Here is a 128,839-nt window from a genome sequence, read left to right on the forward strand (position 1 = left end):
CCCAGTGTCCATTTGGTTTACCTCCCACCTTTACCTGCGAGCAGTTACATCAGAGCCTAAATAAAAGGCAGACCCTTCCTGACCTTCACCCCTTCTTCATCTCTCTCTTTCCCCCTTTTGTCTCCATCACCCCCTTTGTTCCCCTACTCCCTCATAAACCTCTCTCACGTGGAACTGTACTGGCTTGGTGTGGTCTTGAGACAAGCTGTGATTCTATCACAATGACGGTGTAGAAGACACTGGGCCTCCATGTCCTTTCCACTCCACTGGAGCCCTGGCTGTTTTTCCACCTTAGCCAGTTAGGGGTAGTCTGCAATGATGACTTCAGTTTAGGTCTCTGCAGAAAGAAGGTTAGGAGAGTGGGTCTTAAGGACAGTTCAACTCCTTCAGGAACATACCCTTCTAGAACCCTGAGCCGCCGTGTGAACACGGCCAGGACACTGTGCTCCAAGGAAACTCCCAGCCATGTGTAATGTTTCGACCAACAGCAGAGCTGTGGGCCTTGCTTACAGCCATGATCAAAACCCAACATACCGGAAGGAGTTGAACCGGTGGAGAAAACACAAGCAGCTACTAAGGATGCTGGGAGTTCCCTGGCTCGAGCTCAGATCATATTTAGAAAAGCTGATTAATCTGTACCAAAAGCTTGTGACTTCTCACCCACCTTGGGACCCTCCATCCCCCATGATGTCCCTGGACATCTTCGACTCGAGGTCTCTTTATCTTTTTCTACCAGGGGACTGGTCTTTTGTCTCAACCAGGTGCAGAATCTGCCTAAAGCAGCCTCATCTTGGATCAGTTCCATCAAGAGGCTCCTTCTGGATTCCTTTGCAGTCTTTCTGGAGACCTTGTGTTTCTCAGGATGCCTTCCCATTGACTGGCTATGTGGAGGCTTCCCAGAATCCTTCCCCAAAGCAAACACCTTGGGGTTGGGGTGTTGGGGTGGGACTTCTGCTCCTCTGCAGCCTTCAAGCCGGTCCTTCTGTCCCCTGGCCTATATTTATTTTGCAGTGCTGAGACAGAAGCCAGAACTTTGCTTGTGCTGGGTAAGAGCTCTTCCCCAAGCTATACCTCAGTTAAAGATAATTTGGGGATGGAGTTTTACTGTGCAATTCAGGTCAGACTCAAACTCACAATCCTCCTGTCCCAGGCTCCCAAAGGCTGGCATTAGAGGTGTTCCTCACCATGCCTGCCAATGTCCAGCTTTTCAAGACAGACCCTAGCCATCTATGTTCTGTTCAGACACCAATGCCCTAGCCACCCATGTCTTGTGGAGGCCTCCACTACATTCCAGCCACTCCCATTCAGGACGGGAGTTGAGGTTTGGGCTCTTAGTTCACTGCCTGGCATTCACCCCAGCCTCATATCTGATGGTTCTGGCCTTCGCACATCTGACCTTCTTACCTTTGCAGAGCGCTTCTCCCACACCCCCACTCTGCTCCTTGATGGCACTGCCCCGGATTTCCACCCTGGCGTTGCTTCTTGCCTTTGAGAGAAAATGATTTCTCTCTAGCAAGCTCCTTCGAGCCTCCACTTTCCCATGGGACGCCACCCCCACCCTTCAGCGTTCGTTTCCCATCATGCTCTCCGAGTGCCAGCATTTCTGATCACTGTCTTGCTGAGATCCTGGCCATTGCTACTCACATCATGGCCTCCAGAAGAGCGCCGCCCACCTGAGCCAGTTGTCTATGGTCTCCCTACCTGTTCTGGGGAAGTGGAAAAGGGCCGAGGCCGTGCCAGGTGGCCTAGGAAGCTGGCCTTGAGTGCACGCTCAACACTGCTGGGGAGCTGTCTGGGTCCTTGGTGTCGACCCCCACAGAGCAGGTCAGAGTTGGGAGAGAAGGGAGGAAAGGGTGCAGGTAGGACTCTGAAGGGGCTAGGGTGTGCAGGAACTGCTTCCAGGGCCAGTAGAGAGCAACGAAGGCTCCAGCAGGCAGCCTGTCCTGAAAGTTGTCTCCACACAGACTGGACTAGAGATGTCCGCTGTTTCTTGCTCAGCCCATAGTCTTGCTGACTATCGGACAGAGGTGGCTGGAGGTGTAGGCAGAGCACTTGCCATGCATACAAGGGGTTCCGGGTCCCATCAACAGTATCATCGGCCCACATAGACAGAAAGTCAGTCCGAATGCACCAGCTCGCTTCCACGTAGCCCTTCGATGGATTTACATTCTTCTGTAAAACGAATCAAAAATTCCACAAGCTTTTCCCATCCTAGCTGCAGGCTTCCTCCTTCTCTGTCTGCTCCTCCCTTGGTCCTCGTAGAATATTCCAGTTCTCCAGTCATCGGACACCTTCCTTCTGTTCTTTGGGAGCCTAGGCACTGCCCAATTCTAGTTTGCCCCGGCTGAGCTCCAGGCCGTTGTATCCCTTCCTGAGAGCCCGCTCTGCTAGTTGCCCTAGTTACTCCCCATCTTATCCCTGTTTGTTTTGCCTCCGTGGTTTATGTGTTTATCTTCCTCTCCCCCACCGGGGCGTTGTTGTCCTGGATCCCTGTCATCATATATTCAGCTCCCGGCATAGGCTGAGAAGTCAGTATATGTAGTCTTAAGTAGATAACACGTGACTTAATGTGTGGACATAGGGAGAGGGTGTGGCCCTATCCGCTACTGTAAGGATGAGGTACCATACTGGGTGGATGGGAAATCCTGGGTTCTGCCTGCGCCCGTCTTGCGAGAGGTGTTTTTGCATTAGTACCTAGTAGCGTTCAGTGGGTACTGATATGTGGACTTTGGCGGGAAGCAGGATTTCAGGGGTGAAGTACCAGGTGAGGTAGGTGGGGTCTCCTAAGAGAAATGGGGAGGACAAGGCCTCCAAATGCACTGCCTGCCTTTTGGCCATCAGCTTTGTGTCTCCCGGCTTTGCCTGTCCCCAGGGCTTGCAGAGCACACAAAAGTTTGATCCCCAGCACCAACCACACAAAAGCACGAGCCTCCGGGGATCCTTCCCTTGCGCTTCTCCAAGTCACCTCCATTTCTGACAGATCGTTAGCTCCTGTATGTCCACCTCTCCTTAAGGATGACTTTCTGTCTGTCTGTCTGTCTCTGTGTGGGAGGCTGAGATTCCTGCCTCCATCTTGCTCTGGTCAGCACCACAGCCATGTGCGATGGTCGCCAAGCCTGTGAGGTGCACTCCATAGTAAGAAAGAAAGTTGCGGCTAGGGACATTGAAGGCATTGATACATGGTGACAATGGCTGCATATTTGGGGAGAGCATGGAGTGTGGGGAGAAGGATGAAGGGACCCAAGAACGTCATGCTGCTTCTTGAAGGGCAGTGAGGGTTTGTTCTATGGCAGCACTTCTTCCTTCCTCTCTCTCTCTCTCTCTGTCTCTCTCTCTCTGTCTCTCTGTCTCTGTCTCTCTGTCTCTGTCTCTGTCTCTGTCTCTGTCTCTGTCTCTCTCTCTCTCTCTCTCTCTCTCTCTCTCTCTCTCTCTCTCTCTGTGTGCATGTGTGTTTGAGACAGGGCTTCTCAGTGGCCCTGGCTGTCCTAGAACTTGTTTTGTAAACCAGTCTGACTTTGAACACACAGAGGTCCACCTGCCTCTGTCTCCTGGGTGCTGGAATTAAAGGTGCACACATCGCCACACCCAGTTTTTATATGTAGTCATTCATTCATTCATTCATTCATTCATTCATTCATTCATTCATTCTGTACACACTTTGTGTATGGAGGACAACTAGGTCCTCTCCTTCTACCATGTATGTCCTGGGGATCGAACTCGGGCCCTCTGGCTGTGGCATGCACCTTATCTACTGAGTCCATGGGCCTTTCTTATTAGGAGGGCTGACTTGATTTACCAAAGTTCAGTGGGAATCATGGGCTCGACCACATATGAAATTACTTGTGACCCAGTTACTCCCAAGACAGAGCAGGCGCTTCTCAGCAGGGAGCAGCTGGCTCTGGGGAAGCTGCTGGGCTACTAAGAGGTTAAGAAGAAGTTGCAGGCACTCTTCTGGGTGACCTATCCATATAGGACTGGAAGGGGAACTGGGATGGCTTGGGGCATCCCTAACCTTTGAAGCTGATGTCATCATGATAACCGTGCACCCACAATACATCTCGTGGTTCACCAGTTCTCCGTAGAGAGAGAGGTGGGGGCCCTAACACAGGACTGCATGTCTAGTGGACTCTTGAGCACGCAAGAGGAATCATTCTCCCGCCCTCCTCAAATAAAAACCTGCATGAATTTGCATCACTTGAGGGTCTGCTCGTTCTTTCGTTCCATAAACACACAAGTCTCAAGCTCTTAGCTGGGTGTGGGGACACAAGTCCATAATCCCAAAACTGAGAGGCTGAAGAAGAGGGGAATCTCAAGTTCGAGGCTAACCTAGTCTATATAGCTAGTGACGGTCCAGCCAGGGCTACCTGGTTAGACCCTGTCTCAAACAAAACAAAGCATACCCCTGTCCAACACAGAACCAATCTGAACTCAAACCACCAACCTAGCTGAGCTTTCTTCATAGCACGAGGCAGGGTCCAGATAACTTGGATTCAATCCCAGGGAGCCAAGTTCCCCAAATGTCTGCCTTGGACATTCTGCCAGCAAGGCACTTAAGTGTCTCAGACTTTCATTTTCTTAAGTTTCTTTTAGTGATTTACTTTAAAAAAAACCCTAAGTTTAAATTTTTTTCTTTTAAGTATGTGTGGGAAGTGTGTGTGTGTGTGTGTGTGTGTGTGTGTATACAGACTTGCATATGTGTGTGTGCATGCTTGTGTGCATGTGTGTGTACATGTTCGTTTGTGTGTATATGTGTGTGTTATGTGCATGCCTTTCTTACTCTGTGTGTGTATGTATGTGTACAGACTTGCATCTGTGTGTGTGCATGTTTGTGTGTGTGTGTGTGTGTGTGTGTGTGTGTGTGTGTGTTATGTGCATGCCTCTCTTACTTGTTTGTGTGTATGAAGGTCTGAGAACAGCCTAGGATGTCCCTCTTAGGGATGTCTTACTGATTAGGCTACTGTGACTGGTCTGGGAGTCCCACAAATCTTTCTGTCTCTGCCTCCTTGGTGCCAGGATTGCCAGGCTGTGCCACCACACACAACATGATTGTTGCAGCAAGCAATTTACTGACCTCTGCTCCCCAATCTGCTTTTGAAGTTCACATAAATGGAAGCGTGGAGACCGCTCTCTTTGCTCATCTTTGTCCTGGCCTCTTTTGCTGGTTCACATTTTCGCACAGTCCTCCATCCCGTGGGCATGCTACAATGCCTGCTGCCATTCTGTCACTGATGGGCATGCGTTCTGCTTTCTGCTTGCAGCTCTTATGAACCAAGCCGTTAGAACACTCTTGTTTGTGACTTTTGGTGAACGCTATACACTCATTTCAGAAACTCCTGGCTCCCTTTGTGTGTTCAGTTTCAGTAGATGGAGCCAGTTTCTCAAAATGTACGCAGACACACAGACACAGACAGACAGACACACACACTCACACACACACTCTCACACACACAGACATATACACACATAAAGACATACCCACAGACACAGATACACAGATATTCACATCTACAGACACAAAGACACACACAAACATATGGACACACAGACAGACACACAGATATAGACACACAGACACAGATAGACAGATACACCCACTGATAAATACACACAAACACACACACACATATATATATATACACACATAGAGACACACAGACATGCACATACACAGACAGACAGATAGACAAACAGGAACAGACATACACGCATACATACAGACATATAGATACAAAGACATGCACATACACATAGACAGACAGACAGACAGACAGACACACACACACACACACACACACACACACACACACACACACTCACTCCTTTCCACAGACAGTGGAGTTCCAATCACTCCACACACACTCACTCCTTTCCACAGACAGTGGAGTTCCAATCACTCCACACCCTCGCCAACATTTCACACCAAGTCTTTCATCCCAGCTCTGGCGAGCATAACTGAGACCCTTGGTGCTTCTGGTTTGCATCTCACCTCTGCCTAATGAAGTCCACACAGGCTTATTAGCCTCTTACCCTTCTCCTTTTGTGAAGCATTGAGTTGTTGACCAGATTTTCTACGTGATTTTCAACATTTCCCATTGATTTTTCCTACAGGTTTCTTTTTCCTGTGTGCACACACGCGCGCACGCGCGCACGCGCACACACACATCAAAAAATAAAGGAGCAGGTGCTCAGGACCTCTGGGAACTTTCTCTGGTTGTGTGGGAAAATCTCAGCGTTGAAAGAGAAACAGTATCCAGATGGCAACACTCCAGGCTCATTGATTTTTCCTGCAGAATTCATTATATATTCGTTATTAATCCTTTGATGGATATGATTTACATGTGATAGGCTCTCTCCAGGGAACTGTACTTTATGGGACATTATTACTGTAACTAGAAACCCTGCAGCACATGTCTCAGGTGCTGTAAAATAGATAGATTGTGACCAGAATATGCTCTTTCCATTCGTTAGCTCTCTTGCTGGTGACCAGCTACGGCCAGTGTCCCGGTCCACACTAACAAGAGAGTGTAAAACGGGCTGCGGAGGTGACTCAGTGTCCTTGTCCTGGAAGTGTGAAGACGGAATTTGAGTCCCCGGGACCCAGGTGCTCATGACGCATGAGGCAGAAACATGATGTTCCCACGGACGAGCTGGCTAGCCAAGCTAATCACATCAGCGAATGCTGGCTTCAATGGCAAGACCCTGACTGAATGATTGGAGTGTAGAGCTATTGAGGGAGACAGCCAACATGAAGTCCAACCACTTCAGGTCTTTACATATGAGTGTATGCACATGTGCATGCACAGATACTCATACACACACACACACACACACAGGGAGACACACAGACACACACACACAGACACACACACACACACACAGACACACACACACACACACACACACACACACACAAACACACCACAAGTAAGTTTTAGGAAAGAATAAAGAGCCAGGTGCTCAGAAACTCTGGGAACTTTGTCCTGGATGTAAAGAGAAAGTCTCACAGAGTTAAAAAAGAAACAGCATTCTGACGGCCACACACCATGCTCACTGTCACCCTTCTGGGCTTGTGTCACCCTCGATAGGACCTGGGCACCTCCTGTAATTATGCCAAGTGGATCCATCCTCCTGGTGAGCCTCACCCATGGCCCAGCCAGCATCTGAGCAGTGGATGGGGAGAGAATCTTTAGGAGGGGTTGACAGAATGAGATGGACAATCAAGAATTGTTCGGCTGACGGTGTGGAGACAGATTATGAGACTGGCTGGTTGGTTGATGTGAAGGAGGCAGAGAACCTTCTGAGAGCTCAAAGCTAGAAGACTGAGGAGCGAGAAGGCAGGGAGGAGTAGTGTGAGGAGGGAAGGGAGATGCTGGACAGTCATCGTTCAGGGTTCATGTGTAGGTGGCAGGGCGCAGCAGCCAGTCAGACAGACAAAAATTCCTGTCCTAATGGACTCTCAGGTTTATGGAAAAGACAGACTAGGGAGGGCAAAGGCTTCTCAAGGGAACAGGAGGCAGCGGGTGAGTCTGGCAGTTTTTCCTGGGAAGATGTGAACACATGTCTACTTACCCTGGACCAACAACGGACCAGAGGTAATTGTCCCCAGGTCTGAGTCTTGTTTGTGGAGACAGGGATTATTGGGGCTACTCTTCAGGAGCATGGGTGCCTCAGGCAGCTGCATCATGAAAAAGCCCGCTTCAGTCTGGGTCAGATGACTCATACAAGGGACATTTCAAGTTCCCTGTGTTCGCTCCGTGCAGCTTTCTTGTGAGTTCTTAGACATTTCTTGAGAATTTCCTGAGCGTTCTTTCTCGCTGCCTCCACAAGGAGGGGATGTTGGAGCACTGCAGGGGCTTAGCTGTGCAGGGATGCAGAGGTCTGGGCTGCAGGGTTAGTTGAGTCCTGGCAACTGAAGGGCTGCAGTTACAACTCTGTAGGTGGCTGAACCTGCCCAGGAATGAATGGGCTGAGGGAGAGCACTATAAAGACAGCCACCCTTGGAGCAGTGGTCTGCAGGGAAGCAGATGACAAGAAGGGGGTTTCCAGGGCTGGAGAGAACACGTTAAGAACACGCACTGCGGGGCTGGGGATTTAGTTCAGTGGTAGAGCGCTTACCTAGGAAGTGCAAGGCCCTGGGTTAGGTCCCCAGCTCCGGAAAAAAAAGAACAACAACAACAAAAAAAAAAAGAATCCAGGAATCTCACTGAGTAAATTTTGGGGTTGGGGATTTAGCTCAATGGGAGAGCACTTGCCTAGGAAGCGCAAGGCCCTGGGTTCGGTCCCCAGCTCCGAAAAAAAGAACCAAAAAAAAAATAATAATAAGAAGAAGAAGAACACACACTGCTCTTCCCAAGGTCCCGAGTTCAATTCCCAGCAACCACATGGTGGCTCACAACCATCTGTAATGGGATCTGATGCCCTCTTCTGGTGTGTTTGAAGACAGCTGCAGTGTACTCAAAAATAAATAAATAAATAAACAAATAAATACAATATTAAAAAAAAGAAGAATGAAGTTTCTAAGTTTGGATAACTGATACTTTCAATCCAACTTTAACCCCCTTTGTATGCCAGGCTCTGGGCAACCAGAGATGAAAGGGAAGTCTCTTAGGGAGACAGATGTGTGAATTACACTTAAGCAAAGTGTGTGAGCAAGATTCTATTACTATGGTCTATGACAGACATACACACAACACCCAATGTGAGGTTACAGAGGATAGGGACTCACTTTTGTGTAGGATATGTGTGCACACGTGTGTGCCTAGGTGGGTGCCCTTGGATGTGCATGCCTGTGGAAGATGAAGGTTAATATTAGGTGCCTATCACTTCCAATATGCTGCCACCTGGACGGGGACCAGAGACATCCCGGGGCCCTGGGGACATTGAGGGCAGGGCTTCCTTCCAGGTTTTCAGTGTCATCTGGTACCGGCACACAGCGAAGTCTCATTAAGGTCCTTTCCCCGGGCCAGATGCACACTTTGAGAGCGTGTTAGAGAAAGTTCAGAGAGTGAGGGGACCTATGGAGAAGAAGGTGCTTTGAGTTGGGTGAGAAATAGAGACCCAGTGCCAAACAAGAGGAGTCCCACTTCAGACTTGGGAGACCTGGAAATTCGAGGTTGAGTGGGTGGGGGAGGTGCTCAGACATCCTGAACACCCTCTGTCTGAGGGAGTCCCCCCACCTTCTCCCTTTCCAAGATTTGTCTCTTCTTGGGGTATGTGTCATTTGCTTCACCCCAGGCTGAGAGCTTAAAGTTGGACGGAAACCTGTGGGTTAGGACATACTGGAGAAGACACTTGGGTTCTCTTGGTTCACATCAAGTTCCAAAGCTCGCTCTGGGTGTGGCTGTGGAATTACCCCTTAGGTAAAAGGGCTCTTGTGCCCCCTGCTGGCAGCTCTGCTCCAAGCATCCAGGCACTCGCTGAGGATGCTACTGGAAAGCAAGCACCTTGTGAGAATCAAGGTCAGTTTCCGGGCTGCGGGGGCCGGGCTGGGGGATGGGCGCGAGTCGGGGTAGAGAGTGTGGGAGTGTGGTTGAAGAGGGTGGAATACTGGGTGCTAGAGTGGAGGATTGGTTTGTAGTAGTCATCTGAACCCTGGAGGTTTCCTAATTGGTTCACCTCCCTTTATCCTTTGCCCGAAACTGGGAGCAGGGACTCTTCAAAAACCTATCAGAGGCAGTCCTCATCACTGGCTCTGAAGCGCCTTGTGCCCAGTGCGGAGAGACAGTCGCCAGAGGTTACACGCTGTATGAGTTCGTCTACAGAGCAGTTTCAAAGGAAGAAATGAGAAATGGAGAAAGACCCAGGTTGCTGATTGGGGAAGAGGTAAGAAGATGTGAAGATAGAGAAACCCCAGGAAGGAGGCTGAAGAGGGTAAGGACACGGTTGCTCTTGCACAGGACCCTGATTCAAGTCCCATCATCCTCACGGCAGCTCATGATCGTCTGTAACTCCAGTCCCAGGGGATCTGAATGTCTCCTTCTGACATAGGTGGTCACCAGTCATGCACTGGCATACACGCAGGCAAAACGACTCATGCACATAAAATAATAAATGAGGGGCTGGAGAGATGGCTCAGCGGTTAAGAGCACTGACTGCTCTTCCAGAGGTCCTGAGTTCTATTCCCAGCAACCACATGGTGGCTCACACCCATCTGTAATGGGATCTGATGCCCTCTTCTGGCACACAGTTTTACATGCAGATAGAGCACTCATACATCAAATAAATAAATAAAACCTTTAAAAAATAAATACGTAAAAATAAAATAAAAAGGAATTCCACTCCATTACCGCTTCCCCAATTTTGGCGCTGGAGATCGCCTAGAGCTTCTCATATTCTGAGCAAATAAATGTTCTTTGAGTAAGCTGTCTCCCAAGACTTTTTTTTTTTTTTTTTTGACAGTGTATCACTCACTCTGTAGCTCTGACTTGCCTAGAACTCATACGTACACCAGGCTGGCCTCAAACTCACAGAGACTCACCTGCTTCTGCCTCCCAAGAGCTGGGGTTAAAGGCGTGCACTACCATGTCTGGCAGAAATGATTTTTTGTTTTGTTTTGGTGTTTGGTTTTTGGTTTTTTGCAACAATAGAGTCGTTCTGTTTTGATTGTGTTGCTGGCTGTGACACTTTGTGCCTTGACAAAATACAGAATTCTACATAAAGCCACACAGTAAAGAGTGTGCAGAGGGTGCTGGGGATTTAGCTCAGTGGTAGAGCGCTTACCTAGGAAGCGCAAGGCCCTGGGTTCGGTCCCCAGCTCCGAAAAAAAGAACCAAAAAAAAAAAAAAAAAAAAAAAAGAGTGTGCAGAGGCCAGCGGAGTAGGCAGCCCCTCCCCCCATAGCACAGTGGGACTTATGGAGACCGTTGGCTCTCAGGGTTGGTGTGCACAGCAGTTATGTAGGATGTCATGGTGGGCATTGAATGCTAACAATGGCCTGAGACTCCAGCACAGGGGATCAAATACTCTCATCTGACCTTATCAGACACCGGCACACACTGGACACACACACACACACACACACACCCCACACCGAGAATTCTAGGCAGAGGGAAAAGGAGGTTCAGAAAGAGAAGGAAGAGAAAGGATCTTGGTGTGTTGCTATCCCAGCGCTTGCGGTATGGAAGCAGGAGGATTGGAAACGCAAGGTTATCTTTGGCTGTACAGCAAGATGGAGGCCAGTTTGTCTGTATTGTGATTCTGTCTCAACACTATACAACACAATTCTGGGAGGCCTGGCCACACAGTCCTTCTGATCATCGCCACCTAGTGGTGAATGTGAGTAGTGCAGGATGGAGTGTGCTCTGTTGTGGGGGCGGAGGGACTGGGGCTTCACTCCTTTTTAGTAAAAGAACTCTTTTATTAAAGGTCTTTTTCTAAGGCCTGTATCGGGAGAACACCCAGGCTTGGAAGGCCCAAGAAGACAGGCTCCCAAGCGCAAGGCCCTGGGTTCGGTCCCCAGCTCCGAAAAAATGAACCAAAAAAAAAAAAAAAGAAGACAGGCTCCCTCCCGGCCCTCTGGCCAGTCTGACGAGTCCCCTCCTGCTTGGGTCTGGCAAGGCACTCAAATACCGTTTCCTCAAAGCATATCAAAGAGTACCTTTCCTGAGGCACTGCTGCTCTGAGGTCTTCAGAAAAGACTGCTGCAGGACCCTGGGGTCAAAGGACTCGTGGGCCCAGCATGGTTGTCTTGTGACTGTCACTTCCAGGACCTGGGCTAACCTAGAAATTGAGGAATTAATGTATTTTACAAACATCCGTTCAGGGCTGAGAACGCCACACAAATCTCACTGTGCAGTCGTGGCCAGCCCAGGAGGCAGATGTGGATGTCCCAGTTTTATAGACGAGCGGCCTGATGCAAGCTACCTTCTTAGATCTCTCGGTGAGAAAATGTCAGTCAGGGGGGAGCTGGAGAGATGGCTCAGCGGTTACGAGCCCTCTCCTCTCTTCCAGAGGTCCTGAGTTTGGTTCCCAGCATTGGCATCAGTGCCTTGCAAGCACGTGTAACTCCAGTTCCAATCTTGGGCCGATTTGTCACCGGGTACATTGTGATGCTGTGGCTGGTGTCATACTGAGAGCTAGGAGAGGGAGAAGGATCTGGCCTGAGAATTCCTCCTTTCCATGCTTGGCCAGAAGTGGAAGGAACTGAAGGAGACTGGGGACTGAGGGAGAGATATTTCCGGGAGGGCCTGCATCACGGAAAGCCAGTAAACCTGGAGACTCAAAGTGTCTATCAACACGGGTGTGTTGTTGAGTCCACGAGAGGTTCTGTGCTCCGTGGCATGCAGGAGTTGAGGACAGTGGATGGGACGGCGAATGTGGGCATCCTTCAAAGTCTAGCTGTACATACAGGTGCTTGTCATGAGCAACCCCAGTACCACATGGTGAAGGAAAGGACCAGTGTTTGCAAGTTGAACTTTGACCTCCACACACATGCCCTAACACGCATGCTCCTTCCACACACATACACAATATATAAATTAAATGTAATTTTAAAAGTCTGGCTTTGAGAGTGGGGGGGTCTGATTTTAGGGAAGTGTGTGGTAGAGGGTTTCCTAGTGTGACGGTGACTGGAACATCTTCCCATGGGGTCAGGTAGGTGTAGTAGTGGACACCATGGGTACCATAACCTCCTCCATGGCTGGTTTCCTAGTGGGTGGAGGCCTTGCTTGGTAGGGGTGGTGACCAACAGCTCTCATCCAAGCCTGCTGGGACATGCCCAGGGCTAAAAAAGATATGCTTTGCCCTGATCTGTGCCATCTGTCAGGCAACTCGGGTGGTCAGCAGAGCGGTTTGCACAGGACGGACAATGCATTTGCTCACCCAGAGCTCCTGGGAGCTTGATTGAGTCTGGATGTGGGCCCCAAATTGCCACCCTCATTCCTGTTCAGGTGTCTGTCTTGAGTGCCCTAGGCTGACCTCAGAGCCTGATCCATCGATCTTCACACCCACAGCTCTCCACGATTTTCCCGTATTGGGCTGTTGTGTTGGGTGGAGATCATGGAGAGTTGTGGATGTATCTAAGAAAGAAAGGCAACTCCCCAGGGAGATGAGGAGAACTAGGGAGAGGAGGAGCTGTTCTGAGACTCACTGTGGCTTTCCCACCATTGCTGGGGACAGAGGCCAGCCACCTGTGGAGGGGGAGGGAGGCAGATAGGGCTCTGAGGAGATCTAGTGAAAGCCAACGATGGGAGACAATACAACACCCCCTTCCCATGGTTGCCGATGAAGACGGGAGGGGGTTCATCCCTCCCGATGAAGATGCAAGGGTCACTGTGGGACCTGGCAACAGCTGTGCTCCCAAGAGGATGGAAACACAAAGGTCAACAAACGGAAGCTCGAAGCTTCCCCCAAGTCACACTGAAGCCCCGAGCTCCAGGGTGATGGTGTTTGGAAATGGGGCCTTTGGGAGTGACTAGGTTTAAGTAAGGCCAGGATTGATGTTGGGATCTGAGTCCTCGTGTGGCAAGACCAGACCTTTAGCCCCACTGCCGTTTAAGATCGTGGAAAGAGAGTGCTGCCTGCAAGCCAAAGGTGTCCTCATCCCACTGGATCCTGCTGCAGCCTCGGCTTGGACATCCAGCCTCCAGTTTTGTGAGGAATACACTTCCGTTGATCAAGCCACCTACCTGCTCTACAGTGTCATAGTAGCAGCTGCAGTCGTAAAAGCCAGTGTGGCCACAGAAACACTTGCACAGTGGTGTCTGTCTTGACGGCCTCTGAGGGGGTAGAACCCATGACCTTTCAGTTAGCAAATGAATTAAAAGGTGGCAGTGGCTGAAGAGATGGCTCAGAGGTTAAGAGCACTGTCTGTTCTTCCAGAGGTCCTGAGTTCAATTCCCAGCAACCACATGGTGGCTCACAACCATCTGTAATGGGATCTGGTGCTCTCTTCTGGCCTGTGGGCGTACATGCAGACAGAACACTATACATAATAAACAAACAAATAAATCTTTAAGAAAGAAGGAAGGAAGGAAGGCAGGAAAGAAGGAAGGGTAGCAGGTGATGCACTGTCAACGCTTGGGAGGTGGAAGCAGGATGTTCAGGAGTTCAAGGCCAGCCTCAGCTGTGCACTGAGGCAGGATGATACAGTGATATAGGCAGACTGAGAACCAGAGTAGCTCTTCACATACCACAATGCTCAACTAAGAGTCCAAGGTGTTTAAGCTGGAAGCCAGTCTTCCCGGCCATTATCAGAGTACATTCACCGAAGTAGGAGAATAAACATTTTATTTAACAGTTAGTTATTCGCTTGCCTTGGGACTTTAAATATATAGGTGTACAGCAAGAGGCCTCCACTCATTCTCTTCTGCGCCCTGCCACGGTCAGGGCTGGGCTCGCATCAGCCGTACTAACTGGGTGTCAAGCTCCAGAACGCATGCGCAGAACCTCTACCCCAGAGCGCAGTGCCCGGCACGTGAGGACCCACAATAAATATGGACTGCATGGAACCAAGGGAGAAACCCAAGGGAAAGACTGGCATAGTACGAATGTTTAATAAATATTAGCTATTATTGTTTGTTGAGTCAGTGGGGGTGGGGCGGGGGGTGGAGCTAGGGGTTCAGACCCATAAACTGAGGTGGTGTGTGCATGAGGGAGGAAGCGGGCAGCAGACACAGGTTCAACTGTTTGCCTAAGGCTGAGACCTTCCGGACAGGCCTCTCCTAGCTCTGCGTGGCAAGTGGGTACCAGGTAGGCATCCAGCCAGGGTACAGACAGCAGCTGGGGGCTTCTATTTATGCTGTCCCTCCCCAAAAAACCAGCTGTGGTAGGTTCCCTGCTGCCTTCAGGGTCCCCCAACCTCTAACCTACACAAAGTGCTCCTGCAGATTTACTCTGGTCCACCTATAGGCTGTGCTGCTGGGGGTTGAGGGATCACTTCCTCCTCTAGAAGCTGGGCTTGCTGTGGGGAGAGCCTTTGCCGGGAACCGGATCACCTATGGACCCCTGAAGTAATTCGACTTCTGCAAGTCCCAGATCCCAGGAGCCATGTGGAGTAGGTGCAGGTTTGGCATGGGGTTAGTATGAAGAACTCCTGTGGAGAACGGGTGTGGCCCAGGGAGAGAGGGAAGCATAGGAAAAGTTCTCAGGTGGCATGTGTCAGGGTGACACTGGAGTGGAAGGCTGAGGAAAGCAGTCAGTGGCCTGGGCTGGCAGCCAGGGTCAGTCCCCTTCCTGGCAGCAGAGATGACGTCAGTAGCTGCTTCATGACCTCTTGCATAGCACGGGGCCTACAGGGTCTCCAAGGCCTGGCCAGGTGCAGGCCTGAGGACACCAGAAGGCTCTCACCAAATCCCTTCTTTCAGCCGGGGTGGGCGGGTGGATGGGACTCTAAAACAAACATTCACCTCCCAGCCCCAGGGACATTATCACATCCACGCAATAGGCGGAGTTGTAATCGGGAAAGGGCCCTAATGAACACCTACAGGGGATGTGACAGGGAGAAATCACATTTCATGAACTGCCCACCAGGGGTCACCGTACCCTCTGAATCGAGGGGGTGTTGAAGTCACAGTGCAGCGGGGTGGGAAGTGGAGAGCCTCAGAGGAAGTCCAGCCTCGCGGCCTCCAGCTAACCCAGGGTCCAGAGTCAGTGCGGTGGGAAGATGTCTGCGCACTGATGTAGGATGAGCTCTACCACCTGGTTCTGGAACACCATGGTCATGGGCATGCTGGCTTCCTCCATCTCAGGCCTCAGCAGCGTGGGCCCGAACACTATGGCCACATTCTGCACAGACATACGGTTCTGCTCGCCATGCTCGATCACCCTGCAGTGGGATTGGTGGGATCAAGAGGTTAGAGCTTGGGGAGTCTCTCAACCATGGGCTCCAGCCACGACTAAGCCGTCCTCTTTTTCCCTCGGAAGTATGGCTTCTTACCGACACAGATGCTGGATGAGCAGGCGGAGAGTGTCGTGGTTGGGGGCTGGTAGCGTACGCACCAGGTCACGCACACAGCGGCTGCGCTGGGCCGGGTCTTGCAGCTCTGAATGAGAGAAGGGATCAGAAATGATCTGCTGGCTGTGGCAAAAGCAAGCTAACCTCCCCACCCCTCCTCTTCCTAAACCACTCACTGATGGCTGCTATGAACTGGTGGAAGTGCGAGAAGGGGAAGAGGGGTTCCGGCAGCTCTCGGAAGAAGAGCTTCAGGGCACCTGTGATCACGTGGACGTCTTCCCAGCGCCCATCGTCCAGGTCCAAGCGTTCATCTGCAACAGGGAAGCGCCCGGGGTATTGAGAGGCGATCAGCACTCTCTTGCGCCTTCAGGCCTCAGGGAAAGGACTGGGAAAGAGCCTACCGTGATCCACCTTATAGCGCAGCTTCTGGATGGTGGCCAGGTTCCCACTGATGCGGTACAGCCCATCAATATCCAGCCCTGTGGGAAAGGAAATGGCTGACCCTGGAAAGACTGGGGTCCCTGACGAATTCTACTCAGGGTTTTCCTATTCAGAGTCTTTCCGGCTCCTTCTTCTTGACCCTGTGCTCAATCAGGAGGTCTCCACCCTTGGCTCCCTAAAAGCTGGTCATGGCGCGCTGCCTTGTCTGCGCATGCATACATACCCCGGGCCTCGACGGTGCGGATGCATTGCTGCACGAAGCGTGGCACAGGGCTCCTCTCGCGCTCGCACAGTTGAGCCAGTGCACATCCAAACACCTGGTCTGGGGGAGAGGTTGGTCAGCGCCGCCCAGCCCCGCGCCACCTGAGCCCGGATCCCGGCGAACTGCAGGTACCTTTGATGTAGCCCTTCTCCCGCAAAGACTGCAGAGTGGGTCGTCTCTGTAGGAATTTGCGGAGCTTGTGCCGGACCCTGCTCAAGTCGCTTTCCTGGCTTCCGGGGTTGAGCGAGGGTGAGGCTGCCATAGACCGAACTCAGTCAGCAGGTGGCAGTGATGGCATTGGCCCTAGACCCCAACCAGGGCATCACTTCCCGCTCCTCAGCGGGGAGTCTTTCGGTCACCTCCCACCTGACCCGCCCCCCCCCCCTCTCTCTCTCTCTCACACACACACACACACACACACACACACACACCTGCATTCGGCCGCACATCCTCCTCCTTCCAGCTTCCGAGGCGCTCACTGGACCCAAAATCAGCACTGCTGGGTTCACCTTCCTCCCTTTGGGGCAGGTCTGCAGACTGGAAATCAGACAGCCTCAGAGAAGCAAGGCTTGGGGCGGGTTGGGGCCTCTCCCAAGCAGCTCTGGCCTGGAGATGCCCCAGGAAGAGCCTGTTTTCTCTTGTCAGTTTATTGTCCTGTGAATCAGACCTTCTGTCTTCCCTGACTGCAGAGTCCTCCAGGAGCTGCTAAGTTATTCTCTCCTCTCCCTTTCTTTCTTATCCTGGCCATCGCTAGCCTCCTCTCAATTCCTCAGCTCTCTCCATCCCACTAGACTGACTGAGCTTGCAATTCACATTTAGGCCAGACCACTGTCGATCACACCAACAGTACCTCCTGCCCCTGGATTCCTACAACCAAAATCTGTACCCATTGCTAACCCACATGGAATTCAGAGACAAATCTTATAAAGAGCTGTTGGTTTTTGTCAGAGCCCGGGATCAAACTCAGGACCATTTGCATGCAAAGCAAACCCTCTGTCGCTAAGCTATATCCCCAGTCCATAATTGGCACCACTGGGGCTGTGGCTTAATGCAAAACACTTGTTGGAAGATGCAAGGCCCTTGAGTTCAATCTGTGAATGCTTTCATCTGTAGCTGCCATGGCTGTCTGGCTCCTGAGAACCAGTTCCTGAGTCTGTTTCCCTCCCTCCCTCAAAATGACAAGTTTCTTCAGGTTATGCCTGCCCCCTCCGGTAGAGTCCTTCAAAACCAGCCCCAGGGCTGATGCCACGGGGTTCTTCCTCTGTGCATAGCTGAGGGTCCTGCATAAAAAGCCCAAGCCCCTCCCCGACAGCCCCTCGGGTTCCAGGCTCGGCCTACCAGCTCCTCGATGCCTTCGGCAATGGCCTTGTGCCAGGTGCTGATGATGGCCTCTGAGTCATGCTGGATCAGGTACTCTGAGCCATCTCGGCTCCGGAGCTGGAGGGACACAGTCAGTCAGTTCCCTGTTCTCTTGCCTACCTTGGGAGTAGGCTTAGAGTGTGTGTGTGTGTGTGTGTGTGTGTGTGTGTGTACTGAGAGGGAGGGGACCTGTCCCTGCCCTAAGCAACTCAGAGTCTAATAGAGCAGAGGCCACAAGCCAGGCCCAACTCTTCCTCTTTGTTTGATGCTGTGGGTAACAGTGTTTACTAATGCGAGGTCCAGGACATTTGAGTCATTTTATGGGCATATTAGTAGTTATAGAGCAGAGGTCTCATTGCCGCCCGCCACAGAACACAGCAGGCCTCCCCCCTCCCCCCCAGGGAATGGGCAAACGATAGAAAATTCCTATGGAAGATCCTAGTGGGGAGAAAAATGCAGGGAGGGGCAGAAATAGACCGTGGCTGGCCCATGGCTGATCCCAAACACCCGGAGGCTATGGCGTCTCGGCAGCTGCAGTGCCTGGCTTTAGAAGTATATACATCGTCAGCCTTGCCCTTTTGTCCAGAGAGAGGCAGAGAGCAGAATCTGTCTCACACAGTGGGGAACAACTTCTAGAGTCAGAGAAAACTGTCTTTTGTTTGTACACTTTTTAAAATTATAAATGCGAGGGGTTGGGGATTTAGCTCAGTGGTAGAGCGCTTGCTGCCTAGGAAGCGCAAGGCCCTGGGTTCAATCCCCAGCTCCGAAAAAAAGAACCAAAAAAAAAAAAAATTATAAATGCGAGGCTGGAGAGATGGCTCCGCCAGCGGTTAAGAGCACTTGCTGCTCTTGCAGAAGACCTGAGTGTGGTTCCTAGCACCCACAAACAAGGCGGCTCACAACCATTCAGTTCCAGGGAACCCAGTTCCCTTTTCCCTTTTCTGACTTCTGTGGGGTAACACACACACACACATACACACACACACACACACACACACACACACACACACAAATTCAAAACATTCACATATATAAAATAAATAAATCTAGAATCAAATAAAACTTGGAGAATCATTTCAAAACAAAACAAAACAAAACATCCGGGCTCCCTGCACAAAGTCTGGCCATGCTTCTGAACTTCTTCATACTATCCTGTCTGATGCCGTCCTAAGGTGTCAGAAGCCCAGCTTCTATAGACACTTATCACATATCCCTCTAGACCCCAGGTTCACAGAGCTACACTTTAGAAAGCTCTTTAAGAGGGGTTGGGGATTTAGCTCAGTGGTAGAGCACTTGCCTAGCAAGCGCAAGGCCCTGGGTTCGGTCCCCAGCTCCAAAAAAAAAAAAAAAAAAAAAAAAAAAGAAAGCTCTTTAAGAGCCAAGGATTTGGAAACAGCTTAGACTCCCTGGAACAGAGAAATTTAACTCTCCCTAACAGTAAAGATCCGTGTAACTGATTGCCCTCCCTTTTCTCCTCTGCTGCTGAGAGAGCCTAACTTTCTCTCGGTGAACACCTGAGCATCTGCTATTTACTGTCTGCCCCTAGTTGCTCCCCATCCTGGACCGTCCTTAACTTGCTTGGCCAGCTACTGGCTACTGGTTTTTTGGTGGCTTTTTATCAGTTCGTTGCCTATGGTGTGTGTGTGTGTGTGCATGTGTGTGTATGTGTGTGTACGTGTGTATATGTGTGTATGTATATATGTGTGTGTGTGTGTGTGTGTGTATGTGTGTGTGTGTGCACGAGACGCACTTGTGAGTGGAGGCCAGTGTCCAACCTCAGATGTTGTCTACTTTTTGTCTTGGAATGCATGTATCTGCTTTTCCACCCCCGGGATCACAACCGTGTCCACTGCGCTGCCCTTTTACATGGGTTCTGGGGATCTTCAGATCCTCCTGCTTGTGGATAAACACCTTACTGACTACGCCATTTCCTCAGCTCTCACTGCCCATGTGTTTTTCTTGTCTTCTGCCTCACAGCTCTTAGGGACCGACAAACCCCCGAACACTGAAGGGTGTGGTGCCCAGACTTTGCCAGAGTCTTCTTGCTCTACCTGCCGGGGAAACCGGACCAGCTCGTCACTGCTTTATTTGATGGGGACCCAATAAAAACCAAAATCTGGGCTTTGGCCTGTGAAAGCAGGTTCCTGGCTCAACCCATCCCAGTAAGGAGCTTGAATCAGAGTCCCTGGTCTCAAACTGAGAGGAAGAAAGCCACTCTGGGGATGGCCTCCTCTCCCAGAGACCTGCTTCTTACCCTCAGTGGCAAGGACTATTAACTCTGTTCCCAAGTCAGGGATTTCAGACAGCATGACAACAGAAGCACTGGTCCCAACCCCAGGCAGCCTTCTCTTTGAGTCTTGAGAACTCTGGCCCTCCTTTTCACAGGCCCCGATTCCTGCGCCCTGTCTGCAGTGGGATTCACAGGCCTCCATTCCTGGGCCCTGTCTGCAGTGGGATTCACAGGCCCCCATTCCTGGCCCCTGTCTGCAGTGGGATTCACAGGCCCCCATTCCTGGGCCCTGTCTGCAGTGGGATTCACAGGCCCCCATTCCTGGGTCCCGTCTGCAGTGGGATTCACAGGCCCCCATTCCTGGGCCCTGTCTGCAGTGGGATTCACGGGCTCCCTTCCCTATCCATCCACTCACCTCTAGCACATTCTTCTTGCTGGATTTGTCTTTGGGGGCCCACGAGAGCGAGGCCCCCCTCAGTTCGACTGTATATTCAGGGGTGGAGAGTTTGGAAGGCTGCCTCTGTGGGGAAGGAAGGAATGAAGGAAGGAAGCAAAATTATATGGGGCATCCATCTAGGTGGGCTTGCTATAGCCCCTGGTTCCCCTGTGCATCTTTAGCCTAGAACCTGTTGGAAAGCAGGAGGGAAGAGAAGGAAGGAGCCCAACCCGGTTCTGTGAGCAGGTATGCTAGGCCTCAGCCGCCCTGCGGTCCAGACTAGAGCTGACCATCCCCAAGGACAGTTCTTCAGGCCTGAAGTGGTGGGAGGTGTTTGTACAGAGTGAATCTGCCATTATTGCCTCTCAGTACTTGGGTGGGTACCCATCTTTAAGACTAGAAAAAGAGCAGAAGGCATCCCCTACTCGGGGATAGGTCTCACCAGGCCGCTTGCAGCTGAGGTCTTTGAATCCTTGAAGAAGGTCAGGACACCGCCCTCCAGCACGGTCCAGGAAGCATTCCAGTGTTTCTTCCTGTGTTAGGAGGAAGTAGGGGTGGGTGGGGCTTAAATTTGCTCCTGGGCCGGAGGACTCACTTAACCCAAACACACACTGAGATTCAGAGTATGAAGATCGTAGCTTGGGATACTGGCATGAGCGGGCTGGATTCCCAACCCCAGATAGCCAGTAGTCAAGGAAGCTTAGGCTCCGGTTTCTCACAGGACGTTATAGGAAGTTGCTACTGTGACTAGTAACAGTGTTGCCTATGGGAGGCTAGGGGAACTTCAGCATCAAAGCCCCCCCTGCCAGGGTTGGTCTGGGCAGGCTCTCACCGAAGTCTCTTCCCCTTGTCTACTGTCTTGGTTCGATGGAGCACTCCTGCCTTGTCCAGGGTCTTGATCTAAGAGAGCGGAGGGGGTAGGGAACAGTTATGAAGGGGCAAGCCGTGAGGTACAGAAGCTAGCATCTCCTTGGTTGGAGGTTCCCCTGAAGCTCACTGAACACCGTCCAGCTGCTGGGAGGGAGGATGATATCACTACACAAGGGATCACCCCAGGGCCTCCCTGCTCTCTCCACTCTGGGGCTTACAGAGGAGGAATATATTGTACCTATCCCCAATCCCAGACCCCTTTGGCTCTTGGCCCTTGGCCCTTTCCCACCTTCTCCTCTGGAGGGCTAGCCTGGGCTGGAGTATCACTATCCTGGCTGGATTTACGACCACTCCGAGGGGCAGGGACCGGGACCTGAGGAGAGATACATTGTCACCAATCATTCTCTCCAACCCCTTCCTCTCCCTCCTACCCCCAGCTATCTCCCTTTCCAAGCTGGTTACCTGGGGCAGTTCCCACTGAACAGAGGAGTCCTCTGGATTGTAGAAATATGGCTTCCCTTCCTGGTCCTCCAACCTTACCCACTGTGGACACAAGGATGGTCAGGGCCCTCAGCCTAGAGTCCAGGATGGTACTAAAGGCCGCAGTACCTCCAGACTTAGTGTTGAAAGGCATGGGGTGTTCACTTTAGACTCGAGGGGAGGTCGAGGAAGTCCAGGGAAGGAAGTGACAGCGAAGTAGTCTAGGTCTGTCTACTAGTGAGGTCCTACCTGCTCTTGAGTGAACTGGTTGGTGTAGAGCATCTGCTTCTCTGGGGTAATTTGACAGGACCAGCCAGGGGGTGCAACCAAGGGAGAAGTTGGGCCGAGATCACTGAAGGAGCCCACAGGAGAATAGTCCTCTTCAGGATAACTGGTCAGTAATTCAGGGTAGTCTGTTTCAGGAGTCGGGGGCTGCAGAGACGCAAAGATGGAGTCAGAGGTTCTCTGTCTCCTGCTTCCCCTCCCTTTACTCTCTAGTTCTTGGTGCCAAGAAGCAAGAAAAAGTCAGGGGCCCTTGAAGAGGGATCTGCCCCTACTCTCTGGTCCCTGAGAAGCAAGAGGTGGGGTTAGCAACACTCAGAGGCGGCCCTGCCCTGATTCTCTGGTTTCTGATTAGCATGAGAAGAGGGAGGTCAAAGATATTCAGAAATGGTCTCCCCGACCCCCTCCCCCTGCATGCGCGCCTACACATACATTGTCCCACCCCTATCCTCTGATCACCGAGAAGCAGGAGGTGTGATCAGCGGCCCTTGGGGGGTGGGGTGGGAGGGGCGCCTCTCACCCTCTGCTGCCCCGGGCTTCGCGGGCTCAGGCTGGGTTGCATCTCCAGTTGTTCCTCGGGATCGTCCTCCAGCTCCTCAGTCTCGTCCTCCCAGACCGTCTCACCCGTCAAGGGGTTGTAGAAGAACACCCTGCCGCTCTCCTCATCCCAGTACTGGCCCCACTCTGTCTCCAGGCTCTCCCCGCTGCCCACAGAGGCCCGGGAGGTAGTCGGGCTGGTGGCGCCTTCAGGTGCTTCAAAGGGTGACTCCCAGGTGGTCACGCCCGTGTCGGGGTTGTAGTAGTAGGGGCGCCCAGTGCCCGCATCTGTGTGCGTCTCCCACACCGGGCTGAGCCGAGGAGGAGCTGCAGCAGAGCGCGGCGACGTGACCTGAGGTTGCCTCTCTACGTTGGCATACACTGGTTCCGGTGGCTCGTCTACCTGCAGGAGCAGAAGGAGACGACTTTTGAGACAACTCCAGAGTTACACATTGTGGACCTGGACATTTGTAACCTGGGCAACCTTCAGCAAGCCCCGGTACCTCTCTGGCTCAGTTTCCCCGTGTGGAAAATGTGTGCCTTGCCCATCCCAGAAATTGCGGCAAAAAACCAAACCAAACCAAACAAAACAAAACAAAAACCCACAAAAAAAAAAAAAAACCAAACAAACAAAACCCAAAAATCACCATGATTTCTGAAAGTGCTGTGTATCAGTTTGTTTATCTAATAACAAGAACTCAGCTCTTTTATTGACAGAGGAGCCTGCACTTAGAGAAAGGCGAAACACCAACCGGAACAGACCAATGGCCTGGGACCAATTCTTTAGTGGTCCTAATTTGGGGTCTAACAGTATTCCATGGGCACAGTGAAGGCATGCGCATGCGCACACGTGAGAGCGGAACAGCTAGATGGTCGGGGCTGGAGAATTAAGGCTCAAATCAAGGAGCTGTCCCTTTCCCCACAAAGGACTAGGGCATCTAGGGTTACATCTGGTTAGTCACAGAAGAGAGCTCACGGTGTGATTCACACTTTTTGCTTCCCTGCTGCTGGAAGGGCAAAGTCTCAACCCTGAGAGGCCGTCCTGTGCTTGGGGCTCTACTTCCTGCCACTCCTTGCCCCAGGCCTTGAACTTTAAGCTCTAGTTGCAGCGAAGTCTCAGGTCCCAGTGCCCGTCCGTCCTTGCGGGAACTTAAGCAGGTCCAGTGCATTCAGCTCCCTTGTAGCCTGTCTGTGTCCAGCTCCACCCAGCTCACTCAGCTGACTCCCAGACCTCTCCCTAGATCCCTCCTGTGTCCCCACCACACACAGCCCAGCAATGCCAGCCCCCTAGACAGACAGACAAGGCCATTATCAAACCTTAGCTGGCAGAAATGCACTGGGGACTGGTAGTTTCCTAAGAACAGTCGATGCTTCCACCAAACAGGACTCAAAAAGCTAATACAGGTGGACTATGGGGACTCACCCAGCATTCAGGGAACCCTGGGTTCCATTCTAAGTACTGCTTACAACCAGCCACACCAGTCAGTATATTTCTGTCACTCAGAAGACAGATGCAGAACTTCACGAGTTCAATGTTATCCTTGTCTATGTGTGGAGTTTGAAGACAGGGTCGGGTACATGAGACCCTGTCTCAGAAAGACCAAAGCCAAACAAAATGCAGACAAAGGATCTATCTGGGCAGTGTGATTGTAGGGGTTATGCTTGGGGGAGGGGGTTGGGTGTTGGGTAATTGAGTCCTAGGCCTCAAGTACAAAAGACAAATAGTTACTCGTCCTCCGAGCCCCAGATCCAGTTCTTTTTCCTTTAAAAATTTTGGAGCTTCCATTTTTTTTTTAATGACCAAGATTCATTTTCTTTAAGATCTATCTATCTATCTATCTATCTATCTATCTATCTATCTATCTATCTATCTATCTATTATAAGTACACTGTAGCTGTCTTCAGACACACTGAAAGAGGGCCTCAGATCCCATTATGGATGGTTGTGAGCCACCCTGTGGTTGCTGGGAACTGAACTCAGGACCTCTGGAAGAGCAGCCAGTGATCTTAACTGTTAAGCCAGCTTTCCAGCCCCTCCAATTTTTTTTAACAGTAATACACACACACACACACACACACACACACACACACACACACACACACACACACAGACTCTATGCATATATGTATATTGTAATAAAGTAAATAAAATCATCACAAACATTCTCCTCCATGGCTGTGTAAGGGAAGCATGTTCTACTCAACCTGGCTTCTCCCTGGGACTTAGGAAGAAACATAAAAATCACTTATTTGGGGTTGGAGAGATGGCTCCGTGGTTAAGAGCATTTGCTGCTCTTGCAGAGGACCTGGGTTCAATTCCCTGCAACCACATGATGATGGCTCACAGCTCCAGCTCAAGCAGAACCAATCCCCTCTTCTGACCTCCTTGGGCACCGGGCACACACATTATGCATGTACATACATGAGTGTTTGGAGTCACGCACATACAAATAAATAAACCCCCCAATCCCTAACCCCAGGCACTCGTCCTACAAAGATTTCTCTGCTCTGCTCTGCGTCAGGAACTGAGCCAGGCGCCAGGAATGCTGCAGAGAACAAATGGACATTAGTCCCTGCTCGGTGAGATTGGCCTCCAGGGGACACACGAAGCATGTCAGTGACAGGCACTGCTGAGAGAGATGGCAAAGCCAGAGGCTGGCGAGAGAGCTCTGCCGTTAAAGGCACTGACAGCCTGAGTTTGAACCTCAGGACCCATTTGGTGGAGGGAGGGGACTGACTCTGCCCAAGTTGCCTTCCTACTTCACATATGGGCCATGATGTGGGTATATATGGGTATGTATGGTCATGTGTGCACTTATATGGGCACCCAATAAGTAAATAAAATAGAATAAAAAAATTGAGGCATGGCGAGACACGGGAGGTCACAGTTTCGACAAGTTGGCCAGTTCCCAGGATGCACGTGGGTTGAACCCACCAACTCCCCTCCTTTATCCCTTTAGGCTCCCGTGGTGGAGACAGACCTTCCACCCACTTCTCCTTTCTCCCTGATCTCAAACCTCACGTGGCATCCTATGTTTTGGCTACACCAGGATGGTCCCTACCTCTCCAGAAGAAGGTACCTAGCCACTTCCTTGCCTTTCCTTAGGCTATTTCCTAGGCCTGACTTCCTCTCTCTCTCTTCCTGCTCACTTTGACTTTGTTTCTTGGGGAGCCTCCCTGGAGAGAGGTCTAAGCCATTCATCACCTTGTTCAGGCCCAGTGGCACTCAGCCTAGGAGGTTGGGTAACGGACCATCTACCTAACCACCTTTCTTTCTTTGCATGTGTATGTGGTGTGTGTGTGTGTGTGTGTGTGTGTGTGTGTGTGTGTGTGTGTGTGCGCGCGCGCGCGCATGCGCACACACATATATGTATATGGTCTGAGGCCGACATCGGTTCCTTCCTCCACTTAACCCCACGTAAACTGTTGAGCCGGGGTCTCTCACTTGCAGCCAGAGACCCCCGACTTGGTTAGTACAGCTCTAGAGATCCTGTCTCTGCCTCCCCAGCACTGGGATTACAGGCGGCTTCCATGCCCACCTGGCTTTTACATGGGTTCCAGGGATCCAAACTCCGGGCCTCACACTTACACAGAAAGCGCTTTACCCACTGAGCCATCCCCCTAGTCCCAGGCATGCATCTCCTGTGAGTGTAACATAGGATGGTATGCCCAGTGCCACTGGCCCCATTCAGGTGAAACCAGATCTACCCAGATACCCAGATACTGCTTTAATAGGCAAGTCGATTCTGTGACAAACGCCAGAAACAAACAAACACACAAACAAACAAACAAACAAACACACACACACACACACATACAGAGAGAGAGAGAGAGAGAGAGAGAGAGAGAGAGAGAGAGAGAGAGAGAGAACAGAATGTGAGAAAGGATTTGTGGGGATGAAGCTTTGAGCCACAGCGCCCAGGAGATTTACCGGGACAGGACAGAAACTACAATGACAGGGAACAGAGAGGGCAGATAATGCCTCCTGCCCCACAATTGGATGCACTGGGGCTGTGGCCTTGCCTGTTCCAGGCCTGGGGTTGGAAGGGTCCATGGGTGATGGGAAGATGCTACTATGGTGTTGGGCTCTTTGGAGCAGGGATTTATGCTTGACAGGTTACTGGAGCTAACAGGGATCTCCAACATAGGACACACCAGCAGGTATGGGGGATACTGAAGAGAGAGAGGTTTAAGTCCCTAGAGTGTCAGGGTTAACACAAGAAGAGACGATGCAGAATCACGTGGTGGGAGCGGGAAGCATTAGGAAGACAGGCTTGCCCCAGAGACACCAACTGCTCCGGGTGGATGAGAGAGACCCTCATAGAGACGAGCGGGCAGAACCCGCTCCTCTGAAGTTGTTTGCTGCAGCCATGCAGCTGTCATACTCGTTGGTCCCTCAAACTCTGGAGCTCTCCGTGGGCTCCCCACAGCCCCCAACCCCAGTGATAGGCTGAGGGAGCTTTGTTTTGCTAGCAGGGTTCCGCTGGGTTCTCATCACTTCCGGGGGCTGCATAGACTCTTTCACTGCGCTTTCAGGGGGACATGGCAGACCCCCACTCTGGAGACCCACATGCAGCTATTGCCTAAAAATAGTATCAAGGGCTCCTAAGTTGTAACGTTTAGGTGCAGAAGTGGGGAAGAGGAAGAGGCCTCCTCACCTCAGGTCAGAGAACTGAGCCAGGAGATTCCCCTTCACTTCCTTATGGTTCTGCGCCCCTTGCCTTTGATTCCTTTCCCTTACCCACAGTGGTGGAAACCCTGTCTGTCTTGCCCCGAGCCGTGAATCTCAGAACTCTCTGTCTACCCTTCCAAGGATAGACAGAAAAGAAACAGAAAAGGCCTCTGAGAAGAATGTCTCGACCCACCACCACGCTCACATGCCCTTTTCTGAGCTTCTAAGATCAGCTCCTAGGAGAGTGCAGCGCAGGTCTGCTGTAGCTCTAAACCCAGAAGGCCACCCCGGCAGAGGCTGAGCCTGCCCTGAGCCCTTCTAGCCTTACCTGTGCCCGCAGGGCCCGGCTCTGCCTCCGGACCAGTTTTGAAATCATGTCCACCATCCCGGCCCCCTCTGAGTTGCTGGGATGGAGCCTGGGAAAGCTTAGGGGGTGGAGCCCAGGACCACAACTCCGGGCTGGCAGAGGGCAACTGGGAAACAAGAAGTTGCCTCGAGATGGCGGGGAGGCTAAGACTGTAGCTGGTTTCCTGTCACAGCTGCGGAAGTGCCTGAGACAAAGTTGCCTGATGGGTGTGGGGTGGTGCAGGTTGGGGTGCTTTCACGTTTCCTGGACACCACTGGCTGTCCCCTCCGCCCCTGTGCTCAGTGCTCTGGTGACACAGGGGATCTAAATCCCAGCCCCAGATGCAGCTCAGAACAGCTGGTACCAAGCCCCTCACGTGTAAGTTACGGTGGTCTGGAAGATAATGCTCAGATGGGGACAGGTGGAAATCCTGAGGAGAGGGCTTCAACCTAGGGCAAGCCTAGAGTACTGAGCCTCCTGTGGCAGATGTGAGACAGTGAGTGTCTGTGAACTCCCAGCAGGCCCAGGAGGATGTGAAGGGAAAGAGGAAGGCTGTGGAAAGAGACGTTTCAGATGAGGAAGGGGTTTGGACACATGTGGTATGAGGAAGCTGGTGTCTAGACTCTGCCAGCAAAGAGAACAGAAGGGACAGTGATCACACCACTGTCTTCCCACTCGACCACCTGGCTCTGTCTCCTCCAGACTTGGTTACCAAGGTGCACTTGCCCTCTTCCTCCTGGGTGGCCACACGCATCCATCCCCATAGCTGTCTCTCCGTCCATGTGCTAATCTGCTCACCTCCACTGAGGACTGAGGGAAAGGAGAGAGGACGGCAACCAGCTCCTTTCTTCTGATTTCTCCTTCCTCCCTCCCCTCACGAGACGGACACTCCATCCCCAGGCACACACAGTGGACCCAGCATGCCCTGGGTGAGCAGCTATGGCTGCTCCTCCAAGTCCCTGGGGACCATCTTGTCTATCCTGTCCCTCCCCAAGGTGCTTCCTTCCTGGGCCCTGCTTCTGAGTCTCCAGCCTGTTTCTAGTTTAGATTCTGACCCGTCCTCTCTCACTTCAGAAACCCCAGAGGGAGACAGGTCATAGAATTGAAACACTTGGGCTGGAGAGATGGCTCAGTGGTTAAGAGCACCGACTGCTTTTCCAGAGGTCCTGAGTTCAAATCCCAGCAACCACATGGTGGCTTACAACCATCTGTAATGGGATCTGATGCCCTCTTCTGGTGTGTCTGAGTATAGCTACAGTGTATACATAAAATAAATAAATAAATAAATAAATAAATAAATAAATCTTTAAAAAAAAAAAAAAGGAATGGAAACACGTAATGAGAGCACAGGAAGGTGGAGGCTCTGTGGTCCTCTGCCCTGCCAGCGCTTCATCAGAAAACCAGTCCCCAGGGTGCATGGCCCACAGTCGGCCTCCCCCAAGCCAGTACTACTCTGGGTCCACAGGCTAGCTCTCAGGCTAAAGCGTGACTTTGCTTCTCCCAGCAAGCTGAGGCGATGACCACAGCTGGTGCCCGCCAGCACACCAGGCTGAGCCTGAGCGCTGAGCTGAGCGTTACACAGCAGGAGGGGCAGAGTCACCTGCAAAGACCAGATGCCAACCACCCTACCTCACCTCCCTCTCCAGGCCTCACTTTCAAAACCCCCCTGGGAAGGGGACGGGGAGGGGACGGTGCAAGGGGGAAAATCCTGGCCCCTGGGTTGAGAGACAAAAAAAAAAATGCCCCCAAAACATACTGCATGGAACGGCATGTGCCTGTAACTCCATCACTCAGGCAGGATTGTAAATTTGAAGGTAGCTTGGAATTTGTTCATTGTAGCTTCTTGGTCATTTAGTGAGAATTTATCTCTAAAGAAAAGCAAAAGAGAAAGAGGGGTGGGCAGGAGGGAGGGGGAGAGGGAAAGGGAGGGGAGGGGGAGGGGAGGGGAAGAGGAAGGGGAGGAGGAAGGGGGAGAGGGAGAGGGAACGAGGGAGCGCACAAATCAAATGCTCAGCCAGGAACGGGCCTCCATCCACTCTCTGAGCCTGCCTGCCCTTTGCCACCCAGACTGGGTAGAGACACAGCAGGAAGGAATGTGTTTTTTATCTCAGCATTGTCACACAGTGGGTCCCTCCCCTACTACACCTTCTACAGGCCAGTGACTAAGTATCCTTCTGTCCACACTGAGAGCTACATGCTCACTACTGTACAGGGACGATCTGGGAGCAGAGTCCTAGATAGAGCACTTCACCGCTCTCTGGAGTGGTTGTGCAGTCCCAGGCCCAGGCAGGTGTCCACTTTAGCAGAATCCTGAACAGGATGGGTTTGGGGCTGAATTATCTTGATAAACACAGAATGAATATATCCAGAGGCATGGGGGTCTGGGTAGGCTCTGTCTCAGAGAGCACTAGCTGGAATTTCTGGGCCCTAGTTTCTTTAGCTATATAGCATGGGGCTGTCCTCTTCCCCGCCCCCAGGGCTGGTTTCTGTGAAAGCACAGCTGGCCACTGGGTTCCCACAACCACAGGGCCCTGGGGAGAAAGCTGGGTGTGTTTCTGCTTTTATGATTCTGGGTTTCGGATTGGGCACCCTAAGCACTGAACTCTGCCTCAGCCTCTGGATGACCTCATGGAGCTGCCTGCTGGGCCTGCTCCTCCCGGGTGGGCAAGATCTGGGTGTGGCTCCTTCCTGGCACATACTAGAGGTAGTGCTGGCAGAGGGCCCACAGAGCCCGTCAAGAACTTCTGGGCTGCTCAGTGGAGGCTGTGGTCTTGAGACAAGCTGCAGAGTAAGAACGTGTGACCAGGGGCTGCCTGTACCCACACTCCCCTCAGACTTCTTCTTTTTTTTTTTTTTTTTGGTTCTTTTTTTCCCCCCCGGAGCTGGGGACCGAACCCAGGGCCTTGCGCTTCCTAGGTAAGCGCTCTACCACTGAGCTAAATCCCCAGCCCCTCCCCTCAGACTTCTTTTCTCTCATTTCGTTGCAGGGCACAGGGGCTTCCTCTTCGTGCCAGCTTCCCTAACCTGGGCCTACAAAGTCTCCACTGGTTATGGAGGCCTCACCTCCAACCTTCATCCCCTCCTCTTTTTCAATCACCCTGGTCCTCCTGATGGTGCTTTATAAACTTGGTTTCTCGTGTGTGTGTGTGTGTGTGTGTGTGTGTGTGTGTGTGTGTGTGTGTGTGACAGAGAGAGACAGACAGAAACACACATGTGGGTGCATATACACACAGAGACAGACAGATATATAGAGACATGCACACATACACACAGAGATAGATACTCTGACTGACAGACACATAGAGAGACACACAGGGAGACACGTGCACACACACACACAGACAGTAGACAGACAAACAGACACACACACAGACAGTAGACAGACAGACAACAGAGAGAGAGAGAGAGAGAGAGAGATTGAGAGAGAGAGAGAGAGAAAGAGAGATTCATATGCTTCCCTTCCTTCTAAATGCTTAGCACTTAGCGTATGGGGTTCTGAAGATCAAACCCAAGGCCTAATTCACTCTTGGCAAGCATTCTACGACTGAGTCACACCCACAGTTTTCTGGGTTGTGTTTGAAGCTCTGGGATTGAACATGAGTGTTTCTAAAGCTGGGCAAGGGCTCTACCACTGAGCTATGTTCCTAACCCGGCCTGCCTTAAAACAAAACAGAAAGTGGGGGCTGGAGAGATGGCTCAGCAGGTAAACCAAGCATTCGCCATGCAAACATGAGGACCCGGGGTTCACATCTCCAGACCCCAGGTAAAAGCTGGGTGGGTGTGGTGGTCCACCTGTAATCCCAGCAAGGGAGCCAGGGACAGGCCTCCCCCAGATCTGACAAAGAAACAGCTGGGACCCCGCTTGGAGGTGCCGGACATCAGCCTAGGGTCTCCACTTGCATGCACACACCTGTGCATCCACATACATGAGAATATAACTACACGCCATCCACATATGTGAGAATATAACTATGCATACCCATGCAAAAGAAGGAAAGGAAAAAAACGAGGGAATGGGGCTGGGGCATATCTCGGTGGTGAGCACTTCCCAAGTGTGAGATGCTGGGTTCAGTCATTCACTTAGCCTTGGTCCCATTTCTGCAACTCTTTTTGCTTGCATTTATTTATTTAATGACAGTGTCTCTCTATAGACCAGGCTAGCCTGAAACTCACTGTATAGCCCCGATTGGCCTTAAACTCATGGTGCTGGGTGGTTTTAGTCAACTTGACACATGCTAAAGTCATCTGGGAGGAGGGAGCCTCAATTAGAAAAATTCCTCCAAAAGATTAGGCTGTAGGCAAATCTGAAGGGCATTTTCTTAATTGGTGATTGATGGGGGCCGGTCCAGATGATCGTGGGTGGGGCCATCCCTGGGCTGGTGGTCCTGGGTTCTATAAGAAAGCAGGCTGAGCAAGTCATGGGGAGCAAGCCAGCAAGCAGCACCCCTCCATGGCTTCTGCATCAGCTCCTGCCTCCAAGTTCCTGCCCAGTTTGAGTTCCTGTCCTGACTTCCCTTGAAGATGAACAGCGATATGGAAGTGTTCGCCAAATAAACCCTTTCCTCCCCATGCTAATTTTAGTCATGGTGTTTCACCACAGAGATAGAAACCCTGACTAAGACAACCCCTGTTCTCTTGCCTCTGTCTTGTGAGTGCTGGGATTATATGCCTCGCCACCATCAAAGCTTTTAAAACTGTCTTTCACCCTCGCTGCTCCCACCATTCAACTCGGTCATTGTTTTTCATCTGGAAGCATCTTGCTCTTCTTGCTCCTCCAACCCCATCTCTTATGAACACTTTAGTATGCAGTCCAGGGCTGGGGGTCCTGCGACCAAGGTAGCTGGCACACACCCAGGTCTTGCTCTTCTTCTGTCTCATTCAAGCAGGGCCAGGCCGGGTGGTTGGCAGGATCTGGCTCAATAAAAGGCTGTGCCTGTGTGCAAGGCTGGCACCTCAGGACCCTGGGGCAGCCAGGACCTCTAGCAGCCCTCTAGTGCCTAGGAGCCAAATACATAGTCTGGGTGCAGTTTACTCTGTAAAGCAAGGAGCTGGGGGGTTGGGGATTTAGCTCAGTGGTAGAGCGCTTGCCTAGGAAGCGCAAGGCCCTGGGTTCGGTCCCCAGCTCCGGAAAAAAAAAAAAAAAAAAAAAAAAAAAGCAAGGAGCTGGAAGACCTCCAGCTTTGATCATAGAAGCCTGCCCAGCCTGACACCCAAAGGCAGAGGCCATCGTTTCTTGCACACTCTGGAATGCCCGTCAGCCCAGCCAAGGGGACTCCTACAGCTCAGTCAAAGCCTGCTGAAGGGAGACACACAAAATCTGCTCCACTGACCGATCAACCGCTAGGAAGAGACAGGAGAGACAATCAAACCAGTGCTATCAGAGGCCAGCATGGTTGGAGCTGGCCATGTTGCTGGGAGATGGATGGGGATGGGGTTGGGGGAGGTGAGGGCACATACACTAGGATGACTAGCCCATCAGTAAAAGGCCACGGAACAAGGAGCTGTCATGTAGATAGAAAATTAAGATATGTGTGGAAAACTACCTCTCACTCTGACCTCAGGGACAAACCCTCAAGGGATTAAAAGGCTTTTTATTTTAAATATTTATTTATTTTTATTTTACGTGTATGTGTGTATACCTGCTTGAGTTTATGTGTATCACAAACATGCAGTGCCCACCAAGGCCAGAAGAGGGCGCCAGCTCCCCCTGAAGCCAGAGTTACAGGCTTCTATTCTTCTGGGAAGTAACCTGGATTTCCTTCCTCCAAGAGCGGCTAGTGCTCTCAACTGCTGAGCCATCTTGCCAGCCCCAGGATCAAAGATAAAATAATAATTTTTAAAAAGCCATTAAAATAAATAAATACTGAATGATAACCAGGGTTGATGGTTCATTCCTGCCATATAGCACTCCGGAGACTGAGGCAGAGGGCTGCCACAAGTGTAGGGCTAGCCTGAACTACATGACGGGACTCAAAAATAACAATAATTGGGCTGGAGAGATGGCTCAGTGGTTAAGAGCACTGACTGCTCTTCCAGAGGTCCTGAGTTCAATTCCCAGCAACCACATGGTGGCTTGCAACCATCTGTAATGGGATCTGATGCCCTCTTCTGGTGTATCTGAAGACAGCTACACTGTACTCATATACATAAATAATATTAAAAAAGAATAACAATAATTAAATGATGAATAAAATAACAAATTTAAAAGGCACGATGGTTTTTACATTCTTATGTCTTCTAATCTTGGCACAGGAGAGACTGAGGCAGAATTTGATGAGAAAAAAAAGAAGAAAAACTCGCAAAATTTTAATGTACACACACACACACACACACAGAGAGAGAGAGAGAGAGAGAGAGAGAGAGAGAGAGAGAGAGAGTTGTACATAATGGAGGTTTTGGTTAACAACCACCAATGTTAACGAAAGGGTAAGATCTTTATGGAGTGACATGGATTTTTCTTTCACTTCTTTTAAGCAGACACACTCTTATTCCTGAGTAACACTGGCGCCATCGGGACGGGGCAGTGCAGTGCAGTAGTCAGAGCTCCTGGTAATGCTGTGGCAAACAAATCCGGCACCGGCAGCCATGTAAAGGATGGCCGCTGGGTAGGACACACAGCAGAGCACAGTGCCCAACACATGCATTTGAACTCTATCATAACTGCCCTTCCCACCTTCTACTGAGAACAGGGACTTTACTGTGAGACGGCCAGCAGCCTCCCTCCAATGCTTGCTTACCCCTGGGCGTGGTAGGCCACACCTTTAATCCCAGCACTCGCATGGATCTCTGTGAGTTCGAGGTCAGCCTGGTCTGCTGCTTAGCACAGCCCTTGATCACATCAGAAAGTCATGCCAAGTGACTGACCTGTTTGCCATCTAGGCTTGGCCCAGCACACCCAGTGACACCCACAGGACAATGAAATCACCTTACACTGCATCTCTCAGACATGTTCCTATGGTAGATGACACATGGCACGGTGTGTGCACGTAAAATCTGAGCACATTTGTAACAGTTTAGCCAAGTCTGTAATAAAGGGCCACAAAATAAACAATACACTCAATATTTTATTTTATTTTTTGTGGCCCCTGGTCTTAAGCCCAAGGCTTCTTGGAGTCCAAGCAAGGGCTAAGCGACATTCTAACTCTTTTTATTCTTTATCTTTGAACAGGGTCTTCTTAAGTTACCCACGTTGCCCTTCAATTTTCAATCCTCCTGCTTCAGTCTCTCAAGTGCAGACTGCAAATGGGTACTAACCTGTTGGGCTTACGTCCATGTGATTAGGGAAAACTTTTCTTTTTAAATTAAGACAGGGTCTTTTGTTTGGGGACAGGGCCTCATTATGTGGCCTCAAACTCAGAGACCCACTGCCTCTGCTTCAGAGTGCTGGGATTAAAGGTGTGCACCATACCTGCCCAAGGCTTATTAGGTTGTTCAGACCGGTCTCGAGTTCTTGGGTTCAAATGATCCCCCTGCCTCAGTCTCCAGACTGTAGCAGATACAAGCACATGATACTGTGTTTACAAACAAACGAACAAATACACTATAAGACAGGGTTTGATCTCCAGCAGTGAAAAAAGAGTTAAAAAGAAAATTTGTGGGCTGGAGAAATGGCTCAGTGGTTAAGAACACTGACTGCTCTTCCAGAGGTCCTGAGTTCAATTCCCAGCAACCACATGGTGGCTCACAACCGTCTGTAATGGGATCTGGTGTGTCTGAAGACAGCTACAGTGTACTTACATATAATAAATAAATAAATTAATTAATTAATTAATTAATCTTTTTAAAAAAAGAAAAGAAAATTTGTAAAACTAGAAGTAAATGGTGGCTGGAGAGATGGTTCAGCAGGGAAGAGCTGCCCTGCTTTTGCAGGGGTCCAGGCTTAGTTCTTGTCTCACCTACACGGAGCAGGTCACAACCAAGTGCATATTATAACTCCAGTTCCAGGGCCTCTAACACCCTCTTCTGTCCTCAGCTGGCCTTTGCATATGCATGGTACACGTAAACTCACACAGGCACACACGTGTGCACATAAATTTTAGAATCTAGAAAAAAAAAAAAAAAAAAGAAGTAACAAACGCTAGTGAGATATGGGGGAAGTGGAATTCCCCTGCAGCCTGGGAGCGTAAGAGGGACGGTCAGTATGCAAATCAGCGTGGGGCTTCCTCAAAAAGCTGGAATTAGAGCTTCCTGAGCTTGCAGCCACCTCACCATGGGCACACATCCGAAGGAATCGAAGTCAGCGGGCTAAGGAGAAATCTGCATTGCCACACAATCATGGCAGCTCCATTCATAAGAACCAACATACAGAATCAACCTAGTCCTCCACCAGAGAATGGATAGAGAAGGCACACAATAGAGTGGAATTCTGTATAACCGCATGAATGTAACTAGAGGACACTATGTTAAGCAAAATAAACCAGTCATGGGACAACAAATAACGTGTGATCTCACTTAAACGTGGGGCCCAAAGTGTTGGCGTTGAAGAAATACAACAGAAAGTACTGGTTACCAGAATTTGGGAAGGATGTGCACCCAGGGGTGACAGAAGAAGAATGGTAGGTGGATCTAGGAGCTTAGTCAGTTGGAGGAGTAACTTTCAGAGGACTGAAGGGTCCCTTCACCGGACAGCAAGTAATTATACATTTAAGAATAGCGAGTAGTTGGGGCTGGGGATTTAGCTCAGTGGTAGAGCGCTTACCTAGGAAGCGCAAGGCCCTGGGTTCGGTCCCCAGCTCCGAAAAAAAGAACCAAAAAAAAAAAAAAAAAAAAGAATAGCGAGTAGAGAGGACTTTGAATGTGAGTGTCTATGATGATCGATACGCTTACTTTATGATCGTTATACGTTTTATACATCGATGGGATCTCACTCTGTGCTCCAAGTATGTATGACTGCTGTGCCAATTGAAAATCAAAATATCAGGGCTGGAGAGATGGCTGTTGGGAGCGTTGGGGGCTCTTCCAGAGGACCTGGGTTCAATTCCCAGCACCCAGATAGTAACTCACAGTTGTCTGCAACTGCAGTTCCATGTAATCCAAAGCCCTTTCCTGGCCACTGTCCACTTGTGCACAGACATGCACCCAGGTAAAACACCGATATCCATATTTATATATGTATTTAAGGTGAAAACCACTACACATGACACTGTACGCAGGGCTCCAGCTTCCTCTGTGTAGGAGACACAGAGGACGAAGTTACCCAATTCCTCTTCATACAAGTTTGTGTCTGTGTAATAAAACTGGGAGAACAATAAAGAATGAAGGTGTTGATTTGTGGCCAACAGAGGCCAGGCCAGGAAGCAGGGAGGGGCCTGTGAGGGTTTTTCTTTTTTTTCTTTTTTTTTCGGAGCTGGGGACCGAACCCAGGGCCTTGTGCTTGCTAGGCAAGCGCTCTACCACTGAGCTAAATCCCCAAGCCCTGAGGGTTTTTAACTGCACATATACATATTAAAATCTCTTTTTAAAGAAACTCTGCACACATACTTCCATTAAAAAATTTTAAGACTGTTGGCCGAAGGAAGAGCCAGTCAGTGAAATTACGATTTGAACTAAAAAGGGAGAACTCTTAGAGTCAAATTGTATAAGACGGTACTCCCCAAATTCAAACTTGTAGGCTCAAGTTCGAGCGGAAGAAATTCTCCCCAGTGCACAAATGCAAAGTGACATGAATAAAGGGGATGGACGGAGTCAGAGGAGACAGCTCTCCAGCGAAAGAAAGCAAAGGAAATGAAAAACCATACAGGGACCGAGCCTAGCAGTTCTATAAGCATCGGACGGGACCCGGAATTCTCATTCGCTTGGGATGCAAGGACAGAGGCGGAAACTGGTAATGAAATGGAAAATATGACAGAAGGGAAGCCAGTTACTACCGGATCACTGGGGGAAGACCACAAGGGCAACCAAGAAATGCAAAACTTGGCAATAAACTCCAGACACAGTAAAGTCAGGCAGAGAGAATCAGCTGGGAAGTGAAACATGAGCAGAGGGAATGGTAAAAGGCGAGCCATGGGCCCGGCTTACTTTTGTTTCTGAGATGAGTTCTTGGTAAGTTGTCCCAGGTGGCTTCGAACTCATGATTCTCCCGCTTCTGGTCCCAAATACTGGCATCACAGGTGTGTGCCATCACCCCCAGCTCATACTAAATTTCTGAAGTGGAAATCTTACAAACGTAGGGAAAACGAATGCTTTCCTAATGAAATGTCAAATAGCCAAAATTAACTAGGGAACTTGTAAAAATATTGAAATGGCAGAGAGAGTTTCTGTAGGAAAGTGCCCTGGTCTGGAAGTTTCTGTGGGAGGAAACTAGAGTCCTTTAGGACTGACTATCTGTGACATTACTTTCTTCTGAAATATTTTCTGCTCATCCCTGAAGAGAGAGAGCTTTCAAAGTGCCTTCTGGGGCACCTTGGGGACATGTTTGGTCCCCATCTCCTAAGGGTACATTTGTTGGCCTATCTGGCCTCCGGGACAATAAGCTATCTGCTTTGATGTCTCTGACTTTATGGTGCCCAGCATAGCACTCACCACTTTTGACTGAACGGGAGAGAGCCCCAGCGTTTGCCTGGTGGTAAACTCCCACAAGGAAGCCTGGAGAACAGATCATGGAGAAGACCCCAGAAAGAGCCTGCAATTTACCCCCCAACATTTAAAAAGAAGTCAACCTGTTTCACAAGGGAGCGTAGAGAATTCACACAGTCAAACAGCCTGGGCAATGTTCCTACGGGGGGGGGGGGCTGCCCCTCGAGGCAGCCCCTGCTCCTCCTCTGTGTCCCAGGTTTAGACAGGAGACCTCCAGTCTCCAGTCAGGAAGGTTGCAGGAGAGGGACCCCCAGGAGCCTGCAGATGAACTGGGCGGGAAGGCAGTGAGGGTGATCTGTAAATCCCCTCAACACCACAGTCCTTCCTCAATTTAGAAACTGCAGCTTCCCTAATTTAACCAAGCATTCTCGTGCCCCACAGCCACGGGCCTAGCTGTTCTGCTTCTCCAGACATTGACCAACCAATGTGGCCTTGCTCATCGCCCCAGACCCTATTCTGGCACAGAGCCTGGAGTACATTCCAGACCCCAGTTACCATGACCACGGGGCTTTCTTGTGTTTCAAGACCTAGCGCTAACCACCGGACCAGGACCAGCGGACAGTCGTATTCAAGACTGTCTCCTCCCACTCCTGAGCAGAGGGCAGGGGAAAAAAAAAGAGTCCAGGGTTCAGATAAATGGAAGACGGAGGAGATCCAGCTTTAAGGTTGGATGATAGGAAACAGAGACCAAGAGTGAGAAAGGTCTCAGCCCCCTAGGGTCTAAGGAACGCAGGGTGGCCACCCAGCTTGCAGGGGTGAGGGCAGTGAGTAGGAGCCCAGGTAGGTGAGATAAAGAAGGTTGGTGGGGAGGGGGGGGGGGATGGAAGGACCTGCTCTTCCTGCTCTTCCTGCTCTCCCTTAAAAACCAGACCCTAAGGGCAGGTCCTGGGGCTGCAGGGTGGGTCAGCGGGGTGGGTCAGGGGGTGGACCCGATTGGTATGAAGCAACCAGGTGAGGTCTGCTCAAGTTAGGGATCTGTTGCTGAAGCTGGGGGGGGGGGGGTCATTGGATCTCCTCAGCTTGGCCTCTGCTCCCCGCTTTTCCTGATACCTAGCTTTTCAGAGTACATGCTTGGCTGAGTCTGTCCCTGAGACATTCGTTCAAGGAAGTGTACAGGACAGGGAGGGACCAGGTGGGGAGTCTGCGAGGGAGGCAAGTCCCTTCTCCTCCCAATCCCCACCCCTAGACTCTCAGTTCCCCGGGAGGTATCACTTACAGTTCCCTGGCAGATGCGGTGGGAGAAACGAGGGCTCAGGGGGGCTCCTTCCAGTCCAGGTCTGAGCTCAGAAGCAATGCCTCTGGGGCTGTTTGCATAAGTTCCAGCGAGGCCTGGAACCTGTCCTGCCAGTGGCCAATGCCCAGGCGGCAGGGGCGGGCCCTAGACCATCTGTTCCCTGGGCCTTCCTACCTCAAAGGTTAGGGCAGTCGTTTTGACCACACCCCGAAATCTACTAGCTAGGGAGGCCAGAGGCCACAGGGGAAGGGCAATGTTGGGGACTGAACCCAGTGAAACATTTTAGGCGTGAACTGTACACCCCAGCTCTCTTTTTACTCATTATTTGGAGAGTTTCACTATGTGGACCAGGCTGGCCTTTAACTGACTCTATAGCCCAAGGTGCCCTTGAAAATTGGTTCTACCTGCCTCGGCCTCCGGAGTAGCTGGGATTACAGTCAGGGCCTCAGAGGCCACTTTGCTGCTTGGCCTCCTGCGTGGCCCTAATTCTGTCAGGAGCAATGACTAGCTAATCCTCCACCCCCACCCCATGCCCTAGATGAAGGTGGTGAGGGCTGGACCGTCTCAGGCTGGGCAGTGTGCTCAGGAGAGAGTGTTTTGCTCATCTTCTGCTCCCACTTGCCCAAAGGGACAAGGCTGGCCACCTCTGAAGGCCACCTTGCTGAGACTAAACTTGGTGGCAAGGGTGAGGTTTGGAGTCAGAATTCCTGGTCCGATCTGAACTCACTTCCTCTGTGATCCTGTTTGGTTTCAGGGCACAAGGGCATCCTATGTTGCCTTCCGAGCTGCTAGTGACTAGCCTGAGCAGTGTGTGCAGGCCTCTGAGTGAGAGGACGTAGGATTGCTAGCCCTGACGACTGTCACCTCGGTCCACGGTGTTCAGCCCCATAACCAACGCATGCCAGGCTCACAGTGTGTGGTTACTTGTATGAGCTGTGAACATAAACAACCAAATATGGTACAAGCTCACTCTTCTCTGGTTGTCTGCTGAGTGGCCTGCCCTAAGGCCAGAGCTGGTCTGTGGCAGGCAGGTGCCCTTTCACCCTGTGACAGCTCGTGGTCCACACCTTTGCTCCTGTTTCCAGCCACACCCTTCTCCCAGGGATCCTATCTGATCATCCCTCCCCCTGCCTCAACCTTTCCCGGCTCCGGTCTCATCCATTCGCTGCCGTAGACTTTGGGATGATGTAAGTCGTTCACCCTCCAACTGACCACAGCCTCTCTCTCCATTCTCTACCAAACGGTTGCCAGCTGCCTGCCCGTCTTCACCCACACCCTTCAGCCCCTGACCTTCTGTCTTCTGCAATCCCTTGCTTGACAAGCCAGCCTTCTGGTGGCCGTGTCAGATAATGTCCTGTGGCTTTTGTCTGACTTGAGCTTGTGCACCTTGTCACTTGGCTTTCAGGCCCCCGGTTGGTCCTCTGGGGTCCTTTCATTTCCTCTTGAGATCCTCTTTTCCTCTTTTGGACGACTTTATCCAGGTGTGCCCCATCTGCTCCCACCTCATGCTGCCTCCAAGGCGTCTGTAAACGGCACCACTGGCCGCCCACCAGTGTGAATGGGAAGCTAGGAATGGGCCCAACAGTCCTTCTCAGACCCACTCCATTCCCTACCAAGAGCTTTCCAGTAGCTTCAGGATAACGTCCAAATTCCCACAAAGCCCAGCCTGATAGCAGATACCACAGCTAGCACAAATGCTGGGCTAAGAGAGAACTATAAGACCCCCATAAGGGCCTGTTCACATCTCTCCTCTGCCCTTGCTCTGTGGCACCCTCACCATAGCCTCATACAGCCTGAACGATGTGTGGCAGGGGCGTCTATACCTCTTAGGCAAGCTATTGTGCTACCATCATCCCTAGGTCTGAAGGCTCATGGGGGTGAGGGTGGGGGAGGGGGTGGGGGTGGGGAGTGTTGAAGCAAATACGCTTGGGGGTTTGTGGCTTGAGGTCATGAGGTGCTTTGAGGGTGGGGAGTAGGATTTGGAGTTTGAGTAGGGCGAGTGTGTGTGTGTGTGTGTGTGTGTGTGTGTGTGTGTGTGTGTGTGTGCGCGCGCGCGCGCGCGCGCGTGCCCGTGCCTGTGCACCTATACTCCTTGGAAAACGGCCAGGATCACTTTTCAGGAAATTCCTTCCCATGATGCCTGGGACAAGGAAGGGCAAGGGTGAAATTTCCTTACCAAGGGAAATTTGCTGTTTGCGGGGGACAGAGTGTCCGAGAGAGCCATAGCAGAGAATGCGCCATTGTTATACTTAGAAGCAAACAAATAGGACCAGAAGAAGCCGGGCACTTTTGGAGCCAACAAGTTAATTAGAGACAGGCAGCAGCCTCTCTGTCCAGCATTTAGATCTCTGCCAGACTTCCTGGTTCGCTATTGTGTCTGTGACAGTCCACCTTCAAAGGTGTCTCCAAACTACTGGTAACTGGGAGCCTGCTGGGGGCGGGAGAAGGGATGGGGGAGGTACTATTGGTCAGGAACTCTGGCAGATTTCTGGACTGGGAACATTTCTAAAGAGATTCTGGCAGCCGGGGTGGGTATGGGGAGGGGGCGTCTCTTTCTCTTTGGTCCCAGAGCTCGGATAGCTGCCCTTGGATAGACTTACATAGTCCTGGTTCATGGGTGAAGGGTTTGCAGCTCCTCGCTTCTTAAGACAGTGTGAGCAAGCCCTTGGCCAGACACTGGGGAATTCAAGCACACCGGGGCCATTCCCACAGTCAGAAGCTCGTAGGGGCAGCAGACACATTCCCAACATTAGGACCCACAATCTGGAAAGGCTGGGGAGTTCTCTAGAGGAACAGAGTCTGCTCAAGGGCGCCAGGGAACCGAGCGAGCGCGGACGTTTAGCCATATGTACCGCAGGCGCCTGACTAGCTAGGGGGCGGGTTATCAGGACGACCTATCTGCCGCAGACACTTAAGCCCGCGGAGTGTTGTTCTCCGCAGTGCCCACAAGGGGGAGGGATGTCGCGGAAACCTGAGAGCAGAGGCTCAGGGCTGCAGCGAACATCCAATGGAACGCAGTTACTCTTCGTGCACCGGTTCCTGCCAAGTGCTTCCACGCCTCACTGCGTTTAAGGTTCACGACAACTTTATTCCTTGGGTATTATTTACCTACTAGGACACCGAGCTCGTCAGCAGCTGGCAGATGACCCAGCAGAGTCGAATTCGGGTTTCAGTAGCCTTAAAACCTGAATTCTGCAAAGAGGAGCCCTAGCAGAAGCAAGGCCAAGTAGCGGGCTTATGGGGTCGCACCTCCTGGGTGAAGGCACCCGGGACTCAGTGCCTGAGAGAGGAAGTGAGTTGTGGATAATGCAGCAGCAGTGGGGTGGCAGATGTCAACCATTTGGAGGCATCCTCTCTCCTTCCGCAGGCTGTCCCTCCCTAAAAGGCTCTAAAGTTCAAGAGGACAGGGCAGAGCAAGAGGATTCCGAGGCTATCAGTGTTAGAAACGCGCTCCGTTTCCAGTGTCTCAGATAAACACAATCGGATTCCGAAAGAGAAAAGACTTCACCATAACTAAACCTGAAACAAAACCATTAAGAATTTTTGTTGTTTTTGTTGAAGGAACTGAAATATTGGAAACTGCACCAAAGAGAAGCAGATGCCTGACTTTCACATCCACCATCTCATCTGACCCGACCTCCACCCTAAGTTTCTAGAGAAGAGAGTCCACCTCTCCAAACCGTTCCTTACAGAGCCACAGATATTTAGGAATGTTATTCGGCGCATGCACTTGTCACAGGTTAGTTAACCTCCCAGCAGGCTTTGGGGCAGCACCCTGTAATCAAGCTCATTTGCATTATGCATGAAAACGTGAATATTTACGCTAAGTGAGGTGGAGGGACGACCAGTGACCTCAGTTAAAGAAAAATCATCCAGGCTCTGCTCCACTGTGACCTCCGTCCCACCCCGTCGCTCGCGGCGACCTACCTGTTTTGGGCTCTTCGCCCGCGGAGGACAGCGCAAGTCCGGGATAGCCTCGTAGACATTCTCCGAGTCGCTACGCGCCAGGGGCCGGGGACAAACCCAGGAGCCCGCCACGCTGGAGGCCTTGAAGTGGCCCGCGCTGCCGAGGAGGCCGGCAGGGGGCGCGGTGCCGCCGCGCGCCAAGTCATCCAGGGACTGCGCGGGTCGCACCGGCGCTGCGGGCCGCAGGTACAGGCAGGCGGGCCCTCCCGGAGCCAGGCTGTTGCGCTGGCCACTGGTGCGTTGTCGTGCAGGGCCACACAGGGAGCTGGCACGGCCCCGGGGCTCGGCAGAAGACCCATCGGCACCCACCGGGGTGCTCACGAAGCGGTAGTCGTAGGCCAGAGGCTCCGGGACTGCGGGGCGCTGCTGCAGTACGGAAGGCTGCGGGGCCGGGACAGGGTCACCGAGCGCCGGCAGCTCGCGTACGTACTGAGCCGGGAGGTAGAAGGGGCGACCCCCAGGCTCCCGCCGCACGTGCCACCAGTGCTCGGTGCTGCGGCGCAGCAGTCGGTAACGCTCATTGGGTTGGATGGCGATAAGGCGCCCGTCTTTGCCGGTGTACTCGAAGGGGTGCTCCACCAGCACGTACACGTCCCCCTCGACGTCCGCCGCCATCGCGGCCACCGCGCTCTCCTGCAGGCAACAAGAAAAGGAGCCGCCAAGGTCAGGACTGCGCAGCCGGGAAGAGCATCGAGTTCCGGGCTCAAAGACAAGGGTTCGAGTCCCGCTCCTGACGCCCACTGCATTCGGCTTCAGTTTTTTCTTCTCTGAAATGGGGACGTGGATAAAATCATCTCCGTAACTCCCATTCTTAAGATTCCATTCCGTGTCGTTGATTGTGAGATATGCTGTCCCTTGGTGAGAACTTAAGGGTGATAGGAATCCAACTTTACTCTGGGGGAAACCTTGGCTTAAAGACTTGGCGGTGACTGTAAGATAGACAGCACATTGGCCGGAAGGTTGGCAGAGCCTCGTTTTCCAGGTTGGCGAATTGGGAATTAAGGCCCCTTTCCCGCCTCTACTCTGCCCCCCTCCCCCGGCTCGCCCCACCCTGACGCCTCCTGCCTGAAGGGAATCCGTGGAAAGCTCTTAAGTGTCCCCTCCCCTTAGGAGGTTGCCCTCCGGGAGGGCGAGATTAGCGTGGGGGGCACAGGCTCTAGAGCAGCCCCCAAGTTGTTCTACTTTAGAAGTGTCCCTGCCTTATTTAGTCCGGTGATTTTGACGTAGGGGCTTGGACAGCTAAGGCTGGAGAACCGGTTCTCTGGGTTTCTCTTCCCTTTCCCAGTGGCTTTGTCGCACACGTGAACCATGAAGTCTGGTCCGCCCATTAGGGCCAGCACCGCCCCTGCATGCCAGCTCCCAGGCAGCTTAAGAGGCTTCCTGGTTTTCTCACCTGCCTGGGGATCCCTCCCTACAAGGACTTCCTGTCGGGGTAGTAGCTCCTAGGGGATGCATTGTGACAGTGTTACCAGTGTCCTCTAAATCTCTTTGGAGTGATCATTATAACGCCCCCCCCCCAATGCCCAATGCCAGGTTAGTCTGGTGCCTGGTGTGTGTGTGTGTGTGTGTGTGTGTGTGTGTGTGTGTGTGTGTGTGTACACAAAATCCCAACTGTGTGCCTTCAACAAAGTGAAGACGGTGGCCTACTCCGAAAGTTCTGTCACTCCAAAACCCTACAATGACCGCTCCGTTTACTACCCCACAAGGTGTCCTGGGGACCAGTATCGGGGTATCCACTGTCATGCAAGGAATGATTTCTTTTTTCAAGAGTTCCTTGATGGTGGAAGGTGTGTAAACTTAGTCACTGAGCATCCTGACTCTGGGAGATGGTAACATGGTAGATCAGAGCTGGGCGAGCAGAATCCTAGGAGTGTACCCTTGGGTTACTCCCTCTTCCCCAGGACCCCAACCGCGTACTCACTTTAGCTGGGAGGATCTCAGGCTGCCCATGGGCTGGATGGGCGGAGCTGGCGGAGGACTGCAGCTTAGGTCTCTACCATGTCTGTGGGCGGGACTTCCAAGGACTGAGACTGAAGAAACCGCGCGAAACAGGAGACACTGGGAGAAGAGGTGGAGACCCGCACTTAGTAGAGTTGTCCCCAGTCTCCAAAACAGCTTGTCTGGGAGGGTGAGGAGGAGCCATAATGCCTGTGCCCGGACCCTTGGAAAGACGTACGAGACCGGGTCTCCAGGAATTAAAAAAAAAAAAAAAAAAAAAAGGCAGGAGGAAGGGGTTGCGTGGAAGGGGTGCTGATTGATAGCGAACAGAGTCAGTAGGTTCTGCTTCTTCCCTCAACGCTCGGAGGGATTTTTGTCCTCGAGGCCCTGCGTTCCGCCTCCACGATGCTCTGGGAATGCCCAGTGGGGCTGATTGTCTTGTCCTGGCATGCACATTACGAGGGAGGCCCTTTGCTTCCTGAATCACGAACTGCGAGCCCTTTGCAGCCAGATTAAGAGCACTACCCATTCCTGAAGCACCTCCGCCCTCTGAGGCCCTCTCTGGGCCTGGAAAAATTAGCGTCCCCTTGCAGGGACGCTCACAGACTGGAGCGCAATGTCTTGGGTTATGTGACAGTGGGGACCTGTGCCTCACATCCTTCCATTATCCGCAGAGAGCGAGGAGAAGGGGAAGGATGCATGAGCGGGGAGGAATCTTGGAAGCAAGAACACACCCTTAGCCAGTAGGTTTCCTGTATCTTTTGCTCCTGGCCGTCCCTAGTCACAACGTCACTAATACCTAAGTTAGCACTGGGGGACTTCGGCTGGTTCACCTCTCGCCCCCAGACAGAGGGCAGCCTTACGCCTAAAGCTCCTCCCCGGGGTTTGGGCGTCCGGGACCTCCTCCAAGCTCGCAGTGCTCTAGCCCCAGAGAAGCAAGAAGGGCAGGCGGTGCGCGGGGCTCTAGGGTAGGGACAGCCACCTGGGGGCACCTTCCCCGCCCTCCCACTACTCAGCGCCATCCTCCCCAAAGCCATTCCTCCCTCAGTCCAGCCCGGCCCGGGCACCTTATAACTTTCGCCCGCTGGCCTAGCTTCCACTTGTCCCGGTAGACGCGCGTGGGGTCCGCGTCCGGCGCTGCCTGCTCCACAGCCCTGCTCCGGCGATGCCCTGTTTCCTGTTCTACAATATAACCGGCGGAGAGCGCTCGGCAGAACTTCCTCCCAAGCCGGGGCTGGGCTGTGCTTGCGAGAGACAATCCCCGGTGTCCTGGCTTCCTGTCCCCTCTGGGCCGGGCCAGCGCTCTAGGAGCAGAGACGCCACCCTTCCCCCTCTTCCCCGGGGATCCTGGGCCACACCTGGCTCCGGGGAGGAGGCGGTGGCAGGGCCTGGATGGAGATCTGCGGGGGAGGCAGTTTCTCTCAGCTTCTGGCCAGATTACACTCCCACTGACCCTCATCCTTGTAGGAGGAAGAGTCACAGTCCAGTACTGCAGGCAGCCTGAGTGTAGTTGCAGGATCCTCCCATTTTGGAAACTACCTGCCTCTTGGGAAAGCAGCACACTTTGAGGTGTGCCTGTGAACATTTCTGACAAGGGCAAGCCCCAGACCTGGAGTGCTGATTTTCTCTGACTTCCAACAAAGTGTGGGTTTCAACTAGGTGTTCCATTAGGAGCTGCTTAAGGCTCATAAACACGAGAAGGGAGCCCCACATTAGGCCTACGTCCCTCTAGTGTCACAGGGCTGAGGGTTCAGTTGGACAGCCCTCCCCCAATATCTTCTTCCATATTTTGACTTCCTTAGTCGTGTCCACTGAGTCTACATTGTGGTGGGTATCTTAGGACCCAACGGGGAAGGCACAAGGCATAAAATGGGGGGGGGGGACGAGCAACACCCTACTTTGTCTTTCTTTCCCTAGTCACCCAGCCAGCCAGGTCCTTGTCCGTATAACAACCTGATGCCCAACTGTGCCACAAGGGAGCCTTTATAGTCACGGGAGTACCGCTTTACTGGGTCTCTCGATTCCTCCCATACCTTATACGCTTTCGGGGAAGTTAAAGGAAATATACACTAAACACAACGGTGGTGAGCACATGTATTTTATTGTTATTTTCATTATAGGAGGCACTTTCTGGGGATGAGAACTCCAGTTTTCCCATCCCCCCTCTAGACAGAAGGGAGAAAGGGGAAACTGCCCTCAGAGGCACTGTGCAGAAGGTGGAAAGACTGAACCAAAGACAGCAGCATCAGCGCAAGTGTCAGACGCCTCTCCTGGGCCTGCCACCCCCAACCTCCAAATCCAGTTCCTCTTCTTTTTCTCTGAGCCTACGCCCCTGGAGAACCTGGCTCAAAGATGGCCAAGGAGTACCCCACTCAGTGGCTGAAGGTCCTCAAGGTCAGGAAATGAAGTCCTGGATGTTGTCTTTTTCTGTCCCATTTTCCTGCAACCTGGTTTCCCTAGGAATTCGTCTGTTTCCTTCTTTTGTCCTAACACAGGCAGTGGGGGTGGGGTGGGGGCTTCTTCTGGAGCCCCCGGGGAAGGCTAGCAGCAGATGGGTCTCTTGAATCTTTAATCTATGAATCTAGGAGCCGGGACCTGTTTCCCCTGCTTGCCTCTCTCCATGCCCAGATTCCTGCTTTTACAGGTTATGTATGTGTGTGTGATCTGTTTCCGGGAATTTAGGGCAGAAAGCTAGTGAGTTGTTACAGCTGATGGGTAAATCTGAAAGTCTCCCACCTCCATCAGGGCAACCTAAATTCTCTCACTTACCTCTTCTCCCTGGCTGGTTGGTCGGGCAAGTGTGCTCCATGGTCCCTGAAGTGCTCAGTGCATAGGATTAAGGGGAGCCGTTGGTGTTTCCCCAGGAGCCACAGGATTGAGACTCAGAAACAAGACTGATTAGAAAGACCAGGTCTTTACTGCAAAATCATTCAAATACCACACACACAGCAGCAGCTTCTTCTCTACATTGCCAAGGCCCACTTGTCAGAATATTGCATAAAATAGCGTTTTTTTTCAATAGTGTGGGCACTGCAGAGGTTCACGTGAGCTCTCTTCTGGTGGGGGCAAGCCTCGAACTTGAGCACATCAGTAGCTTAGTAAAGGGGCAAGAGACAGCTCTAATGCTCACAGTCCAGGTAGCGGGAGGACTCTACCTCCTAGGCAAGTTCTGTAATACACTCTCATGGGACAGGCCACAGACTCCTGCCATTCAGGACCCAAAACCAGGGAGGCTCTGATGGGGCTGTAGTTTGGGGGATGTGTTAATGCTACTTGGGGGAGGGGGCGCAGACATGGATACACTGGGTGGCTCTGGAGGCTTTGGTGTTTCAGCCACTGGTGAGTGCTGTCTTCCATGATGGGGACAGATGAACTAACTGTGTGGCAGCCTCTGCCTCCTGTTTTATTGCACAACTCGTCAGGCTTCAGGTGACTCAGCTCATGCACCTCCGTGAGGGTGGGGACACCTCCTCTCTAGACATGACAGGTCATTTCCAGGGAGGTCCTCCATTCCATCTGGCTCTGAGCTGGTTGCTCTGGGATGGCCAGACGGGGTGGGGTGGGGGTTCAGGAGAGGTGAGGGTAGCAGAGCGCATCCCTACTCCCTACATGCCTCAAGGCTACTTGAAAACAATTCCAGGATGTGGCCATCAGACCCAAGAGCCTCTCAAGGGCAACCCCACTTCCAGGAAGTCATTTGGGTGCTGCAGTGTCCTGCTGGACTAGGTGAAAACTCAAGGAACATTCTGAACTCAAGCTTTGAGACTAGGCTGATGGAGCTCTGCAGGGCAGCTTCTGGGCAAATCCCTATCTCTGTAGCTGAAGGATGGCGCCTCCTCTTCACAGATGGAGCTTGGGGCTCTCTGGCTTCCAGCCTACTCTACCCTGCAGCACTAAGGAGGGCACGGGGATGAGGTGGGCAAGGGTGTGGCCTTCCTGAGAAAGGAAGGTTCAAAGTGCTGACAGTGCTGGTGCTGGTCATTCCCCTGCTCCTGCTGTGCTGTACTCCCAGGCCAGAAAGGAGCCAGGGGCTCTGAGAGGGAGGGACTGCTTTCTGGGAGAGCATGACAAGGGAGGGAAGGTGGTTGCTGAAACCAACCAGCCTTACAACGACAGGCCATTTGGCACATGGCATTTGCGCTCTTGGCAGTATGTGCCAGAAAGGGCAAAGGAAAGGCACCCTTCCACCCGGCTCCATGCCTGCCTCTAGGCTGGGCTTCCTCTTACCCATCTGCTCGGGTGAAGGAGTCTATTTCTTGGGTGATTTGGGTAGGTCAAGAATAAAAAAATATTTTCTGTTTAAATACGAAGGGGGGAAAACCCACCTTAAAAAAACTAGACCTTGTACTCAGGAGCATGGTTTACACATGCTCACCAAGCTTCGTTTCAACAGTGTATGAACAGCCCTAACGGAGGTGCCATGACAGCTGGGTAAGCAGGCCCTGTGGAGAGGCGCCTGGTGTATCTCCTTCTCCTGGAGCACAAGGGTAGTGAGGGGCCACAGGCATCACTGCGACTTCCTGTGCCTTCTCTGTAGGCTGGAGCTCTGGGCACACCAGAGAGTCTTCCTTACAGGGAGGAGAGGCCTAGGCCGATGACAAACCAGCTGGACGGCCTTGGAAGGTCAGGACAGCAGGGCTAACTGACAGTGTTCTGTTCCTGGTACTTGCGCCGGCGGGCACAGCGGGGACAGCCCTTCCTCACCACAGCCTGGCAGCTCTGATGGAAGACAGTTCTGCATTCAGCACACCTGAGAAGAGAGCATGGGCATTGCTGGTGCCAGTCATCTAGATATGTCTGGGGCCATGGGCAGAACCCAGAGAGGCTGCGTTCTGCTGGCGGCTGGCACCCACATGTGTTGCCTTCCAATTCTCTTGGAAAGCACTTCAGACACTGAACCCGCAAGTGAACCCCATGCCCAAGGACATGTCCCATGTTACTCTTTGCAGTGCTGATTGACAGCTTACATGACTTCTTTTTTTTTTTTTTTTTTTTGGTTCTTTTTTTCGGAGCTGGGGACCGAACCCAGGGCCTTCCGCTTCCTAGGCAAGCGCTCTGCCACTGAGCTAAATCCCCAACCCCGACTTCTTGACTCTTTTTAGAGCAGTTTAAACAAGAGCCCAGGCCCAGAGCTGACAGTGGCTGGTTTATCTACTGAAGGTGAGTGGATTATCTCCTAGCTCAGCCTTTCACTCCTACCTGGTGTGAGGGAAGACCGGAGCTTCTAATAATGTCTAATACCCACTTAGCTAAGCCTTATGTCAGTGCTCTAGGGCCATACTCTGTCAGCTCCTTAACCCATCTGTTGACTGAGTTAAGACATCCCACTTCAAGAGGCGGCAGCCATCCCTTCTCTAAGGTAATGGGGTGGGAGGTAAGGGGCTGAGAGACAGCCGCGGATGTTCAGTATGCTCCTGCACAACAGGGTGAGGGGTAAGCAGGGATGCTGCTCAGGCCGTGGTTGTGGGGTAGCTGGCTGTGCACCCCTCATACCTGACTGTGGTGTCAAACTCAAAGGGAAAGATGATGTCCTGGTGGTGGCAGATCTGGCAGATGAAGCCTCGCTGGGTGCACAGGTCACAGTGGTAGACATGCTGGGAGGCGAATTCAATCAGGGCTTTGAGGAATCCTTCATACACCCCCTCTGCAATCTGCAGGGCAAGTGGAGACCAGTCTCAGATGGCACCATGCATCACCACAGTACCTACCTGGGAACTCCTCTGGTTCCACACGGATAAGGAGACCTCCCTGCATCGGGCTGTTTGATGCGGGTATTAGCTTGGGTCTTAGGGTAGTGGATATGGTACTTAGGGATGGGACTTGAGTCTACTCTGCTGTCCTTGAGGGAAAGGCCTCACCCTTGGGAGCCTCTGGTTAGGTAAGAGGTGAAGGAGAGGAGGGCAGCCATTCTGAGGGGTGGCCTGAGTTGACAGGTATCCCTCCTGCTATTTCTCTGTGATTTCTTCAGGATTAGGACCTACTTATGAGTCTAAGATTTAGGTGTGGGGAGGATGGCATACTCACCTGCTGGAGGTCAGCAACACTGAATTTGTGAGGAGACTCCAAGAGGTAATTCCTGTGGCTTAGCCTGCAAAGACAACACGAGCACTTCCTCAGAAGGGCTTCCAAGGTCAGGCCTCCAGTTCCTGGTTGTCCTCCCCTCAGCCCTGCCTACTAGCCAGCAACATAGGTCTGGGTCATCAGGTAGGCCAAGGGCTCGAGTTAGTCTGCTTGAGCTCCTATCTGAGCTACCTAGGATTAGCCCCCAGCCCCTAGGGCAAACTAAGTAACCTCCCAGGAGACCTGGAATTGTTTTGAGGTTGAAAAATGTACTGAACACCCTGGGTATAGTGTAAACATAAGACTAACGAGCCATGAGGATGATGCATGCTGACACTTGGCCAGGAACCGGGCTAAGTATGTAGTCTTTGTAGTAATCCTGTGAAGCCAGTCCCATTTAACTCCCACCTTGGGAAGACAGGAAACACAGGTTAAATGATTTGCCTGAGGTCACAGAGTTAAGAATCTGAGCTAGAGCTTGAACATAGGAGTCTGGGAGCCCAATCTGGGTCTAGGATGGTGAAGCCCATACAACCTGGCAGCTTACACTGTACCCTATGCCTGAGAACGCCAATCTGCCCCCCAGTGAGCATTCAGCTTTCTGGAGACAGGAAATGGCCATTTATGGCCAGGAAAACATGGAGGGGGGAACGACGACGACAAAGACTGACACTGAGTTGGCAGGAAGGGTGGGGTTCATGTGATGGAGGCTTTTATCCCTGTCATCTCTCTTCCCAGTGTAAGGAGCCAGCAGGCCCTGGGCCTTCTTTGGGAGTCAATGAATCCTTGGTCTGCCATTCTCAGTGTGGCTTTGCAACTGATTTTTCTGTAAGGCTTGGCCACGGGCATACAGAGATAGACACAGCCTGGCCTGGGCCCCAGTTTCTCTGCCTGTACAATGAGGAGCCCCCTCTCGGTGCTCTGTAACAAGGTTACTATCTAGGGACCAGGCCCAGTGACCTGGGAAACTTGCATGGATGGCCAGGGTTTATCTGTTTCATCTAAGGCCCACTCTTCCTCTGTCCACCCCCTCACACACTAACTCCTGTGAGCTTCCCAGCCTCCTCAACCTTCTAGCTCCTACTCAGGCTTGCTTAGGAACCCTTCCTCAGGACATATATAGTGCTGGCCCAGTCACCTGCCTGCCCCTCTGTAGCTGGTTAAGGCCCAAACACTGTGGCCCTCCCCACAACTCAGAAAGGGCAGATAACCAGTAGCAGTGGTCCATCTTATGGATGGGTGAATAGGCTCGGAGCCCCAAAACTACTTCCTGGATCTGTGCAGCAGTCAGGTCAGGTCAGGGTTGCTCTTCTTTCTCTGTGCTTCCTCTTAAAAGTGATCTTTCAGGGGAAAGAGTGCTTGCTGCACAGAAAGGAGGGCTTGAGTTAGGATCCCCACTACCTTGTAAAATGTGAAGCAAAGGAAGCAGGCCCACAGGGACTCACCGGCCAGCCAGTCTAGCTAAAAAGTGGCCAGGTGTGGGTTCAGAGACAGACTGTTCCCAATGAATAAGACAGAGAGTGACTGAGCTGGACAGTCCTTTGGCCTCTGCACTTGTGTATACAAGCCTGTGCAACCTCCCTCACTCATGTCTGCACAATCAAATACAATTCTAAAATAAGATAGGAGTTCCCCAGGCAGGTTGCAGGGAGGTGCCTGGGTGCAGAAGGCAAGTCAGGGAGATGGAGATAGAGACAGAAATAGGCTGCTTAAGCGCCCACCAACGGTTGCTTGGAAACAAGTCAGCAGGTAAGGAGGGCGACTGGGCCAGCACCCAGAGCCATGCTGTAGCCACCCATCTACACAGATCTTCAGGCCTCTGTGGTGCCAGAAAGGAAGTGAGCTTTTCTCCCACACAGAGATTTATCCCTGGGTAAGGGCATAAACTCTTTGAAGCTCTGGACTATGGAATCTCTGAAAAGAGAAAAAAGTAGACCCTTGTAGTGGGCTGATATTTGGTGGTAGAGACCCCAAAAGGCTGCCTGTTCTTCTAGGCCCGATGGAAGGAGGTAAAGCTCAGAGGGTTCATTGGATGTTCTGGGCAGAAAAGGGCCAGCATTCCTCTCTGATCTCCCCAAGATTTAGGGGACCATTAGACATATCTATCCCCAAGACACAGTGCAGGCCAGCTCTGGGAGAAATGACACTGGCCTGGGCCTGAGGAGACATGCTCAGATGGTGCTCTCCATGCTGGCCTCTAGGGAGCAAGGCTAGGGAAGGAGCCTGCAGGGACCGCTAGTCTCCAGAGGGCCAGCAAAGCAGACACAAATCCATAGTGGATGAACTGTGCAGCTTGCTCTTCCTTCCCCAAGGCCGGTGTTCCTGAGGGCCCCCAGAGAGAACAGCCCTGCCAAAGAGCCACATCTCTGCACGTGAATGGAGGGCCTGGAGATGTATGAGGCAGTCACACAGCCCTTGTAAAGACTATACTTAAGTCTAAGGTCACCCCTGTCCCCGGAGCACCGAAGGACCAGGCTCAGAGTAGCAAGGGGCTTCTAGAGGGGCCTCCTGAGTGTCGCCAGTTGCATGTGCCGTAGACAGTCTGCAGAGCAATGGTGCCAGAGGAACAGCAGCACCGATGAGCCAGGCTAGCATCCTTCTCTGTGCAGCCCTTTACCTCTCTGCCCACTTCCTCCCCTTCTTCAGTCAAGATTTGCTGGGCTGGGCTTTCTATGCATGACGTTCTCCTCCACGGCCCATGCGTGCCACTCCCAGCCAAGCCTCTTCCTCTCTTCCACTTCTATTTACTTCCCAGGTCTTGTTTCAGAAGTCACTCCCTTCAGGATGTCTTTCTGCTGTGTCTTCCTGCCCTTCAGGTCGGATGTGTCTCTGTACATCTGGACCATCCATCCTCTCTCCCCCCTTTGCCTCTGGTGGGAGGTGCCGTGGGCTCTCCTGCTTTGGGTCTGCCTCCCTCAGCTCAGTGTTCACCTACTTCTCTAGGAACAGCTGCGCTCATAAATTTTTGTTAAACAAACAAATGAATGACCATATGAACAAAACCACAAACTACCCTCAAAGGATGAAGTGACTTCCCACAGCCTGGTGTGAAGTACCCAGCTCAGCACTGGGTGAAGTGGCATCTCCCGAGGGGACACACTGCCCAGGTTTCGGCTGCTGTGTCCACTCACAGGCACATGTGCATATGAAGAGCACTCACCTTTTGCTCAACTCCTTCAGAGCACCACTTCGGCACAGGCCCAGGTAGTCCCCCAGAAGTTTCAGCTGCTCCCGGCTCCTGCCAATGAGGTGCATGCGCTCTACATGCTCATACAGAGAGGCGTTCACCAGCTGCAGGTTGATGAGGGGCTGGGCCCGGATCTGGGCCAGGAACTTCAGGGCCTGCCGGCAGACCTGAGAAAATTCATGAAGACCTCACCTGTTCAGCCAAGACTTCTGGCTGGATGTTGTGCTAGTGAGCCTGAGCCTGCCTGCAGCCTGCACCCTGTACCCACCGAGTGGCGCTCTCTTTAGTTATAGAGCAGGAAATAAGGTCAGACAACTGTGACCCCAGACCAAGGTCACACAGCTCAGAAAATGGTTGAGTCAATATCTGAACCAGCCTGACTCTCAAACCCTGGTGCTGTCTGATTCTGACCTTGCTGAGACAAGGGAGGAGTCCCCTGTCCATGGGACTCACAGACTTCCCACACTTTCCTGTCCTCCCAGCCCCCTTTTCCTGCCTACAGGAAACATGCTGTCCTCTGGGCCCTAACTCAGGAACCAGGTGACTCCGCTGCCATCAAGCTCCAGCTACAGGAAGCTACAGAGCAGACACAGTTCTATGACATTCCCAGTGCCCTCAGCTCTCGCCAGAACTTCAGGAGAGTCCCACGGGGTCCCAGCTGCCTGTGCTCACTACTGAAGATCTGAGTGACTCCTCTGTAGTCGCTCATCTTCAGGACCATCCCTAGGGAGAGGTGGCAGCGCCTGCTACATAGATGAGGAAACAGCCTCAGAGAGGCTAGAGTGGCTCATCCAACTCCTGTGGATGGCAAAGGCCAGCATGAGTGGTCTCTCCACATGGGGATGGCCATAAACTCTCTTTTCTGTGGCCATAAGCTAAGGTTTGCTAGAGGAAAATCAAAATGCATTTCATGACATTATTTTGAGCTTAGACTGAAAGACAGAAGCTTTGGCACAGGCCTCAGTACACTGCACATCCTCAGAAAATGGAAGCTGGGCCACTACAGTGCAAGAGCCTACCCTGGTCCCATTGCCTGGTCAGGGATGTGTAATTGGATCCTCAGGAGAGCTGCTCATATACTGGGGGACAGGAGAGACCTCCGACTTCCTATCTCCCAATTGTGAGCAGCTATCACTCCCACCCCAGCAATAGGTAACTCCATTTCCCATGTGCCAGAGTCCTGAGGTAACAGCTCTCCATCTGGGCAAATCCCAGTGGCTAACCCTAGTGGCTGGGGTCTAATTGTTACCCTCTAGGCTGAGCCCAGCTTTCCCCACAACTCAGCCTCTGACGCTAGGCAAGGCTCAGTTGAAACAACATCTGGCAATGTGTGCTAAACACTGCCCAGCACTGCCATGGGCCTTCTTGCTCTCCAGAGTTTGTTCATATCCTGTGGGCATGGAACAGTATGCAGGCAAGAGCAGACACTTGGTCCTGAGCTGACAGTCTGCCAGGTGGCAGCTGGATCTCTGTACAAGTGGGTCAGCCAACTCGGTAGCTGTGAACAATGGAGTCTCAAATCCTTGCGCCAACTACTCTGTTTTGAATTTTCCTGTCTTTCCCAAGCCAGTGATTGCTGAGGGAGAACTGGCTATTTCCTGGTCCCAGAACATTACTCCAGTATCCCCAAGAGGGAAAAGATGAGGTACAAAGACCACAGCAGTGAATGAAGCTCCGAGGAAGTATAAGGCTAGGAGAGCTGCTTTACATCAAAGGCTCCTGCACATCTTTGAATTTTGATGGTCACACCATGGGGGTAAAGCTGACTGAGTTACCATACCTGTACCTTGGGGCACAGTCAAAGCCAAGAATGTACAGCCTCAGGCTCCGACAGAAGTAAACAGTTTCTTTGTGTTTCTAGTCCATGCCCCCGTGAGAAAGCCAAGTCTGTTCCTCTTGAGGAGGACCCTGGACAAGTGGATTAGGGACAGGAGGTATGACAGGCTTTCCAGGAAGGAAAGGCACTGCTGATAGGCACTTTGAGGCTAACACAAGCAAGCTATCTCCTCCAGAAGCACTTGGTACCCAAAAGCCATCATGAGGGCTCCACAGAGCCCCACGTGGGTGTGCACGCCGTTAGTCCCAGCACCCTAGGGAGGCAGAGGCAGGCAGATCTCTGTGAGTTAGAAGCCAGCCTCGTCTGTAGAGAGACTTTCAGGATAGCTGGGGCTACACACACACACACACACACACACACACACACACACACACACAAATCCTGTCTGGAAAACTGAAAACCAAAAGCTGAAAACCAAAACAACCAAACAAACAAAACGAAAATTAATAACAAAGAGAAAAAAAGATGGCTCAGAAACTAAGGTGTCTGTGGCCAAGCCTGATGAGCCAGTTCAAGACAGTTCTACTGGAAGAAGAGAACAGATTCACATAACATGCATATGCACACACAAGCACACACAATAAAAACAAAACACCCAAAATACAGTATTAAATAAACAACATGTGGTAAAGCAAGATGAGTCCACATGCTTATAGAAACAACACACAGAAATCTCCAGAATACTCTAAAATTCAGCACTGCTATTTTCTAGCTGAAAACACTGATGCTCAGAGGCCGAAAATTGAAGAGTGGTTATCTTCAGCGACGAGACCTAATTTTGATTTGTCTTTGGGCTTTTCTACATTGTAGGGGTCAAATAATAACCATGCTGTATGACCTAGAAAAACACTTTCTCTTTCCTGCAGCAAGTGTAGTCGGCTTGGCCGCAGAGAATCTGCAAACAGCAAGGCTGAGTAAGGGGTGCAGCCTGCTGGCTGGCCCAGTTTACTGCCCTCCCACCCATCTACATCAGTCCTTCCACCATCAGTGTATCAAACCTACTCCATCCCGACTTTCTCCCTGACCAACCTTACTGCTAGTGTCTTGACTGTCTCTGTGGCTATCTTAGCTTCAGGGTACTGTCCTCAGGTGGCCACTGGGGAGCAAGGAGTTGTTTTACAAAGCCCTGTTCAGGGGCTGCAGATAGACAAGCTTTCAGTCCCTATCTCAGGCTTGAACCAGTGATCCTGGCTTCCCTACAGCCAAAGTCCTGCATGGCCTAGGGGAGAACATTCCTTAGTACTGAGCAGCCCTGTGTGGCCAATGACAGCCTGGCTTACAAACTTACCGGGCGCTTTGTGAGGTCCCAGTTATGAATGATTCTGGCTGGAATCACCGAGGCATCGTCTTGGTGGCAGAAGTCACAGTAATATAGGCCAGAGAAGGCACAGAGCTTAGGTCGTACAAAGGAGAAGCCGATCTGCCGGGAGCAACCTAGGGAAATGGACCGGGGTAGATAAGTTAAGTAGTGAGGGCCAGAGTCAGCTTTATGAAACACAAGAGTCTGCTGTAGTGGGAAAGGACTGCTAATACAAAGATAAAAGGAGAGAACCTATTCCTCTGACCAACCCCCTCTCTTGATAAATAAATATACAACCTTTTTAACCACTCATAAACTCACCACTTACAATAAAAACTTGTGGGGTTTTTTTTTTTTTGTTTGTTTGTTTGTTTGTTTTTTGAGACAGGGTCTTACTATGTGTCAGAGGCTGGTCTTGAACTCAGAGATACCTGCCAATTTTCTGCCTCTCAAGTGCTGGGATTAAAGGATTGCACTTTGTGCACCATCACACCTGGAAAAATGGTTAATTATGACAGTACACTGTTAAGTGATTATTGCTGGTTCTAGGAGCCCTTGGAAGCTAAGGTAGGAGGAGCCTGAGTCTGGAGTCAGCTTAGGGTTACACAGTAAGAGCCTGTCTCAAAGCACACTCAGATCAGAGGAAGACATTTGCCAGGTCACACAGCAAGACTAAGTGACAGGTGGCACTCAAAGTTGGGTTTGGTCACAAAGTCATCATTCTCCTCCACTGCCATCTGTTCACAAGTTCCCCTGCCTGCTCCTCACTGCCAACCTGTATCCCTATTTCTCCAGTGGGGCTCAGAAACAAATGCCACAAAGCTAGGACCTTGACTAGCAGTGAGGCAGCTGTGGAGAGGAAGCAAGCCAGCAGGACAGCATGACCTGGATATAACATGGTCTCCATTTGAGTCTACGGCAGCAAATCTCAGGGCAGTGGGCAGTGGGCAGTAGGCAGTGACAGGGTTAGCCACGTGGTCAGTAAGCACACCAGAGAGCACAGAGGCAAGGATCAGGAGTACCCAGGGCAAAAAGTTAGTGTGGTGGTAAAGGGTCCCTTTGGTCTCAGGCCAAAGAGTTGGCTTTCTTGCTGCTGAGCTGCCTACCCAGGTCAACTTCACCCAACTCTCCTAAGACTGTCTCACTGTATAACTTAGCTACTGCCAGCTATTTGGTGAGGTCATTACAAAGCATAAATAATGCAAGTGCTCTTTAAACTGTGAGTTCCAACACAAGTATTACTGGTTGGCATCCTCCTGCCCACTGGACAGTGCAGCAGTGTAGAAAGCCTGAACTCCTTGGGTATGCTCGTGTCCAACAGCAGGCTGGCAGGTGACAGTCACAGGGACGAGCTCTCCTTACAGTACTCACACCCGCAGGCAGAGTCTGGAGTGTGAGTGCAGGCAGAGGTCTGCAGGGGTTTTCTGCAGGAAGCTCTGCTCAGCAAACCCTCCAGGGCTTGCCACAGGCCACTTCCTTGCAGTCACTTGAAGCAGGTTTTCCTCTCTGTCTTATGGACCCCACCCCATGAGGAAGCTCAGCTTTCAGCTCCATTCCTTTGCAGCATGGCAGCCGCCATCTCTCTCAGACGGCAGGTCCCAGCACAGATGGGAAGAGCACCAAAGGAAGGCGGACGGTGGAACAGCACGGGACTGGGAGGCCCTCTGGTGTGCCAATACATAGGTTCTAGGACACAATCATCAGCTCTGACTCTTGAACATACTAACAGCTTGAGACGAGACACTAGCTTTGGGCCCTGCTTTCCTCACCTCTAATATAAAATGAGGAAATAATGGCCCCTAACTCTACAAGGATGTATTGAGCAGAAAAATGAGATCATCCAAACAAAGCATCTGGCTTTGTGCCTGCACAGGATCAGATCCCGATGATACCGGCACAGCCGAATCCTTCCCACAGAATGCATAGAGGAAGGCACAGGAAAGCCAACCAGGTGTGGTGACAGACGCCTGTAAACCCAATACTTAGGGGGCTGAGGCAGCAAGAATTCAACACCAGCTTTGACTAACAGTGACACTATCTTAAAAAAAAAAAAAAAAAAAAAAAGTGTTGGTGGATACTATAATCCCAGTACCTAGAAGGCGAAGGCAGGAGGACAAAGAGTTCGAAGCCAGCCTAGGCTACATGAGACATGTGGGTCGATGTCCCTTAAACTGTGGGGCAATATGTTGTCCAATACAGTGGCTCAAAGTGAGATGTAGCCGTTATACTTAAGTAAATGAGATTTCATCTTAGTTCTACAGCCACCCTTTAAGCACACAGTGGCCACATGTAACCTGTAACTCCAGCTGGAAAGCACAGACCCAAGCTCTTTCACTATTACAGAAGCCCTACTGGACAGCACTGAACAGCGTATCTTACAAAAGCATGCAAGCACACATGCTTTGGAAAGATCCTACGCCCTTGCAACAAAAGTGTATGCAGTGTAGCACTAAAGCAGGAAGGCCAGGAAGCAGGACTGCGCCCACAGGTCCCACCCAGCATTAGGAGGTGTCAAGAAAGGCAGGCAGGGGCTGTGCAGATAGCACTGTGGAGGACAGAGCTGCAGTGTAGGTGCCAATGTGCTGTACTCCACAGGACGAACACAGGCAGCTGGGGTCGGTGGCAAGTCAGTCAGCACCTGCACAGAAGCAGCCCTGGGAGTCGAGGCCCTTCTCGGTCGGGATGGCCACAAGGTACTGTAGCAGGAAGCCATTCTCCCTGGTGGCAAACTTCAGGACCTCCTGACAGTTTTCATCCAGACTCCCAGCAAGTGTCACAGCCTCCTGAACTGACTCTAAGTAAGACGCCAGCACTTTCCTGACTAGGTCTCTCCAGTGGGCGGCCTCCTCAGTGTTCTTGGCCTGCAGTTTGAGGACAGCCTTGGCCGTGATGATTTTGAAGAAGGCTGGGCCCCCAAGGCTGGTGTCTGGCAGGATGTCCCGGATGGTCTCCACTCCATGGCTATCACTTAGCATCTTCTCATTGTTTCTCACACGGAAACATTTCAGAGACTCCAAGGACAGGGAAAAGATATAGGGAATCCAGGTCCGGTCTGCATACAGGTACAAAAGAGACTCTTTGATAGCATCTGGCTCTGGAACCTGGGCAGATGTCCAGTTTGGCTGTATTCCCTGTGCACCTGCATGTTCTGGGAGCAGGGCTGAATAGGGGGGAAGGTTGTCTGGTGGCGCCTCTGGGGAATCCTCAGCCTGGTCTGGGTACTGGATATTCACCCACTCCTCCTCCTGCTGAGGGCGCACCTTCTGCAGAGCCTCCCGCACACGGTCAAGCCAGTCCTCAGCCTCGTCCTGGGAGGAGGCACGGAGAGCCAGCTTCTTGCCGGAGAAGACCAACTCAAAACGTCCATCGCTGTGTGCTGGTCCCACGGCCTCACACCGTAGCAGGGAGCAGCTCTCCACACAGGTGCGCTCCTCGTCACTCAGGTAGAGGCGGAGCTCCAGTGGGGACAGCTCACAAAAGAATTCCTTCCAGATGCCCATGGCTCCTCGCCGGGCTACTGTGCCCAGCTTCATGAGGCCCCGGAATGGGTTAGAGAGCCCTAGTGGAAGAAAAAAGGCACTTTAGACTGGGCCTGTCCCTTTTTAGTTCAAAGCCACAACTGGTGCCCGGTGTTCTGTGGGAGACTGCCTGCCATCCCCACGTGCTGTCCCCACGTGCTTTCAAATGGGACCCTGCATCTACAAGTAGGTTTCTGTACATCATCACCTGTCCTCCCTTCAGCGGGTGACCTCACCTCCAACATTTCACTGAAAAGATGGAAGGCTCAGACTCCTTCACAGGCCTCCTTGATGCACAGCCCCCCACCCTGCCAATGTGTGCCCAACTCTCCTCTCCCGCTGCCCCTTCCTCCGTTCTCTACTGGGCCATTCCTATTGGCTGCTGTCATTCCTCCCATGCTCACAAACCTTTCCTCTTAATTCCCATCACTTACTGCTACTGTACGTGGATGAAATATCCACAGCTATGCCTTGGATTCCCTGTTCCTTCTTTTTTTTTTTTTTCCCCCGGAGCTGGGGACCGAAGCCAGGGCCTTGCGCTTCCTAGGCAAGCGCTCTACCACTGAGCTAAATCCCCAACCCTCCCTGTTCCTTCTTGAATCTGGTCCCACTGGGCCATTGAAACTACTCCTTTGAGGGCCACTAAGGCCTACCTTGTGGTAAATCCAAAAAGGCCCCCCTAAAGCCCTCATCTCTAGCCGTCATCTCCCTGACCTCTCAAGCCTGGAGCACCTGAGACTTAGAACTTGTGCCTCAGCTCTATGGCCACCCTCCTCCTAGCTATTCTCACCTGCTTTCAGGGATTTATATGAATGTGTCTACATGCAAATCAATAATAAAAACCCAAGCACTTCCTGTGGCCCATGGGCCCGACCCCACACACCTCACCCCTTCATACTACCACTAACCACTCCCTTCAACTCTGGTTATCACTGTCGTTCCCCGGACACGTCAAGCACGTTCCCAGAAGAGCCCTGTTAACATTCTTCTCCCTGCTTGGAATGCAGATCACCTCGTTCTCCAGCTTTCCCTCCATGAATGTCGCCTCCTGGGTGAGGATGGACTCCTCTCACTATGATGACTTCTCTCCCCTGACCACTGTGGATCATCCCCCAGTATCACCATCTCATTACAAACACCTACTGGCTAAGTTTCCTATGCTGTGACAGCTGAGGAGCAGGAGTGGAGTCTCAGGAAGGTAGGACACTGTTCTCAGCACTCGGGACTGTGCTGGGCACGTCTTGGATGTACCTGGCACATTCACAGAAACATCTACTGTGTGAGGGGGAGGCCAGGCAGGTGAGTAAGTACCTATGTGCCACACACTGCTCACTGTTCTCTAGTTCCCGGGAACTACCCCAACCGGAGTCTAAAAGACACACTATTCTCTCTTTTCCAGTCTTCACAAGAGTGACAGAGAGCCTAGTAGCCTATGCATGAAGCACTGGCTCTCTTGCTGTGGTAGAGACTATCATCCAGTCATGAGACAAACCAAGAGAAACCAATAGGCTTTGGCACAGTTCTCTGCCAAGTCCCTAGCATCAGATTAGACAGAGACCAATGTCAGGGAAATCTGTAGGTGTGGTGACTTGTGCATTTAATCCCAGCACTCAAGAGGCTAAGGCAGGAGGATTGTGGTAAATTTGAGGCTAATTTAGGTTGAACAGTAGAGATTCAGGCCAACCTATGCTATAGTGTGAGACCTTGTATAAAAACAAAACAAAACACAACACTAGCTGGGCATGGTGTTGCAGGCCTTTAATCCCAACCCCTGGGAAACAAAGGCAGGTATTTCAGTTGAGTTTGAAGCCAAATGGTCTATATTATGAGTTCCAGGACAGCCAGGACTACATAGTGGGACCCTGTCTTGAAAAAAACCAACCAACCAACCAACCAACCAACCAACCAACCAACGCATTTTGAGCTAATACAATTAAGCTAGGGTTATTTAATGCTTTCTGGAATTTTCAGGGTGTGGAAGTCAAACCACACCATAAGCAGCACAAGCAGGGCCGAAACAGATAGCAGGTCTGATAACCCTGTTAGGTCTATTTCCTGAATCATCCAAGGTAAGGCCTTGTTTTTAGCATGAGCCATGAGAACAGCTGGCACTCAAGAGTAGGCTTCCTATGAGTTGTGCAGTCCCAAATGTCTTGGTTCAGTTTTGTTCATGGTACTGAACTTAGGGCATCACACGTTCAGTCAGTGTTTGATCACTGAACTATATCCCCATCTGTCCTTTGATTTTTTTGAAGATTATGCTAAGTTAACCCAGCTGGTCTTAAGCTCACTCTTGTGTTCTATAAACTCGAGACCCATTTGCTTCCCCTTACTGAGCAGCTGATATCACAAGGCTTTAGAACCCGCTGGGCTCTGCCATCCTATGTCTCCCAGCATGATTTTACTGAGAATACTTCCATTTCAATGACATAAGCTAGGAGCAGTAGCACACATCTGAACCTGGCACTTTGGAGGTGAACAAACGAAGATGGCTGTGAATTTGAGGCCAATGTCAGCTACATAGTAAGGACTAGGCAAGACAGGGCTATTCTACCTCAAAAGACCAGAAAAAATGTACTCTTATATTCTGTAATCAGGTTTGCTGAGGCACAGGCAGGCTACCTGGATGGCCCGCTGAGTGGGGTATCTTCAGGCAGCTCTGACACTGCTTTAGTGAGACTACGTAAGCAAGCACAGCAGTCAGTTTTCCTAAGTGCTGTCCTGCATGCCTAAGTGTCAGTGTTCCTTAACTCTACACTCTGGGCCAGGACTTACTCTGGAAGGACACACCACCTATTTGCAATGCCAAAGAGGACCTAGAGCTATCTTTTGAAAGACACTGTCCCTGGAGATGGGACTCTATAGCGTCACCTACCCATCTGCCTTCGATGCACCACACAGAAGTTTTTATGGTCTTGTGTCACCGCTGGAGATGGAGCTGTCTGGGCATTTCTGTAGTCCAGCGAGGACACACACGCTTTGTCTAAGGCCCCCAGGGAGCAGCTCTTTCTTGGTCCTTGAGAAAACGGCCCGTGGAGAGCAGTCCTCAACTCTGGAGTCCCTTGCAGAGGAGATATGCAAAGATCTGAAGTGTTCTTCAGAGCATGCTCCTTGGGAGGTCGGCAGAAGTCATCTTCAGAAATCCAGCTCTTGCCTTTCTACAAGAAAAAAGTAATGAGGTGATCTTTTAAGAGTTAAATATTTTGTTACAACTCACATATAAAATCAGCCCACTTTACCCATTTTACATTCACATCAGCAATGTACAAGGTTGATGTTGCTGGGGGAGGGAGGGCATGCACATGGAGGTCAGAGGACAACTTTAGTCAGTTTTCCTTTTCCTTTTGCATCTGTATGGGGCTTCTGGAGGCCAAATCAGTTATCAGGACTGTGTGGAACACCTTCATTTACATGCTGAGCATCTCGTCGCAGTTTCCTTCTAACCTCTCCAATCTCTGTCCTTATGTCTTCCTGCCATGCTGATCTGTGAAGTGCCGTCTCACTGTGGTTTGGATTTGCCTTTCCTTAATGTCTAAAGGCACGAGAACATCTTTTCATATTAGATCTTGATCTTTTCTTTAGATTTTTATTTTTGATTGGGCTTATAGTTTTGTTGTTAGGGTTGACTAACTAGTAAACCCTAGTAACTAGTTCAGATGTCCTTGTACTGGAGCAGGGTGAGCCCTTTATTCAATTGGACTGATATTTTTATAAGTAGAGGAGACAGACATAGTGGCGTATGCCTTTAATCCCAGAATTTGAGGCAGAGACAGGAAGATCTCTGTGAGTTCTACGGTACAGCAGCCTGGTCTACACAGTAAGTTCCAGGCCAGACCCTGGCTCAAAACAAGAGGAGATGACACACACACAGAGGAGAGTGTCAAGTGGGGGAGAAACATGGAAGGGTGGAGGGAAGGACTGGAGCAATGGACCTACAAGCCAGTGCCAGGAATACTAAGCACCGAGAGGAAGATGGGAGCCATTACTCTTCACAGTCTGAAGAAGGAATCTGGCTCTCGGCTCAGTTCCCAGGACCAGTAAGGAATGCACAGCCGCCCATTTAAGCCATCTGATTTATGCTACTTTGTTATAACCACTTTAGGAAACCAATAAAGATTCCAAGCAGATTCTGGGTACCAGCCCCTCACCAGGCTACCTGACTGACCAATAATTTCTCTAACTCTGTGTGTTGTCTTTTATTTTTTATTTATCTCTCTCCCTCCTTTTCCTTTTAAGACAGTGTCTATAGCCATGGTTGGTCTAGAGCTCATTACAAAGCCCCGGACAGCTTTGTAAGAACCTCCTGCCTCTGCCTCTCAAGTGCTGGGACTGCAGAAGCCACAGGCACGAGCCACCATGCCCAGCTTCTTCTCTTTTCCTTCTTAATGGTGCCTTCTGGAGCCCTGAGATGTTTTATTCTGAAGCTTAATTTAGCCAGCTTTTCCTGTGCCTGTGTTCCTGTTGTTTTTGCCTCAGAAGCCACTGCTGAAGCCAATGCCACAAAGATTTGCTCCTACGTTTTTACTAAGAGTTTTATTAGTTCTTACATCTCTGTGAGCTGTTTTGAGTCAGCTTCTGTGTAAGGTGTAAGGAAGGGCTGCAGCCTGATTCTCTTGCAGGTGGAAATTCAGGTGTCCCAGCACTTCAGGCTCTTTAGACTTGGAGATCTGGTGTGAGGGAGGTGTGGTGTGTGGGCTTAGTCCTAAATTATTGCTTCTAATTCTGTTCCCCATATTTTGCATGTCTTTGAAGCCCCTAGATCCTGCTCCCCCACCCTCATAGGTCTATGTGAGCCTGAAGCTGCTCACTGAGGGGAAGTTGGGGAGATCAGGAGTCAGAAGGCCTATGAGAATATTGTTTAGTTCCTATTTTTCACTGTTATAAGCCCTCTCTGCCCATCTATGCCTAGACATGGAAGGGCAGAGACAAGGAAGCTGGCTGGCTGCACTAAGTGGCTGTCTATTCAAAGGAAATGAGTCACACAGGCAGGACCCACCCACCCCACTGCTCTGGTAAGCGCTACCACTCTAGCTCTGACATTGCTATTTCCAACCCCTAAATCAAGACTGGCCTCCCTGCTGATACAGACAGGGAGGAGGGTTCAGGCTTCGGCTGTGTCAGAGGGGCTGGTTTAGACAGTTTGAAAATTCAGATATGACGAGACTCCTGAAGCCAAGAGAGATTGGTTTTGACTCAGGCACAGAGGAGCTTTCCAGAGTTGGGCTCCCAGGGCTCTTCATGGGACTTTCAGAGTTGTCAGGTGCTTCCCTCTACCAGGGACAGGATGCTGTGCTTGCGGGCAGGGTGGCTATTAGGGACCATGTGAAACTGGTCTGAACAAAGCCTGTCTCAGTGGCCAAGACCCAGATGATTCCCTGAGGAAAATGGGTATGAGAAATAGCGCCCAGGAGTCACTTGGCCATCCTGGTGATCTCACACATACCTAGTGATCCTGCCCTGTATAAGCCCTAGTAGGAGAGGACATTGTTCCTCAGGATCCCACCAGCCACCACCTGAGAGCCTTACAGGCCCCCGGCTCAGTTCCCCTCACTGCCCAGACAACATACTACCCTATTTGGTGATAATCTCTGCTCACCCTATCCTAGAAGGCTGTTGTGAATTACCATTTTCCTTGATAATGTCAAGCAAACATGCATGGCACTGAGACACAGAAGACAAGAGACAGTTTTCATCATTACTAGTCTGTGTGAGTGTTCAGGGACAAGTATGTGAGCAACTCTGGAGTCAGTTCCTTCTGTCCACCCTTATTTGGGTTCCAGCGATTGATTCAGGTTGCTAGACTTGGATGTCATGTACTCGGACTCCTTGAGCCATCCTGCCAGCCCAAGGACCGACCCTATCAAGTGTCTTCAATGTAAAACAACAAAGGTGGATGGAAGGTTCTGAAGGGGTGGAGGCAACTGTGGATCCACAGGAGAGGGAGACTTGCTTCTCTCTCCACTCAAAAGAAAACGACTACTAAAGAAGTATTCAGGGTCCTTTGACCCCAAAGCAGCCACTGAGGGGTGACTCTGTACAGAAGGCTCTGTTCCTCTCAAACAGTGAGAGGCAGAGTGTGTGTGTTAAGACAGCACCGAGGATGTATCTGCCTCGTGGAGGAGGTAGGGAAAGAATACTTGAGCTAATAGATTTTGGCTATGCCATGATCACCCTCTGTTTTCCTTTTCTCTTGCCTCTTGCTGCACTCTTCCACATTTGGTGGCTTGGTTCCTTCAAACTGTGAGGAACTCACTGCTGACCTGGGATCTACACCAGAGCAGACCTGCCATTAGGGATCTAAGTCAACAGACCTCTGCCTGCGTCATTAGGTGTCAGGAGGCTATGGCTAAAGAACATAATGGTCTCTGGACCATTTTTCCAAAGGACCAGACTTTCTGTTCACTGTTCTCATTATGCCTGCATGTGCAACTGCAGGAGGGGACCCCATGCTACAAGCAGAGAGTGTTGGGACAGTGTCTAGGCCAGGCTTAGTCACCTCAGGAACTCCCACTCCCTGTGCCCTTCCTCTATAGTACTCAGTGCTAGTGTAATTATAATGTGCACTGTTACTTCTCTAATCTGGTGACTGTCCCAAAGGCCAGGGCTCTTGTCTGTCCTGTTTCATTGCTGTATCCCTAGCACCTATCACAGGTGCTTGGCTCACAGTTAATGCTTTACAAAGAAAACTTTTGAAAAAAGAAAGACTGAATGGTTCTCAGGACTTAAAAAGCTGATGGTGACTAGACTTCCCCATCAGTATCAAAGACAGCTAAGGAGGGGTGATGAATGCTAAACATAAGGTAGAACAGAAAGCCGGACGGTCTCGGACGGTGCTCTTTAGACCTGTGGGTTGGAGGCTGTGACAGCACTCAGTACTGAGCACAGGCGCCTGTCAGGAAGGACACAGGGGACAGCCACTGTAAACGCCGGATGATGTAGGAACTTGCCCCATGTAGGGAGCAGATAGGAAGCTCAAGGTTAAAACTGTGGATGGAGGAAGAATTCTGTTGACAAGTTAGCTACCCTGACCCATCAGTTCCAGGACCCTGACAAAGTACTGTGTCTGAGACCAAAAAGCAGAAGCTCTATTGGGGGTAAGGGTGAATTTGGTCAGCATGGTCGAGGCCACACTTGGGAGCCGAGGTGGGACGTAGGCAGCCACCTCTTAAAAAGCATCCTTCTCTCTGCAGTTTGAGGCAGAAGCTGTGGGCCCCCTAAGCCTCAGGACAGCTTCACCACTGCCTAGAGACTCTCCAAGGGCTTATAAAAAGCATCTTCCAGAAGTCGATCTGGAACCATCTTCAGAGTGGTAAAAACAGAGAATCTGACCCAGTTGTTATACAGACATGGTATTCATCATAGTCATATTCTGTGTACTGAGCTAGATCAACCACATGTTCACATGGAAAAATATAAATTGGATCCAGGGAGGCAGATCAGTGGGTAAGTGACAAGCCTTGTGATCTGAGATTGATACCCAGAAATCACATGGTGGAAGGACATACATAACTGGTCCCCAGAAGATGTCCTCTGACCTCCATCTGTGTGCTGTAGCACACTCAAGTGGCCACACATACATCTGCACATTCCTTATCACTCACTCACTCACTCAATCAATCAATCAATTAATCAATCAATGAACGACAAGCTGACTGCTACACATCAATTATAGGGAGTAAAAGCAAGAGAACCAGAAATGTAAAGTCATTCTAGGCTCGGTACATGGCCAGTCTGAGGCTGGCATAGTCTACAAGAGACTCTATCTTAAAAATTCAGGAAGAAAAAGAAATCACCGGAATTCAACTCAAGAATAGGTTAGAGAGATGGCTCAGTGGTTAAGAGCACTGGCTGCTTTTCAGAGGACCCTGGTTTGATTCCCAGCACCCACAACGGCAGCTCACACCATTTGTATGTAACTCTGGTTCCAGGGGATCCAGTGTCCTCTTCTGACACTTGTGGTACACATACACATCTGTATACAAAACATCCATACACATAAAATAAAAATTAAAACAAAATAAAATGTGATGGTGTCTCACAAAAGATAAAATGGCCTTATTCAAGCAAATGAAAAGGCATTCCTTAATCACCAGAAGCACATAGAATAAAACCACTACGAACTAGCACTTCTCATCCACCAGGACGGCTATAATAATAGACTCCTTTGAAACTAGGTAATTACAACTGTTGGTAAGGATGCTGGAAAATACATCAGTGGAGACTTAAACTAGGGCAGCTGCTTTGGAAAACAATTTGGCAGCTCCACAAAATGTTAAATATAGAGTTACTATATGATCCAAAAATTCTAATAGAATTTTATGTGTCTAAGAGAATTAAAAACATATGCCCGTATGAAATCTTGTACACTATATTTATGACATTATTTGTAATAACCAATAAGTGTTAACAGTTCAAATGTCCATCAACACATGACTTAGTCACACAATGAAAAATACCATGGGCTATTTATTCCTCAGCAGTAACCGGGATGAAGAACTAATACATGTCGTAACATGGGTGAACCTTTTGCTGTCCTTCTTCCTGCCTCTGCCTCCTATGTGCTAGGATAACAGGCATGAGCCACCACACTCAAGTTATAAAATACCATGCTTAGGGGCACAGGGGATGGCTCAGTCAGTAAAATGCTTCCAACAAAGGTGAGGACCTAACTTAGGACCCCCAACACCCATGTACAGATATGGATGAAGCAGCGTACCTCTGGCCTCCACATATACATGTATGTGCACAAATAACTGAAGCCAACCCCCAAACATGTTATTTAGTCCCGTTTCTATGACTTTTCCAGGACAAATCTATTGAGACCAAACAGTGATTATCTGAGGTTGAGTTGAATGACTGCTAACAATGTTTCTTTACATGGGGGATTGAAATGTTCTAAGATTAGATTGTAGTGATAGCTATATAACCCAAGCAAACTAAAAAGCACTGACTTACACTCCTATATGGTGGGTGAATTATACCCCAGTAAGTCAACTTAACTGTGCTATCTTAATCTAGATTGGCCACATTTTTCTCTCTGTTTTTGAAACAGCATCTCACTCTGGAGCCTTCAATTCACCATCTTTCTGCTTTTACCGCAGAGCACTGAGATTCTAGGTATGCATGACCATGACCATCTGGGGACCTGACATATGGGTACCCAACAGCCACTGTTGGTGTAGTGACTGCCACATCTGACCACAATGTTCACAAACTGGTTCGTGTTAAAAAAATAAGTATTTCATAGCCAGGATTTTATGAAAATTTGATTCTAAGTATTAAAAAGAAAGTCAAGTCTCAGGCACTCTTCTCCAAGAGTGTAAACTCATGAACGGTGGCAGTTCAGAACTGAGATTGGAACAGTGTTGCGCCTGCCTGTAACGCCAACACTTGGGAGACCGAGGCAGTATTGAAAGATCACACCGTCAGAGGCCAACCTGGGATACAATGTGAGTTCAAGACCAACCTGGACTACATAGTGTGACCCATCATAAAAAACAATAAAAATCTAAGCAGAGTGTGGTATCAGATGGGGGTCACGTTTTCATGGATTGGTTATGAAGACAAGGGGAAATATTTACGGGACTCAATCAGTGTAAACCGTGACTCATCTCCACCTCCGACACCCAGACACATTAGTTCACATCGCCATGCTATTAATACTGCCCACTCAGGGACAGGCATGCTCATAGGCTGGCAGAACCACTCAGGCTCCAGATGTGCAAACTTCAGCTCAGAGTAATTTCCGAGACTTCCCTGAACAGCTTCACACTCACCGGACTCGTAGGAGAGGAAACCACAAGCTTCGGTCCAACTCTGCCATATTCCAGGGCCTTCCAAGGCTCACTTCCTTGGTCAGCTGCTCCGGCCACGGGACTAGATGGCTGCTGGTCTGAAGTGCTCCCAGCAGGGCCAGCTTGGGCAGTGCCTAGCGGCTGCATGTCTGGACTCTCCTGGGGCTGATGCTTGTGGCCACTTGAAGTCCCAGAGGATGTATGGGCAGGAAAGGGCTCTTCAGATCCTTCAAAGAGCAGGTGTGTGCTGTTAGCTAGGCTGTGGAGGGAGAGGGGGGTCTGGAACATGGGGGTGTCTGACTCTTGGCTTGGTCCGCTGCTTGGTGCAGAATTTACCTGGGCTTTGCTGAATTCCGACAACACCCTAAAAGATTGAAAACAGAGAAACAAAGAGACCGCTGTGACAACTTGATGGCTACGATGCCCACGGTGACTGTGGCAGTGGTAAAAACCAAAAGCCACTGATTATTAAAAGCAAACAAAGCAACACTCTCTAATCACTCACTGCATTCTTGTCTCCCACAGAGCCCTCCTCTCAAAACTCCTCACTGAGGCTGGGACTTGGGCACAGTGGGCAGGCAGGTGACTTGAGGGGGCCCCATCTCAGGTGGCACATTCACTTGGCAGAAATGAGAATTTGATGTGAGTGGAAACGGACTTCATTCTGAGGAGGTTAACTGTGGGCCTAGGGAGTTTGTTTGACCAAACACGGTTGTCTGGTCAATGGCTCCCCTATCTGTGGCAGAGCCTCCTGAACAGGTGGTGTCTCAGAGTGGATCCCTCAGAGCTGAAGCCCCAAAAGTCTGCTCTCTGAGGTAGGGAATAGATGAGGTAAGGATGTACTTTGTCCACAGGACAGTTATGGAGTACCAGGACTGCAGTGAGGTACAAAGGCCTCTTCAAGGTTGACTTCATAAAGAGGCTTCGCGTCCCCAACTCACTGCTGAGACTCAGTGATTTCCCAAATGTGTGGAAGAGTGTGCACAGGGTGTAACTCACTAATGTGTCCTTGTGGGGTTACCGCCCCTTTCCTTCTTACAGGGGTCACGGAGAGTCAACATTACTGCCTTTGTATACATATATACTTCTGGGCCTTCTGGAATGTGCCCTGGCTGGTGACTGCTCCTCCCTCTCCTGGGCTTCTGGGAATCCACGTTCTCTTTCTAAAATAAACTATTTGTTATCTCCTCTTCCACTTACAAAACAAGTATGCTATGGATAAATGCTGGCTGAAAAGGCAACACGGCTTTTGACTAGAGCCCAAAGATGGCATGAGGTGGCCCCACTGGCTTAGATGGAATAAGCTCCCATTAATGGAAATAATCTTAGAATGCAAAGTACTTGCCTGGTCATCAGAACCAGAGTTCTGCTCTTACCTACACCACCCCAATCCTACCTACATTCCAAGACAAGGGGTCAACAGGCTTCACCGACTCATTCCATTATAAACAAATGGCTTTCACAGATGCCAAGACACTTCAGTGGGTAAGGGAACAGGCTTTTCAGTAAATGGTGCCATGGAAAGGAGGCAATCACATGGAAAAGAATAAAGCTGGATTGCTATCTCACACCACATGTAAGTAACCAGATGCATCTAAGACCTAAATAAGAGCTAACACTATAAAACTCTTAGAAGAAAATGTAGGTATAAACGGATCTTTGAGCTGGGTAAAATAATGAGTTAGGTAATTCTCAGATGTGACATCTAAACCATAAATAATCAATCAAAATAATATACTGGACTCCATCAAAATGAAAAACGTTTGTGTGAGGCAGACTTGCCAAGTAACTCAGGCTGACTCTTCTGCTTCAGTGCCCTGAATGATAGGACTATCAGTATGCACAGTCATGCCTGCATAAAATCAAACTCTTATGATTCATAACATATATCCATGGGGTGGTACATACCTGAGTTCTAAAACTTGGGAGGCTGATGCAAGAGGACTGAACTCAGAGATCACCCTGGGCTACACAGTAAATGAAACCCTGTCTCAAAACAACAACAACAACAACAACAACAACAACAACAACAACAACAAACACACACACAAACACACACTGCAAGAGAAGAAAGGGAGGGCTGGGACGTACAGCTCACTTGGCAGGCCACTTGCCTGTTTTATGCAAGAAGGACAGTAGAAATGACAAGACATCACACAAGGTTCACGAAAAGGTGGTCAGCACCACTGACCACCAGGGAAACCGGAAACAGCATAAAGATGCACTCTTCCTACTCACTAGAATGGCTACAATGTCAGAGAGAGAGAGAGAGAGAGAGAGAGAGAGAGAGAGCGCAAGTGCGAGTGTGTTGGCAAAGATTTGGGAAAACTAACTTTTTAAAAATTTATTTCTTGTAGACAGGATCCCAAACTTGCCGAGGCTGGCCTTGAACCTGAATCTCCTCCCTCTACCTCTCTCTCTCCCAACTAAGGAATTAGCTTGTATATATTAATAGTAGAAATATAAGATGGTGCTGCTGCTATAAGAAGCAGCTTGGTAGCTCCTCAGAAAATTACTCAGGGTTGCATGCAACTCTTTTCCAGGTCTACACCTATGAGAATCAAAACATGTCAGATAAAATTTGGACACGACTGTTCACAGCACTATTACCTGAACAGTCAGGAGCAAAGAGCAGTCCACTAATTGGAGAATGAACACACCATGGCAGATGCACCAAACGGGGTATTATTCAGACATGGTGCATGCTATAGCGTGGATGAGTCTGAAACTGTATCCAGAGCGAGAGACCAGCTACCAAAGGCCGTGCATTACATGGTTCTGTCTGTACAAAGTGTCCAGAACACACAAACACAGAGCAAATGGCAACGCACTGCCTTTTCCTTCCATGGCAATAAAGATGCCCTGGTAACTGTGCATTTTGGCTTGTGCCTGCAGTCCCAGCACTTAGGAAGTGGAGGCAGGAGGATAGTGATGAGTTTGACGTTAGTCTGGTCAGGGCTACACGGCAAAATCCTGCCTCAAAAATCTGCAAGGAAAACAAAGGTGAATTTTATGATGAGCTTGGGACCTCCTTGTCATAAACAAGACAGTGGGAGTCTGGAGAGACGGCTCGGCAGTTAAGAGCGCTGGTGGCTCTTGCTGAGGACCAGGGTTTGATTCCCATTACCCACATGGTTGCTCACAACTGTCTGTAACTCTAGACCTGTGGGGTATGGTGCCCTCTTCTGGCCTCTGCTGGCACTGCACAATGCAGTGCACACACATACAGGCAGGCAAAAACCTCACACACAGAAAATTAAAATGTAAAATAAAAATATAAATGGCAGATGTGGGGGAGAAGGAACCTTTATATAGTGTTAGTATAAAATTATGCAAATAAGTACAGGAGTTCCTCAAAAGACAAAATATAACAATTATATCCCACTGGGTATACCACTCCCCAGTAGATCTCAAGGACTCTTTGTGCAGCAGGTGGACAAGTCCCAGCACCAGCCAGTCACCAAGAAATGACTGGGTAAGGAATACATGGTAGACATGCAGCTGTAAACAGAGCAAAACTGCACCATTTACGGAAAAATGAATGGGATTGGAGACAATCGTGTTATGAGAACTACAACTTAGGAAGACGTGCATTGTATATTTTTTTCTCACAAATAGAAGGATCTAGGATGAGAAGACACTGAAAACAGAAAAGGGGAAACCACAGGGGTGCTGCATGGGAGGAGGAAGATGGCTGAGAAAAAGAGAAGAGGGACGTGATCCAAACACATAAGTATGTATGAAAATGCCAAAGTGAAATTATTAAAAATTCTAATTCTTGGGGCTGGAGAGATGGCTCAGTGTTTAAGAGCACTGGCTGCTCTTCCAGAGGTCCTGAGTTCAAATCCCAGCAACCACATGGTGGCTCACAACCATCTGATGCCTTCTTCTGGTGTGTCTGAAGTCAGCTAAAAAAATGTATTCATATAAATAAAAGTTAATAAAAAATTTAAAAAAAAATTCTAATTCTTGGGGTTGGGGATTTAGCTCAGTGGTAGAGCGCAAGGCCCTGGGTTCGGTCCTCAGCTCCGAAAAAAAAAAAAAAAAAAGACAAAATAACAAAAAATCTAATTCTTTGTTATTCTTACTATAAGAGGAAGGGAATAAGTCAGAGGATAACTTATTAAACTGGAAATGGTGGTTCAAGGCCTTTTGATACCAATACTTGGTCGGCAGAGGCAGGTGGATCTCCGAGCTCAAGGCTAGCTTGGTCACAATGAGTTCCAAAGGCCTCCAACACTACAAAGTGAGATGCTGTCACAAGAAACAAAACTGGAAAGATCAAGATGCTTGGGATGGCTGCTCACGCCTGTACTTCTGCACTATCTTGGCAGGAGGGTCCTGAGCCTAACTGAACATCAGTGAGTTCATGGTGAGCCCAGGGGACCCTGCCTCAAAAATGAAAAGATTGGGCATAGGTATCTGTGAGTTCAAGGCTAACCTGGTCTACATAGTGAGTTTCAGGATAGTGATGGCTACAAAGAGAAGCTCTTTTCTCAAAAAAATTGAAAAAACAAAAAGGGGAAAAAAAAATCAAAGGAAGGCTAGGGATATATTTCAGTGGTAGAGTTTGCCTAGCATAAATGAGCTCTAGGTTCAACCCTCCATACTGTCTCTCTAACCCAAAAAGAACCAAAAAGCTAAAACAACAAAAATGTATGAATATGATTTCTAGGGAGTAGGAAACGCTGAGCTCCCTGCCTCCTCCCCTTTGTGGTGTGTGAGCAAGAGAAAAAGATCACGTATGCACCAGTACAAGGATGTGTGCAGGCCTAGGGCACCCTCATGGTCATTCCTCAAACATCGTACCTTGTGTTTTGAGACAGGGCTTCTCTCATCAGCCTGCAGCTAGCCTAGCAAGTTATGCTGGCTGGCCAGTGAGCCCCAGGGGTCCGCCTGTCTCTGCCTCTGGAGCCCTGGGATTACAGACAGGTGCCATCACTCCCAGATCTTTTCAACACGGGTTCTGAGGATCCAAGTCAGGTAACACAAGTGCTTTACCAACTAAGCTATCTCCCTAGTCTCCTGTCTGTTTACATGCATATACACATGTGTGCATGCATGCGTGTGTATGTGAGGTATGCAGAAATTTTCCCTGACCATGTAGACCTTCATGTTTGTGGAACACAGGTCTGTTTCACTGGCAGGCAAGAGCCACTGCAGAAAGCCCAGAGGTAAGCTCTAATGCTAAGACATCTGACAAATACTAACAAAGTTTTGCAGTGGAAAGACTGTAAAAGTCAGAGAGGATGGATGACACCAAGGAAACGGTGTCTTCCAGACACAGCTAGGTCAGGATGTACAGGGGGAAAGTTGGGAAAATCTGGGAGAAGCTGCAGGAGAGAAACCATGATCAGAATATACTGCATGAAAAAATTACTTTCAATGAAAAACATATCCTAAAAAGTTTTGCAGCTGTTTATGCAAAGACAGGTAGTGAGAGAAGTGATGTCGCTGGTCATGTATAGCAATTAATTACACAATCAAACCACTTCTCCAGCACTCCTGACATCCTCCCCCAAGGGGCTAAGTGCTTACATCCTGACCCCTCCTTTATGCTCTTTGCTTTAGTCTCATTCTCACATCAAGGTCAGGAAGGGTGAGCAGGCGGAAGGCTGCTAAGTGGACAGCCCTGGCAGTTCAGCTCTACAACCCTCCATAATTATAGTACAGACCCAAAGAACAGTCAGCCCACACAGCAAGCTGCAATTTACTTTTCATGAGACAGAACCCCTTACAGTTTGTGAGCAAGCTTCATCTGAAGTTATGTTTTGTGCTTTGTTCAATCTGCAGATGTTTTAAGAGTTGAAACATTAAGGCATTTATGCCTAGTTAACTTAAAATGTTACACACACACACACACACACACACACACACACACACACACACACACACACACACAGTATTATTAAAGAATAAACTCAACTGAAGCACTTCTGGGGATCTTTTATTATTAAAACACAGACTTAGAAATGTTGGTCTCTGCAGCTTCCAGGCTAAGGTCAAGCGCAGTGTGGAAGTGCTTTTCTGTAAACCAGCTTGGAAGGTCAAGAGTTCAGGACCAGCCTAGGCTACATGGCATGACTCCATCTTTAAAGAGGAAAATGCTGATCCAGGGGGTCAGCTCAGCAAGTAAAGGCATTTGCTGTGAGTCCTGAGGACCTGACTTTGATCCTGGGGAGAGAACCAATTCCTGAAAGTTGTCCTCTGACCTCTGACCTCCATGTGTGGATGTGGCATCCACAGAGGGTAACTTAAAGGCCCACCTCTGAGAACGGCAGCACTGCTTGTGCCGTGCATCTGTGTGCTCCAGGCTCCAGTTATTCACATTGGTGTCTGCTGCTTGTCTGCATCATCCTGACCCTCAACTATGAACTTCGCCACAAGAACCACGTCAGTGATTCCTAGACAGGGTGGACAGCCACTGATTCAAAGACTTTATGCTGGAATCTTCCAGTCATAAGACTCATGACAGATAAAGGCACATGACAGAGAGAAGGCCTAAGAGAGGTGGGCGGGCCTAAGTCATGCTGTATCACCCCACCCAGCACTTCAAAAGGCAGAGATGGTTCCCTGGGGTTATTCCCTGGTGAGCTCTATCTAAACTCATTTGACACCTGAAATTGTCATCTCTCAGACTCAGTGCTCCACCTCTGGGGCCTCCCATTCCCACAGGAGTGGCTCACTGTCAGGCCTAAGGAAACTCCAGTTCTCCAGGCTCCAAATGCTATCTGAGATGAACTTGAGCTGGACTACAGGAGGGCTCTGGTCGTCAGATAAAAGCCAGCGTTCCAGGAACTTGTGACAGGTTTCCATCTGTCATTTCCCTTACCTCTGGCAGAGGGGACAAATAGCTTTCCAACTGATATATGCCTGTAGTAGCACAAAGCACGTGCTGCCTCCAGGCTGTCTCAGTGTCACAAGTACCTGTCACACATTCCAAAGTCCACTAGCTTCCCCCTCCTCCCCTCCCTATCCCAGTCCTCCTCCCTTCCCCACCCCAGTCCTGCTCCCCTCTCAGATGCCTATTTGTCTCCTTGGTACCCCTGCCTGCCATGCTCACCATGCTCTGCCCCTGCTTACTCTCCCTTCTCTCACTGACAGCCCTGGCTAGGCCCAGTCTACTTCTTTCTCTCTGCTCAACTTGCAGACCGTGGAGGCACGCAGTCCTGGAAACTAGGTTTCTGTGAGTCCTGCCCACTGAGATTGACTCTATCCTATCGGCGGCAACCCGGAAGGACCTGGACCAAGGCTGTGGGATGTGTAGTGGTAGTGAAAAGACTTGACTTGAGCTGACGGAACACAGACTTAACTGAAGGAGGTTGACTCAACAACAAGTTACCAAATACCCACGACTTGACAACCCCTTCCGCTGGCATGACTGACTGAGACCGTGGGACATTCCTAGCAGAGTGTTCAGACACATTTGTGGAAGCTGCAGACCGGTTTTTCTTCATTCAGTTCTTGTGTTTCTGGGAGCTGAGTCATCTAAATGTCCACTGAGTAAAACAGTATACATCAGAAAAGGAAAGGCTCTGACACACCAGCTAGACAGAAATATACATGTACTACTTTTTGTAGAAAACGGAAAAAATAGGAAGAAAATTTAAACAGAAAATAAAGTAAAAACATACTGCTATTGATACATTTAGGAACTTGGAAACACATGTACTCAGGAAGTGGAGGCAGAAGGATCAAAGAATTCAAGGACAGCCTCGGCTCTAGAGCAAGTCTTTGGCCAGCATGAGCTACAGTATGAGACCCTGTCTTACGAAAATAATTAAATAAAAATTAAATAAAAACCAAAAAGCTCTGGGGTTTGGGGATGCAGTTCAGGGGTAGAGAGCGTGTCTAGCTCATGTACGACCCTGGTTTGATTCCCAGCACTTCTTGAGTATGGGGTGTGAAGGAGGATCTGCCAGGGCTGGCAGGGTAGCTCCAGGGCGGACAGCTTATCCAGTATTGGAGACAGGGCGGGAGCTCTGCCTCCTTCCCCTCAGGGTAAGCAGTTAAAGGAGTCTGTCCTGCACGACCCTCCACACTCACTAGTCTTCATGTGCTCAGGTTCTGTGTCTGCCCTGCCAGGTGCCCTGCACGGTCACAGCCGATGCACTCTACTACACGGTACTGGCTGGGGCTGTCCATGCACTCTGAGCTATCAGCTCCTTCCCTCTAGATGAAAAGACATTATTTTCTGAAGACCTCAAAAAGGCTAAATAAAGACTCAGCTTAACTCTGGGTACTAGAACTATTCTCCAGTGGGGAGTGGTGGCTCACACCTCTAATGCCAGCACTTAGGAGAATCAGATGAGTCCTGGGCTAGCCTGGGCTACAGAGGAAAGCCATTAAAAAAAAAAAAAAAAAAAACCCAAAGCTATCCATTCTCCTTACTGTGCTATTTCTTCAGTTACACCGAGAGCCATGTTTCCTGCACCTTCTTTATATCCACCGTTCGGTGACAGTCATGTACAGGAAAGCAGAGTAAGGGTGAGGGAGGTACTCACTCTTGCAGAGACCTGTCAGAGTCATCAGCATTTGCTGTGCCCAGATCTGAGTCGTAGGACATGGGTTCCTCAGAGTGGTCTGGACTCTTGGGACCATTCTCTTGGAGCAGGCAGCTGTCAGAATTTAGGCTGCAGGATAGCTGGGATGAGCTGGCTGTGTCCAGGCTGAGGGAAGAGGCGGTGAGCTTCCTGTCCCTGCGGATCTTATGGCCTGAGTGTTGGACTTCGATGTCCTCAGAGCCTGAGGAATGGGAAATGGAATCCAGAGACTCCTTCCGTTGCAGTTCTGCACCAGAGACAGTGAGAGGGTCCAGTTCAGAGAGGGGGCAAAGCCCAGAGAGAGACAGTGGGGTGAGTGTCCATTCATTTAAGATGGCTGACTTGTAGGAGAGTTCAAAAGACAAGGATGTTAGTCCTTGGAGGAAGCTCAGGAGGAACTCGGCTTCCTCAGCATCTCGAAGCAGGGCCGTGGGCTGATAGTACTCGCACAACCGTGCAGGTTCCTGCAGGAGCAACTTCAGGTAGCACTCCATCAGCCCATCATTGAGGGCCAACCGCAGCCAGGCCCGGCAGCGGCCTACGTCTGTATTGATGAAGACCAGGTGCTCCAAGTCTGAGATAATGTGTCTGGAGGGGGACAGAGCAGATGTGTTTCAAGAAACTACCTCAAGTCTCAGAGACACGGTTCAGGCTACTTCTTAGCAAGAAACAGTGATAAAGTATTGCAAACAGGATCATATTTAAGCATAAAACATCCTGGGGCAATGCTATCTGGGGAATATAGGAAAGCTGAACTGTTCAACCAAAGCTACCAGATGTCATTTACTAACCCAAGACATATTTGCTGAGTCCAACCCCAATTCCTAGGGAATAATGAGCCTTGTGCAGACTAGGCAAGCATTCGACGACTGAGATATGCTCAGTCACAAGCAACTGGCACTGCAGGGAATACTTAAACCCTAGGTGTACAAACTCAGTTCCCAAAGCTTCGGTCTGATATAAACCCCTCCTCTGACAGAGGAGGGGTGGGGCAGAAGTACACCCACAGTCCTCTGGACTCAGTGGCTGAGCTCCATTTAACTTCAGCACGGTACATGTTGACTGGCTAATTGAGCCAAGGAAACACTGAACGAGACACAGAGACAACTAGAAAGTCATTCTCTGGGACTGGAGCAGTTGCTCAGTGGTTAAGAGCACCTGCTGCACTTCCAGAGGATCTGAGTTCAAGTCCCTGCACATTATGTTGAATGTCTCACAAGTATTCAAAACTCCAGCTCCAGAGGATCTCATTACCCATTCTGGACTCCATGGGCACCCGCATGCACGTAGCATACACACAGACACACCCACCACACAAACTTAAAAAAAAAAAACCTAAAAACTAAAAAGAAAGAAAATCACTGTTTTCAGAAGAGAGCTAAAAACCAAGACAGGGCAGTGGCAGCAGGTACAGGAAGGCAAATCAGAGACAGACAAGGCATCTTCAGGCTAAGAGTGGCATTTAATACTTTATGGAGGCAGCGCTAGCTAACAGCATAGAGCCTAAGCAGCCAAGGACAAGGTTAAAGACTGGGCCTTGGGGTAAATATTGAGAAATATATCTGGCCTCTTGGCTAAATGCCACACATAACTCATCATGAACATAAAGTTTAGAGCACAGGAGCTGGAGAGATGGCTCACTGTTAAAAGCACTGGCTGCTTTTGAGAGGACCCAGGCTCGATTTCCAGTACCCACATGGGGGCTCAGTCATCTGTAGCTCCAGTTCCCAGGGACCTTTTGGCTTGTGTGCCCTGCACCGACACAGACATGGTGCACAGACATTAGTGTAGGCACATATAAAAAGTTTTAAAAATTATTTTAAGTTTAGAAGACAGACTCGAATATTCAAAGGCAAGCCAGCAAAATGTCCTGTGAAAAGGAGCAGAGACTACTTTAGTGTTCTTAGGCCACACCACTCAGTACTAAGTACATGACTCAGCCTAGCTGAGTCAAAAGGTCATTAGTGCTGGGGTGAGGAGTAGCCAGAGACTCTTAAACAAGTGAAGTGTCTCAAGGTCTGGAGACAAGCCTTCCTTAAGTCTTCTCCAGCCCTACAATCATTGCATAACGACCACACGAAAGCACTGTTTTCTGGCTTTGCCACCCTTAAGAGGAGTCAAATGCCCCCACTCTGAAGCTCTTCCCTGATGTGTCTCACTTGTGGGTGACAGCTTTCAGAAGGGGCCAGAAGACAGGCTGAGGCAGAGGCTTCTGATGAGTGTGCTTCTTCCTTTTGCCGCCAGCCTCAGCACGGATGTACTTGGCATGCAAGCCATGGATGAACACGGCCTCCAGGGCACTGCACATGGTGTTAGCATCTCCATCTTCACTGGTGACCACTGTGTCCAGAGACACATGCTGTTTCTGCAGGGCCTTCACAGATCCCACTAGCTTCTTCTTGATGACCTAAGTTGTGTCAAACACAAGGGCAGACTTCAGAGGCAAATCCTACATTGAGTCCCTGGCCTGTTCTTCAATGTGTGCAAGCACGCACACGCATACACGCACACACACTAACCTAGACTCCTTCTGCAAAGTGTACTACTGTGGTGAGTGAAGATCCAGCACAGAGAAGAAATGGTTTCTACATCATTCTTTAAAGAAAAAGTTTTATTTTTTTTATTTTTTTTTTTTTCCGGAGCTGGGGACCGAACCCAGGGCCTTGCACTTCTTAGGTAAGCGCTCTACCACTGAGCTAAATCCCCAGCCCTAAAGAAAAAGTTTTAATTAGATTTATTAATATACGTATAAGGATTATCTTACATGTGTGTCTGTATATCACATGTGTGCCTACTGTCTGAGGTTAGAAGATGGGATCAAATTCCCTAAAACCAGAGTTACAGATGGACCACACAACAAGTAGATGCTGGGAATCAAACCCAGGTCCCCTGCAAGAGCAGCAAGTGCTTTTAACCATTGAAGAATCTCTCCAGCTCCATCTTTTGTTTTTTAAACTATCAGTCTTGTATTTAAATCCCACTATTGCAGCGGGGGAGGGGGGGAAATGTGCAGAGATAATCTCATGAGGCAGAGAGGATTTATTTAGAGCAATAACAAAGAAAGGACCAGCAAGTGTGGCTCAGGAGAGTATGCTTGACAGGCACAGCCCTCGGTTAGACCCCCAACACTGTGGGGGGAAAAGGTCAAGATCACAGAAGTATAACTGCATTAGCTAAGAGCCCAGGCCTAGAGCAGAGCCTTAAAGTCGGTCCCAGCTCTGTTTGCAGACACTTCACTTACCTTCTCTGAGCCTCAATTCCCTAAAAGTTAAATGGCAAAGGTATTTCTCTATTTCGAGATCTACTTGTAGACCAGGCTAGCCTTGAATTCAGAGATCTATCTGATCCACCATGCACAACAGGGCCATTGCTTGAGGACAGAAGTTTATTTCTCACTCCTCCTTGTGTCTCTAACACTTGCCACTGTCTGGTACAATAAGCATATATAAGACAGGCAATTCCAAGTGTACACCAATTGTTGGTGGAAAAATTATACAACTGTAATTACGAAGGGGTTGGGGATTTAGCTCAGTGGTAGAGCGCTTGCCTAGAGAGCGCAAGGCCCTGGGTTCGGTCCCAGCTCCGGAAAAAAAAAAAAAAAGAATGTACAACTGTAATTACGAGTGTATCAAATCATTGTTAGTGTTTGGCAAAGAACTAGACAGAACTTCAGAAAAACCAGTTTGAAGCAAGTGTTAAATTATAAATACTGGGGTTGGGGATTTAGCTCAGTGGTAGAGCGCTTGCCTAGGAAGCGCAAGGCCCTGGGTTCAATCCCCAGCTCCGAAAAAAAAACCAAAAAAAAAAAAATATATATATATATATATATATATAAATACTTCACTTTTATTCTGACTTAATCTGAACAGAAAGTGTTGTTTGGAAAGTTGAATTTAAAAAATTAATTAACAAGTTATAATTCATATTAACTTTTCTGATTTTAAACTATAAACTTCTGGGTTTGTTTTGCTGTTTTTGATCCTCACCAGAAGCAACCACATTCTTGAATTTTGGTAACTTTTACTTTCACAAATGATAGTAGTAGTAGTAGTAGTAGTAATTAATAATATTAATAATAATAATTTTTTAATCTATTAACACTGGTGACACATTCCTTTAATCTCTGTACTCAGGATGCAGAAGCAAACAGACCTCTGTAAGCTTGAGGCTAACCTAGTCTACGTAAGGAGTCCTTGAGGCTAACCTAGTCTACATAAGGAGTCCCAGACCAGCCATGGCTACATTGTAAGACCCTGTCTCAATCAAACAAATGAACAAACGAACGAACAAACAAACAAACAAACAGATTCCTTTACAATGGCTGCTGAGAGGAGAATCAGTCTTCTACAGGGATGAGCACTAATGGGCTGTCCAGTCCCATATGCAGAAGAGCATTACCAGTGGCTTAGTAGAGTATATGCACAGGTGTGTCTGTGTTCGTGTAAGGGTAACAATAACAATGGTAGGAGAAGAGACTGTGCACTTGGAAGTGAGTGGGGGAGTCACAGGAGGAGCTGCAGGTAGGAGGGATAGAAATGACATAGTACTCACATATGAAATTCTCAAAAAGAAAAACTGAAAAAGACTTGCTTACTGGGCCTGGAGAGATGGCTCAGCTTAGGAGCACTGGCTGCTCTTGTAGAGGACGAGGTTCGGTGCCGACCATGCACATGGCCTCTCCTGTCTGTAACTAAAGTACAGAAATCTGATGCTGTCTTTGGCCTCCACAGGCACTGTGCGCATGTGGTGCATTTACACTTTTGGGCAAAATGTTCATATAAAACAAAAATAAAACCTCTAAAAGTTTACTTATTTTTAGTTTGTATGTATATTTTGCCTGCATGTAAGTGCATCGTGTGTGTTCGGTACTCATGGGGACCAGAAGAGGGTGGTGGATCCCGCTGGAACTGGACTTACAGGCAGTAGTGAACGAACACTGGGTTACCAGGAATTGAATCAGGGTCTTCTCAGGAGTGAGGCCAGGAGTGGTGGGCACGCCATTAATCCCAGCACCTGAGAGGCAGAGGCAGGTGGATCTTTGAGTTTGAGGTCAGCCTGGTGCACTAATGAGTCCAGGACAGCCAGGGCTACATCGAGAGACCATTTCAAACAAAACAAAACAAACAAACAAACAAAAAATGGTAGCAAGTGCGTTTTGCTTAATTCTCAGCCAATCTCTCCAACATCATTTTATTTTTTAATAATACTTTTAATCATAGATATATTCCTAAACAAACAATACCAAAAGCCCACGGGTTTTATTGTATTTACTCTGTTTATAGTTAATTAAACTTCTTGGTCTGAAAATTTAGTCAATAAAATATAGAAGGTTTTGGAAAAGGAAGTTCAGTGGTTTTTAGCATATTCAGAGAATTGTGCAACCTTTGCCATCAGCTAATGTTAGAGCATTTCAACACCACTGAGAGAAACAGTGTGTTAGTGGCAGGGTTGGGGGTGGCTGCAAGATAATTTTACTTTCTGACTCTACAGATTTATCTCTTCGGGCCATTTCTGAGAAATGGAAGCATACAGCATGTGTCTTTGAGTGTGGTTCCTGTGACTTGGCAAGGGTTCAAGGGCTGTGTGTGCTACAGCACATCATCAGAATTTAGTTTCTTCTTGCTTGCTGTCAGGCATATGCTTCTGCATGGCATCCCAACCTTTATCTGGCTATTCACGACAAAACGAATGCCTGGCTTGGTGGCACTTTGTGATTACAGTGTCGCTGGAGTGTTTTTATCCCATCGTTACGCAGACATACTTTGAGGTCTAGAACCGATGAGCTCGCATGTGACAGGCTTGCACTCTTGACTGCTAAAAGCTGAGGACCTACTTCAGTGTGAGTTGGAAGCTGTCTTCAGAGTTAAGTTTGAGGCCAGTTTTACACAGTAAAACCTGCCTTCAAATCCAAAGAATTGTTAGATCACATAAAAGCTATGATCCCCATGCCAGGCTGGGGATGTGGTTCAGGGGTAGAGAGCTGCCTAGATTTTTGGGATCCTGTATTTCACCCCCAACACCAGAAAGAAAAGGAATAAAGAAACAACCTCAAAAGCCTTTTTGTGTTTTTTAGGAACCAGCTGTTGCTAAAGTAGCCATGATTTTTCCATTCTCAGAGATCAGGGGAGAGGTCCAACTTTTCCAAGTTTTTGTCAACACTTGCTATTATTGTCTTTCTGATTGCAGCCACCTTAATGGAGTGAAGCAGCACCCTACCATGGCGTTCTCTTACATCTCCCTGTGTAATTAATTTAAAAGTAATTAATAGTAATAAAAAGTACCATTTTGTGTACTTATTGGTCATTTGTATATCTTCCTTGGAGAAATCCTTTTCCACTGTATAACTTGTTTTTAATGTGTGCTGTGTGGGCTTTTGTGTGTCAGTGCATGTGCAGATCAGCACATATATGTGGGCTGAGTGTCTTAATCACTCTACACATTAGTCTTTTTTGTTATTATTCTGGTTTCTCTCTGTAGCTCTGGCTGTCCTAAAACTCACTCTGTAGATCAGGCTGGCCTGGAACTTAGAGATAGACCAGCCTCTCACTTCCAAATGCTGGGATTAAAGTGTGCACCACCATGCCCAGTACACACACTACTCTGATAGGCAAGGTCTCTTTCTGAACCTGTGCTCACCAATTCATGGGCTACCTGGGGATTTCTCAGAAATGTGCCTTCCCTCTCCCTAACTGGGGTTATAAAGATTGCCACAAGGGTTCTGGAGATCCAAACACAGGGCTTCATACCAGCACACACCATAGACAGCCATTTCCCAGTGCCCAGATTCTCTCTTAAAGGCTGAAATAGTTATATATTTTGGATACCAGACCTTTTCCAGAGATAATATCTTCTCTTTTTCTGTGTACAATATCTTTTCATCTCTCCTTTAATACTTTATGAATAGTGTCCTCTGAAGCAAAGATTTTGATCTTGGGATTGAATTTTAAATGTTACTTAAAATATATTATATATTATATATTATATAAAAGGCTCAAACTACTTCCAACTGAGTGCCTACCAGATGCTGTGTCAGGGAATGCAGGGATAACTAGGCGTACACCTCAGGGGAGGTCTGTGCACCTCTTGCTCTGCTCCAGAGGCCCAGGGAGCCTTCGAAGGCCTAGCTGGAAGCCAGCAGGGAAACAGGTAGAGCTGACCCTCTAGTGGCCAGGAGAGGGAAGGCAGCTCTCTGAGGGCTGCAGCTCCTCCTTGCAGGAGGTTTTGGTAACCGGGGAACAGGATTCTCCAAAGAAGCCACCACAGGATTCCACTGAGTCAAAAAGCTACCTGACCTCCTTCCTTTCCGAGACACAGATAATCAGTCCAGAGTACTGAGGCAAATCCAGGGCCAAGCACAGAAAAAAAAATCGCTACGAAAAGTTGTTGGAGAGGTTCTGATAAACTGACCACAAATATGTTTGTTTGCCGTTTTCCTGGAAAGTAGTACATGACAAATGCATAGACGCTGCCAACTTAACCCCACTATTGAAACTAGTGAGATCAACTTCGTCAGACAAAACTCAGGGCCTGAACAAACTAAAGTACACACAAGCATGAGAACCTGGGTTGGGATCTCCAGCACCCATAAGAAACTGGGCATGGCAACATCTGCGCTTTCAGCACTGGGGAGAAGGAGAGAGGAGAACTCCAAGGATGGGTGATTAGCAGGAGGGCTCAGTGGGTAAAGGTACTTGCTTCCAAGTCCACGAACCCACATGATGCATGATGAAATGAGAAAACAGACTCCCATAGGTTTTCCTGACTGCCACACACGCTATAGGGGGTATGTGTATGCACATGCGTGCACGCACACGAGCACGCACACACACGAGAGAGAGAGAGAGAGAGAGAGAGAGAGAGAGAGAGAGATATCTATTAGGATCTCTTGGAAGCCAGACTTTGTTGTCAATGTTTCTCCACCTGAAGCCTCTCTCTACGTAGTGTTCATTTATTTCAAGGACAGAAGATGAAAGCTGGGCACAGTGATTCGGGCCAGCAATCCTAGCACCTTGAAGGTCAAGGCAGGAAAATCAGGAGTTTATCCTTTGGTATGAGTGAGTTTGAGGCCCATTTAGGCTACCCCATGAGACCCTATCTAAAAGGAAAAAAAAATTTTTTTTTTTTGTTGTTCTTTTTTTCGGAGCTGGGGACCGAACCCAGGGCCTTGCGCTTCCTAGGCAAGTGCTCTACCACTGAGCTAAATCCCCAACCCCAAAAAAAATTTTTTTAAGAGAAAAGCTGATGAGGGAGCTGGAGAGATGGCTCAGTTGTTAAATGCACTGACTGCTCTTCCAGAGGTCCTGAGTTCAATTCCCAGCAACCACATGGTGGCTCACAGCCATCTGTAATGAGATCTGATGCCCTCTCCTGGTGTCTGAAGAGTACAGTGTACTCATGTACATAAACTAAATAAATCTTTGAGTGTTGATGAAATGGTGGCCCTGTGCAGTCCCTCCCTCTCTTGATCCTAATTTTTCCACCTACCTGGATGGCAGCCCGAGGGTCCAGGCCATTCTCCACTGAGAGCATTTCCACTCGGGCAGCAGTTCTCAAGGAGACTCACATGACACCTGAAGGAACAGAAGGAGGAGGCTAGACGAGCATGTACAGAACTTACCCCTATAACCGCAGGCCCCACCCAGCAGGCAGCAGGAGGTCAGGCCCTGTCCAACAAATTGCAAATGAATTGCCTTTGAACAAAGCACAGGAAAAACTGACACTGGATTTTAAGGAAGGAAACAGAAGTTCAGTCTTTGGGAGGGGCAAAACCCTGTGCACCAAGAAGGGGAGCGGAGAGCGCTTCCCACCAAAATCTATGCAGAAAGCCAGGGCCTATGGGACAGAGATTTGCAAAGCTTTCTCAACAATGGGTTGAAATTCCTATCAGGTGCCACAACTAAATGTGGTAATTGCAAAAAAAGAAAAAAAAATCAACAGAAACAGGTTCCTGAATGCACAACAACTGAACATTAATTCAAAATCAAAGTCTGATGAATCTGAGGTATTTCTGGCAGAGCGCACCTGTGGCATCACGTGACTTCCACAGCTGCTCTGGTTCTGAATATGCAACACGTGTATATGCATAAGACAGGAAGTCACAATGCATCATCATACATCATCAACGAACACTGTCTGATAAACCTCAGCTTGGATGTGAGCCAATTTTTCCCCTTTAGACAGGGTCTCTCCATATAGTCCTGGCTGTCCTGGAATTCTATGTAGACCAGGTTGGCCTCAAACTTATGGAGATCTGCTTTTATCTCTGCCTCCTGGGCCTGATAATAAAGGTGTGGGCCACCATGCCCAGCTCTCAGTTCACATTTGAGAAAACTTGCAGTCTTGCTGTGTTTACTATACAAAATTCTTCTATAGAAGCATAATGGCTTAATTATAAAAGCAAAGGCTCTTAGTGTTTCCTCAGCACGTATCAAATTAGTACGCCTTGAATTTGATAGATAAGCACAGCTTTCTTATCAGTATGAAAATTCTTCAATAAAGAGTAAAACTGTACGTTTTAACCAAAGAATTGTTTTAAAATAGATTTATTTATGGTTTATTCTTATTAAATGTTTGATTTGCCTACCTTATACATCTACCTATTGGGTCATGTAAAACTTCTCAGACAGAAGGGTTGAGTGTGAAAACCTCAGAAGGCTTGCGGCTAGGGCATGAAGGAGGGGCTTTCACTGAAGCCAAGAATGGGTTGAGACCAGGTGCTGGGCCTCACAGTTCACACTCCAGGCCCCGGTCTTGTACAGGACCCAGCTGCTGCCCCAGGCCAGGGTTTGAAGCACAGCTGCAGCAGCTTCAGGAGACGGCTTTCTCTCCATCCTTCTGCTTCTGCACCGGCTCCAAAGCTTTAGGTTGAGTGCCACAGATATTCGTCTAAATGACCAACATGGGTTCTGACATCACAATCTGCTGCTAGTAGGAGCATGGGAGCATAGGATTTTATTTCTCAAGTGTGAAGTGTGAACATGATGTGTTCAGGGTAGAAAAGCTATCTGCAATTCCCATGGATGTAGCCACAAATATAAAAATGAAGAATACCACTGCCCATGTTGTAGCTATGTATCCACAGTTCAAGATTTCGAAGAGCAGGTGCCTTCTTCCCTTGGCCCAAGCTGGAGCATTCAGGCTAGGCAGGCACATTCGCAGCCAGACAAAGCTAGGGAAAGAGACTACAGAGCCAACATTCAGGTCGTCTCACTCAATTACTGAACAAGGAAGTTCGCATAACCAAGGGATGCTACACAGACTGCCTTGTTTACACTTCCCCTGTGATCACCCTACATCCGAAAGCCATTTCATTATTTCTACCTGATAGAGGAAGGAGGAAGAGGAAGCTGAGGCAGGTCTAGGAACAAATTTACACAATAGTGGCTTGGCTCCACCGCTCGGAACAAGCTAGACTTTGAGGGGGGCTGGGAAGAGGCACGCACTTCAGCTGCAGTCCCGAGGAACAATAAGGCCAGTCTAGCAGGCAAGGTTTATAGCACAGAAGTGGAGTGTGAGACCTGGGAAGGGAAGAAACAGGATGATCCTCAATGATGGGACCAAGCCAGTTGCTGGTTTCTTAGACAGTGGTAATAAAAAAGTCACAGAGTGGACATCTTAAGACAGGCTTTGTACAGGGAGGCAAGTGTGTGGAAAAGAAGCATGGCCCTCATAGAGACAGGCTGCCAGGAGGAGCCCTTAGCTCTGACTACAAAACTCTGGCTTCGGGCTGGGGATTTAGCTCAGCGGTAGAGCGCTTGCCTAGGAAGCGCAAGGCCCTGGGTTCGGTCCCCAGCTCCGAAAAAAAGAACCAAAAAAAAAAAAAAAAAAAAAACCTCTGGCTTCACTATTCCAAATTCTGCTCTATATCCCAGGAATTTTCAAGGCCTCAGGAGGCCAGCCCATATTCCGATTTCCAAGATGGTAGAAGAGGAGCTATCTGCTATAGTCAGTCACTCCTCACAAAATGCCTGTCCCGGAAGCTGAATTCCTCCCTCATGACCCTTGTGCAGTCCAGCAAGCAAGATCTAGCTGCTTGGGCTCCAGGCCCTTGGCTTCCAAGTCCCCACAGTTCCAGGGCCCCAGCCTCTCTCAGCCTCAGGCTGCTGCTCAGACGGAATTCCTCACACTCCAGTTGCTCTTCTCTCAGCTAGTGAACAGGACCCTGGGGCTTAGACCTCAACATATAAATAACTGCCTATGTCAATTAAAGCTCCTGGGACTAATTAGCTGAAAGCAATAGAGTACTCAAGAGGGGCACAGTTAATGGTTAAAGCCAAGTAATTACTTTTAAAAACAAACAAGCAAACAAACAAATACCACCCAGGGCCATGTAATCCCAGCATTTGGAAGTACAGCCAAAAGGGTGGGTTTAGTATCACCCTCAGCTACATGACAACCTGCCTCAAAACAAACACACAAACAAACAAAAAACAAAAACAAAAAAACCCCACCAAAACCATGCTAAAACAAAACCCAAATCCCAATATAGTGGGCTCATTTGTGGTCTCAGCACTCAGGAGAAGAGGCTTGAGGCAGAAGGACTGTGGAGCTGAGGGCCACTTTCAGTCACACAGGGCGTTCCAGGCTAGCCTAGCTATAGATACCTCCACCTCAAAAAACCTAACTGGGGCTCAGCAAGTAAGGACTTGTACTGCTCTTCCAGAAGTCCTAGGTTTGGTTCTCAGATAGCTCACCACACCCTTTATCTCTAATTTGGGGAGACCTGATGCCCTCTTCTGTTACTACACACACACACACACACACACACACACACACACATACACACACACAATTAATTCATTAAAAAAAAAAAAAACAAACTAAGATAAATTGAAGCCAACAAGACCAGAGTACAGGTCTCAAGCAAAAGGAAGTAACTGTTGCCAGAAACTGTCAGAAAAGCCACAAAATGACATTAGCTCAGCAATCCAGAACAACCATTCACAATCCATAAAATAAGTAAAAATTTTCAGGTTTAGGCTGCCTCCCTCCTCCTACCCCCCAAGACAGGGTCTCTCCATGTAGTCCTGTAGATCAGACAGGCTTTGAATGCACAGAGATCATCCTGCCTCTACCTTGCCAGTGCTGTTATCAGAGACAAGCACCACCACAGCCAGCACCTTTATTCTTCTTTGAAGGAAGCTTAAACACTAGTTCCTTGTGTCTAAACCATAGTGCTTCAGGGAGGCAGGACTGCATTTGCTCATGGCAGCCATCTTGACTGCTGGGTCAGTGACCACTATCTGCCTGGCGTGGACATCAGATTTCCCAGCATGGTGTCACACCACTCTCTCTACTCTCAGTTATTCTTCACTGACACCAAGAGAGGTGTGGCTTTCAGGACACTTCTGCAGGAGTAAGGAGACTTGGGCAACAATATTAAGGGTCTTGAACATTACTGGGGAGTTCAGCAGAGGACACAGCTGGTGCTACTTAGAAAGCCCCAAATGGTACTAAGTCTGCCTCTACCCCAGGCACTGACTCACCCTTATGTGCCTTTTGAAATGGACAATGCTTCTCTGATCTTGTTCTCTAGCTCTGTTTAATTCTTAGAACAGTCCTGTGCAACACAGTCATCTCTACTTTAGAGGAGCGCACAGGCTCAGTAGAAGCAAGTAAGAAACGGAAATCTCAGGTCTCCTGAGTCCTTTATTTGCAGCTCAAACTGTCTCAGGTCAAAAGAAGCTCTACTTTATCAGATAAAAACTAAAGCAAGACACTGTCTTACCAGATAGATTTATGTCTCCATCCAGCCAAGCCCAGGTCTTCTTCATGACACCTGAGTTTTAGAACTGTCCTTTCTTAAATGTTCAATTTGGGAAGGATTTATCCCAGTTCTAGCTAGTACGGTTATTTTTACTTCATCTACACTTTGAAGAAGAAAGGAGGGGCATAGCTTACATGAAACTTCAAAGAATGGACAAGGAGGCTTTACCAAGCACTCTGTTCATCAGTGAACGGAAAGGGTTTCTCTACAGATACCTTAGCCATGCCAACAGCCTTTGCACAGCCTGAATCATATACCTGTCAGTTGTGAACAGCCCTGTGCCCAGGCCTCCCAGCTGCCAGACTGAGGGATGAGGCATATTATGGTATGGAAACGAATGACAGAGTTAAGATCTGATTCAGAAAGGCAGCTGACCTTTCAGACACATGAATCCTGAGTGAGTAACCAGCATGTCCTGAAGAAAGCTGGACTTCTAAGCCAGTGTCCTGGAGGGGCAGGGATAGAGGTACAAGTAATAGTAGGGGTAGGGATAGGTAGGGGTAAGAATAGGGTTAGGGGTATAGGTAGGATTTGGGGTGGGGATGGGGTAAAAAGAACAAGCTTCTGAAGCAGGAACTTCAAATTAAAAGCTGCTGGAGGATGAGAGACTAGATCAAACACGAGGGTGGGTGAGGGCATCTGTCCCCGCTGGGCACATTTTCCCTCCAACTTGCCTTTCACCCAATACCACCATCTCTCCCACAGTCCTGTTTCACACAGAATAGGATTCTTCCTTCTACCCTGTTTTGGTTTTGTTTTGTTTTTTAAGGACAAGACCTTTGCTGTGTAGCCCAGGCTGGCCTTGACTTCCAGCAATCTTTCAAGTTTCTCCTTCCTCAACAAAGAGATTACAAAGCCTGGCCAACTATGCCTGGCTTTCAGATTCCCCTTCGGCAGTGCGCTCCCACTGAGGTCTATCTCTGGTCCTGAACTCTTTCTTTTTTTTTTTTTTTTTGGGTTCTTTTTTTCGGAGCTGGGGACCGAACCCAGGGCCTTGCGCTTCCTAGGCAAGCGCTCTACCACTGAGCTAAATCCCCAACCCCCTGAACTCTTTCTTTTTGAGCAAGATCTTGCTATGTAGCATAAACTGACCTTGGACTTAGAATGTAGCCCAGGAAGGCCTTAAACTCCTTGGGAAAGCTTTGAACTCTCATCTTCAGTCTCCTGGGCACCTGTGGTTACATGTGGGTAGCATTGTATCTGGCTTTGCTATAGGAGTCTAAAGACGTGTATACTCTGAATGAATGAAAACAAGAACTTTGAAGAACTCATTCACCACTCTGTTTCTAGGACTAGTACGCAAAATATCAAAAAGAAAAAAAATAGATAACAAGCCCAACTCCTGAATAATTTAATAGATAAAGGCGAGGCATATAGAACAGGTACATCTACTCGACAGACTGTGGGAAGCTGAGGCACAGCACTTTACACTACTAAGAAACTTTTGCCACTCTGAAGGTTGCATTGTTAGGAGAGGCGATTAAAGGCAGAACTGCACTCAGCCTTCACAGAAGGAGACTACTGTGGCAGTGATGGTGTCTCAGGCCCCTTTATAATTGCTGATAGGGCTTCAAGTGTAGCTCAGTGGTTGAATACTTGCCTAACCTATACAAGGTCCTGGACTGAATCTCCATCACTGGGAGTGGGTATGGGAAGAGGCAAGAGGCTGCCACCAAAGACGGTTGACTCTCCTAATCGAGCCACTTAGAACTTGGAGGAAATGTATTTAAAAAAAAAAAAAGCTGCATCAAGGACCTTAAAGACCCATATGCCTCAACTACTGAATTCACCTTTACATGTTCCTACAAACCCCAGTGGCTAAGACTAAATGATCTTGGGCCTACAAAATAGGGCAATTTTACAGCCCCTGTACCTAATCCTTCAACCTCTCCAGGACTCTTCATGACTTAGAACATGCTTCTGATGGCCATTATGTCTCTGGGTTCAATAATGGGAAAGATCTGCAGTCAGCTATGCAGAAAGGAACACCGGGAGGATTCTTCCTCACAGGTGCTAGGACACACGGGAAGGACTCTGTGATCACAACCAACTCCACCGTGCTCCTTGAGGCTCTCTACTGACAAAACACCAGTCAGCCAAAAGGAAGGGCTGGTTTCCATTACCCCAGGATGAATGAGATGGATGAGTGGTCACCTCATACCTTCCAGGTATTTGAATGACACCTAGGATTACAACAGCAGGCACAAATGATTTAATAGGAATCCCAGAAAAGCCATCAGTGGAAACACATTCAGGAGATCAGACACCAGGAAGAGCTCCCCCAAAAAGCTCTGGAGTAAGCTCTATACTCAGGTACCGTTTGAGTCCCTACACACACCAATTCGGCCGTTTAGTCTGCTGGGCTCTGTGCAAGGAGCAGACATGGCTGTTGAGGAACACAGCAAGCATGACCAGTAGGGAGCTGGGCCCTAAGTTCTCAAAGTGAAAGAGAGCTGGATGGAGGAAGGAACTGAAGGGAGTTGAGTAGATCTAGTTAATAGTAACTCTGGGAAGCCACACATGGTGACTCATGCCTACAGTTCCAGCACTTGGGAGGTGGAGGCAGGGAGGATCAGGAGTCCATGGCTAGCTTTGGCTACTTGAATTGGCTGTCTCAAAACAAACAATAACAAAAACAAAAAACAAAACCACCCTCCACGCCCACCTTCTGCCCTCCAAACCAAAAGAATAAAAACAGATTAAAACACAAGGGGATCTCTGAGGCCAGCCTGATCTACAGAGTGATTTCATAGAGAGATAAGGCTAGAAACATGCTGTCTCAAAACAAAAACAAAAAACAAACAAACAAAAAAGCCAACAGCAAAACAATGAGATGAATGGGGGTAGGGATATTATCAAAATACATTACATGCATGTATAAAATTCTCAAAGAATTAATGTATATTAAATTTAAAATGACAAAAGGACTGGGGGAAATGGTAGGAACTGAGGCAGCAGAGTCAGGGAGAGTTTATAGAAAGGTCTTAAGTAGGTAAGTGCCAGAGAGAACTTACCTCTGTGATCAGCTAGGAAATGAGGTAAAAGTCAAGTCGGTAAAGAAAAGATACACACAAGACTTGAGATAAAGCTGTGATGTCAGTTATCAAGAAGAAACCGGCAAGTTAAACAGGCGACAACTTTAGTAGTGGGTCAATAGGAGGGAGACAGACCTAGGGTATTTGGGATGAGTGAGCCGGATATGACAAGCTGTGATACGAAATCAGAGCCAGAATGGAGGGTCAAGGGAAAGTTCAGAAGAGTTGAAGGCTAAACATTATGTTGAGATAAGAGGTGGTGGAGGGATGTGGCTCGCTCCAATCCGGTTGCAACTGGGCTAAAGAGGGGTCACGAGTGACACTACACTTTTGCAAGACCGTTGGTTAGGGGGACCCGGCTTAGGGCTGCGGTTGACTGTGGTGGAGACGGAGGGGAGAGACCCGGTGGCCGCTGGCTGAGGTGGAACAGGCCCCAGTAGCTAAGGGCCGAGGTTCCCACCACAAGTCTCAAGGCGCCCAGGGGTCGCGAGCGGCTGCGAGGCTGCAGGCCCACCGCCGGATCGCGTCGCTGCCCCGCGCTCCCCTCCACGTCCAGACCCTAGACTCACCAAAGGGAGCAGGAGCAGGTGGCGGAGCTCCAGGCAAAGCGAAACGCCTCAGTTCGGAGAAAAAGCCGCGGCTCCAGAGGCACTGACAACAGGAAGCGGCGCGCGGCGTCTGACGCCATCACGTCGGCTCGCCGCTACGGCCCCGCCCCAGCCCGCGGAACCAATCACGAGGCCTAGAGGAGCCGAGGGGCGGGGCCGGCAGCTCATCTCCTGCGGGGGCATTGCAGGGGTTCTTGGCTCAAGTAAGCGATTCTGCGGCTCGCGATGCCAGGATTCTGGGTAGCGCAGAGTAGCTGGGCCACTGGAGAGTCGGGACCGCCTGTCTCCCGCAGCTCTGCCCCTTAACCCGGTCTGTGCAACTTTGGAGCTGTGGTTTTTTTGCCCCCTTAAACCGAAGATACGACCTGTGGCGCCATTAACCTGTGTGCTTCCCTAAGGGCATTAGTACTGGAGGGAGCAAGTGGATGCTGGGTTCTGGGTCCAAGCGGGAACCCCTAGGACTGGTTTTCCGGAGCCAGGAAACAGTTGTTTGACTTGTCTTATACCACGTGATCGCCCTGCGGGCTCTCTTGGACCGGTTAGTTTAATTTGCTTGCGGTCAGCCCTTTGAGGCGTGAAGCCCAGAGGGCCTGCTTTTTATCTTCCCACTATTTAATTGCTGTGTTCTTTTACAGAAAATGACAACTGTCTCTCGGAATAGACACGGAAGAAAACTGTCAAATGTGACTAATAAAGGGCAGGGCAGGCAGTGTGCATACTGCACCCTGTGGACTTTGCCCAAAAGGGAATTTAGGGCCTAAATGTGGGCCATAGAGATTGGGACTGTGAAAGGGTGCGTAGTAAATATCTTGCTTCTGTCTGTGCGTTTATATGAGCTTTGCTCATATCGATTTAGAGGGCCTTATTTTCTTGATGTCTTCCATTCCCTATGGCTCCTACACTCTTGGGGTTCCCTGAGGCCTGTGGGGAGGGATTTAAAGAACCCATAAAAGGCTGGGTATTCCAAGGTCTCTCACTCTCAGCAGAATATCTGGCTGTGGGTCTCTGTATTTGTTCCTATCTGCTGCAGAAAGAAGCTTCTTTGATGATGGCTGAACTTATCTATGAGTATAGCAGAGTGTCATTAGAAGCCATTTTATCATTGTCTCTTTTTTTCTTTTTTCTTTTTCTTTCTTTTTTACCAGTTGTGGTTTGAATATACTTGGCCCGTGGGAAGTGGCACTATCAGGAGGCATGGCCTTATTGGAGGAGATGTGGCCTTATTAGAGGAAGTGTGTCACTGTGGAGGTAGGGCCTTGAGGTAATATATATTTGAATATAATAAACTCTGGCCGGTGTGGAAGAGGCAGTCTCTCTTGGTTGCCTTCTAATCAAGGCTCTAAGAATACGCTCCTTCTCCAGCACCAAGCCTATCTGCATGCTGCCACGCTTCCTGTCACTGTGATAATGGACGGGACCTCAAAAACTGTAAAACAGCACCGATTAGATGTTGTCCTTTATAAGAGTTACCTTGGTCATGGTGTCTTTTCACCCTAACCAAGACACCAGTACTACTTGCTTTTACCCTAGGTCCCTGGGCTATCTAGTCTCTGGTTCTTGATCACCCCAATCATGTCGGATATGGGTTCCATCTTGTGAAGTGGGCCTTAAGTCAAATCAGGTACTGGTTGGTCACTCCCACAAGTTTTGTTGCTGCCACTGTCCTAACATATCTTGCAGGCAGTACCCCTGTTGTGAAGGGGCTGTGACTTGGCTTGGCGTTTGCACTTCACATTTGGTAGCGTGAAAAGTACCTCCTTGTGCCAAAGGTGGTAGAGCGTGGGGATGAAGGCTCCAGCCCAGGTTCAGTGAGTGCAGGTGCTGCCTTCAGCTGTCATGGCAACAGCCTGGGTTGTTGGGAGACCTCCATGGGGCTTCTTTGGCCAATAATTCAATTAGACCCAACCCGGTCCCTGGTCTCAAAGCTTTGGTGACAAGAGACGGCCAGTTCATAGTCTGTCTCCTCAATTATTTGGAGTTCTCATTTAGACTGCCTTCATATATGTATATATTTTAGGAAATTTCTCCTGTATTAGTTTTTCCATACCACCTTTCCAATACCCCTTAATTTAGCTGTCTCTCCCCAAGTATTCTCTCTCCGAATCCCCTCCTCCTTCCCCATTTGATCCTCCTGTTCCAGCCCCCCATCCATCCATAGTCTTTTCCAAAGGAGAGCTGTTTGTCCCCTTCAGTCTCTTACTCTACAGCTACCCAACATGGTTCTACAGATTTTAGCTTGTCATTGACTTAACAGCTATTGTCACATATAACAAATAGATACTAGGTCTAGGATACCTCACTAAGGATAATTTTTTTTTTTAGTTATATCCATTTGCCTGTAATTTCATGATGTCTTTTTTTTTTAAATGGCTGAATAATACTCTGTTGTGTAAATGTACCACATTTTCTTTATCTATTCTTCTATTGATGGACATCGGGTTTCCAGTTTCTGGCTATTATGACTAAAACAGCAATGAACGTGACTGGACAGGTGTTTTCGTGGTAGGGTAAAGAAAGTGTCCTTTGGGGATATGCACAAGAATGGTGTAGCTGGATCTTGAGGTAGAGTGATTCCCATCTTCCTGAGGACCTGCCAGCATGGTCCGCACCTGGTCCTCGGCATTTAGGTCCCCAGTTTATGTTTCTGTGGGGTTTCCGAGTGTGCAAACAAGGGACTCTATACTTTTCCTTCTCTTGGACTCTTCCTTCTGTTGGTGTGTCCTGTCCAACTCCGATGTGATGGCTTTGGTTTTATCTTATATTTTATTTTGTTATGTTTATTAAAAAAAGCATTCTTGAATGGAAACCTAGCACTAGGATAAAGATTAACAACTGAACTGTCTATTGTACTTGGTAGGAGAAGGAAATTACTCCCCCCCCCCACCCCCAGTGGAGTGGCACTGGGTTTATCAAACACTTTAGGGCAGGCCTCGTGTTCTGGAGTAGCTGACCAACGTATAATGGACTATATGGTCTGTGTGCGCGCGTGCGTGCGTGCGTGCGTGCGTGCGTGCGTGCGTGCGCGCGCGCGCGTGTGCGCGCACTCTTAAACTCAGTTACAGGCTTTTCTTTTTTCTTTTTGGGAGTTGTCCTGTGTTTTTGGTATTGTTCTATTGGAGCTTTGGTTTTTTGAGAAAGAACTTAAAGTTGGGATGGGGAGAAGATCTGTAAAGACTTGGAGGAGAGGAAGAGTGTCATTAAAATATAATTACATTAAAAAACTGTTTTGCATAATAAAATATAATTAAAAATGATTAATAAGGGCTGAGACATCGCTCAGCAGTTAAGAGCACTGACTTCTCTTCCAGAGGTCCTGAGTTCAAATCCCAGCAACCACATGGTGGCTCACAACCATCTGTAATGGGATCTGATGCCCTCTTCTGGTGTGTCTGAAGACAGCTCAATGTATTCATATACATAAATAAATCTTTTAAAAATGATTAATAAATAAAATATAATTAACAACAAGGGCGGCTAGAAGGTAACCTCCAACCCCCAATTTCTTCTTTTGTATGTGTGCTGGGAGGTCATAAATGATTTTATACAAGTACTCTCTCTTTCCACCTTTAAATGGGGATGGAACTTAGACCAGTTTCCTCAACAAATACTTTTACCTCAGCTGTCCCTGATCACAAGCTCCACTGACCTGAGCTCTGGTCCAGCTTACCCTGTTCACTTCCAGAGTGCCCCATCCCATTGGGGGTTAGCAGGTTGGATATTCCCTCAGCAGGAGCGACCCCTCCTCCACAGCTGCAGACTGATTGAGTCAGAATATGTAGCAGTACCTTTGATGGCTCAGAAGCAAAACTGCAAATTAAAGACAGGCAAACCATTACTGTTTTTTTAATTATTTTTATTTCATGTGCATTAGTGTTTTGCCTGCATGTATGTCTGTGTGCTGGTGTCAGATCTTCTGGAACTCGAGTTGCAGACAGTTGTGAACTGCCATGTGGGTGTTGGGAATTGAACCCCGGGGTCCTCTGGAAGAGCACACAGTGCTCTTAACCACTGAGCCATCTCTCTAGCTCCACAAACTATTTTTGACATTGGACAGTTTTGATTGAACCTAGGGCCTTGCCTATACTGAACAGTTTGCCACTGAGCATGTGGAGAGCTTTTGGGGCCGACTTCTAAGAGTTTGACATTGGGCTAGGACAGGAAGTAGGCTCACAGTGAATTCAGCTGAGGAATGCGTTTTTTGTATCTTGTTGAGTCTTGTTAAGACCCTGAATACAGTAATCATGGGACCTTTGTTTATGCTTTCTGTGTTCCTTAACTACTCTGTTTATGCCTTAGGATCGACCATATTCTTTGTATGTTCCTAGAATAATATAAAATCAGACTGAAAAAACCCTGCTTCAGCCTCAGCACTGAGGCCATGTTATAATGTTGTCTAATTGTCTTTTTCTTTTCAACCCTCACTCCCTCCCTTGGGCCCATGTTTGGCTGACTGAGCTGGTTTGGTCAGAGCTATATTCCCAACGCCTACAATTTAAAGAAATAATGTTTTTAAGGGGCTAGAGAGATGGCTCAATGGTTAAGAGTATTTGTAGCTCTTGCAGAAGACTTGGGTTCAGGTCCCCAGCACATTCATTATTTCTCTCTCTCATCTCTCTGTCTCTGTCTCTCTGTCTCTCTGTCTCTGTCTCTCTCTGTCTGTCTCTGTCTCTGTCTCTGTCTCTGTCTCTCTCTCTCTCTCTCTCTCTCTCTCTCTCTGTGTAAGCCTGATACTGTTCTCTCTCCTCTGGAGCTCAGTAGATGTGTGTGTGTGTGTGTGTGTGTGTGTGTGTGTGTGTGTGTGTGTGTGTATGTGTGTGTGTTTATACATTTACACTTGGAGATCAGAAAACAACCTGAGTGTGTATTGCTCTTGCAGAGGGCCAGGGTTCAGTCCTTACCACCCATATTGGGTGGCTCACAGCTACCTGTGATACCAGGCAGGCATGGTGATGTTCACCTTTAATCCTAGCACTTCAGAAGCAGAGGCAGGTGGATCTCTGAATCTGAAGCCAACTCCGGCCTACATAGCAAGCTCCAGGCCAGGCCGGACTACAGTGAGAATGAAAACCAGGGGAGGCATCCTGCATGGTGCCCTTCTGGGTTTTCTTCATGAAGACCTCTGCCATCCCTAGTGTTTTGTATGTTCTTCCGTAAAGGCCCTGCAGAAGCATGATCTGAGCCTGGCCTGGTCACATTCACCTGTAATCCTAGTCAAAAGTTCAAGGCTAGCCTGGCTTACTTAGTGTGTTCCATAGCAAGACTACATTTCAAACAAGCAACAACAAAAATGGAACAGAAGGGTGCTGATGATGTAGCCTTGAACCATGTTGTTCAAGGTGATAACCTCTAGTCAGTACCTGTGGGTACATTAAACATGGCTGGTGTGATGTTAAGAGATGACTCTAACATGTCATTTCACTTGTATGTACTTAACATTTCTATTTAATTTACATAGTGATGTGTGAACAGTATTGGGCCTTCTTTTCTCTAAACAAAACATATACTTGGTCTCATCTGATACCCATTGTATTGTTATAACCTCACTTTGCAACTCCTACTCACTTAGATCTTTTTTCTAGTCTCTCTCTTATTTTAAAAACTCACTACATATTTAACAAAGATTATGAGAAGAATGTTCCTAAAGTACAAGAATAGACTGCAGCCCTGCCTTCAGCCATTAGAATTCTCCTTAAGGAAACCTCACCTAGCTGGAACAATGGGAGCTGACCAAGTCAGCTGTTACTGTGTTTGGACTGGAAATGGCCTCAAATGCCTACAAGTTAGAGGCTTGGTCTTTAGCCAGGTGCTGTGGTGAGCTGATAGAGATGTTAAGAAATTGAGCTTAGAAAGAGGTCTTTCAGTCACTAGGAATTTAGCCTCAGAGGAGACTATGGGACCACACTCCTTCTTCCTTCTTTTATACCCAGTTGTGAGCAGGCTTCTTCAGCCGGGGGTTCACCATGTTGAGCATGTACTGTCCCACTGCAGGCCCAAAAGCAACAGGCCCAGCTCAGTGATGGCTGAAACATCCAAAATCAAATGCCAAAGCAAACCTTCCTCTTAAACAAACACTACAAAAAGCCTGGAGCTCAGGGGCCATCAGTTTTTATAACAAGATCTATAGTCACCCACATATATTATAATTAAGACACCTTATGGCACATTGACCATCCTTCTCTCAGCCTGACCTGAAATGACCCCATGCTGTAGCGACTGGGGAGTAACTGTGATGAGTCACTGTCCTAGGGTGCCCTCTGCACACATGGGGCCTGGTCCCACTTCTGTGGTTCCCCTAGGAAGACAGCAGTTGCAGCAGGACAGTTGTCACAAGCCTTGCCTTTGCCTGATAGTTACCCCAGGGAGCCTTGAGGGGAGTGGCCAGGGTTGATGGGCAAGCTCAGGACCTAGAGGTTTTTTTTTTTTTTTTTTTTTTTTTTTTTGGTTCTTTTTTTTCGGAGCTGGGGACCAAACCCAGCGCCTTGCGCTTCCTAGGTAAGCGCTCTACCACTGAGCTAAATCCCCAGCCCCGAGTTTTTTTTTTTTAAAGATTTATTTATTATATATGAGTACACCGTAGCTGTCTTCAGACACACCAGAGGGCATCAGATCCCATTACAGATGGTTGTGAGCCACCATGTGGTTGCTGGGATTTGAACTCCGGACCTCTGGAAGAGCAGTCAGTGCTCTTAACCACTGAGCCATCTCTCCAGCCCCAGGACCTAGATATCTTAATGAAGTGGGTCCCTGAGTAGATTCACACCTTTAGACAGCCTTCCTCGTAGGGCGTTTCAGGCGTTTCACTCTTGGTGGGAGTTCCGGGAGCGGTGAGATTCTGCCTCACTTTGTGGCCCAAGCTATTCTTGACCTACTATGTAGCCCAAGATGGCCTCCAGCTCCCCATCCTCCGCTTCAGCCTCCTGAATGCGAGGACTGAGAATCTAATTTCAGAAGGATGTGGGAATGTCATTAACCTGTTCTGTTCTTTAGCCCTTCCTTCTGGAATTCTTTGTGGGAGACAATAGATTCAGGATTTGGTGTCAGACATTTCTGGGCACGGATCTCAGCTTCAAAGGACACAGTCTCTACAGTTTATGAGCAGCACATTGGATAAAACGAATATGATGTTTTGTAAGCTGGTCTGTGTTCTCCGAGTCACTTGGGGGAGCTGAAGGAAAAAGACCAAAATGTACTCAGGAATGTACTAGGCAGGGTTCAGGGCTAAGCACTTCCGGAAGGGGGTGATTGAAGATGGAGGAATTACAGTTCTTGTCTTGTCAGGGTTTCTGACCCCAAAGAGAACTCAGTCCAGAGGGTACTTTCCGTCACCATGTTTAACACTAGAAGAATGCGCCCAGGTTACGCAGTCTCCAAACCAGGGCACCTCATGCCCTGGCAGAAGCCCCAGGTTCCAGTTCCCAGCACTTCCCAGCATGCAGTCTCCCTGTGGCTGGATTGTCCTTTCCTGTCCCCTGGCACTGGGCTTCCTTGTCCTGTGGAACTTGTCCCTTGTCCTGGAGAACAAAGCAAGTGCTCGCAGAGACTTCCTAAGGTCCTGCTGGCCTCTGCTTTCACAGAAGAGCTTCTCTTGGGTACCTGCTGCCTCTCCAGCCTGGGTGACAGAGTCAGCAGAGTAGAACTGGGCTGCAGGGGGCGGGAAAACAGGCAGCAGTGCCTGTGCTTGTGCTAGCATAGCCAGCTGAGGACCTCTAAGGATTCTTGTTATGACCCCTATTTGAGGACAGTGCGTTTCACTACACTGTTGTGGCGATGGCTAAATCAGCTCCTTTTATTAGGTTGTAAGTTCTCGCTGAAAGAAAGAACCAACACACAGTGTGTTAAGAAAGAAGCTTATTCAATGAGTAGCCTAGTAGGGGCACCAGTGGAAGGGGAAGCCCTTGGCCCTGCCAAGGCTGGACCCCCAGTGAACGGGATTGTTGCGGGGAGGGTGGTAATGGGGGAAGGATGGGGAGGGGAACACCCACGTAGAAGGGGAGGGGGAGGGGTTAGGGGAATGTTGGCCTGGAAAGGGAATAACATTTGAAATGTAAATAAGAAATACCCAATTTAATAAAGATGGAGAAAAAAAGCTTGAGTTCTTTTTTTAAAAAAGATTTATTTATTATATATAAGTACACTGTAGCTGCCTTCAGACACACAGAAGAGGGCATCGGATCCCATTACAGATGGTTGTGAGCCACCATGTGGTTGCTGGGATTTGAACTCAGGACCTCTGGAAGAGCAGTCAGTGCTCTTAATCACTGAGTCATCTCTCTAGCCCATTTATTGAGTTTTTATGGCATACTCTGGTTGAGTCGAGGGCAGGGCACCCAGATGGCTTGTTCAGCAGATAAAGATGCTTGCTGCCACCGACACAAACCTGAGTTTGGTATCTGGAGTCCACGTAAAGGTTGAAGGATACAAGTGACACCAGAAAGCTGCACTCTGGCCTCTGCCCGTGCACTGTCCCCCTCTGTAACATCTTTAACCCACATATACAATGATAAAAAGAAGTCCGGGATGTAGCTCAGTTGACAGAGTGATCGTCCTGCTCGTGAACCTTTGTGACCCATCTCAGCAGTGGAGCAGGATGGCACAGTCCCGTAATCCCAGCACTCAGAAGGTTAAAACTGTAGGGTCCTAATGTCAATTTTTTTTTTCTTAGATACGCACAGTATTAGGGCAGTAGCCTGGGCTACATGAGACCCAGTCTTTTTTTTTTTTTTTTTTTTTTGGTTCTTTTTTTCGGAGCTGGGGACCGAACCCAGGACCTTGCGCTTCCTAGGCAAGCGCTCTACCACTGAGCTAAATCCCCAACCCCGAGACCCAGTCTTAAAACAAACAAACAAACAAACCAAAATTATCTTGGAGCTGAAACACATCATTCACAGGGCTGAGGCAGAGGAATCATAGGGACTTCAAATCCAGTCTGGGCTAAGGTGTTGAGACCCTATCTCAACCCCTTATCCCCAACAACAACAGCAATAATGATGAGAAGTCACAGCAAGGTTGGTAGCCCTTCTCTGAGGTCCCTGGCTACATACACACACACACACACACACACACACACACACACACACACACACACACACACACATATGGAACACTTCACAAATGTGTGTGTGTGTGTGTGTGTGTGTGTGTGTGATTCTTATACAGGACTGTGCTAGTGTATTGATCCAATTTTACTATATGTGCTGCCAAGTTAGTGTGTGTGTGTGTGTGTGTGTGTGTCAGAGCTGAGCTGCCTGGCTGAGCTAATGCAGCCCTCTGGCTGGCCTCTAGGCTCTGCTTACTGCTGTATCTTCCTAGGGATACTGCCCTCTTCTGAAGTTTTCATAGCATCCACAAGTCCAAATCTCAAGTTCCTTCAGCTGCAGAAGCCCAAACTGTCCACAGTGGGGCGCCAAACCCTCCTTCAATGGCACCATCTTCAGAAAGCCTCTATTCTCTTTCCACTTCTGCTGTAGGCTTCTAGTCAATGTCGTTGCAACACCCTCCGGGACAGAATGCAGGGTCTCACATGTTAGGATGCTAGGTAAAACTCCCCTCTTTCATCGTCCCTTTCCCATTTCGAATGGGTGTGTTCCCCTCTTACCTCTCCTCCAGAACTCAAGACGACAGTTCTTCATTCTGCCCAGGCTTCAAGAGCCAGAGCTTGCCGGGCCTGGCAAGAGGTTCTGGGCTACAAGATGGTATCCGTCTGGGTAGTGCTATCTGTGTTGGGAAGCCCAAAGGTAAGAACACAGCCTATCTCTCAGACTTAACTAGACACCCATCTTCCTTTCGGGGTTCCATCCCGTGCCTCCCCCAACTCCTCTCTCTCTCTCCCGGACGACCTCCAGCCTAAAAAGAAGCCAGAGAAGTTTGCCACCTGCCTACCCTGTGGTACATTAGTACTTTAAATGAGTCTACAAGGCTTGATAAAATACACCTCTTTGTCTTGGAGATTGACTTGGGGGTGAGGGGGGCATATGGGGATGGAAGGGAGGCGTTAGGACCAACCACTTAAATAAGTAGCCCAGTGCTGTTCAAGGATAGAGGTGCACAGATGGTATTTGAAGAAGTGACACTTCTTTATAGACATCTGTGTGTGTGTGTGTGTGTGTGTGTGTGTGTGTGTGTGTGCGCGCGCGCGCTACTTGAAAGAGGGCTATGCTTTCAGTGGGCTGCAGAGTAAACTAAGGATCAGTTTCAGCCACTGCATCACCTGCTGACTGGCTGGAACGACACCGTACTGGGTCTCTGACAGTTAGGCCTCCACCATGTAATTCCTTGTGGACCTCCCTATTCTTAGCCTTGAACATCCATTAGTCTACCAAAGCTGGACAGGTACCAGGGTACCTTCAAGTTACTGGTGGGGCTTTCTCATCACACCCGGATATGGAGGTGTGTGCAGAGTGACCTCCAACATCCACCCCATTGTGTGCAGGTTCAGGAAACCCAGGAACCACACCCCATTGACTCCCTGGGCAGAATATTACCTGCTGGTAATATGTACTTGTGTGAAATTCATACGGGGGAGAGGAGGTGGCTGCCTTCTGATTCCTCCTCTGTGTAGCCATGGACAGCTCAGGAGCCATGTGGGGTTACACACCTGTCAGCAGCCTGGGGACCACTGGGCTACAATGACCTTAGCGGTGTTTACACAGGATTACCAACTCGTTGACTTTCTGGAAAGCAGAGGAAACAAAGTTAAGAGAGACAGCAACTCACCAGCTGTCCCTACCTGATGGTTTGCAAATGCTTGGCCCAGGGAGTCGCAGTAGTAGAAGGTGTGGCCTTATTGGAGGAAGCGTGTCACTATGGGGGTGGGCTTAGAGACCCTCCTCCTAGCTGCCTGGAGATGCTCAGTCTGTCCCTGGCTTCCTTCGGGTGAAGATGTAGACCTCAGCCCCTCCTGCACCATGTCTGCCTAGATGCTGCCATGCTTCCTGCCATGATGATAATGGACTGAACCTCTGAACCTGTGAGCCAGCCCCAACTAAATGTTGTCCTTTATAAAACTTGCATTGGTCATGGTGTCTGTTCACACTATAAAACCCTAAGACACCCTACCTCTAGCACCTTCAACAAAACCCACTAATGACCTTCACGGAGTCCCTTTGGAGACATGAGGGTAGAAGGTGGGCTGTTTTGGGAGGGGAAGAGGAACTCTGCTGGGGAGAGAGATGACAGGGTGACAGAGAAGGTGAATGCTGTCAATGTATATTATATGTGTGTATGGAAGCCATAATGAGGGGCTGGAGAGATGGCTCAGTGGCTGAAGAGCATGTACTGTTCTGCTTTTACTGAGAGCCCAAGCTCAGTTCCCAACACCCAAGCCAGGAGGCTCACAACCACCTGTGATGCCGCATTCAGGGGGACGCGATGGCCTCCTGCATCTGCGCGCACAAAACCACACACAGTCGGTACACCTCATTAACAATAAAATAAAACGGTTATAATAGAACCCATTCTCTCATACAGTTTACTGTAATAAACAAGGACGCAGTAACAATTGCATTAAATAAATTAGTCTTTTTGGGGCGTTAAATGCTAAGAATGGCTTCTAGTTTTGTCTGAGGGAATGTGCTTTATCAGGAAATGCGTATTTGGTGCCTGTCACCCAGTTGCTGCCCAAAGCTCCGAAAGCACTCGGAAACTTCCGTTGCAGCCAGAGTGCCATTTGTCTGAATGAGATCAGTTTTGCTGGGTTTTGTTGTTTTTAAAACAAAATCCAAACTGTTAGGTTTTATCAATGAAGACTCAGGAGCCAGATGCCGGGGTGGAAACCTGCTACCTCAGAGAAGCAAAGAGAACGCCCAGCTGACCTTTCAGCTCTTCTGACGTCCCAGAAGGAAAAAGCTCCCCCAACATCCAAGAGTGAGAAAAGCCATTTCTCCTTCTCTGCCCTGTCTTAAATCCCCTTCCACTCAAAGGCCCTCCTTTGTTTACTTATGTTCATTCCTTGTCAGCTGGTTAGTTGCTCTGCCTCTTGACCAAGAGTCGATTTTAATTTTTTTAAAAAAATATTTATTTATTACACGAATATGAGTGCACTGTGGCAGTCTTCAGACACACCAGAAGAGGGCATCGGATTCCATTACAGATGGTGGTGAGCCACCATGTGGTTGCTGGGAATTGAACTCAGGACCTCTGGAAGAGCAGCCAGTGCTCTTAACCACTGAGCCATTTCTCCGGTATCCAAGGTTTACCTTTATTTAGCTAAAAGATTAAAGGTGTGTGCTAGTACTGGGCCACACCACAACTACTTGTTTACATAAGTAAACAGAAAGCTCTGAGATCAAAGGCTGAGCCATAGCACAGTTAGAAACAGTCCACAATCAAGGGATATCCTGCAACAAGATTTCTGGATGGAGACTAGTCATCAGCAAGACTAAGACACAGTTATGTGCTTGGAAAGTCCAGCCTCAGTCCACATGCCCTGGGGAGAGGTGAAGAGGTGGAGAGAGATGGTCAGGTCAGATGCGCTAGCCCATACTGGAAACTTCCACCCTCAGAATGCTGAGTATGCAGAATTACATCTTCTGGGCCAGCCTGGGCTAACAGCAAGGCCATGTCTCAGAAGTCAGTTGGGCTTGTATGATGAAAGATTCCATTAAAGTCCCTAAACGTGGAGGTCCTGGTGGTTCTGAGTGATGAACACACCCACATGGAAGGAATGTTCTGTCCCTCAGCTCCACTGCTCCCCCAAATTCTTTGGCTAATGCAGTAGCAGCAGTTTTCCTACCCCCCCCCCCAACCAGGTCATCCTAGCAAGTAATTAAGCCAGGGGTGGCCATCTAGCAGGTAGTATGAACAAGTGACAACCTGGACTGTTACTGCCATCTGAATGGGGCCATCTGGTAGAGCTGAGCCCTTATCTGAGCAATCTGACCCTAAACTCCAGTTACTGCAAAGTTCGGCCGATCCTGGGACACTCAGCTGGTGTGCCCAGAGAACTGGAAAGTTGCTTGGTGTGGGACCCCTCCCCCTCCCCCAGTTGGTGTCAGAAGGACTGAGAATGAGTGAAATAGCAGAGAAAGGGGTGCTTACCCTGCGTCAGGTAGTTTAAAGATGGGCCCACAAGGGGGCTGGGGATTTAGCTCAGTGGTAGAGCGCTTACCTAGGAAGCGCAAGGCCCTGGGTTCGGTCCCCAGCTCCGAAAAAAAAAAAGAACCAAAAAAAAAAAAAAAAAAGATGGGCCCACAAATTCTAGAACCCCTTTTTCAAAAGATGGCTTCTAGCATCTCCTTCCTCAGAACTGAGGAGAGCTGACTCAAATATAAGCCTCCAGGGAACTGATGCTCTGACCTCATGTGCAAAGGAGGGGAAATGATTGCTCTGTCATTTCTGGGGCTAGAAGATTATAATAATGACTGAAAACTTGTTTTGAGAAAATGAGCAACATAGACTCTAAGTGGCTTTGTGAAAAGGTATCCCCCTAGACAATCAGTTGCCTTTTGAGCTCTCCACAGCTCTGAGGAGATGTGATATTCACAAGATTAACTTGTGGGACTTTCTATCATGGAGCTGGGGAGAGGCTCACAAGGACTGCCCCTCCCTGAGAATTTACAGGCAGTTAACAGTTACCAGGGAGAGGGATGCTTGCGTCCTGGCCCCTTTAGCTGTGGCTTTAGAGGCAGTTAACAGTTCCTAGGGGGTGGGGCTCAGGAGGCCCCGCCCACTCCCTGAGGCTAGCTATAGGCAGTTAGCAGACGCCGCTGTGGCAGGGCTGAAATGGGGGTAGTAGTACAGAAAGAGGTTGCTCTTCCTATCAGCAGACAGTATCACCACATGGTCATCTCTGGGGTTCATGCTTTCAAAAGATGGCGTCTAACATCTCTTACCCTTGGGTTGTGGGCTGTTTGGTCGATTGGCGTTCGTGTGCTGAGTGAGGTAGAAGCGATGCTGTGTGCTTGCTCTTGTGAGGCCATAAGAGAGTTTCTCTCTTCTTCCTCCACCTCTTTTGAGGCACCATGCTTTAATGACAATTCAATCAAGTAGCATGGGGGAAGAGACCGACGTGGGCAGGAACTGAGGAGTCCTCTCCACAACCAGCCATGAAGGGGAGGGGGCGGGAAACACCTTGCAGATGGCTCCTGCAGCCCGCACTGCAGCCTTTGGATGACCACCGCCATCTTAACAGCATCATCAAAGACTCACAGCTGGAACTGCTGACGTTATTTTTGAACCCTTTTAACCATAACAAATTGTGACGAATAGGTGCTTATTATCATTTTGGTTTTTATTTTTTTGTGGGGGGAGGGGTGATGCTAACAGCCTGGAGTCCCTCTGAGCTGGTCTGGTGAGGCTTGTAATATGGCTAAGGACTCCTCAGGCTCTAAGTCTTCCCTTCCATTGACCAGTCCTCACTGATGGCCCTGAACACACATTTCCTTGTCTCCATGGAGGGGACGAATGCTGCAATTATAAAGCGATTTTTTGGGGGGGGACTTATGGAATGATAATAGAGTGTGTTCAATCCCGCCTCCTGCAACCTGCCCCCCCACCACTAAGGTTTCCCTAGACCCAGGTAGTGTCTCGCTTACAGCCTAGACCCAGCTGCTCACGTTGACGTTTTCCCAGGTTGCCTCACTTTGCCTCCTCCCAACAAGACCTCCTCTGTCCTAATCAAGGCTTGCCCCATCTCACCATTTTATGAGGACTATCTGATTTCTTTGGTAGGTCTCAGTGGTGTCAAAACTGCCATTCCGTGTATCCAGATACTCCTCCCCTCCCGGGCTACGTCCAGGTTATGTTCCTGGGCTGAAGACAGCGCATCCCAAGGGCTGGCCAGACAGCAACTTTGCACTCATAAACTCTGCCCCACGAGGCTCCCTTGTGGGTTGAACTTCCGGTAGTTTTCCTGGCACATCCCCTCTGATCCTCTTGTGTTTTCAACTTTATAATCTGTCCATTCATATCCCATTTCTTAATCTACGTAGGGAACAAATGTAACCGCCCAGAGTGAATCCCCATTTAAGGATCTACCGTCAAGGGGCTGGGGATTTAGCCCAGTGGTAGAGCGCTTACCTAGGAAGCGCAAGGCCCTGGGTTTGGTCCCCAGCTCCGAAAAAAAGAACAAAAAAAAAAAAAAAAAAAAAAAAAGGATCTACCGTCAAACTGCCTGGACTGGGGGAGCTCTGTGTGGTTTACCGTTGATATAACTTGGATTTAAGACTCCATAATCTAGCTGTTGGGGATTGTGGTGGTGCACACTTTTAATCCAGCACGTGGAAGGCAGAGGAAGGCTGATCTCTTGAGTTTGAGGACAGCCTGGTTTACAGAGCAAGTTCCAGAATAGCCAGGACTATTGTCTTAGTTAGGGTTTCACTGCTGTGAACAGACACCATGAGCAAGGCAACTCTTATAAAAGACAACGTTTAACTGGGGCTGGCTTATAGGCTCAGAGGGTTCAGCATCATCAAGGTCGGAGGATGGCGGCATGCAGGCAGGCATGGTGCAGGAGGAGCTGATAGTTCATCTTCATCTGAAGGCTGCTAGGAGGAGAATATTGGCTTCCAGGCAGCTAGGAGGAAGGTCTTAAAGCCCACATCCACGGTGACACACCTACTCCAACAGCGACATACCTTCTAATACTGCCACTCCCTGGGGTGAGCTTATGCAAACCACTACAACTATGTAGACCCTCCCTTAAAAAAAAGAAAAGGAGGAGGAGGAGGAAGAGGAGGAAGAGGAGGAGGAGGAGGAGGAAGAGGAGGAGGAGGAGGAGGAGGAGGAGGAGGAGGAAGAAGAAGAAGAAGAAGAAGAAGAAGAAGAAGAAGAAGAAGAAGAAGAAGAAGAAGAAGAAGAAGAAGAAGAAGAGAGAAAAAAAGAAAAGCTCCCTACTACTTTGGAGCATACCAAATACAGAAAACAAAAGCATCATCAAAAGCAGACAATTAAGTGTGAAGAAGAAGCAGACTTATAGACTCAGGCAGAAAGAGCAGGCATGACCCCATAAATCCAGCACTCTAACCTACTGCCCAACTAACCTGAGTCCACACACTGTGTGGCTGTCTTCCCACAGGCAGCAGCTTGTCTAGCACAATGCGATCTATTGTTGGGATCCCAAAGGGGGATCTATGTTTTCCCCAGTCTTGGCCCCGGACCACTGCAGCCTCACATGAACCTTCCAGGTCCAGCCATCTCAAAGCATATGTTTCCTGTGCTATCTGGCCAATGTCAGAGGGGCATGGCTGAGGGAAGCCAAAGTTCTCTCTAGAATCCAGTAGATCCACTGTGTAAAATGATGCCTGAAAAAAAAAATCCAAAGAACCACCTTAGTCTCACATAGGAAATGCATTGACCACATCACATGGGACTTGATAACACCCAGAAAACGCTGCAGCCGCCCCATTTGAGAAAGAGAGCAATCGTGGGCCTTAGGTTGGTACAGACACAGCAGGACAGAGAGAGTGTGGAATCTCATGCCCAGAAGGAAAAGGCAGGAGTTAAATTCAGCCTCCAATAGCTAGCCAAAGAAACACGTTACAGTCACCCGAGAAAGACTCCAGAATTGCCTGGGGAGAGAAGATGAAGGGCCCTTTATTTTCTCCTGAGGTAGATAAGAGTCCACCGATCTGAGGCAAGACAGAATATCAAGCCTGCAGGCTGCATCTCCTCAGCAGAGATGGCTGCTGGGTTGAGTCACCAGAATGTGCTTACTTAGTGCCATGGACTGTGATAACCTGCTTTGTCCTCAGAGAAACTTTTTTTAGGGAGGGTCCCTTCACGGTTGCCATGTATAACTGGTGTAGAGTCCCCTACTTGGAGTACCAATCACATTACCAGGGAAACTGGGGTCCCCTCTCTAACGCTTAGCCCTGTTACTAAAATAATTTAAGGACAGTCTGAGAGGAATACTCAAGAACAATTTTATTAGCGTTTAAAAGAAAACCACCCCAGGGCAGACAAGCTGTAAGTCTCTGCAGCTGCCTGGAAGAGTAGATGGAAAAGGAGAGAGAGAAAAAGCCATGATGTGATGTTTGTGCTAACACTGACTTGGAGGTCAGCCACGTGGTGGACAAGTAACACTCTGGGAGGAGGACTTCCAAAACAGAGTGAAAAGTTCAAAGTTTTAGAGGAAGCATGTGTAGAATAGTTCAGGTTTTGGGTAGTTTGCAAGGCTGGGTTTCTGCTCAGAGGTAGATTATATGTTTGTTTGTTTTGGATAGGAAGGAATAGCTTTCCCTTAACAGGCTTCAATGCTACCACTTCCCAGGTCAGCCGTTTCCACCCTGAGTTCTGGGACTCCTAGCCTTTGTGCTCTTGCTCTGGGTAGGCTCTGACTTCTTCCCTGGGTCAGCATTGTCCCAAGATGTGGGACTCCCAAGTTTGCATGCCCTTAGGCCTGGGTAGGCTCTGACCTCTGACCTTCTTCCTGGGTCAGTCGTTCTAGAAAATGCACTCTTGAGTTTTTCAATTTGGAAAGGATAGCTAATATGCTAATATGCTGTGTGTGTAATGGTCATGCCCCTGTAGCTTTTTTTAGTTGTTTAGATAGGGTCTTATACTTGCACCTCAAGCTGGTCTGGTGCAAGCCAAGCAAGCTGATCTTAAACTCAAGATACTCCTCTGGCCGATGACTCATCGGTGCTGGGTTTATAAGCATCAGCCACCATGCCCGGTTAGTGGAGCCCTTTGAGCTTCTCAACTCACTCATGAGAGGCAGTCTGCAGAGTAAAACTGGGAATTTCTGAGCTCTGCTGTGGACTCAGGCACTGTACTTGGTAGAGCGGCTAGGCAGTCAGGAGTGCCCCCTCCTTCACCTCAGAAACTCTGCATGTGAGTGTTGGTCTCAAGGGCACCGGCCGACAGGAAAGGCTCTGGAGAGCAAGATGCTTCTGCCCAGAGTGGTCACACAGTTTGTTCAAAGGGTTAAGCAGGGCTATGGCCATGCTGGTATCTGAATTATGCTCCAGGACAAGACACATACAAAGACCTTCCCAGAGACATTTTGGAGTCCTTAGATCAGACTTGGAAAACCAGGAGTTTTGCTTTCTAGGAAGACTTTTTTTCTTACTAAAATGGCCACTGTGGCTTAGGAATATATACAGACCTGTATGCCACATGCAAAAAAACAAAAACAAAACCAAACAAAACCCCCAAAACTAAACAAAAGCCTTAGGTCAGTATCCACAGGGCGAGGACTCCTCTGATGAAGATAGGTCTTTCAATAAGGATGCAGGGGAAATGGCTGGGGGACTTATTTTCGTGTAGAAAATACTGGGTTTTATTCTGACACCACTGCCCTTCCCTTCCTTTTCTGGTTCCCTTCCCTTTGCTGGTCCCTTTTCTCCTCACCAAGTCCTACATTTTGTTTCCTGTCACATGTATGTATGTATGTATGTATGTATGTATGTATGTATGTATGTATGTATGTATATATATATCTCCCCCACCCCTATATATATATATATATTACATATCTACATATACACACATACACAGAGACCTTTAAATCTAGAGACCGCATGTGGGAGAGAACGTGTCCTTTGTCTTTTCCCTGTTAATCTAACTTGTTCTCCATCAGTGTGGATGTCCTTGCCACCCATCATGTTCCATTTCCTACTTTCCTGCAGTTCATACATCTAAGGGTAAGGGCTAAGCTGAGAGGTAGAGTACATGCCTATCAAGTACACATGCACACACGTACATGCACGCAAGCATACACACGTGTGTGCGCAAACACACATAGCTCATTAGCCTATTTTCTACATGTGAGAGGAAAATTTATCTTTCTGAGTCTAGCTTATTTCTTTCCAGCAAAGTTTTAATCATATATATTGAAAGCAGCAAAGGGGGTTCCATGATTTCAAACACGAAGGACTCACATGCTTTAAAAAGAAAAAGGTAACAACCCCTACATGTTCTTGGCACTTTATTCAAGAACAAAATAAAGGCACGATCAGATTACTAAGTAGCAATAATTCAAAGGACATTACAGACACAAATACACTCTCAAAGCATTACCATGGACCACACGAGCGAGGGTAGTGAGGACCACAGGTTATTGCCTGGGGGGCGGTCTCTAGTTTGATAGACAGTTTTAAAGCTATGTAACCTCTTTTGTCCTGCACACATTCCTTCCCAAGATATGGGCCCGCATTGCACACGAGCACGAGAAAGCTAATAGGGACTTTTCCTTAAAGTTTACTTAGACTCAGTTTCCCTTATTGCAGTACTCTGTCTCAGGTTCTATTGCTACAAAGAGCTGCCATAACCCAGCAACCCTCATTTAATTGTGGCTTACAGTTCAGGGGTTCAGTCCATTGCTATCACGGTGGGAAACACTGCAGTGTGCAGGCAGTCATGGTGCTGGAGAAGTAGCTGAGAGCTCTATATCCAGGTATGAATACGGCAGGAAGAGAAAGTGAGCATCTGAAATCTCAAAGCACTTCCCCCATCCCCCTCCCCAGTGCCATACCTTCTCCAGTAAGGCCACACCCACTTCACAAAGCAATACCCCCTAAGAGTGCCGCTTCCTGTGAGCCTTTGAGGACCATTTTTTTTTCATTCAAACCAGCACACGCACACAAGCAAAATGAATTCAAGCCAGATGGGTTCCTCCAGCCCCATAGCTGGATGTGACTGGTTTATGACTTAGTAGACCCTATGGCTTGATGGTCATTAAGAGGAGGAGTTTATTCGGTTGTTCAGAGGGAAGTGTGCATGCAGCTCGACTCGGGCAGGGGTCCTGCGCTGCCGAGGTGTGCATGCACAGTGGGTGGCCGTGACGATCTTGGAGTGCTGAGTGGGATCACCAGACGTGTGTTCATAGCCCACATACCTTTCCCCTTTGTCTGTCTGCTTCAGTTGCTTTCCGCTTGTTTTCGTGCCTTTTCTATATGTCCCTTGAGGGGTCTGTTCATACCAGGGAGCCTTTCCTCCCTGTTCTCCACCTTGAAAGACCAGTTCCCCTTCTAAGATGGTTTCCGTTTCTTTTGAAAAAATTTAAATTGGGGATCCAAAAGTTCAGACTGCTGCCTAATTGTGGCAACTTCCTTAATTTATCAACATTTTCCTTTTTTTTAAGTTAATAAATCGTACAGAAAACAGACTGAGGTAGGATAGAAAGACAGAAAAAGACAGGGATAAAGGAAGGCAAAGAGGCCCTTTGCTCAGAGTCTAGTTGAAACCTGTTGCCAGTTAAGAAGCAAGGATTACGGGGCTGGGGATTTATCTCAGTGGTAGAGCCCTTACCTAGGAAACGCAAAGCCCTGGGTTCGGTCCCCAGCTCCAAAAAAAAGAACAAAAAAAAAAAAAAAAAAAAAAAGAAGCAAGGATTACAGCACAGTGAAGGACTTATGCTATGAAGGTTGTTGGCCAAGGGATCATATTCCCTTTATATAAAGATTTTTTTGAGGAGGGGAATGTTGTCTGAAGAGATGGTTCAATGGTTAAGAAGAAGGTCTGTGTCATAGGGGATAGGGAAAGAGGCTTCACTTTGGCCCACAGAAGCTCTTTCAGAAACCCCAAGTTCTGTCCCCAGCACCCACGTCAAGGGGCTCCCATTGACTTATAACCCCAACTCCAGGGGTCCTGAGACCAGATAGCCTCTAGCTCCCATGGACCCGCACTGAGGTGCATACCACCCCCATATAGATAAAAAAATAAACATAATGTTTAAAATGAAGATCTTTTTAATGCAAAATAGCAACGAACCAGGTTTAAAGTTGGAATGGACAGGTTCTGGAGGTGAGCCTTATTTCTTCCTCCCAGAGGTTTCCTGGAAACTCCACATGAGACTTGAGCCCTGAGATCTAGACTTTCACCTTATTAACTGTAGTCCTCTCAGATGCCCAGCTTCTCCTCGGGAACCACCCTGGGGTCTGACCTACGTCCCTTAGCCACCCTTTAAAGTCAGCCACTTCAAATCCCACCAAAATGGTACAGTGCGGGCCACTGTTGTGATGACAGTGTAGCTCCCTCCCTCCCCATGCTCTTGAATGTGCCTTTCGTCCTGAGAATCTCCTGCAACCCTCATGCCTAAGCCTTATAGTAAAACACCTTCTATGTTACCCCACCTCTGCTTCAAGTCTGCTCACCCTGCCATTCTTCTCTGCATAGATGCCACAAATCCTTGTTTAGCCTGAGTCGAGTTTCTCAAAGATTAGGGGACTCCTTCAAGCATCCTCAGTGATAGAGCAGAGCCTCTTTTTGTGTCCCCATGACAAAGACCTCCGTATACTTTTATAAGTCAGTTTGTATATAAGTTTGAGAGGATTTTGTGTGTAGGAGAACTCTTCATGCCATTTTTGTGAAGAACCCTGGGTTTTTATTGTTATGGACTCCATGCCCCTTTGGAAAAGATCACAGACTCAATCCAATTCTAATCAAAGGAGTTACTGATTCTCTTGCTAGCAGTTGAGCCAAATCTGAGGTTGAAGGACGTGGAAGGACTTTTCAAGAGGAAAGCCACAGGAAGACCTTCAGTATCTATGCAAGCAAGTGAAGACTGTTCTATTCCACCCCGTTAGGTGACAGAGGCAACTCAGAACAATCTTGGGGTATCTGCTTAAGCAAACTACAGAAGCAACCCTCCCCAAAGAACCACGCAAGCCCCCCTAAGACCCCCATATCATAACAAGTAGATAGTCACAGCTGTGCTTTTCTTTGAGTGGAGGTCACTGAGTCTCTCACTGGGAACTTACCTTCCAGGGACTGGAGTCAGATGCAGAAGGGCTAATGGGTACCAAGATGCCTAGCACCAAAAATGAAACTCCTTTGGTCATAATATTATCTGCATCTCAGACATTAGCAGGGAAAAGTAGTTCAGGGGATGGTAATGATGTCCTTAGTCTTGATGGTGAGAGAATTTTTAAAGGATCACAGAAGGAAGGTGGAGGGTCATTTTATGGTAGCTTGAAAGAAAAACCATAGGCCAGGCAAGCTGGGAATTCTTGAGGATGCTGTGGGAAGGAGGCAGACTGAGAAGAGGAAAATCCTGCCTTCTAGGTGCAGTGGGAAAGCTGCAGCGGCTGTAGAATGGGAATCTTCAGAGAAAACAGAAATCTCAGTGTTTGGGCAAGCATGCTTCTGATTTTGGTCAGTACCTAAGGAAGCCGTAGAAAGGGAAAGGGAAAAAGCGATGGTTTTTGAACTAGAGGTGAGAAAGTGGGCGGGTTTAGTGGTTGAAAGTCTGAGGGGTCCTGGAGCATGTAGATGCATTCTCTTATACTAAGGGGATAATTTATTTCTCCTTAGCAAGTCTTCAGGTAAATCAGCTTTCGTGAGGCGTGGTCCCCTGGTAGGTGATTGACAGGACCATTTTGAGGGACAATAGTATATGATCTCTAATCCTGGAGGCATGTTAGACTGTCATATCTAGTTAGGACCCGAGGGATAAGCAAGATTTTGTTTTAGTTTTTTCAACCGGGAAGGAGTAGCTTTCCCTTAAAGGGTCCCAAGGAAGCCCCGTTCCTCCATCTTTTCATATGGTAAATTGGAACTGGGACCTAAAGCCGACCCTAAGAGAGGAGTCTGTTCTCAATGGCTTCCAAGCCTGCTAATGCTGGTCTGGCTGCCCAACATTCCTCCTCTAGACTGGAGGCCAGAGCTGAGAGATGGCTCGGAGCATAGAATCGCCAGCTGCCAAGCCCGAGGATCTACCTGATTTCAACCCCCACACGGTAGAAGGAAGGAACTAACTCCGACATGACCTCTAATTCTGAATTTCGATGCACAAGCACAGCTGCACATGTGCACACACACGTACGATGAAACGAATAAGCGATTTTTTTTTTTTTAAAAATGAGAGTCGAGGCCTGAAGATGGTATTGGAGAGGAGCTACTGTTTAGCGTCCATGTGGCTCCTTACAGATGACGTGGGTCCTAGATGTGTTGCTGGAGCATGCTGCTGGGTGTTTCCAGACTCTTTTTGCATCTTGTTTAAAGAATTCAGGCACACACGGATTGCAAAGTGGCAAGGAAACCTTATTCAGAAACGATCCAATCATACACCGAGCAGCGGACTCTGTGATTATAGTACTCAAAGAATTCTTTTTGGGTTTTAAGGGTAGCAGAGTTGGTTGGCAAGAAGGGCAGGTTTGGGGCTGTCTTTCTGGTTTGACTGATGGGCTTGGATTCTGTGAGCCTTTGCTCGGTTGGGACATTCTTTTTCATGAAGCATCTGGTCTGAATCATGTGTGTGCCAATTATGTATAGGCATAAGATGGTAAATATAAAAGTGTCCCTTAAAGCTCAAGGGACAGGGCTTGCCTTGAGGGGCATGTGTGGTTCCGAGTTCTGCCTCTCTTCCCAGGTTGCCCGGTCATCCCTGTATACCTTATGCTTGGAAAGCACAGGGAGAAGCCTGGCATGGGTGGGGTCTGAAGTCTGCCTCTTCTCTCCAGGGCATCCATCAGATGCTGCTGCCTGCCTGCCAGGCCAGAAGAGAGAAAGTGGAATCCAGGGATAAATGGGGCTCATAGAACTCTCTGGTCAGGCTGGGAATGCCCAAAGTGTTACAGGTCTTAGAAAAGGGATAAAGAGGTTTGGGGCAGCGTAGGTCCAGTCCAGTCCTGCAGCAGCTGTGGTGGCAGGGGTAATGTGTGTGTGTGTGTGTGTGTGTGTGTGGCAGGGGGCTGGGGTGGGGTGTACTCTGATGTGAGTTTCTGCAAATGACGAGAGCCTACCCAGCCAGGCAGGTTGAAAGGCTCAAGGACGAGTGCTTCAGAGGCTGAGAGTCTTCCCCCCCCAAGGGTTAGAGCTCAGTAAAAAAACTGCCAGTCTCAGACGATCCTTGGTGAAATAGCTTGTGTATTTTATTCCATGTGGACAGGGACTGTGTGAACCTTGGGGAGTAGGATGGGGTTTGAGGGGTAAATGCATTCTATCTGCAGAGGCTAATATACTGGCGATGCTCTGTTTGCATGGGGAAGAGTTGCAGGCACTCTATGACTACCCGTGACCACCTGGTGGAGGGGTCTCTGGGTTACTTGCTCCAAGGGAGGCAGACAAGAAAACAGGGAGGGAATTTGTTTCACTCCTGCTGGTCTCAAGTTTTGAGATTTCCAGGGTTTGAACATGCTCTGTCTTGCCGGTTCCATGCCAATTCCTCTGTTGGCATGGTCCGCATGGCCCACAGACGTGTATCCAGAACCACTTCAGGCTGGATTGCCCCCAGCCCCGCCCCCACCCTCCACTTGCCATAGCTAGAATATGTGAAAATCAGCCACAAAAGAGTTGAGTTACTAAGGTGTTTTCCGGAGAAGAGCCACGCTCCGTCTGAAGCACAGTGTGTACAGCCTGATGCAGATGACGGTCCTAGGTCACTAGTCTGTCCTTGTGAGGGCGTCTTCAGAGCCCGAGCCAAGCAGAGTCCTAGGTTGCTAAGCTATTCCTGTGCCTGTCCTTGGAGCTGCTGGTTGAGCTGGGCAGAAACAGTCTCTCCTACTCTTTCCTAAGGTTGTGAAGTCTCCATTGGGAACCGTCTATGGAATCCCTCAGACAAAAGGGTATATCACCTCTGGAAGCCATTACTTAAGTGTTGCTCTTTGTTGATCCTGGTGGCAGCGGGGCCAGAGACCCTGTGTAATCGGGTTTGTTGAATTCTGGAAGAGAAAAACTGTATAAGCCTATTGAGTATGGGCTGAGGCGAGAATAAACAATAGACACAGAGTGGACAGGCTCCCCCCAAGAAAGGACAGTCTCCCCAAGAAAGGAGCACCAGTAGGATCTAGGTTTCTGAGGTTGAAAGTTTCTGGTCCGGTTTTCAGTTGAATCTCCTTGGAGGACATTTCTGATGTTGTGCCAGAACTTTCCAACTTCCCAGAGTTTTCAAGTTATTTTGTTACCGCTGACCGAAAGCAACCGCGGAAGGAGTTTATAATGGTTCCCGAAGGTTAGTCCTCGATGGTGGAGGAGGCATGGCAGCAGGGACGGGAGATGAGAGATCGTGTCTCAACCGCACACAGGAAGTAGAGAATGTGAGCAGGAAGTGGGGCAAGGCTTACAAATCCTTTAGTCCACCCCCAATGATGCTGCACCGAGGGTTCAGATCTGTCCTGGAGGGCAGTTCTCATTCAAAACCTAACACCCAGATGAAAGGATGACAGTAGTCACAAGAATGTTAGGTCCCTGGCGAGGTGGCCACCAGACAACTATTTAAAGGACCAAGGCTAGCCTGAACTATTTCTCTTTTTTTTTTGGCTACCATCTGTGCCGTTCTAGCATTTCACAATCAGCCCTTTGGCCAAGCATCACGCTTTGTGCGTGCAGAGGCCTAATGTTGTCTAAGGTTCCCCAGCAATGGGAAGGCTCATTCCTGGGATCTGGTATTAACGAGGTTGAGCAGGCAGGAAAGTGGGCTTCAGGGAAGTGAACTACTTGGTAAAAGGATTAAGGAAGAAATGCCTGGATCACGTCAGGTCTGCTAGCCATCTGATGGTTTTGTCTTATTTTGTCCTTTGTGTCTGATACAGCATTTACATGTTACACATAATAAGAAATCTTGTTTGTTTGTTTTTAAATTTGGGTAGCAAGGACCAATTCCAGTGGGAGTAATCCTGCACACAACACACACACCCCTCCCCGCCCCCGCTGTGGAAATGGAAAACGAAAGGGTGGGGGTGGGGTGGGCAGGTGCCTGTAGCTGCCTGCACTGGTATGTCCGTTCATGGTGCAAAAGGGTATGTAGTGCTAGCCGAATGCAGTTCCGAAAGCTGGGTCCTCTGGGGCACGTGGCAGGTTCTGGTGTTGTGCTGGGTGATGTCTAGTGGCAGAGCAGCGGCTTGCCGTAGTCCCCTTTTTTGAGGGAATAAAGCCCTGTTGATAAGTCAACCTGGACTTCTGGGCTCTGGGGCGGACACGATGAGAGGAAGAGGGTGGATCTCTAGTTTCTTTTCTATCTTCTCAACCTTCCGAATTGGGCGGGTCATTTGTCGCTGATGGTTTTGGCAAGCTCATAAATGCTGTCCGAGCAGGTGTCAGGTGTGCTTGCTCTGATGCGACTCTCCTCTGTCATAAGTGACAGTCCAGCTCTGAGCGACATCTTTCTGTGGCTTGCACAGTGGAGACCTAGACCACCACTCCAGCTGGGCCCCTGCCTGCTCACCTTGATTGGGCCCAGGGCGTCTTCCGAAGCCATCGGAGTAGTTTCTTTACACGGCTCTCTCTGTCTTTCAGGTTCTAGTCAACGAAGTATTTCTGGGGTTTTTCACACTTCGAAGAAGATGCTCTTTCCTGGACTTGGGGGCCTCTTTCGATTTTGCGCCTCTGTTTGGAGCACTCGCAAAGCATCTTGGTCTAGGAGGCCGATTGATGGACTTGCTGATGGGTCAATGAGAATACGCCCTGTCACATTTTTTTTCTCTAAATTTATTGACGCTGGGATTGAAGCGCACGTAAGAATGTAAAGAAGGGCAACTTCTGAGAGAACGGCCTCTGGAGAGGTCTGGAAACCCTGGTCTGTGGTTCCGAAAACTTACTTGTCTCTCTTTCTTTTCTTAAATTTTTGTCTAGAGTGGTCTGGACAAGTGGAACAGACAGGCTGGCACCAGCAATCAGCATCTAGGCTCAATTCCATAGGTGTTGAAGGCTGTGTGGGTTCAGGTGCTTTCTCTTGGGGTTGAGTGCAGGTGCCGTTAGCCTCGAGCTGAGGAGCCTTTGTTCCCACTTGTGCTGGTAGCAAAAGTGTCAGCTTGTCAGGACCTCCGTTGGGTCGGCACCGGGGCCCCATCTCTGCTGGAGTTGCCTTTGCTGGACAACGTTTGTCAACTGTCTTTGAGCTACTTGGCTCAGTAACAGGAAGGCTGAGGGCTGTCTCAGGTTGGACGGTGGCTTTGCTGAACTCAGTTGGCTCTAGCTCCAAGCCTACGGTCTTCAGAGGCCATCCTTACTGCTCCCACAGAGCACTTGCTGGCACCCCGTGGTCTTTGCTGTCTCTCATATAGGAATTATATATTCTATCTGGCCCATATAAAAGACACACAATCCTGGTGTTTTATTTACACGCTGTACGCCTAGATTAGGCAGGTTTTGGAGCTAATCTGACTTATGTCATAGCCACAATGTCCCTTGATATTTCTGTTTCTTCTGGCCAGGTGCTCATGGTTCTTCTCTCATCTCGGGGCAGCTTCCTCTTCCCTACGTCTCCTCTCTGCCCTTATTCTTCCTCTGCTCTCCTGAGACCCCCTCACTCCATCCTCAAGTCCTGCCTTTCTTGCTCTCTCTCTTGCCCAATCACAGGCTTTAGCCTTTTATTAACTTGGGGAGCAAGGTTTACATAGCATCTCTTGGTGTACTGAGGCTCTCCTTATGGGGGGCCAATCAGATCTTGGGGGCCAGTATTTAGCATTTGAATACATAGCAGCACCAGGCCAACCCCAGCAGTCTCTCATTTCTGGAGAGTCTGTTCTCTCTCCCTTTCCTTGCAAGCCGGTTCTCTATGCTTGCTTAGTCGATTCTTTGGTCTCATTGCTTGGGTGGGCCAATTCTTCCTGGCCGTTTAGGTGGTCACTGCCGGGGAACATCTTCTATCTCTAGCTGACGATGTTGAAATATTCTTTCTTCAGCCGTAATCCCTGAATATCCATTCACCCTTCCTTCCTGAGTATTTGTGACCCTGTGTAGGTTCAGGAATTTTCCTGGTGCTATTTCTTTACTCCCTTCAAGCTGTGAAGCTTTGCGGCAAGGGAAATCAGCACCATGCTTTCCCCTCAACTCTTGTTTAATGGGTCGAAATGAGGCTGCTTTTATCCCAACTCCCGGAAGCATAGCAGCACAAGGCAGCCCACTGGCTGTGGAGATGGATATTGCGATATAAGACATCATCTCAGCACATGTCGCAGTCAGCCTAAGTTCACTTATGAAGGCTTTTCCGGTGGGCCTGATGGTTGTATTGTCGTTTGCAGCAAGCAGCACGGACAAAATCTGCCTATCGAACCCATGATAAGACGGCCACCAAGAAGAGCGGCAGAACCCTTCTGTAAAAATGGGGTTTAAATCAGCCAGGGGAGGCTGAACTGGCTTCACAGTTGCATACAATGCTTTGAACCTTCGGGTGACTTCATGACCCGAAGAGGTGTCTTGATGATGTAGTCCCTGTGTCTGGGTGTCAATTGAGTTGTCTTTGAGGCCCAGGGAGCTGGCTTCCCTAGTGTTTGAACCACAACACCACAGACTGGAGATAGTAATGGTCTGAACACACTATTTGGCCCTTCGTACAACTGAAGAAATGTTACCATCAGAGACGCAATTAGCAGAGACTTGACCACCTTAGTCATAGACACCACTTAGAGCAGTCAACCATGAGCTTTGCATTTAAAAACAAATGTCACTTATTGTGTGTGTTTGTCTGGGGCTCACCTGTGCCTTGATACATGTGTGGAGGGGAGAGAATGGCTTGTAGGGGCCAGTTCTCTCCAGTTCTCTCCTTCCTTCGTGTGGGTCCTGGGGAAATGTTCAGCTTGGTGGCAAGTGTTTTTAACCCACTGAGCCATCTTGCCAACCAGGCAATATTATAGAGGTAAAATGACAGCACAGTGTGACCAAAGGGATGCCCTGGGTACAGTCCTCGTGATGGGGCCACGTCACGCTGCACCCACTGTCAGGAAGCAGGGAGGTGGTGAAAGCGTAGGGCTCCACCTTCCCCGATGTTGAACTACCCAGACTCTACTGAGTAAGCCGATGTCATTTTCTTTGAATATATAGGAAGCCTATCAATTCTGTTTCTCTAGAGAACCCTGACTAATACAGGTGCTTAGAAATGGCTTTTGTTGGAAAGCATGAACTTCTCATTGGGGTCTGCAAGACAATACAAAGATCTGATGGAATTTCGGCATTTTGTCTCCGTCCTGTTCTCACCTGAATTCTAGGAACGGTTGGGTCTAGCAGGACCTTCTGGCTAGATGAGGAAAATTACTCATGGGCGTGGCTTAACCTGATTAAGCCCAAAGTCCCGGCATGCCTTCCAGCCCGGCATTTCCCCTTCACCCCTGGAAACAGCAGGACAGTGGCTGAGCACAGCCACAGCGGAGAGGGGGGTGCAGGTGGTGTGGGGGGTGAGTGTGAGAGTCATGGGAGGGGAGTCATGTCATAGGAGGGCAGCTTGCCCCCACCCCAAAACATGGAGCCCCTGAAGGGGCGAAGGAGGCAGTGTGGTCATGCAGCCCTCCACCCGAGCCTTTTGAACCTCTTCAGTTGGTAACGGTGGGGCATGGTAGAAGTGCATGGAGGGTGGGTATAGAAAAGAGACAGGATAATCAGCTCATGTGTAGGTGCGTGCACATGAGTGAGCGCGTGTGTGTCTGCGTGTGAATACCAGCCCAGTTCATCATACCTATGCCTGCTGCCCCGTGGCAGATCTTGCAACCAGGGTGCCTGTGGCTGTCTTCTATGCACTTACTGTGTGGGAACACGGGCTATGGTGGTAGCAGGAGGTAGGGAGCTGCTAGCTCTGGGTGTAGATGCCTGTCTGCGTCCCTTCCTGTTCCTGTGGACTAGAAATGGAGGTGCAGCCAGAGGAGCTTGGGAGGCTAAGTTTCATGAGCGAGACAGAGAGGAGGGTTGACTCTTTCACCTGCTGGCTCAGCAAACCCTAAGAAGAATGTGTCGGAGATGCTAAAGCAGATGTCCCTTGTCCTCGTGTGTATGTGTCCTTCTCCAAGTACCCAGTTTCTTTTGGTCTCTGCTCCCGTGAATCCTAGCTCCTAGAATGGGGTATACGTCACAGAACGAAAATAAATAAAAAGATTTTTTTTTTAATTATTGCTTTTGTTTTCCTGAAATTTGGGCAAGGATTTGGGTGACGGACTCAAACATTGTAAATCTCCCTGGTAATTATCCTCACAGAAATGAAAATATTGTCCCTTTCACTTTGACTATCAGACTAGTTGTGTAGGCTGGTTCTATGTCAACTTGACGCAAGCTAGAGTCGTCAGAGAACAGGGAACCTCGACTGAGAAAATACTCCCCCATAAGATAGGGCTACAGGCAAGCCTGTAGGGCATTTAATTGGTGCCTGATGGGGGAGGGCCCAGCCTATTGTGGGTGGTGCTATCCCTGGACTGGTGGTCCTGGCTTCTATAAGAAAGCAGGTCTAGCAAGCCAGCAAGTAGCGCCTGTCTCCAGGTTCCTGCCCTGCTTGAGTTCCTGTTCCTGTTGGTTTCCTTTGACTGTGATGTGGAAATGTGAGCCAAACAAACCCTGTCTTCTTGAACTCAGTGTTTGAGCATAGCAACAGCGACTGTAACTAGGACACTCTTGCAACAATGAGTTCCAGGAATTGGAGCTTCACCCAGAATCTAATGAGGGGAAAAGGAAAAAGCTGAAGGCCGGTGGCCCCCAGAGATTCCAAACAACTTGCCAGAGAAATTGGAACAAGATGGGGGAGGAGCCACCCCGTGGGCGGGGTTGCTTAGTAACATAGACTTCTCGCCCTTTGTTTAAATCTCAACTTTGCATGAGGGCCCAGAAGTGGACTTGAGGAGGGTCTCTGGGCTTGGTGTCCCTCTTTTTCATGTTGAATAAATCTTTGTCTCCTTTCTGCTTCTTCTATCAGCCTTTTGAGCCTAGCTTGTTTTGGGTTGCTAGGACATAGGCTTGGACCCGAGCAATTCTAGTAACATGCTTTATCAGAACAGTAGCGATTTCTAGATAACTACTTAAAGGCTCGGAGGGTCCGAGCTCCACTTGACTGAGGGGCGCTCTACTCTTAATTCCCTTTTATCCTCTCCACTTCGCTTGGGGGAGGGGGGAGTCTTATGATACTTCTGATGACCGTGAGGGTCAGGTGCAGATGCATTCCCTTCCCAGGAGAACAGAGGTGATTTCCGAGGATGGTGCGGACCAGAGGGAGGGAGGGAGGGAGAGAGGGAGGGAGGAGTGTGGACACCTCGGAGATGGGGACAGATGGTCCGAGCACAAGGCTACAGCCCTTGACTTCTAACACTGTTTCCCTCATCTGCTAAAGGATGTGGAAGCCTGGTACAGTGGCACACACCTTTAATCCCAGGACCCAGAAAGCAGAGGCAGGCAGATCTCTGTGAGTTTGAAACCAACCTGGTGTACAGAGTAAGTTCCAGGACGGTGAGACCTCGACTCTAAGGAAAGGGTATGGAAAGCGTTGTCTTTGCCAGTTCTGGGGTGGAGGAGAATAGCATGGTATCTCAAAACTTGTTTTGAGAAATGAGCTGATATCGTAGTGTTAGTGGCTGTTTGGAAAGGCCTGGTGCCGGCTTTGGGAGGCCCAGCGATCGAGGCTCCTCTCTCCCCGCTTTCTTGTCATTTCCTCTTTTGCTTCCAACATTATTGTCAAGGTCAAACCCCCGTCCCTCAAACATAGGATTTGAGTTGTCTTGGGGGGCGGGGGGTTGTCGCTGTTCCTGTGACAACATCGTAACTAAGGTGCCTGGCGCTGTGCCTGGCCCAGCGTTAGTCTAATGGTCATCGCCTTCCACACGGATGTCCCCATACATCAGTTCCCTGCAGTAGGGCAGGATGATGGCCGAGAGGCTTTGGACTGTAAGGTCTAATTGCTTATAATGGTGTATAGTATAGGGTACTCGAGCAGGCTGCATTTCACTTACATGCCAAGTCCTGTTTTTTGTGATGTTTTTTAACCAAGGTGTCACTATACGGACTGCAAAGAGGCTTGGCCCTCACTGTATGGCCCTGACTGACCTTGAAGTCGCAGGACTCACCCTACTGGGATCTCTCAAGTACAGAGATTACAGGTTTGCCCAATCCTACCTAGTAGATGACAGTTAGAAACAGTGGTGCCACAGTAGAGTTTTGGGTTAAATGGCACACGATGTTAGAGGGCCAGCCCAGGGCTTGGTACCGAGTACACGACCCTTAAGGGGCAGCCCAGGAGGCGGCTCCCACTGCTTCCCAGGTCTCTGTACTTGTTATGCTTGTGCTTTAGGTTGTCTCTCTGACGTCACCACACAGAGAAATACCTGCCTGCCACGCTCAGGAAGGAGCTTAGGAGGTGTCTGCCCAGTCAGCTAACTGACCAGCCAGCTTGGAACCATAACAGCCATGCTGGCCCATGGCTCCCTGAGGACTGAGGCCACTGAGCATCCATGGCTGACACCAGTCTTCATATGACTGGAATGTCAGTATTTTTCTGTGGTCAGTATGCATGTTCTCAATTTTTAAACAATTTTTATTTTATGTGTGTGCGTGTATGCATGTCTGTGTTTTGTGTGTGTGCGAGAGAGAGAGAGAGAGAGAGAGAGAGAGAGAGAGAGAGAGAGAGAGAGAGAGAGTCTAGGTTCTTGCATGTCATGGCAATTGTGGAAGTCAGAGGACAGTATTGGGGAGTCGGATTTGGCCTATCACCTAGTTGAGGCTGGATCTCTCTTGTTTTTGCTGTGTATTCCAGGCTCACTGTGGTTTTCCTGTCCTTGGCTCCTATGCTGCCTCAGGAGTGCTCTGAGCACACATGCTTGCTGCCCCATGCAGCGTTCTGTGTGGATGTGCTTCTAGTTTTTATTTTTTTTCTCTAATTTATCTTTTATTCACTTTACATCCCCATGGCAGCCTCCTCCCTCCTCTCCTTCCAGTCCTACCCTTACAAATCCCTTCCCCCATTACCCCCTCCCTTGCTCCTCAAAAAAGGGAAATCCCCTCCTGGGTACCACCAGCCCTGGGACATCTAGTCCCAGCAAGACTAAGCACATCCTCTCCCACTGAGGCTTAACTGGCAGTCTAGGTAGGGGGAGGGGATCCGATGGCAGGCC

General features: G+C 49.2%; 2 protein-coding genes and 2 long non-coding RNA genes across 15 annotated transcripts; 1 reads left to right on the forward strand and 3 right to left on the reverse strand.

The window, feature by feature from the left end:
- Positions 1-14,208: 14,208 nt before the first annotated feature.
- Arhgap27 (Rho GTPase activating protein 27) lies at positions 14,209-46,807 on the reverse strand. Of its 10 annotated transcripts, none has more exons than XM_087572367.1 (18): positions 46,587-46,807; positions 45,503-45,639; positions 43,543-44,214; positions 22,772-23,191; positions 22,219-22,401; positions 21,952-22,032; positions 21,779-21,862; positions 21,452-21,519; positions 21,062-21,152; positions 20,599-20,703; positions 17,933-18,031; positions 17,026-17,131; positions 16,727-16,849; positions 16,556-16,654; positions 16,293-16,370; positions 16,068-16,202; positions 15,874-15,979; positions 14,209-15,762 (listed from the first exon to the last, which is right to left on the reverse strand). In XM_087572367.1, the coding sequence occupies exons 3-18, from the start codon at positions 44,194-44,196 to the stop codon at positions 15,585-15,587; spliced, it is 2,610 nt and encodes an 869-aa protein (XP_087428493.1). In that variant the 5' UTR covers positions 44,197-44,214; positions 45,503-45,639; positions 46,587-46,807; the 3' UTR covers positions 14,209-15,584.
- Positions 41,727-44,389, forward strand: LOC134480883 (uncharacterized). The gene is made up of 2 exons (XR_015632150.1): positions 41,727-42,031; positions 43,177-44,389. It is a non-coding gene; the product is annotated as an uncharacterized LOC134480883 (long non-coding RNA).
- Positions 46,808-48,414: 1,607 nt separating the features above from the next.
- Plekhm1 (pleckstrin homology and RUN domain containing M1) lies at positions 48,415-96,225 on the reverse strand. 2 transcript variants are annotated; one of them, XM_087572377.1, is made up of 13 exons: positions 96,129-96,225; positions 88,243-88,328; positions 84,676-84,771; positions 81,918-82,165; positions 79,720-80,346; positions 71,198-71,579; positions 64,297-64,579; positions 60,542-61,462; positions 57,892-58,037; positions 54,740-54,933; positions 51,544-51,607; positions 51,013-51,170; positions 48,415-50,269 (listed from the first exon to the last, which is right to left on the reverse strand). In XM_087572377.1, the coding sequence occupies exons 4-13, from the start codon at positions 82,064-82,066 to the stop codon at positions 50,158-50,160; spliced, it is 3,036 nt and encodes a 1,011-aa protein (XP_087428503.1). In that variant the 5' UTR covers positions 82,067-82,165; positions 84,676-84,771; positions 88,243-88,328; positions 96,129-96,225; the 3' UTR covers positions 48,415-50,157. The 2 variants fall into 2 exon arrangements, with proteins under 2 accessions (XP_087428503.1, NP_001009677.1); NM_001009677.3 differs by lacking the exon at positions 84,676-84,771 and having other exon boundaries at positions 96,129-96,224.
- Positions 96,226-102,710: 6,485 nt separating this feature from the next.
- On the reverse strand, positions 102,711-109,804 carry LOC148003125 (uncharacterized). Of its 2 annotated transcripts, XR_015632151.1 has the most exons (4): positions 109,203-109,804; positions 106,649-106,837; positions 105,763-105,881; positions 102,711-103,974 (listed from the first exon to the last, which is right to left on the reverse strand). It is a non-coding gene; the product is annotated as an uncharacterized LOC148003125 (long non-coding RNA). The 2 variants fall into 2 exon arrangements; XR_015632152.1 differs by lacking the exons at positions 102,711-103,974; positions 109,203-109,804 and adding an exon at positions 104,262-105,661.
- Positions 109,805-128,839: the final 19,035 nt, after the last annotated feature.

This window comes from Rattus norvegicus, chromosome 10 (assembly GCF_021556685.1).
Source record: "Rattus norvegicus strain SHRSP/BbbUtx chromosome 10, alternate assembly SHRSP_T2T, whole genome shotgun sequence".
Taxonomy (NCBI): Eukaryota; Metazoa; Chordata; class Mammalia; order Rodentia; family Muridae; genus Rattus; species Rattus norvegicus.

Bases quoted from the DNA above. Each gene is read 5' to 3' on its own strand.
- Arhgap27 (XM_087572367.1), bottom strand. From the start codon at position 44,196: ATGGCGGCGGACGTCGAGGGGGACGTGTACGTGCTGGTGGAGCACCCC. The intron at 21,863-21,951 runs GTAACCAGCTTG...ATCTCTCCTCAG, and splicing joins TTCAGTGGGAACTGCCCCAG to GTCCCGGTCCCTGCCCCTCG. The intron at 21,520-21,778 runs GTGGGAAAGGGC...CCGCTCTCTTAG, and splicing joins CTAGCCCTCCAGAGGAGAAG to ATCAAGACCCTGGACAAGGC.
- Plekhm1 (NM_001009677.3), bottom strand. From the start codon at position 88,287: ATGCTCTCAGTGGAGAATGGCCTGGACCCTCGGGCTGCCATCCAG. The intron at 80,347-81,917 runs GTGAGACACATC...GTCCCCCTCCAG, and splicing joins CTGAAAGCTGTCACCCACAA to ACACATTATCTCAGACTTGG. The intron at 51,608-54,739 runs GTGAGTGCTCTT...TTGTCTTTGCAG, and splicing joins CTGAAGGAGTTGAGCAAAAG to GCTAAGCCACAGGAATTACC.